Source organism: Mus caroli, unplaced genomic scaffold, assembly GCF_978045245.1.
Source record: "Mus caroli unplaced genomic scaffold, Mus_caroli_1 scaffold_2, whole genome shotgun sequence".
Taxonomy (NCBI): Eukaryota; Metazoa; Chordata; class Mammalia; order Rodentia; family Muridae; genus Mus; species Mus caroli.
In genome coordinates this window covers 850,958-958,566 of record NW_028227257.1, presented here as the reverse complement: position 1 = coordinate 958,566, position 107,609 = coordinate 850,958, and the positions used below count along the sequence as shown (strand labels likewise).

General features: G+C 50.2%; 3 protein-coding genes across 11 annotated transcripts; 2 read left to right on the top strand and 1 right to left on the bottom strand.

The window, feature by feature from the left end:
* Positions 1-11,852: 11,852 nt before the first annotated feature.
* On the top strand, positions 11,853-26,366 carry Arfgap1 (ARF GTPase activating protein 1). 7 transcript variants are annotated; one of them, XM_029473767.2, is made up of 15 exons: positions 11,853-11,968; positions 12,320-12,461; positions 15,800-15,863; positions 16,310-16,419; positions 16,719-16,890; positions 17,434-17,534; positions 18,200-18,286; positions 18,773-18,869; positions 20,997-21,053; positions 22,012-22,044; positions 23,046-23,075; positions 23,806-23,862; positions 24,316-24,375; positions 25,052-25,128; positions 25,700-26,366. In XM_029473767.2, the coding sequence occupies exons 3-15, from the start codon at positions 15,804-15,806 to the stop codon at positions 26,031-26,033; spliced, it is 1,275 nt and encodes a 424-aa protein (XP_029329627.1). In that variant the 5' UTR covers positions 11,853-11,968; positions 12,320-12,461; positions 15,800-15,803; the 3' UTR covers positions 26,034-26,366. The 7 variants fall into 7 exon arrangements, with proteins under 7 accessions (XP_029329627.1, XP_029329626.1, XP_029329628.1 ...); XM_029473766.2 differs by having other exon boundaries at positions 12,240-12,461; XM_029473768.2 differs by lacking the exon at positions 12,320-12,461.
* A 1,027-nt stretch (positions 26,367-27,393) lies between these two features.
* On the top strand, positions 27,394-61,783 carry Col20a1 (collagen type XX alpha 1 chain). Of its 2 annotated transcripts, XM_085831616.1 has the most exons (37): positions 27,394-31,238; positions 33,460-33,570; positions 36,196-36,339; positions 36,589-36,744; positions 36,980-37,105; positions 37,941-38,099; positions 38,618-38,737; positions 39,200-39,364; positions 40,096-40,248; positions 40,466-40,635; positions 41,051-41,180; positions 42,154-42,299; positions 42,387-42,510; positions 42,925-43,061; positions 43,494-43,623; positions 43,840-43,982; positions 44,172-44,304; positions 44,703-44,851; positions 45,024-45,153; positions 46,132-46,170; positions 47,148-47,286; positions 50,527-50,669; positions 50,957-51,066; positions 51,404-51,562; positions 51,633-51,710; positions 52,354-52,440; positions 53,257-53,310; positions 56,949-57,044; positions 57,118-57,171; positions 57,272-57,325; positions 57,752-57,805; positions 58,669-58,740; positions 59,292-59,327; positions 59,408-59,474; positions 59,555-59,722; positions 60,082-60,159; positions 61,148-61,783. In XM_085831616.1, the coding sequence occupies exons 1-36, from the start codon at positions 31,160-31,162 to the stop codon at positions 60,153-60,155; spliced, it is 4,089 nt and encodes a 1,362-aa protein (XP_085687742.1). In that variant the 5' UTR covers positions 27,394-31,159; the 3' UTR covers positions 60,156-60,159; positions 61,148-61,783. The 2 variants fall into 2 exon arrangements, with proteins under 2 accessions (XP_085687742.1, XP_085687740.1); XM_085831614.1 differs by lacking the exons at positions 60,082-60,159; positions 61,148-61,783 and having other exon boundaries at positions 31,118-31,238; positions 59,555-59,946.
* A 4,531-nt stretch (positions 61,784-66,314) lies between these two features.
* On the bottom strand, positions 66,315-84,201 carry Chrna4 (cholinergic receptor nicotinic alpha 4 subunit). 2 transcript variants are annotated; one of them, XM_085831584.1, is made up of 6 exons: positions 83,913-84,201; positions 82,343-82,494; positions 78,778-78,822; positions 78,589-78,698; positions 72,729-74,103; positions 66,315-69,406 (listed from the first exon to the last, which is right to left on the bottom strand). In XM_085831584.1, the coding sequence occupies exons 1-6, from the start codon at positions 83,992-83,994 to the stop codon at positions 69,281-69,283; spliced, it is 1,890 nt and encodes a 629-aa protein (XP_085687710.1). In that variant the 5' UTR covers positions 83,995-84,201; the 3' UTR covers positions 66,315-69,280. The 2 variants fall into 2 exon arrangements, with proteins under 2 accessions (XP_085687710.1, XP_085687712.1); XM_085831586.1 differs by lacking the exons at positions 82,343-82,494; positions 83,913-84,201 and adding an exon at positions 79,350-79,430.
* Between the last annotated feature and the right edge of the window lie 23,408 nt (positions 84,202-107,609).

Sequence of the window (107,609 nt, the reverse complement as noted above, 5' to 3'; positions counted from 1 at the left end):
TGAGGGGGGGGGGGGAGGGTCCGGCTAATGAGAAGGGAGAGATTGACAAGAGGGTGGAGCTCCCAATCACTCCCTGCCCACTCAGAGCAGCCTTGGTGGGAAATGAGGCCCAGGAAGGGGCTTCTAACCAAGGATAGAGACTAAACAGATGTTCCCTGAGTGGGGCAGGGGTAGAACCACATGTGGTGTTTAGAAGTCCTAACCATCAGAGCAAGCTGTGTGAAGATGGCAGAACTTCTTGGGCAGGTATTCATAGAAAGTCACTTTGTAAAAAGACCAGTGATGTATGTTACATGGAAGAGAGAGCCTGACATTTGGGGCTGAATAATTTCCTCAGGTGGGGCTCTCCTGAGCAGACTAGGATGAGCACTAGTGGTCCCTTAACTTCAACAGAGAAATGGCACTCTTCTCTAGCCATGACAGCTATACATGGTCTTCAATATTGATCACTCAGTTCTTTCCAGTGTGGGTTTGATGTCATCTCATATACCCACCATGCATATAGCCAGATGGCACAGGCCACCACACGACACTGTGCACACCTCTGGGCATGTCCTCACCATGGCCACGTACGTGAGCCACAGCCTCCACAGCATGGTTTGCATACAGACACACACATACTTTTTGCAGCCTAGTGTGTGTCTCCAGCTGCCATGGTATCCAAATTGTAGCCAACATCAGAGTGCAGTACTGAGCCTAGCATGAAACTACCTGAGTACTTTTGGTCCAACCCTCCATACCTTCAACTAGGTGGGTGCTCAGGCTGTATTCTTTCCAGTTCTCTTGGTAGACAGCAGACATTTTGTTTCTGGTGCCTACAAGTTCTTGAGTCCAGACTATAGCCTGTCTGAGTTTCTTTAGAGTCTACTCTCTGAGACCAGAGAGGTGTTCCTGTTCATAAGAGAGCAGACATGAGCTGTGGACTCTTCCTGACATACACTGTGAATCAGGGGTGGCTAGGACCCCAGGACTTCCCTTGGCTGATTAGTTTATCTGTGGGAACTTGCCTTTCTGTATCCAGAGCAGGGCCATGTCATATCAAGTTTCTGGGCTACCCCAACTTCCTGACCTGGAGCTAAGCTGGTGTGGGTACATGGAAGAGCAGGTAGAATATAGACACCAGATATTCACACAGCTCATCTACCTCACAGTTGGACTTTATGGCCAACCCAGGCACCTGCTCAGTCTCATTGCCCTCCAGAGCCCTGTCTACTCCCCGTGCCAAGCTCCATCTTTACAGACTAGCATCTATTGCTGCATCCACGTGACTGTCTTTCTTATGAATAGGAAAGAATGTTCCTCAAGGAACAGTGCCACCTATTCTAAAACTGATAATGTATTTGCAGTTGTACTACAGATAGTTATATCATGTTAGATGTAATTATGACCTGGTTAAATATATGATGTGTTTATAATTGTTCATGGAATAGTTGTATCATGTTCAGTGTAATTATACACTGGTTATTGTTTCATTTGGGAGTTAAGCATGTTATAAGGATATGATTGTGTGTCAAGTTAACAAGAGGTGAACTTTTGATGGCTGTTTTTGGTTGTCAACTTGACTACATCTGGAATTAACTAAAATCCAAGCAGCTGGGCACACCTGTTAAATTTTTTTTTTCTTAATTAAATCATTTGAAGTAGCCGGGCGTGGTGGTGCACGCCTTTAATCCCAGCACTCAGGAGGCAGAGGCAGGCAGATTTCTGAGTTCGAGGCCAACCTGGTCTACAAAGTGAGTTCCAGGACAGCCAGGGGCTACACAGAGAAACCCTGTCACAAAAAACCAAAAAAAAAAAAAAAAAAAAAAAAAAACATTTGAAGTAGGAAGACCCATTTTTAACCTGGATCTTTTGAGGTCAGAAGGTCCACGTTTAATGTGGGTCACACCTTCTGCCGGCAGCCTATGAAAAGAACCCAGAAGAAGGTTGTCGTTGTCGTCTCCCCTCCCCCCCACACACACTTGATTGTCCTCATTCTCACTGATTACTGTGCCCACAGATCTGGTTGCAGTCTGGACATTAGTATTGTCATTATTACTAAAGCATTGCCTGTCTTGATGTTGTGTAAAAAGTGTTCTCCATCACTTCTAATTGGTTAATAAAAAATTGGCTGGCCTATAGCTGAGGAGGAGAGTTGAAGCAGGCCTTTAGAGGCCAGTGAGAGGGTCCCAGGTGGAGAAAGGAGGGAGAGAAGAGAGTCATGATGAGTGGGTTGTCATGAGGAGATGGATGGAGCAGGAACAGCTAGGGAGAGACTAAGATGGGAAATGGGGCACATGGCTGGGTAGTAAGAAACGTGGCATGTGACTGGGTAGTAGGTAGCATAGTGGAATGGATGAATGTCTCTCCAGCTATAGTGCTTGAAAATAATAATAGGTCACCATGTCATTATTTGAGTTCAAGGGGAAGGGCACAAAATCCCTGTACTTTTACACAAGTACATTAGAGCTTACATATTTGGGATTCTGGCTTATACTGAAGACCAGCTGAGGCATCCAGCCTCCTGTACTGAACAACTACGGGATTCTTGAACTTTCCATTGGTATGCAGCCATTGTTGGACTAGCCTACCAATTCTCCTGTAAGCCACTCCATTTAATACCTATATACATATACACATATATACACACATACATATATACATACATACACACATCTATATGCACAAATACATATATACACACACATATCTATGCTAACATATATATATGTTAGCATATATATATATATATGCTAACATCTATGCTAACATATATATATATGTTAGCATATATATATATATATATATATATATATATATATATGCTTGTTAGTTCTGATTCTCTAGATGGTACATATATATGTACATATATATATGTACATACATATATACATACATACACACATCTATATGAACAAATACATATATACACACACATCTATGCTAACATATATATATGTTAGCATATATATATATATATATGTATATGCTTGTTAGTTCTGATTCTCTAGATGGTGGTTCTCAACCTGTAGGTCGAGACATTCTGCATATCAGATATTCAGATATTTACATTACAATTCATAACAGTAGCAAAATTATAGTTATAAAGTAGCAACAAAATAATTTTATGGTTGGGGCTCACCATGAAATGGAGAACTGTATTAAAGGGTTGCGCACTAGGAAGACTGAGAACCACCACCCTAGAGTCTAGAGAATCCTGACTAATACAGATGGAATAAAGTGGGCTGGCCTTGCTGGGAGACCAGCTTATCTGCTTTTCTTGATCCTCTGAGCTGGTAGCCTGATTCTCACTTCAGACTTGGAAGCTGTTTGAGGAAGATCACACAGCTGAGAGGGGGAGGAGGAGAAGGAGGGGGAGGAGGAGGAGGAGGAGGAGGAGAAGGAGGAGAAGGAGGAAGAGAAAGTGGCTATTACTAAGCCTGATAGACTGAATCTTGCAGTTCACATTTGCTCTTACAGAATCTCTCACATTGCTGAGTGGTGAGCAACATGCCTGGGCCTCCCTGGGTCCCAGGGCAGAGAGAGAATTTCAAGCACAAGTATTGAGACCATTCAGTGTAGAATGGAGCCCATACCGGCCAATGAGTGAATATGAACACTAGACCAGAGCAAGGTAAGCGAGGTGAGTCCAGTCCATTCTGATAGTTCACTCGGGTGTCAGAGAGCATGATCAGGAAGCATGAAGCCTGGTACCCATTTCCTCCAAACTGAAACACTCTCTCCTGGAGTGAAGAGAGAAGCACATGTGAGTTTTCAGGCCCGGGAAGCTAAGAATGTTCACAGGCTCACAAAGCACTGCCCAAGGTTATATAAGCAACACCAATGGCTGGCTGGAGAAGACTCTCCCATGGGTCTATCTGCAGGCTGTGCAGTGATGCAACACTCAGGAATTCTCATGCTGACGTGGACTTTTCAGTGATGTAGCTGCATTTGAATCACCCTCAGCCAGTAAGCAATCCCTTATTTATGCTTCTGTAAGCAATCCCGATAAACACACTTATTTATTAAGCTATACTTGGATGGAGAAGTTTCTTTGGCCTATAGTCGATGTTTTATCGGGGGTTAATAGATGCTTGCCCATGTACCCTTGGGAAAATTCAATCTCTGTTCTCTAGGAGAGCAGAACTCCCTGTAGCAGAAGAAGGACCCATGCCTGGAGTCTAACAGTATGAGGGCAGAGACTCTTCCCTTGACTACATACATGGGTTTCTGAGACCCTCTCCATAAGAGCCCAAGGCCATGGGTCAGACCAGGATGTCTTGGAACCTCATCTTTAGCATCAGAAACTCATGGATCAAAGAGTCAAGTAAAGCAGAGGCAGGCGGGGCTGATGTTTTTCTCACAAGCTTTCAAGCATTAGTTTCATTAAACAAACTGGAAAAACTCAAAGAGATCAAAAGCCAGCTGCAAGCCCCATTGGCTCCCTCTGCCCTCTCCTGAGGCTAGCAGCTGCTCTCTTTCAGTGTATCCTATGTATATTCCGTGGGCCTCTCCCCCCACTTTTCTTCTCTGTTACTGTCTTTCATGACGGAGTCCATACCATGATTCTTTTTTTTTTTAAGATTTATTTATTTTATGTATGTGAGTGCACTGTAGCTGTACAGATGGTTGTGAGCCTTCATGTGGTTGTTGGGAATTGAATTTTAGGACCTCTGCTCGCTCTGGTCAACTCCACTTGCTGAATCCCTGCTTGCTCCGGCCCAAAGATTTATTATTATACATAAGTTCACTGTAGCTGTCTTCAGACTCACCAGAAGAGGGCGTCAGATCTCATTATGGATGGTTCTAAGGCACCATGTGGTTGCTGGGATTTGAACTCAGGACCTTCGGAAGAGCAGTCAGTGCTCTTACCTGCTGAGCCATCTTGCCAGCCCCATAACATGATTCTTAAACGTCAACAAGAAACCAGTGTTTGAGACAAAAGATGTGAGCTAGAGTGTTGTGCCCAGCTAGTCTGGCAAGGAAAAATGCAACATGGTCGGATTCTTCTCAACAGCTTTATTGCAGGAACGCCTCAATGCTACGGGAACCCCGGGAACCCAGGGAGGACTCCTTATATACACCCCAGCACTGGGGAGGGCTATGTGTCCTCCTGGGATTGGTCAGTCTGCCAGCACCTTAATTTGCATGCACCTGCTCGGGAGGGGTTGGTGCCAGATTCGGGCTAGTGCCTGCGCAGTGGTGTTGGCGGAGACCAGTGAGAGCGGCGCCATCTTTTAGGCGCCGGCTGCCTACACTAGAGTAGTTTATAAAGAACGGAAACTTATTCTTCACAGCTCAGAAAACTGGAAGTTTAAGATCTAGCTTCATCAGATTTGGTGTCTGGTGTGGCCACTAGGCTTCCAAGCTGGCCCTTTGTTGAAACCTTGCCTGAGAGCAGGTAGCAAGATGAGAGACCAGGAACCCTTCTATAGGAATGCATTTCTCAAGTCAAAGCCTTCTAATTCATCCATCTCCCTATGACCACGACTGGAAAGCTCTTGCCCTGAAGTTTCAGGCCTGGCATGAATTCTAGAGGGGACCCCATCATTAAATCATAGCAGGGAAAACCCAGGAAGATGTATAAATGATCTCTTCTGCAAACTCAGCTTCACAGGCCCAGCATGGGCATTTCTCACTGTGGGCCATACTTTAATTTTGCTGGACAGTGTACAGGGCACTCTTCCCAGGTCCTCTGTTTTATCTCTCTGTACAGGGTACCTCACTCTGGAAGTCCCCACCCCAGCAGCAACAATAGTAGTGGTTCCCACAGCTTCTGCCATCCTGCCAGCTCCTTTAATTTCATAAAAACCCTTGTGGGTTACTGGATGTTCTTGCACTTAAAGGTAAGAAATCTGCAGCTTCTTCCTGAGTGGCTGGCCTGGAACCTGTAAATGATAGAGGCAGGACTTGATAACAGGTCTCTGCAACTCCAGAGTTGGACATAGATTGTACTTTTGTGACAAAGAGAACATTCCGAGGCCCTGGAAGGCAGGACTAGGACAGAGAGTAGCCCGGAGGTGTCATGACTAGCTTAGAACATGTCCAAAAGAGTGGTACACAGCCCACACTTTGCCTTGGGGACAGTTACCATTTGTCTGGGTCTATCAGCTTGCAGGCCTTCAACTGGTCAGCACCACTGTGGGGATCAGCCTTGGTCAGATGGCCTTGTGCGGTCCTCTTATAGCCTAATCTCCACCCACGTGTCTTGTTGCCTTTAGGGTAGGTTTGAGTCCATTGCTGACTATCCCAGGCCCCACCCTGGCCCCACTGACTCTTTTCTCAGCTTTCCCATGGGCACCAACTCCTCTACCCACTGACTCTCCAGAGCCCCCAGGGTCTCATCCTGTAGGGCCTCTATTAGCCTTCCTGATCCTCCTGACCTTCAGCAATCTTTCCTCTCCCTTCAGCAGGGATCCGGCATCCTGTTTCTCTCTCAGCTCCTAGACAGGGAAAGGTGCAGTCACCACACCTCAGCCATTCTTCCTCCCAGGCTCTCTGGGACAGGAGGATTCATTCTAATGTCCTTCCCTGGGCTTTCTCTCACACTGAGACTCTTGTACTCATGCAAGCCAGCCCATATATGTGTATGCAGTGTTACTGTTATCTGGATCTACAAACCTCCAGCTGCTAGTGTCTATCACATATCCTCCCATGGCTGGCTCTGAAAGGGGACAGCCTAGTCTAAGAAACCTATAAAGAATAAAAAAGACCAACAAAGTCTCACTAGTCTGTCATCAGCATTTTCCTCAGGAAGGCTGTTAGCTTCACTGGACCTAAGGACACAAAGAGTAAAAACACCCTTACAATGCAGGGAAAGTGTGCCTGGTATCCAAGGAGCACAGAGGCAGCTTGCTCTCTATACTGCAGGTTGTGGACTGTCTGCTCTCCAGTGTGCGGCTTTCACTGGATTTAATACATTCTCTCTGCTGTGTCCACCATTTAATATTGGGTTTCTGTCTCTAGCAACTAGAATCAAGAAAAACTCCCATCTAAGACAGGAACGGGAGGAGCTAAGGCACAGGGAGTCTTTGGGTCCTGGCCATCACAATCTGGAGATGTGAGCCACGAAGCCTGCAATCTGAGGAGATGGCCAGTCCTGGCACATTTTTTTTTAAAGATTTATTTATTTATTTACTTATTATATGTAAGTACACTGTAGCTGTCTTCAGACACCAGAAGAGGGTGTCAGATCTCATTACAGATGGTTGTAAGCCACCATGTGGTTGTTGGGATTTGAACTCAGGAACCTTCAGAAGAGCAGTTGGTGCTCTTAACCACTGAGCCATCTCTCCAGCCCCCCGCACCCCCCCCCCGGCACATTCTTAGCGACCAGATGTGACTCAATATGGCTGCGAGATCCTTGGAGGGTTAGGATGGAAGGACGATCCAAGACTCCCCTCCAAGGACAGTTGCACTTCTGAAGCCTGTGTGGCTTCTTGACCTTATGGTGTCGCCTGCTCTGACATTCCTCTAGTTCCCTCTATCCCAACTCCAGGCCTCCCTGAACACTGCAAGACTGCAGCTGACAGACTGGATTCTACCAGGCCCTTCTCAACATCAAGGCCCCTCCCACCATCCAAGGGCCATAGATCACACTGCAGCAGCCTTCCTTATCTGGGTGGACCTGAGCCAGCTCACATTCTTCTCTCCTGATTCAGGAAGGATCTGAAGGTAGTAGGCAGAAGAAACAAAACAGGAAAGCAAAGTCTCCAATGGGGGGTGTACAATGGCTAATCCCTGCTACCTAGCCTCAGCTTCATTAAAAAAAAAAAAAAAAAAGCAAAGTCTTCACTGGAAGGTGGCACAGCTTTGCTGAGCACACAGTAAAGAGAAAGGGAGACATGACAAGAAGTGGAACTGCACTAGGCACTGAGAACAATCTGGATTTCTAGGCTATGTAGGGAGTTCCTAGGAGAAAGGAGGGGCTGATGCAGTAGGTACGTTGTCAGCTGGATATCAACCTCAACCGACTCAACCCTGCTCACCAGAGGAGTGGGTGCTCGTGCCGTCGGCTAAGGTCTGGTGTGTGTGCTCCTCTGACCAGAGAGGCCTGTTCTCTGGAGAGAGGTGCTAAATGCCATGAGCACCCAGAAGGCCCATAGAGAATGGAATATGGGCACTGGGTTTCCAACTCGTCACAAGGGCTGGCCATGACCCACAAAGGCCTTGTGTTTTCTGTATTGTCTATTTCAGGGTGTTAGCTGTTACGGTACGCTTGCAATTTGGGATAGTAAATAACAGGTCCAGTAGTAAGGGATCACCCACCATTTTGTTTTTGTGAACTCGGAATTCTTCAGCAGGCCTCACACCAGAGGGCTTAGCTCTGCCTTCTGACTGGAAGGCCAGCTCAGCTCAGGCCAAGCAGGCTGCTTACTATGGCCTCTTGTTACCAGGAACTTCTTTATCACGGTTTACTCCAATTACCACACAAGGCAAGAGCTTTCCTTCCAGGTCTGGAATCCAGGTTACTTGCACCCAGCCAGTCCTCCTTGCATCAGCTCTTTGCATCCCATTTCTGGGTGGCCTGCCAGAACTATCTAGCTCTTCCATGGCAATAGTTTCCTTCACAGACTTTCAGGAGACTGGAAGATGGGGCTGTTTCTGATGAACCCCCAAGTAGGCTGGCCTGCCCCCTCGAGGCCAGTCAGGGAAGCACCCTGACTGAACGTTGGTGATTAACATCTGAGGTCATGGAGCCCAGTGCTCTGTGGAGAATGTTCTCAGGGTGAGCTTAAACTCAAGGGCTTTCACATCTGAGCTGGTTGATCCAAGCACTGGTGCTTCCTGGAGCAGTGTGTTGGTCAGGGTTACTACTGCTGTGATCACCAGAGTGACCAAAAATAACTTGGGGAGGAAAGAGTTTATTTGGCTTATGCTTCCACATCAGAACAAGAACTCAAACAGCAGGAACGTGGAGGCAGGAGCTGATGCAGAGGCTATGGAGGATGCTGCTGACTAGCCTACACCCAGTAGCTTGCTCAGCCTGCTTCTTATAGAACCTAGGACCATCTCTTAAGATGAGCTCAGCCCTTCCGCATCAGTCACTGATTAACATGCTACATGCTTGCTTGATTTACAGCCTGATCTTTCTAGAGCAGCAGCTCTCAGTCTGTGGATTGAGATTCCACAATTTAGGGGTTACATATCAGATGTTTACATTATGATTCTTTTTAAAAAAAGATTTATTTATTTATTATTAAATAAATACACTGTACACTGTCGCTATCTTCAAACACACCAGAAGAGGGCACTCAATCTCATTACAGATGGTTGTGAGCCACCATGTGGTTGCTGGGAATTGAATTCAGGACCTCTGGAGGAGCAGTCCATGCTCTTAACTGCTGAGCCATCTCACCAGCCCTACATTACAATTTTTTTTTTTTTTGGCTTTTCGAGACAGGGTTTCTCTGTGTAGTCGTGGCTGTCTTGGAACTCACTCTGTAGCCCAGGCTGGCCTCGAACTCAGAAATCTGCCTGCCTCTGCCTCTGAGTGCTGGGAGTCAAAATTAGTTATGAAGTAGCAAAAAAGTAATTTAATGGTTGGGGGGTCACCACAACATGAGGAACTGTATTAAAGGGTCACAGCATTAGGAAGGTCTCAATTGCTGCTCCAGAGGCATTTTTACAATTGAGGGTCCCTTTTTTTTTTTTTTTTTTTTTTGGTTTTTTCGAGACAGGGTTTCTCTGTATAGCCCTGGCTGTCCTGGAACTCACTTTGTAGACCAGGCTGGCTTTGAACTCAGAAATCTGCTTCCCTCTGCCTCCCAAGTGCTGGGATTAAAGGCATGCGCCACCACTGCCCAGCTGAGATGTCTTAATCAAGGTGAGTATAGGCTGAGAACCACAAACTATACTGGCCAAGATGCTTCCAGACCAGCTATAGGTCAGGTCTGCTTGCTCTTACCTGCCAAGCAGTGTTTCAGCCAGACTGACCTGAAGGCTATGGGTGGGAGAGAAGCCCAGATCTGCACTTCTGTCTGCCACAGAACCCTGAAATGTTAGTCCCATGCCTTAGGTTGTGTCTTCGGTAGCTGTGCAATGTATACATAGATAGCATGGCCTGTTTTACACAATGGTCCTGAACAGGCGTCTGCCCTCAGCAGAAGCCATAACTATTATCTCTATATAGATGAAGTGTGGTGAATCAGAGGCCTATGAGCCTGGTAATGAGATATTAGACTTACAGCACCCACACACCACACACATGTAATACTGACCTACACACCAAGTGCATATACATGCAGGCATGTACATATGTATGAACAAGTACATACATACCTTCACAAGCTCACATGTACAAAATGTACTTCAACACACCTAGCTTGTGTGGGTCTAGCTGTTTCCTCCCTGCTACCTTCCCTGGGAGCCACCGAACCGTCTGGACCATGCTGGGCCACATCAAGGGCCTGAGCTCAAGGCCTTGACTAGTTTTCTGTTATTTATATTGTAGTGTCATCTGGGCATGACATGATCATCACCACTGAGAGGCACAGCCACCATAGCTGCCCTCAGCCAGAAAAATAAAATAAGCAAAGCAGCCCAACAATGGCTAGATGTGTGGTAAAGGTGGTGAGGCCATTAACATATCCTCATAATAAAAGTGGAATCACAGAACCCTTCCCCGAGGTTCCAGCCACCATTTTCTTATGCCCTGGGCTTCACATGGTTGTGTGTATGTGTTTAAGTATATAGGAGGTGGAAAGTTGAGCCATTATATCTGGCTTAGATTTTGTTCTTTTGTTTGTAAAGGTAGGATTTCTCTGTATAGCCCAGGTTGGCATGGCACTCACTCTGTAGACCAGGCTGGCCTGGAAGTCAGAGATCTGTCTGCCTCCCCAGTGCTGCGATTAAGGTATTCGCCACTTTCATTCTTAGTAAGCTTCCTGTCCCCTGCATTTGGCCACTACGTTAGCCTGCAGAGGGCAGATATGAGTTCTGGAACATCCTGGTATGCATAAGAGCCTTTCTCACAAAAACAGAAATGCCATGCTATGAAGCTAGGTGGGGTGTCTATAATTCCAGAACTCAGGAGGCTGAATCGAGTTCCAGGCTAAATTAGGCTATGATGTGAAAGTCTATCTCAAACAACAAAATCAGGCTGTGGATAAGTGACTTAAGGCGACGTTTTTTGTTTCTCTCTTCACACAAAGCTCTAAACCTGTGAAAGAAACTCTAACAGTGGATGGAGAAAGGGATCCACTGTCCCTTGAGGTGACGCAGGTCCCAACTGTATGGATCTGAATTTGACAAAATGCCTCACGGTAAGTTTCGGTGCAGGTACGTTTGATTTGACCTCAATAAAACATTGACTTTTGGCCAATTTGAAAGTCAAACGAGCCGGGCGGCGATGGCTCACGTCTTTTGATCCACTCGGGAGGCCGAGGCAGGCGGATCTTAGAGTTGGAAGCCAGCTCCAGGACAGCCAGGGCTACACAGAGAAACCCAGTCTCTTAAAAAATAAATAAACAAACAAGTAAATAAAAAGCCCAAACAAAACCGTCAAAAGGCCGATGAGGAAGGAATTAGTGACACAGAGAGGCCCAAAATGAACACAAAACTAAAACCCGCCGGCTACTAAATCCATTGATTTGACCAGAACTGCTTGCCCAAGTCTATTTTAAACCACGGGTCGGAGTTCGAGTTGACAGAATCCACGGGAAGTCCCTTGTTCCCTGGCTTGGTCGAAACCGTGGACGCCCTAGAATCCCGCTGGAGAGAGCGCAGCTCGGATCCATCTGCGCTGCCCTGCCGCACTGCCCACGCTGAGGCAACCCTGCAAACCTGGCGCTCAGCCGAAGGCTTAGACAGACCGGAAAAGAAGCCTCGCCTCGGGCTCGCGCACAGAGGCGGAAGTACCGCCTCGGAAGCCTCCCATGAGTCCTTGCAAAGCGCGACGTAGCCGGAAGCTGCTGGCGGCTGGTGGGGGGATCTGAACGCCTAGTCCAGCTTGGCACCTCGGCGGGACCCGACCTCCTGGGGGCAGCAGGTGAGTTTGCGGCCAAGACACCGGGCATCCGCGGACCCTCAGTTCCTTGCCCTTCCGACTCTCAGATTACCCAGTTCCTGGCCCTGTAATCCTCGATTCTGCAGCCCTAGGCCCCTGGTCCCCAATACCATGACTGTCCGACGCCCCCGGTCTTCAGCCCTGACTTACTCCCCGGTGCCTCCCGCGTCCCTCCCATTCCCCAGCTTCCTGGCCCCGGGTTCTCCAGTCCTTCGACCCGTGACGTTCTTGTTCCTCGGACCCCAAACTCCAGGATCCCAGTGTGCGGCCATCCAGACCCCCGCCCCCCCCCCAACCCCCGCCTCCCGGCCTGTGAGCCTTGCCGCCCTTCAGCCTAGCGGTTGCACGGACCTACGTGGCCCCTCAGCCTCTGGTCCCGAGGAGTCTTGGACGCAGACTGGTTCTGCACTGCCCACTTGGCCGGGAAAGGGCCTCTGCCCTTCACTTCGAAAGAAGATTCTGTCCAGAGGTGCCGGTAAGCCAGGTTTTCTAGCTTCAGTTGGTTTGATTTTTTTTTTTTTTTTTTTTCCCTTCTTGGCCTCTGAAGTGAGTCCTCTGCGGAAGGAGGAAAAACAAAACATCTCAACAACAGACCCCCACAGGATCAAGCTTCTAAACTTTTTCTCAATTGTACCTGGCAATAGAAGAATATACTGTATTTGCACTCTTAAGGCACCCACAAGTCAGAAGTAATATACGCTGTTCCATAGCTGTGCAGCATTGAAGCCCTAACTATAGTTCTGGACGAAGTGATGATCTGATATTGTCTGTTCTTCAGAGTGAAGAAGCATAACTTAGACATGGGTTCTTTGTGTTCTCTGAACGGTTTTTGGTCACCCATACTGTTTAGCCTTAGGGCCAAGCTATTTCCCCAGCTGTCCCCTTTGACCTCAGATGTTCATCACGTCCCATTTAAGAAGCAAATGTTCTCTAGTGTGACATGTAGCTTAGTAAAGTTTGAAGTCCTTATTTGCCTCATTATTTACTAGGTATGTCTGCCTGAAGGAAGAGTATTTGTTGTTGTTGGTTGTTTTTAATTTCAGCTACTAAGAATTCTTAAGGGTGGGTGAGATGGATTACCAAGTAGCGGTGCTTGCCACAAAGCCTGACTACCTGAGTTTGATCCTGGAACTCACTTGGTGGAAGGAGATACCCAGCTCCCACCTTCTAGGCTTCTAGGCCACCCAAGAAAGAAATCTTAAAAAAAAAAAAAAAAAAAAAAGGAATCTTGAGGCCTTTTTTAGGCTGGTTAAATTGAAGAGATACTTATTTTTATGTTATTAAGCAACATTTAAGACAACTAATTTCAGCAGAGATGTGGTGTCCCATGCCTTTGATCCCCGCACTTGGGAGGCAGAGGCAGGCAGATTTCTGAGTTCGAGGCTAGCCTGGTCTACAGAGTAAGTTCCAGGACAGCCAGGGCTACACAGAGAAACCCTATCTTGAAAAAGCAAAAAATCCCAAACCAAACCAAAACAAAACCCTAACTTCTCTCCAATACCCAAAGTTTACCACACAGGAAAAGTTTCTTAAATCCAAACCAAGTCAGGCATTGTGGCACCACCTTTAATCCCAGCACTTGGGAGGCAGAGGCAGGCAGATCTCTGTGAGTTTGGGGCCAGCCTAGTCTGCACAGTGAGCTATGTGTAGAGAGCCTGTCCCAGGCCCGTAGCTGAGAATGTCCTTCTGCATGGTTTTACTCAGAGATCCAGAGTTGCCTTAGGAGATGCTGGCTTCTCGCCTGTGTTTGCCTCCATTTGTTGTTGTAAGCCTCTGAGGGCAGCCATGGAGCTTTGGACACTGGGATCCAGTACAGAAACGTGCTGTGGTCTTGGTGACGCTGTTCACGTAGCAGCTAGAAAAGAATGCAGAGAGCTTTGGAACTCAGCTCTAGCTGTGTCTCCCCAAATGCTCTTGAGCTGTCTGGGGGAGTTGTGTGCATGAGTGGATGCCTGGGCTTCTAACTTATGCCTGAATGAGTCATACCAGTAACGGAGTCCTACATGCAAAACTCTGCATTTGTGTGCTCACAGTTGTAGGATGCCATTCTAACATGTGATTAATGCAGTAAAAGGAAGGTAGAATGAACCGGGTGTGGTGCTGCATGCCTTTAATCCCAGCACTCAGGAGGCAGAGGCAGGCAGATTTCTGAGTTCGAGGCCAGCCTGGTCTACAAAGTGAGTTCCAGGACAGCCAGGGCTACCCAGAGAAACCCTGTCTGGAAAAACCAAAAACCAAAAACCAAAAAAAAAAAAAAAAAAAGGGAAGGTGGAATGAACTAGGTGAACTAGTAGGATTTTGTTTTAGACAGCTACAGTAAACAACTATTTTCTAACATTTTCTGTCAGACAGACGGAGGCGTCACGCTAAAACACAGAGAGTTTAAGAATGTAGGAGGGTTGGTGGGTTGAGAGTCGAGTCAAGATCTTTACTGAACACTGTGTTTCTGCAGACTTAAATTTAAAGTTAAATACAGATATACGGCAGTACAGGATATACGGCGGAGGCATTTTGTTTTGACTTTTATGTGAACCTCACATTAATACTCTGCCTACCTCATGAATAGAGAATGGTCACTTTCAGTCTAACAGCGAGTAGCAAGGTGACAACACTGAAAACCTGTAGCTTCTATCACACAGAGTGTTAGTCTGTTGTTTGTGTGTGTGTTGTCCTGTGAATGAGAGGCAACAGCATAAATCCATTGGGATGGGTGACCACACCTGACTGGTAGGCTAGAGGCCCAGGTCCTGCATCCAGTCCCCTCAGTGCTGGTGTGTGCCATACCACTGGGATTAGTTTATGTCCAACCTTGTGGTTGGCACAGTCCGTTCCTTTGGGTTTATTTTCCTAGTCCCGAATTAAATGGCCCACCAGTTAGTTAAAAGTCAAACATTGCTGAAACTGGCAGATACAGAGAAATGAATAGGGTTTAGGGAAACAGTTCTGTAGGTGAGAGCGCTTTCTGTGTTCAAATCTTTAGTACCTACATAAAAGCCAGGCGTAACTGCACATGTGTCTAAAACCTCAACTTTGGAAGATGGAGATAAGAAGATTCTGCGAGCTTGCTCCCAGCCTCAGTATGCCAAGGGAATAGGTTAGAAATCTATAGAAGACAATCTATGTCCTCCTCTGGACTCCACACGTGTGTACACAGGTACACATGAAAAGAAGGAAGGGGGAGACATGTACAGGAAATGAGATTTTCATTTTAGCTGAGCCTCATTGCTGTCCTCACCAATGGCCCTAGGCAGGTGGTCAGCATTTATTATTATGTCCTATGTCTGCATTACTCACGTTTATCTGTCCAGATGTCCTCATAGAGGACCCATTTATAGGCTATCTTAACACCATTGCCAGGAATACTTCCTTGCCCCTTGCTGCAGTCTGAGGGCTTCCTACTTCCTACCCCGACTTGGAGCGCTGGGAGAGAGGAAGTGCAGAGTACCCTCTTCTCATCAGGGCACTGCTCTTTTGTGTGGGGGAAAAAGATTGAGCAGTCAATCTTCATGGGTTTAATAAGGCTACTCCTTGTGAGTTTTACTACAAATGACAGCTTTTTATCAGTTATTCTGCCTGGTGGCACATAATGGCTAAACTTGTACTCTGTGTTGTTCCTCACTACTTGACTGCTAGTTGTGCCCTAAGGTGTCCCTCCTCACTGAGAAGAGCCTCCTTGGTAAATGGCTCCTGCACTGTGCAAGGCTACCGCTGTTAGATCTTAGGAAGAAAGCATTACATAATGTTATTGCACTGCTGGTTCATTTTCTTCCTTGCAGAGTAACTCGTTGTAAGGGCTTGTTTTCCTCCTTGCAGCACCATGGCCAGCCCAAGAACCAGGAAAGTTCTTAAGGAAGTCCGGGCACAGGATGAGAACAATGTGAGTATGACCTCTGGGCTGATGAGCATCTTGGTGTCACATGCAGCGGTGGCTGTGTCCCTCCTTGGAGAGACTGACCACGGCACAGGGGAGCAGCTAGTAGTTCCTGGTGCTCACTAGTGTGGCTTGGGGAGTGGGATTTCTGGCGCATCGCTCAGGTTGTGCTAAGGATGCTTGGTCTGCTTTCTAAATACATTTCTCATCAGAGGTTCTGTATCTTCATGCCAGTTCCTGGGCAGCTACTGCCACCTCCAGAACAGTCTGAACTCCTTTGACCAACCTGAGCAGCCTTATTAAGCTTATGGGTACGAGCCCTTTAGTTAGTCTGTGCACATGTGGTCCACCACTCTTCTGCATCCTTTTGGGGCGTCTCTTATGTCTTCGGGGTCCTAATCCTGCCCTGAGCTGCTTGGTGAGTTGCGTGTGCCACCCTACCCCCTTTGCAGGTTTGCTTTGAGTGTGGTGCGTTCAATCCTCAGTGGGTCAGCGTGACTTATGGCATCTGGATCTGCCTGGAATGCTCTGGGAGACACCGTGGGCTTGGGGTGCACCTCAGGTCAGTGTTGAACCACTCGGCCCTGCACATCCTGCTCTATCCTACTTTCCACGTTGTGGGCCTGCTGCCCAGATGCTGTCTGATAGGATGTTAGGGGGTGTTCTCCACCATAAGGTGGTCCTCGCTCCGCTAACACTGGCCACAAGCATCAGCTGCTGTCCGGCTTGCCTCTGTGAAGCTGCTTCGGCTTTTACCTCCATACAGGAGGCACCCGTATCTAGCTCAGGATGTGATCTTGGGTTGGGAGGCTAGTCGGGTCTCCTTGGGTTTGGTAATCAGATCAGACATCTGGTTTCTAGCTTTGTGCGCTCTGTTACAATGGACAAATGGAAGGACATTGAGCTGGAGAAGATGAAGGCTGGTGGGAATGCTAAGTTCCGAGAGTTCCTGGAGACACAGGACGACTATGAGCCTAGCTGGTCACTGCAGGACAAGTACAGCAGCAGAGCCGCCGCGCTCTTCAGGGATAAGGTAAGGGCCTGCCTGGCTGGCCACACAGATGAACACTGAGCACACACGCTGATAGGGGCCAGATGGGGCTTCAGTGCCTGGCTGGCTCCACATAGAGAGATGAACACAAAGCACACCTTGCTGGTGGCCAGATGGGGCTTCAGCGGCTTTGGGAGGCAGGTTTTTCTTCTCACTTTGAACGTCTATGGAGGCCATGCACTGTCCAAGAACAGGCCAGAACAAGTGGCCCCTACTAACCCTGTGGCAGGCTCTTCCTGCCCAGAGGGAATGCAAATGGTCTACAATCCAAGGAGGAGAGGAACAGTGAGGAGTAAGTGCCTTAAAAGGATGGCTTAGCTGCAGACGCTCTAAGGATTTGGCTGTCTTAACTTAGAGCCCCTCTGGGGGTCAGATAAATGAGTCCTTGTGCATTTGAAGTTGGATCCATAGCTCACCGACACTTACTTTCATTGTCATGGGAGCCCTGGTTCATAGCGTGGTGGTACTGGCTTATGGTGTTTGAGTAGGTGGTCTATCTCCTCATGACCTGTCTCATCTTGTTAGGTGGCTACTTTGGCAGAAGGTAAAGAGTGGTCTCTGGAGTCATCGCCTGCACAGAACTGGACCCCACCTCAGCCCAAGACACTGCAGTTCACTGCCCACCGGTAGCTCCTCTGGCCTGCTGGTCAGACCTCAGCTTCACCCTCACGTTAGTGGTAGCTTAGGAACTCCATAGAAACCTCATTTACTACACTTGTGGGAACAGCTTCAGTTGTGAGCCATTCCCAGAAGTCAGAGAAAAAAGTAGCTTTTTAACATTTCTGAAAGGATGTAAACTTGTAGTAAAAATTTACCCCATAAGAAGTAGCATCTTGCCCTATTCTGCAGAAGGGTTCCTTCCTCTTCTTGCAGGTGTGTCACACAACCCTTTGGACAGTGCCTGTGGGGATGTGGGCCATGCTTTTACCTCATGTGGTCACTCTTCAGTGAGCTGTTGGTCACACTATAGTGTAGGCCCCAAGATGGCACGGGATGACAGCTCGTCTTCCAGGTCCCGTAGAACATAACCAGGTCATAGCACCACTGATGACATAACACCAGTGTATTTCCCAAATCTGAACCCTGACTGCCATTCCTGGCACGACCAGAGTTTATTGTCAGCTGTTAGATTGATACAGAGAACCACTCGACTTTAGCTGTGCCTGAGTTTCTTATGGGTCAGAGCTGGTACCTCTTTGACCCCAAATATGATATGAAAAGTCCTTGTCACAGACTGTGTGGTTTCATTTGGTGTGTTGAAGCCTTACTGACCTTTAACCTTCTACTTCAGACCCTCTGGCCAGCCACAGAATGCATCTGCCTCTGGGGACAAGGCTTTTGAAGATTGGCTGAATGATGACCTGGGTTCCTACCAGGGGTAAGGCTCTCCAGCTGGGGGTAGCAGAAGGCAGTTGGGAGCATCTTTGACAGGCCACCCTGCAGGGTTTACTCCGTTAGGTTGGACTCTTTCCTTAGGTTAAGCTGGGCCCACTCCTTCTGTATGTGTCCACAGTATGTGTAATCTGGGGTCCACTTGTGGCAGGCCCCAAGATGGCCTAGGTTTGAGTGGAGGTTTTGAATGTGGAGAGAAATCCAGTATTAAAGATGATGTATTTTCTTCCTGGAATCACCTGGCCTGTAAGTGATGCTTGATGTTTTCAGTAACCCCACTTACCAGGGGTTATAGGTCTTGCTGTGGAACCTCAGATCATGTGGTAGAAAGTATCTGTATAGCTCCTGTGCCTGTTGTCCAGAATGCAGGGTGTCCTGTGAGAGGGAGGGGCATCTCTCCGAGTGACCAAGCTCTCACTGTTGAGGAGTGGCAAGGTTCATGGCTGTGGTTGTGATGTCTGTTTATCTTCAGTGCTCAGGAGAATCGCTATGTAGGGTTTGGGAACACAGTGCCACCTCAGAAGAGAGAAGATGACTTCCTCAACAATGCCATGTCATCTCTGTACTCGGTAAGAAGGCCTAGGATCTGCAGAGTGCCTGCTGCCCCAGACATAGCTAAGGGGGTTGTCCAATGGCTAGATATTGGCAGTGTGGGTGGTCCTGGGCACATACCTTTTCATCTGATTAAAGGCCTCTTCTTGTTTACCTCCTTTAAAAAAAAAAAAAAAGGCCTTATATTCATATCCCAAAGGTATTCAGCCACTTCAGGTCATAACACGCACATCAAATTTGCCAAGGTAGATTTCCTCAAAGAACTAAAGGTTTTCTATGGAGCCTGTCTTCCTCTTATCTCCAGGGTATATCCTGAGCCCAGCAGAAGGCTGACCCAGCCTCCTGGCCTGTGTTGGGTAGACTGACTCAGAAAGTGAGGCCCTGAGCAGAGGCTGCTCAAGTTTTTTGGCATTCTACTGGGGTGTGGTGTAGTGTTAGGGTTTGGGGGCATCTGTCTGCTTTCAAGGCAACTTGGAACTCCGGGTCTGAAGTTCAGGGTATGGCATCCTAGGCTTGTTTTTCCGAGGAAAGTAATGTTTAAGCTACTTTTGTTCATTGCGGTGTTGTGTTCTGTAGCAATCATAAATGCACACACCCTGGAGGCCTGGCAGGGGCTGCACTAAGTGGGCTGAATGCTGAAAGTGAAAAGAGAGATTGTGGGATGCACCATTAGTCCCAACACTCAGGAGGCAGAGGCAGGGGGTTCTCTTAAGTTCAAGACTAACCTGGTCTACACAGCGAGTTCCAGGATAGCCAGGGCTACACAGAGAGACTCTGTCTCTAAAAACAAAACAACAACAAACCTAATAAAAAAAGAGGAAAGGCTTTTTGTGCTTATGATACCAGATCTTCAAAATACGTATAACTAAGTAGGGTGCGCAAGGAATAGATGAGATGCTGTGAGAGGGGAAGAAGGCAAGCATCTGCGTTGCTGCAGCACATGCGCACTGCAGTCTAGATGGCACAGATGGAAGACTGACATCACCCTTGTCTTTTGTATCCTGAGTGTTTATTCCTTAATGAGTGAATTTTTTTTAACCTTTTTCTTTCCTTTTTTTTTTTTTTTTAAATGACATGTCTAGTTTGTAGCTCTGTGAACTTATGTGTAGACCAGGCTGGTCTTGAATTTGCAGTGATTCTCCTGCTTCATCCTCCTGCTTATTGGGATTCCAAGCATGAATCACTGTGCCTGGTTCAAACTGTTTTAAAAGTGAAATTGAATATTGTAGTGTATACCTGTACCCCTAGGTCTGGAGAAGCTGAAGCAAGTAGGGAAACTGAGTGAGCCTGAAGCCAGCCTGGGTTACCCAGTGAGAACCTATCTGAAAAACCAAAGATTTGCTTACAGGACCATAGCAGCTACAGTCACTCTTCTGCTTTCACACAGGTTGTTTTTAGGGCAGAAAAGCAGGATTTTATCGTAAGGCCTATGGCTGTTGTAGAGTTCTTTGTTTTTTTGACAGCTCATTTTGTAGACCAGACTGTCTTCAAACTCAGAGACCCATCTGCGTCTGCCTCCCAAGTGTGGGGATGAAAGGTGTGCTCCACCATGTTAGGCCCTGTAGAGTTTTATTTAAAGCCCCTCATCATTTGGCATCTGTACTCCCTGTCTTCTGCTGATAACCTTTTTAAAGGAAGATCCCTGAATATAGATGTCTCCTGAAGGGTAGTGGTTCTTCTGCACTATCTCGAGGGCTAGGGGAGAAGGCCAGCTTTGGTTTAAATGGGATGTTTCTATATTGAAGAAGCTTTAATTTACATTGGAAGGTATTGGTGAGGAGACAACTGAACCTAGAGGAAACCTGCAACCTCTGCCCAGCACGGTCTGCTCCCCTGGGAGGCAGGAAGGAGGCAGGACAGACGTGAGCACAAGCTCACCAACTCCCTTTTAGGGCTGCTCAAGAGGCCTGGTAGCCATCCTGTGCTGTGGTTGGTGTTTGAGTTCCTCCTTTTGTGCAGGACTGTGCTGTGTGCTGCAGCTGGCAAGGGGAGTGTGGATACTGTAGCACTTGGTGGCTTTTGGCTGGTCACAAGAGCTGTGGAGGTATTGGAGGTGCCTTCTGTGGAACCTTCCTGTGCTAAAATGTTGAGACTGGCATGCACAGGGTCTAGAAAAGCCTCATCATTTCCTGTTGTTTTCTCAGGGCTGGAGCAGTTTTACCACTGGGGCGAGCAAGTTTGCATCTGCAGCAAAGGAGGGTGTAAGTAACTGTGAGGTGCATGTTGTCCACTCCAGGCCTGTGGCTCTGGGAGACGGGTCCTGGGGTCCTTCAGGCAGACAAGCATGGACCTTGTCCACTACAGGATGGCCTAGGAACCCTAACTATAGCGAAGGTGTGTGTGTGTGTGTGTGTGTGTGTGTGTGTGTGTGTGTGACAAACTGCTTGCAGAGGTTGACTTGATTTCTTGTGGGTGAATAGCTGATGAGTGCCCATGCCTGAATTTCTGCCGTTGGGTCTTCAGTCTTAAAATAGTTTAGCTCCTCTGGCTCACCTTTACCTAAAATGAGAGGAGAACTTGAGGGTCCTAGATGGAATAGAGATAGACCGTGCCGTGTGGGGAGCATGTCTGACTCTGACCTGGCAATCACTGATAGAAGCCAGAAGGTGTCTAGGCTTTGGGCCTGGGGTTGGGCTGTGTGGCAATAGTACAAAGAGGAAAAGGGGTAGAGATAAGTTGGTCCAGTGGTCCACAGGGCTCAGACCAGCAGTGCCCATGGCCGTCCAAACAAGCTGGAAGCCTTCTGTCTATCCTCCCTGCCCATTTGCCATGCAGCAGTTACTGACTGCTGACAAGGTATTTTTCCTCATCTCTAGAAAGGCTGGTGTTAGGGAGATCTGGATCCCTTCCAGCTTGGACCTCTCTAGGTGGGCCTACCTTTTCATATGCTAGGCCTCCATGTTGGACCAGTAGGGCAGGAGTGACTGCTGGACCCAAACATGTCCTACCACCACCAGTTTGTGGGCTTGTTACAATATCTGCTAAGCCAGATCTACCCAAGTCTAAGCAGCAGCAACCTGGCCCTTAGACCTGCTGTCAGGTTGGTGCTTACTTCCTGGGTGCTTGCCAGGGCTTCCACCTGGGCCCCATGTAAATGAAGCCTCTATGGTCAGGGTCACGACATTTGACTTCAAAGTGCTGCTTTTGTTTTCCTTCTAGGCTACAAAATTTGGATCTCAAGCAAGTCAGAAGGTAAAGAGAAGCTCTCTCACTTAGTCTGGCCGGGTGGTGGCGCACACCTTTAATCCCAGCACCTGGGAGGCAGGGGCAGGTGGATCTCTGAGTTGAAGGCTAGCTTGGTCCACAGAACTAGTTTCAGGACAGTCGGGGCTACACAGAGAAATCCTGTCTCAAAAAAACAAAAAGGAAGGAAAAACAAATAAAAACAAAAAGCAAAACCCAGCAACTTTAGTCTTATATCATATGCAGTGTCTGGAAGCACCCTGGGCTAGGCTGGTGCTCGGGGTCTAAAGTTGTAGTCCTGAAGAAGGTCCTCTTCTGTCCTCGCAGTGTGCTCATTTCAGGGCTTCCTCAGCCCTGTCTGCCATAGCCACCGAAAGACATGAAGCCATAGTACCACAGCTGTCTCAAATGGGAAGGATTGCCTAGGCCATGGCTCTCAGCCTCGGTCTGTTCACCTGGACAGGTGTCACCACACCCTCACTTGGCAGCTTGGATTGTATGGCTGGCTCTTACAGTCTCTGGCTTGGCAGTTTATTTTTATTCCAAGCTGAGTATAATAGTTGCCATGCTTAGAGCTCTGGTCGCCATGGTGAGATGGGCAGGAGTTTAGGTCCTTGTGTCCTGCAGCACTCTATTCATGTACATTTCTGCTTCTCAGGGCCTCTTCCAGCCCCGCACTCCTAGTAACCACCTAGGAGAAGTCTTCCTAGCTTTGCCTCAGAGCTTCTAAGTTTGGAGCAGAGAAAAAAATTATGCCAGGGCCCAGAACAGACTGCCGCGGGTCTGCTGCAGGTAAAAAGTAGTTCAGGCTGGTGTGGTAACCACTGCAGTCCCAGGAACCAGGCAGCCGAGGATCCGTTAAGGACTGCATCATGAGACCCTTTTTATTAATAAAAAGAAAAGAAAAAGGCTATGGTGAGGGGTGTGTTCTCTGCCACTTGTGGGCGTTGCTAATGCGACTCCCACACCTGCTCTTTCTCTGTAACTGCCTTCGTGCCTACTGGGTCAAGTTTTGGGGTTACAAGCAGCAGTCAGAGCCGGTAAAACCCTGTTTGTGCTGGTGCATGCTGCCCTATGTCTGTTGAGCATGCGCATTGCTCCTGGCTGTATCTTCCTTTCTGCTTGGGTCACCTGTGTGTGCTGCACTCACACCTTGGCCTGTTGGTCTTGGAAGCTCATCTTCCCCAAGATCAACATCCCACGTCTGGGCCCAATGAGCTCTGGAGAGAAAGACTGCTTGGTTCAGTTTTCATTTCATGGTTTAATTATCCCAAACCAAATAGCAGCTGGAATTATACCCTACTGGAAAAGAGCCTTCCTAGGTTAATGAATTATCTCCCTTCAAGCTTTTATTTGGTCTTGCCTTGAGGTGGAGGTCCAGGCAAGTCACTTCCTGGGTTGGCTCAAAGCTTCGTGGCCCTTTCTGCTGTTTCTCTTCCTTCCCTCCACCCCGCCTCCCATACGCTTCTCTCCCAAATGAGTTTCATTCAGTGCCTCCTTCAGGAGATGGATGAAGAGTTGCCTGCAGCTAGATCTGTGTCCATTCTCCTGACTCGTGGACCAGAGCCAGAGCTGCTTCCAGCAGTATGAGGGAGCTCCCTTCATAGCGTGACTCTTCCATTCTGGTGTCACTTGTGTGACATTGCTTCCCATGTGGGCCCACATCCCACTGCCTCCCTCTCTGTTGGCAAAGCTTGTGCTGTCCTGTGCTTACTGACCAGCAGCTAATGGTTGCTATATGCAGAGCTTACACGACATCTCTTCCCACAGGCTTCGGAGTTGGGCCACAGCCTGAATGAGAATGTTCTCAAGCCTGCACAGGAGAAGGTATGGGTGGCACCAAAAATCAAGGTGCTGGTGTGTCCCACTGAGGCTCTTTACTTATCTGGGAAATGGGTACACTGGGGATCAACAAAATCTTGCCTCTAATTTTCTCTGGTCCAGATGGTCTTGGGCTTCTTTTTCTTAGTCTTCCTAGTCAGTTCCCAAGGACATCCCAAGGGTGTCCTTCTCTTCCTTCTGTTTTACTTCAGCGGCCAGGCCATAGGCAGTGGTGTTGACTATCTGCAGAAGTAGGAGTGAGTAGTCCCCAACCTTCCTCACAGCAGGAGTCTGGGCAGCAGTTGGCTTCTCCAGACGTCCCAGAGTCGTGTGGTTTGATGAGGTTTTATGGAGCTGAAGCCAGATGGGCTCCTGGTAGAACTTTGGGAGCTTAATGTGACAGGTCTTTGTGCAGTCTGGACTTGCAGTCTTCCTAACGATGCCCTTTAAATTGCACAGGTGAAGGAGGGAAGGATTTTTGATGATGTGTCCAGTGGGGTCTCTCAGTTGGCATCCAAGGTAGGGCTACCCTGCTGACTGCAGCACAGCCCAAGCCAGTCTCCATATTCCAGGCACGGAGCCCCACAGGGTCCTGGGCCAGCTGAGGCAGTGGCCACTGCCCTCTGGTTTCTGAGGGCTTAAGGAATATGGAAACAGCTTGGTTGTTGGGGACTTGCCAGCCACTAACCTGTGTTTCTTCTCTGTCTTGCTGCCATTGGCCTGTCCCTTGGTAAGTGCCATTGTCAGCTATTGCTGGTCCTGTGACCTCGGGGCCTGGTGGGATGGGAGTGAGGTCATCAGCTTTCACAACACAACGGCAATAGAGAATATCTCCTGAAGACTTTCATTGCATTGTAGTAAAGACAAGGCCTGTAGTGGCCCACAGCTCTGAAAGTGTCTCAAGTGTTGTGACATCAGGAAGGCCATGCCTTTCATTATCTATGTGGCATTTTCCCAGCTATCACAGAAATGTCTGCGAAGAAGGCAGAGAGAGATGTTCACAGCAAACTAAACAGCCAACAACTAGTGTTCTTCAGCACTGCTGCTGTGTTACTGTACACAAGTGTGTGTGTATCTGTATGTGACACTCCTCCAAGTTTTGTCTTAGCAGAGCAGCATCCATTTTTGTTGATGTTTTAGAGCCAGAGGTGCTGTGTAGAGTGGGGCCCCAACTTTGTTTCATGTCTCCTTCCAGGTCCAGGGAGTTGGCAGTAAGGGATGGCGTGATGTCACCACTTTCTTCTCTGGGAAAGCTGAAGACACTTCAGACAGGTAGTCCACGTCCTCACCCAAGGCCCTGGGTCCCTTGGGCTCCATGAGAGAGAGCTGGTGGCCTGGCCCATCACCCTCTGCCCAGTGTGGTACACACAGTTCTTTACTAGAGGCACAGTGACTGCCCTCTTACCCCCACTACCAGGGCCCCTGGATCATGAGCAGAAGGCTGCATCTTCTTTCCTAGCACCCTAGCAAACACGCTGTAGTTTGAGTGATAGATGGGAGTGAGGGTAGCAAGAGACAATCCCTCCCTTCCAAGAAGCTGCTTGTCCTCAGTACCTTACAAGGCCAAGTCTCGGTCCCTCACCTGCTGGGCTGCTCTGACTCTGCCAGGGTGGCTACGAAGCACCAGGAAAGGCAGCAGCCTCCTCCTGGCCAGGAAGAGGGCATAGAGCTGTTACAGGCATTTGGCCACACCTTGGTCAAATGTAGGCTGGGCATGTGAAGCAGTGAGTGGGTCTTGTTCTAAAGAGCCCTGAGACTTGAGCAGATTGGGCAGCTTGAGGAATACAAACAGCACAAGTGTCTTTCTGTGACAACTATTGAGATTTTGTCCTTTCTGTAATAGACCCTTAGAGGGCCACAGCTACCAGAACAGCAGCGGAGACAACTCTCAGAACAGCAACATAGACCAGAGCTTCTGGGAGACCTTTGGGAGTGCTGAGCCTCCCAAGGCCAAGTCCCCAAGCAGTGACAGCTGGACCTGTGCAGACGCCTCAACAGGAAGGAGGAGCTCGGACAGCTGGGACGTTTGGGGCTCAGGTTCCGCATCCAACAACAAGAACAGCAATAGCGATGGCTGGGAGAGCTGGGAGGGAGCCAGTGGGGAGGGCAGGGCAAAGGCCACCAAGAAGGCAGCCCCATCCACGGCTGATGAGGGCTGGGACAACCAGAACTGGTAGGAGCCTAGCACCCTAGCCCAGCCCTGCTGGGGACCGCTGTGTTTGCACTTCGCCCTTCTTCTTCCTCCTGCATTTGACCTCAGTGTGAAGACAGTGGCTCAGGCAGGACTCGAGTTGGTGCTGCCTGCCTGGTGTGGGTTGGCTTTCTCTTAGACCTCAGGGGACATGTCATCCACCTGCCTCTTGGGTCCTCTGAGCAGCCCTCCTGGACTCTGGGTTCTTGGGACCCAGGCACTGTCTCTGCAGCCCTAGCACAGCCTGGGACTGCAGCCCTGTGCAATGTCAGCCAAGTCAGACATCTGCTTTCGTTGAAATGTCTTTTTAAATTTGAAAGGTCTGCTAGTTCTTTCTTCTTGAAGAAAGTGCCTGGAGCCTTAAAGCTGGAAATGAGATGACAAAAGCAATACTGGAGCTCACACTGCCACCGACACCCTCACCTAAGTCCACAGCCTGTGGCCTGTGCTGTGAAACTCACCTTGTGACCCTCTGCCTTTCCTGCATCAGCCTGTCCAGCCCTCAGTTAAATGGGACAAACTCTCCACAGATGGCCACACAAAGCAGACTGGGCTCTGGTCCTCCTTGGACACCTGATTTGAACTTGGCCAGCCCTCGACAGCTCAGAAATGAGGAAAGGAGAGAAAAGGGGCCAGGAGCATTTCCCACATATTTGCCGCTCCCACCTGGTACAGGGGAGCCTGAGCATGGAGGGGATGCTCAGGGGCCAGCTGCCACTGCCAGGGTCAGGCATCTTAATGGGGACCCTCCATCCGGGCAGAGCACCTGTTAGTATTTGCCATGTATTGTGTCTGTGACAGCCCAGGCCTTCTCCCAGCCTGCTCAGGCTGCTCAGAGCACACTTGGTCATGTCTCCCTCAGCATGCAGCTGTCCTTCCAGATGACCCCACTTATTGCCCTGTGGATTTTGTGGAACACTGCAGTTGAGACCCATGTGTTATCAGTGGTTGGTGTGACAGCCGTCCCCTCCTAGGATTCTGTGACTGCTGTGTGCTGTGGCTGGAGAGACCAGCTGGGGTCTCTGTCTCCTTATACCCACTCCTGTCTGACCCTCAGTTTGACCAGCAGTGCATGACCTGAAGTTCTGTGGTTTGTGTGTCTGTCATGTTTGCTCCTACTTTCTGTCTGGGCCCTAAGTTTCTAGTGCTTGCTTCACACCCCCTCCCCCCATGGGGATTCATGGTTCTCCGCAGAACTGATAGGGCTGAAGTTTGGGGAATCCTCTGGGATTGCTTTGTCCTCAAGTGGACATGACACTACTCAGTAGTCATGTAACAGGACATCTCCGAGCTAGGGAAGATACCCAGGACTTGTGCCTGATAGAGTAACCACTAATAGATGACATCAGAGGTCAGAGACTTGGGGTGAGAAGACATGGGGTTGTTGAGTACACAGAAAGAAGTCAAGGAAGTCTGAACACGGAGGAAGAACCTCACTGAAACTGGAATATCCCCAGAATGAAGGAGTCCTTGATTTGCTGGACATAAGGTGATATAAGAGGAATGACATCTATTGGTTCTGGTCCAGGAAGCTGCCTGCCTCAGATCGTTTGGGAGTGGCAAACAGCCCTAGCTACTGACAGGTTCCTGGTGCTATGTTGAGTACAGGAGCTGCACGTTTTGAGGCTTGTTTTAACATAATCCAGAGACCTCTATACCACATGTCTAATGCCTTAAAGGACAGCGTAAGTAAAGCCCAGGGCAAGGTTCTAGGTATGGCCTTTGGCTGCTGCTTGCAGCCTGTATGTAGAGAACTTGTCAGACTATATTCTATAAACAAGGTCTGGAGGGCCCTTCTCTTGGATATATGTAAACAAACACATGGCAGGGACAGCTTGGGCTTCAGGGAGGCCTGGTTAGACTTAAGTCAGACATTGTCGGCCTAGGTGACCTGGCAAGAGGCTGAGCAGCCTTGGATGTCTGTGGTTAGTCATGTAGCTAGGAAGGTGAGGAAGGAGAAAGGAGTGGTATCTTGGGCTGGCTCTCGGCTTGTGGCTTGAGTGGATAGCCTTTCCTGGGCCATGTTAGTGGCCTGGGTGGTAGGCTTGTCTCCAGAGACTCCACATCCTTGGGGCAAGTTATAGCTTGGCCTCTTGTCTCCTATCCTGGCTTTGGCCCAGGGATGTCCAGTGGGATAGTATGGACCCTCCTGTATGTGGCCTGCAGAGGAGTTTGTCTGTGGGCAGCACTAAAGGACCAAGGAGTTCTGATACTTTATGCTGCCTGGAAATGCCCTGGGAGCCCTTGTACCAGCCCAACAGTCTGCTTCCTCTGTACCTAGCAATGGCAGGATTTTCTAGGGGCAGGCCTATATCACCACTACTTCTTGAGCCTTTCCAGCCTGCATGGGTCAGGCAAGCTCTGTCTCCCAAGTGTCCTGGGTGGAGTTAGTGCTTGTTTGGCTGAAATTGATCTGGGCCTCTGGCCAGCTGTTGGAAGTGTGGGTTTTAGCATCAAGGGATTCTGGGCAGGCAAGGTTATCAGTCTCAAGTCAGGCTTCACTCCAGATTTCCTGCCCCAAATGGCCAGACAAGACACAGAGGTCAGCCCCTTTCCTTTGAAACCATTAAGACAATATCCTGAGTGTCTGCGCCCCCATCATCACATTTGCCCACTGAAATTGTTACTCCCATGTTAGTATTCCTACTGTCAGGGCTGTGGTCAGGAGAAAGGTGAGCAGGCTCCAGGGCACTCTGTTCTGACTTAGTTTGCAGGGGTTATGACATGGATCTCAGAGTGTGGTAATGGGTGTACACATGCCATTGCTAGGTACAGGGAAAGCAGAACCGCGGGGCTGGTACAGGGGCTGCCAGGGCATTTCTAGGTAGTAGGAGGTAGAAAGTACAGGGTAGTCCACCCGAGACTCAGTGCAGAGAGGAGACCTGAGCTGTGTGTGGATACACACAGGTATTTCAAGATTCCTGTGAGCTACGGCCACAGATGCATGTACTCAGAGATTACAACCTTTATCTGACTGTGGGAGGGTCTGTAGGGACTGTGACCCTAGATCTCACATCATGGTTTGGAGCCCATGTGTAGTTGAAGACCAAACTGACGCTCCACTAGACCCATGGGAACCCTAGAGTGGCTGGGTCATGAGCCATGCTTTCAAGTGGGAGTAGGGGGCCTTTTATCCCTGACCTGGTCTACTGGGCCACCTTGCCGAGAGTTACAAGGTGAGACCATGGGGTGTTCAAGATGGATCACGAGAGCTTCATTGAGAGCAGAGCTTTCCCAACCTACACAGGCAGGAGCGGCTCAGGAAGGTGTAAGTGGTGTGGGCATGGGCCTGCTCCTAGTTCTAGTGTGAACAAGAAAGAAGGGAATGGAGGTTGCAGACCCCAGCCCCTAGTGATTGGTAGTCTAAATGGTCCTTCCCCCAAATAGGCTGGTCAGAGGCTCTCAATGCCCAGCACCCAGGACTACACACACTGGCCTTTATTCTCAAGAAGCCTCTGGGACCTCCTCTGTGGGACAGACTTGCAGTCCCCCACTACCCCTGGTGGGATTCCCAGAAGAGTGTGAAATGAGTCCTTTGTGCTGGGACCACCATCTCATTCTTGAAAACAAGCCCCAAGCAGCAGAAGATAAAAGGGAGGGGAAAAGACTTTAGGGCGGGCCTAGTGACATCAGGGAAGGGAACCTTTTCTAAGTTCCAGCCTTGTCACAGCAAGACCAAGAGGCATTGGAAAGTGAGGAACACTATCCTTGGAGCAGGAGGTTAGTGACTCATTTATGGCCCTGGGGCTGGGTGCATGAGGGGGCTACCAGAGAATCCACTGGGGAGAGACTGGGAAAATTGATAAGGCCCCACAAGTTGAGGGACTCAAGTGCAGCCTGGAGACCTGAGCATCTTCTCCAGATCCTATGAGGGTTTTAGATGACACTTGGAACTAAGGACATGCAAAAAGGGCTGGTGGGCAGCAGAAGGGAACTTAATGTCCATCAGCTGTGACCTCCCTGGCCATGAAGTAGGGAGGGGTCTGGCTTCAGAGTGAGTCCAGAAGGCAGGGCCATTTCTGTGGCACTTCGTAGGCAGATGGAACAGTGGTCCATAGCACTGACACCTTAGTTTAAATTTTCTGGATGGATGCATATATACACTCTAGAGCAGTAGTCCTCAATTTTCCTAATGCTGTGGCCCTTTAAAAAGTTCCGCATGTTGTGGTGACCCTCAGTCATGAAATTATTTTTGTTGCTACCTCATAACTATGGTTTTACTACTATTATGAATGATAATGTAAAAAAAATCTGTGTTTTCCAATCATCTTTGGTAATCCCTATGAAAGGGTCATTAGATGTCCCTACCCCCACCCCAACACACACACAAGGTTAACTACTGTTCTAGGGTGTATCAGCCTGTAGCCTTCCTACTGGTCTTGGCTCTGCTCACAGAGCTGGCTTCTCTGCAGAGGTAACCCTTGAGTATACAGGAATGCAGGTGCTTTGTTCAGGGCTGGGGTGGGGATCTGGGTTCCTCAGGCTCACGAATTCCAGGCTGGGTCATGCTTGTGTTCCCTCCTCCAAAGTGCTACCCTGAGGTGGTGGACTCTACCCCATTGGCCTCTCTTTCAAGCATTGTCTCCCAACTTCGGAGAGGACTCAAGGGTTCCCCAATACTTTTCATCCCTATTGTGCCTACTTCTGCTATAATCAGAATTTGACCTCACATGTCCCTTCTGCTTGAGAGCAAGCCACCAAATGTGATGACCTTGATAGTATGAATCTATCCAAGCCAATCTCAGACACCATGTGGGGCTTCTGGGGCCTCAAGGTTTGTTACTCTGGCGATCCCCACTGTGTCTTATCTATTGTGGGTGTAAATACCAGAAGGGGCATGGAAGAATTGGCTCCCTGCAGAGGGTACTTGAGCACACAAGGAGATTTTGTAGCTGAGGGTCTTTTGTTCAGTGAGATGCCTCAGTATGGCTTCAGTCTTCATCAACATCTCCATAATGACAAGTTATAGGCCTTTGGGCTTTGCTTTTGTCTGTAGGGACATCCTGCTGGTCCATGGGAATGGATGCAGAACTAGCTCTCTTGTCAGGGAGGAGGGTAAGAGTTCTTTAAGTGGTGAAGGGCTTTGACCTCTCCTCCCACAGGCTATGCAGTATGAGCCTCCAAGGCTCCTACCTCCGCTTCTGCCTCTGGATGTTCTTGGGTACCACGTTGGCACTGGGGCAGGGACAAGGTAAGGAGGCAATGCCCCCACTGCCTGCAAGAGGAACTCTGCTACAAGCCTCTGACTTGCCATCACAGGCATTTTCCTGTAGTAAATGCCAGCCTGAGAGCTGTTGTAGCAACAGGCAAGCTGGTAGAGCAGAGAAGAAAACCCTTGCTCTTGCCTTGACCTTGTGGTACTTCAGCCTTACTTAGGGAGGCTTTTTTGCCTAAGTTATTTCAAGATTACTGGCATTCTCCAAATTTGATCCTTTATGCCTTGCATAGTTATTCTGTAAAATTTTCAATCTGGTTTCATATACTACACAAATGGCTTAATAGAGATCAATATTCCTGCCTCTTCCCTCCCAAGGAAAAAAAGCCTTCCTATTCTGTCTTAGAAGGGTAGTGTATCTCTCTTCTCTGTACATGTCTTGGGGCAAGAGTTTCCATCTGGTCCCTTCCTATTTGGCTATTCCAGGCAGGCTCCCCCTGGGAAAGTCTCTCGTAGTATTTCTATGACCTCCAAGGGATGTGCACAGGACTTGGGGAGGATCTGTGTTGCAGACTCCTTCCTGTGGAGCTGCTGGCTCAGGTGGGCATGTTTCTGTGTGCCCATAGCCTTCACACTCATGACTACATCTAGCTCCCAGGAACAATATAGTATATTCCTCATGATACCTGACTGGTCTGGATCTGTTTCTCATCCAAGTTAAAAACATATCTTCCCACCACTACTATCCACAGCACTGTTGGTGCTTCCAACTCAGTGTTTGCCTGGAACAAGCATGACAGGCTGCCCATGCATGGCTGGGGTGGGCTGAGACCTCAGAGACCAGCTGACAGGCTGCCCATGCATGGCTGGGGTGGGCTGGGACCTTAGAGACCAGCTGAGAGGTGAGCTGAGGTTAGGGAGGGGAACATGTGCCTGTACTGTCTGAGATGGTTCTAAAAGCTCCTAACACACTGAGGGGGGAAAAAAAACAGAAGGCTCTTTATGGGCAAGAGTGGGGACCCATGCTCACAGCTGGCCTTTCAGAACCCCCACCTCATCCTGACACATTCCTGCCTTTCAATAGGTCACGGTCAGAGCAGCCAAGCCCATCCGGAAAGAGTTCATTCTGAATGGGTCATTGTATCTATCCCAGGCACTCTCAGTCTTTGCCTATCTCTCTGTGCCCCAGCACATGGTGAGGAGACTAGAAGAGGCCTCTGTCCCCATTTTCCAAAAATAGCTGTCTGCAACAGAGTCCGGAAGCTTCTTGGGAGGTCAGCACAGGCCCTATGGTCCCTCCACCCCCCATTGACCACGGGTTCTCCCTCCTTCATGACAGGATTACCCTGTCTTTGTTTCTTTTCCCTTTGCTGTGGCAAAATGTGGATAAAAGCAACTTATGGGGAAAGGGGTTAGTTACTTTAGTTCATGGGTCAGGGTATAATATTCATGGCAGGGAAGCCAAGGTTCACCAGTCACACCAAATCTACCGTCAGAAAGCAAAACGGAGTGAACAACTCACTACCCTAGTTTCTTATAGCCCCTGCTGAGGGAATAGCCCCATTGTCAATTAAAATGTGTCTCTCCACATTGCTGACATCAGTTAACAAAACCAAGATAATCCCCCACAGGCATCCTCAGAGTCTGATATCCCAGGTGATTTTAGATTCTCTAAAGCTGATAGTACTAGCTATCTATCATAATGCCATTCCTATTTTGAGAGCTGAAGCATGCATCCCACACATGCCCACATGTAGGCACAGGTGTACGCAGACATACCATGTGCACATAAGCAGACAGCCATCACCATAGTTCCAGCTGAGGTCCTACATCCATTCTGCCCACAAGGGACACATCAACCTAGCATGACTTTGGCAGCTTCAGTGTGTGTGTGCGTGTGCATGTGTGCGCGTGCGCAGCTACACAGCTGCTTCTATATTCCTCTTGAGTCTAGGAGACCCAAGGCAGCTGCCAAGGCCCTGGGCTTTATCTCTGCACCTCCAGTCATCACAGGACAGACACTGCCCTCCTGGGTGCAGTGGTGGAATTAGACTCCCTCCTAAAGCTACCAGTGTGGCCTTGTCATGGAATATCACAGGTTGTGGGATCTTCATGAGGCCACAGACTCTAAAGAAACCTAGGTGGGGCTATATCCCTCCATGCCTCTTAGGGAAAGCCACCTTCTGGTTGCAGGAGGTAGTCAGTTGGTCACTGGTAAGTCTGCCTTACACCCCAACTTCCAATCCTGTTGTTACAGTAAGTAGCCGTCTGAGGCTGGCAGTACTGCCTGAGGACCAGCTGCAGATGAAGTGGAGGGAAGCAGAGGGAAGTGGCCTTGGCTTCTTGGTGCAGGTGACACCTATGGCAGGTATGGAGAGCTCATGTCTCCCTGCTAGGCTTTCTTTCCTCTTTCCTGTTAGGATGGTTAGAAATGGGACTAGGGTCTCAAGAAAATGAGCACACAATCCGGAGTTTGTTATTTTGGATTTTGGCAAAGCACAAAGTTTTACTTCTGGAGAATGGTGTGTGGCTAAGCTTAAGTAAGCAAGTAAGTAGGCACACCCAATCAGAGATCCCAGTGTGTTTTCATTCCTAATTAAAGAAGTCTGGTAGGAGTTACAGAGACAAAGTTTGGAGCTGAGATGAAAGGATGGACCATCTAGAGACGGCCATATCTGGGGATCCATCCCATAATCAGCTTCCAAACGCTGACACCATTGCATACACTAGCAAGATTTTGCTGAAAGGACCCAGATATAGCTGTCTCTTGTGAGACTATGCCGGGGCCTAGCAAACACAGAAGTGGATGCTCACAGTCAGCTATTGGATGGATCACAGGGGCCCCAATGGAAGAGCTACAGAAAGTACCCAAGGAGCGGGGGGGGGGATCTGCAACCCTATAGGTGGAACAATAATATGAACTAATCAGTACCCCCCGGAGCTCATGTCTCTAGCTGCATATGTATCAGAAGATGGCCTAGTCGGCCATCAGTGGAAAGAGAGGCCCATTGGTTGTGCAAACTTTATATGCCTCAGTACAGGGGAATGCCAGGGCCAAGAAGTGAGAGTGAGTGGGTTGGGGAGTGGGTGGGGGACTTTTGGGATAGCATTAGAAATGTAAATGAAATAAATACCTAATAATAAAAAAAGAATAACTGACCAAAAAAAAAAAAAAAGAAGAAGAGGAAGTCTGGTACTTCATCCTGAATGGTCAGAGCTAGGTCTCACATTCTTACATATTGGCTAATTTAAAGCAACATAGTTGATGAGCCAAGTGCAACTTTTGAGAGCAGGATGTAATGTTGAGCACAAACCTAGATCTTAGAAAAATGCTGACGGTGTAGACAGGGGCTCCCCACCCCCACCCTCATATGCCTTTTTTTAAAAAAGCAAATTCTTTAAAAATGGAATCCCCTTTGTCGACTTAACACGTTGATATAAAAGATAGTGCATCTCATTTCCATCTTTCTCAGGACCAAGGCTTTCTACTTGAATAAAATTGTGGTAATGAGTTCACACTGTCTGTAGGATTCACTGAGCCTGCTCCAGCCAGCTGCTCCCCACACCGTCCTTGGCAGAGCTATTTCTATCATTTCTGGGTTCCTTTCCTCAATCACATGGAGCAGATGTAGTTGGAGAGGCCTCTGAATTCTCCTGTAACCAGCAGGAACACACACAGAAGGTGAAGAGTGCCTGGATCCTGCATGCAGTGAACATGTGAAAAGGGAGAGTGCCCGAATCCCAGTCAGCCCTCCAGTTACAGGGACAGGGCCATGATGACAAGCTGGGCGTGGCAAGGCAGAAGCTGAGGCAAGAGGGTCCCCAACCTGAGCTACATAGATGCGATTTTTTTTTTCTGTTGCTTAGAGGAAGATTAATAGCTTTAACTCTGTAAGTTAAAGAACAAACAGTAGTAGGGTTGAGGCTGTAGTAGCTCCGTGGTAATGCTTGCCCAGCATGTGTGAGAGTCTTAGTATTGAAAAAGGAAAAAAAAAAAAGACCTAAGAAGTTAAGCATCCATACTAAGTTATATAGAACAGAAAAGCAAATTCAGGTAGAAGAAAAAAAGAATAAATTATAAAAATAAAATGAACATAAAGCACAGAGAATCCATAAAGCCAAAAGTTATAAAATACTCATACAATAGAAAGGCTTCTAGAGGGATATTGACCAAAGCATCCTTTTTAGTCAGTGTGACATTCTGTCTTTTTTAAACATGGTCTTTTTTTCTTTTTAATTGATGCATAGCTCAGGCTAGACTTGAACTCAGTAATTCTCCTGCCTCAGCCCACTGTATGCTTAGATTTCAGGCCCATGCCAGCACACGCAGCTTGAGCCCATCTTCTGCTGCTATAACAAATTATTTTAAATGATAGAAGCTTGTTGGTCTGGGGGTCCCTGCCTGGCCACTGCCTACTGTCGGATTGGGTGCAGGTCTGGGGACTGCCCACTGTGTAGAAACAGTGTTCTGTTCCTCCCAGGTAGGAATCGTTTTTATTCCCTGTTGTTTGAGACATGGGCGATGTGCGTATGTCCATGAGTCTAGGTATCTCTCCTCGATCCATTACAAGGTCACTTCTGACTCTACCCCACCCACCACCAGATAGAACAGGGATCCTTTGGAATCGCATGATTTTTGTTTTGTTCTGTTCCGAGACAGAGTTTCATTGTCTATCCCTGGCCATCCTGGAGGTTGCTTTGTTGACAAGACTAGCCTTGAACTCACAGAAATCTGCCCGCCTCTGTCTCTAGAGTGATAGAATGAGAGGACTGAACTGCTAGGCCTGGCTATGTCTGTTTTTTAATGCTGGAATCTGTTCCTATCTTAGACGACAGCATTCCAAAGAAGGAAAGGTGGCTGTTCTCCCACAAGACAGGTTCTTGTACAAGCATGTTCAGTACACACACATTAGTGGATACACATCAACCCACGTGTATGCACTCACATGTATAGTAAATTTGGCAGCCTCAACAACTCTCCACCCCCACCTAGGGGACTTGGAGCAGGAGCTGATACTGACCACCAAGACCCCCAAGGCCACTGTGGGTGGCCTGAACCCTTCCAAGAGCTACACCTTGCAGATCTTCGAGCTCACTGACTCGGGGCCTGTCCTGCTGGCACGAAGGGAGTTTGTGAGTAAGTCCTCCTGCACCCAGACAGGGGTGGATTTGGTTGGAAGGCCTCTGGCTTGTGCCCTGAAGCACTTTGCCTGTGAAGTGCTTGGGTCTTTTTTACCTGTTTCTGACATTGCTGCTCATCTTCCATGAGGCAGACAGCAAGACTGTGGGTTTGCCTTCCAGGAAGTGTACAGACCCCTAAGCTCCAAGCCCCTGCTCCTACTTTGGGCTGGTGTCCTGGACCTGACAGTCCTTCCTCTCTCTGCAGTTGAAGATCTGAAGAGCCAATCTTTGGGCAGAGGCAGCCGGAGGCTGGCTGGAGCCACCCTGGAGCCTACCTCCTTCCCTCTGAGGGGCCCAGACTCTGAGAAAAAATCTGAGCCCAGCATTGGCTTTACCTTAAGCAGGGACCTGCCCATTCTTGGTAGGTCAGAGTGGACTGAGAGTAAACCCTGGGGGAGGGGAGAGCCCTGTGAAGCTTCCTGGGTCTTGTCATATGACCAGAAGTTCTTGTTTATATTTGACCACATGTTCTTTACCCGTTGTGTTCCTGGACTCACTAATCTCATGTACAGGGGCCAGATAGTCTTTGTTCTAGAACCCTAGCTTAGGTCTGGGAGGTGCATGGTAGCAGCTATGACCCCTCCCTCTGCCTCCAGGAGTGGCCAGTAAGGATCAGAAGAAACTCAAGCAGGGCCTTGGAGTACAAGACTCTGCTCAGACAACCACAGACCTGGAGAGGCAGAGCCACACTGCAGCCTCAGTGGGAAAGCAAGGGGAGCTAGGTAAGCTCTGTCCAGTGGGGCCAGATGGAGTTGAGCTATGTCCTCATCGTTCTCCCATCACATCAGGACACTCCTTGCTCCAGCAGCACAGAGCCGTAGAAAGGCTTCTGTCCCCAGACTTGGGTATTACTCCCTCATGTCCAGGCCCTGTGCTCTCTTCTATTCTATTACTATGGATAGGGTCTTCTGGTACACTGTTACCCCTCCACTGAGAGTCTTACAGGCAGGCCTGGACCCCGCCTTTAGTCTAAGGATCAGAAGCCACAAAGGAATCACCTGGCTGTGTTCAGAAATCTCTTGAGGCCTGTCAGGTGTCATCTTTGTCAAATTATCAGGGGCCCCAGGTAGGAACATTTTATCTACAAAGAACTTTAGGGAAATGGAAGGTCCTGAGGCCACCCACAGATGTCTCTGGTTGCTACTATTCCTGTCTGATCTTCCTGTCAATTTGCCCAGGTTTGGACTGTCTGTGGTACTGTCAGTCCCAGCCATACCAGCTGGTCACCTATAGGCAGATGGGCCTGGAAATGTGGGTGCTGAAGCCTGCTCAGCCTAGGGACTAAACTGTCAGGTTCACACATAGTGCTGCCATGGGCACTTCTAAAGAAGGTAGAAGTGACCCCTAGACCTGAGGCTGTAATCAGCCCTCTGTGAAGGGATTTAGAAAAGCTGAAACCCCAAACTAGGATGCAAGAGGGTTTTTCTAAGCCTGGGGAGACACAATGTCCTTGGAAATCCTGATACCCCAAGATCCCTGGCAGTTCTCCAATACTTGAGGTATCCTGAGGATGCCATAGGCCCCACCCAGTACCCCACTCCTTATTACCTGCCTCAGATCACCCCCAGTTCCAATGCACACCCCCAACACCTGCTGATATAATCTTCCTGGTGGACGGGTCCTGGAGCATCGGCCACAACCACTTCCAGCAGGTGAAAGACTTCCTGGCCAGCATCATCACACAATTTGCAATAGGACCAGATAAAGTCCTAGTAGGTAGGTACTGTCTCCTTTGCCCTGCCCTTGCGGGGATGGGTGGGTGGGTGGTGGTGAGATTGGATTTCTTGAGTTCTCACTAGCAGAAGGACAGCAGCTGCCCTCAGAAAAGGATAGTGACTGCTACAGCCTCTCAAGGTCCATCAACTGCCAAGAAAGTTAAGAAACCTGGCTGATAGAAGCCTTCTTGGTCTGGGTCAGGTCCTGTGAGCCTTTCTCTGTGAGTCTGGGCTGTCGTTATGGTCTGCAGGAATGGCTAGCTCCCAGTTAGTCCCTCTGATGATATCTCTATGTGAGCCTTGGGCCCTGAAAATGTGTCATCTCCTGAGAGTGGGACTCCCAGAGGTTGTACCCATAGCAGGTGATTCTGAGGATCAGGTTTTCAAAACTGAGCCTTGACACTGAGGATGCAGTAGCATACAACATGTCGCTAGGGTGCTTGCCCACCCCACAGTGATGCAAAAAAGAAAGACCCCCTCCCCCAAAACCTCAACCCAGCAACCAAAGCCCACCCCTAGGTCTGACACAGTACAGTGGAGACCCCCAGACCGAGTGGGACCTCAACTCCTTCCAAACCAAGGAGCAAGTGCTAGCAGCCGTACACCACCTCCACTACAAGGGAGGAAACACATTCACAGGTATGTCCTGGGCCTTGAGGTTTACCTGTTCTGAAGCCTCTTGCCAAACTTTTCCTGCCCCCTCTGCCCCTGAACATTTGTGTGATGAGTGGGTGCTGAGCCCACTTCACACTTTACAGGGCAAAATCGACCACCCCTCCACACCCCAACCTTGGTAAAAGTGTGGAACTTTGGGCACCTTGTTGAGCAAGAGTCTGCACTGATTATGGGTAGCTTCTTCCTTGGTCCTACTCAGCTGGATGGTCAGCCTTGAGGCAGCTTCTTAGGCATGGTCTTGCTGGGCTATGGGTATTCTTCACAGGAGGAGCTGTCCCCGATCCCAAGTGCCTTTAGCCTGGCGAGGCAGGACTGATGAAACATGAACAGAGAGCCTTCGGATCGAGTGTGTCAGCTGTGGTTGAGAGGGCACCTGAGGAGGAGGTCCTAGTGGCTGCCCATCACTTTATCCCTTATATTCCCAAGGCCTCGCCCTAACCCATGTGCTGGAGCAGAACCTGAAGCCAGCAGCCGGTGTCCGTCCAGAGGCAGCCAAAGTGTTGATTCTGGTGACAGATGGCAAGTCGCAGGATGATGTGCGCACAGCTGCCAGGATCCTTAAGGATCAGGACATTGATGTCTTTGTTGTGGGTGAGCCAGCACAGTGCCTGGGCCCTGGGTTTGGATGCACATGGCCAGGGTAGGCTCCAGATCACAGACACATCTGCACTCTGGCTTTACCATCTCTGGCTAGAAACTTGGGTACATGATAACTGCTGGCCTGCAGCATCCACACCCATAGGGGCCAGAGGGTGAGCCCTGCTCCATAGAGGTGCATGGCTACACCTTGCAGCAACATCTGCAAAATTTGTCCCTGCCTCCCTTGCCGTGACACTCCCCAACTCCCTGCCACCCTCCAACTCATACTGCAAGTAACCTTCAAACTGGTACCCTGCCTGGCAGCTGCCATTGTGCCTGACAGGTCTTCCCCCATCCCCGTTTGCTCCTCAAGCAAGGAGTGTCCCCAGTGCTCTCTGGGATGTCAACCACATTTACTGCACTGTTTAATGGGAAGGAAACTCCAAGTGTAGGGGGTTGTTCTAGGAGCCCCTCTCTTCCAGGAACCCCCCCCCCTTATGGGTGGGTACCTGACACCAGCATCCACATAGTCTGGCCTGCTTCCCAGTTCCCAGAGCTAAGCACACTGGCCTCCCCTGGCCCATTCCTGTGTTCCACTGAGACCCCGTGAAATCTAGGACATACGGCTTCAGTTTTGCCCTCCCCCATGATGGGAACTCTGGTAGGTCCCTCCCTTGTGGTCTTGTCTGTAAATAGAAAGAGAGTCTCAGAGTGGCATGTTGATACACACTTCCTTAAAGCAGGTGTGAAGAATGTCGATGAGGCTGAGCTGAAGCTCCTGGCGTCCCAGCCACTGGACATCACTGTCCACAACGTGCTGGACTTCCCTCAGCTGGCCACCCTAGCTCCTCTGCTCAGCCGACTCATTTGCCAAAAAATTCAGGGCAGAGGCCCAGGTAAGGACACAGCACCACGGTGGCAGAGGGACAGGGAGATTGAAGCTATACTGGGCCAATTTCATGACCCATAAGGGAGTGTAGCCCTGACCAGAGGGATTCCTCCTTGGATATGTTGTGGGCTGGGGTAGGAGGATTTTCCTGTCCTTCCTGTACATGGCCACCAGAGGGAGTATGTGGGTGTGCTTGCTTGGTCCCTGATTGCCTTTCCTCACAGTCAAACCAGCAGCAGGTACTCGGGTCCTGGACCCCCTCCCCACGCCCACCAGACTGACCCTGACCCACGCCACCTCATCCAGTATCCACCTGTCTTGGACTCCAGCCTTATACCCACCCCTCAAGTATCTAATTGTATGGCAGCCTTCTAGGGGTGGTGCCCCCAAGGAGGTAAGAGGGGGTCCCCTGGTTCAGCCTCTGCTGAGACCATCCTTGGGAGTTGGGGCAGCTGGCAGGATTCAACCGGCATGGTTCAGGTGGGTTCTGCTGAGCTGTGGCTGAACACCGGAATGAGGGCCTAGAGATGAGTAAAGTCTGCATGAGAGGAGATCCAGGGTAGCGCAGGGAGTGAGTAGCTACACACAGATACGGCCCATCGGACAGAGTCAGAATGTGGAGTGCTGGGCTGTGACTACAGACAACAGATTGGTTTTGATGACACTGATAGATGAGTGGATTGTTTTACAGTCTCACTTGTCTCCATGGTGCCTGGTGCTGCTCTGCTCCATGTGGGGATCCAATCTCCCAGGGTGGCAGTGTCATGTCTCCCAAGTCTATACCCTGTTGATGAAGTTTTCCTGCTCAGGTGGTGGTGGAGGGGCCTGTCTCATCCATGGAGCTTGGAAACCTGACCTCCAACACAGAATACTTGGTCTCTGTGCTTCCTGTCTATGAGAGTGGGGTTGGCAAGAGCCTGCAAGGCCGGGCAACCACAGGTAAAAGGGTGGCCTTTGAGTAGTCCTGCCTTTTGGGGATAGTACCAGCAGAGCATGACTACAGGCAGCTCTGGGTCAGAAGTGTTCCCACAAGCCACAAGAGGCTTGGGATCTAGACTCTCTGACCCTGTATCACGCCATGGCTCAATACTGCTGCTGCCAGGATGTCTTTCTTAAGGCTCCTATCCTGTCTGGTGACAGCACATGGTCGAGGCCACTGTCTCTCAGCCTTCTGCTGGACCTATAATGATCTCTGGTTAACAGCTCCATTGAGACAGGGCTCATGCGCCCACACTCACCCACTTACAGGAGACAATGGATAGCTGTTAGTATATCCAGGGCTTTGCCAGTTGTGGTAGCACACACCTTTAATCCCAGCATTGGAGGGGTAGGTGAATCTCTGTGAGTTCCAAGACAACTAGAGTTAGATAGAGAAACCATGTCTCAAAAGACAGAAACCTAAACAAACAAACAAACAAACAAACAAACAAACAAGGACAGTATATTAAGGGCTATTTGTACCAAGACTATCATAGATCATACTCATTTCCCAACGAAAACTGCACATTTCATAGACACCTTCACCCAGCCCTTGCAACCTCTGCTCTGCTCTATGCCTCTGGATCTGCCTCTTCCAGTCATTCACAGAGAGAGACACCTTCGTGAAGTACGTGAGGATTTGTGTGTGTGAGCCTGGATACAACATCCCTTATCACCTTTGTAGCAAATTGCCTTAGGCTAGCAGGGTGATCTGGCTCCCCCAGGACTGTGAGCCAAAAACACAGCCCACTGACATTTGAGACACGTGACTTAGAGTTCTGTACTCTGCATGGTGGTTGCCTACCTGGCCATCTGTACAACCCTACCTACTCAAAGTCTTGTCCCTGGAAAAAGGGCTTTGTTGTCCATGTATATGAGTTCTGCATGTGCCACAATTCCCCTGAGATTCTCCTGATGATCATCCCCTCCTCAGCACCCCTGCCTCCACCTGGGCCACTGACCCTAGCTGCAGTGACACCCAGAACTCTCCGCGTCACCTGGCCGCCCTCTGCTGGGGTCACTCAATACTTGGTGCAGTACTTGCTGGCTACCTCCACTGGGGAGGAGCAAAAGAGAGAGGTGAGAGGCAGGGAGAGAGAGATGGGGTGGGGCAGATGGTGAGGCTCAGTGTAGAGAGAGAGTACTGTGTCACCATGTCCCTGCCAGGTACATGTGGGACAGCCTGAGGTACTGCTGGATGGTCTGGAGCCTGGCCAGGACTATGCTGTCTCAGTGCAGAGCCTTCGGGGACCAGAGGCCAGCGAGGCCCAGAGCATCCGTGCCAGGACCTGTGAGTATCTGGTCACACAGCCCAGCATTCTCAACCTTCCTAATGCTGTGACCCTTTAACACAGTTCCTCATATTGAGGTGACGCCCCCCTCCAACCATACAATTATTTTTTGTCATTACCCCATAACTGTGATTTTGCTACTGTTAGGAATTATAATGTAAATATCTGTGGTTTTGGATGGCTTTAGGTGACCCCTATGAAAGGGGGAGTCGTTCAACTCCCAAGGGGTTTGGGACCCACAGGTTGAGAACCTCTGACATAGCCGTTCCCCTATTCTGTTGTTTACTTTGCTCTATGTGGGAGAGCACAGATAACCCTGGATGACCCATATGCCCTCAGGCCCAGTACCGCCCACTCTTCTCTTAGTCCCAAGGGTAGGGTGCCAGCCCCTGAGGCCTCGCTGTGTCTTACAGCTGCCCTGGGGCCTCCAAGACACCTGACTTTCTCAGATGTTCGCTACAACTCAACCTGTGTGTCCTGGGAAGCCCAGAGGCCCATGCGCCTGGTCAAGGTCAGCTACGTCTCTAGCGATGGCAGCCACTCTGGGCAGGTAAGAGCAGGGGCCCAAAAGTTTCAAGGGCTTCCTAGAGGACTCAGAATCCTAGGTAGATGCAGCATCCACACAGACATGGGGAGCCTAGCATCCTTAGGTTCGAAGCAAAGACACACACATGCATATGCACACATACCTGTGTGTGTGCACATATACATACATAGTGATTTCATGCTGAGGCTGTGTTTAGATGCAGAATGTTCATGCTGAGGCTGTGGCTTCACTCAATTTAGAGGCAGAATGTTTTGTGGGATTTAAAGGTGAGACAGGCAGAGGAGTTCCCACTCATGGGCCATGCTGGAGATCCATGGCTGATTGCAGTTTTCCCATTTTGGGCATCTCACAGGCTAGCCCTGGCTATAGGTCCTGAGCTTGGGTCCCCACTCTGAGCTCAGGTTCCTGACGGATTTGCCTGTATCCCTCCCTCAGACTCAGGTTCCTGGGAACATTACTTCAGCTACTCTGGGCCCACTTTCTTCCTCTACCATGTACACCATCAGAGTCACCTGTTTTTACCTTGGGGGTGGTTCCTCCGTGCTGACTGGCCATGTAACCACACGTGAGTCTGCGAAGTCAAGGCTGGGGTGCAGCTGGACTGTGCCCCTATGTCCTACTGAAGGGCCTATGTTGGGTGTCTGTTCTGGCTGTGTTAGGGCAGGTGGGGACAAGTGTCTGGACAAGGGGCCAGGGACATTCCTCCATGTGGCCGACCCTTGTCTAAAAGTAAACGCTAAGGTCAGCACTCTATGCTCCATTTATACACCCCATCTTCCAGAGAAAGCTCCTAGCCCTGGCCAGCTGTCTGTGATGGAGCTCCCGGGAGATGCAGTAAAGCTGTCATGGCTGGCCACTGCCTTGTCTGGTGTACTTGTTTATCAGATCAAGTGGATGCCCTTGGGAGAAGGGAAGGCCCATGAGGTAAGGACGTGGGGCAGGTGACCTTTCAGAGAAAATCCTATGACCCCAGATCCCAAGGCCAAGTGAGGCTTAGACTCTGTGCCCATCCCAGTCCTGTATCTTGAGACGATCTGTCTGCCCATAGCCTGTGAATCTGTCTCTTGGAGGTGAGGCTTCCTATGACCCAGGTGGACCCCTGCCTTTCTCTAGATCTCTGTCCCAGGGACCCTTGGCACAGCCATCTTGCCTGGCCTGATGAAACATGTGGAATATGAGATCACCATCCTTGCCTACTACAGGGATGGCACTCGCAGCGACCCCGTGTCCCTCCGCTACACCCCCTGTAGGTGGCCTATCCTCCATTCATATGGTCTTGGGACAGGAGCAGCACAGAGGGGACCCAGGCCTTCCTTGATCCATATGCCCAGGACCTCGTACTCTCAGACCCACTAACAAGCAGGTTACCTGAGTCCCTGAGACTCTGGGCTAGACCATTGGATCTGAGCCCACAAGGGAAACAAATCTTGGGGTGGCTGAGGTCCAAATTCCCCAGCACGGGTGGCACAGCTCTCCATGCAAGACCTTCTACGGGTGCTGGGGAACTCAGCAGGGGCAATGCGCAGGGTTGGGCAGGTCAGGGCACTAGACATAGTGCAAGACCATTTGGGTATCTGGCCTTCTGGGAGTGGGTACCTCTATTCTGGAAAGTGTTGAATTCCACATTGCCTTGCCACTGGATAGCTGCAGCAAGCAGAAGCCCCCCATCCAGCCTGGCCTTGTCCTCGAAGACCCCCAACAGCCTGCAGGTCAACTGGACACCACCAAGTGGCCATGTCCTCCATTACCGGCTCAACTACACACTGGCCTCAGGCTCTGGACCAGAGAAATCAGTGAGTCTGTATAAAGAGCTAGGAGCCATCCAGGGATTTAGGTGTGGATCTTACCTGTCTACTGAGGGTAGCAGCAGCTTCTTTGTGGAGGGAAAGATGGGAAGAGGGAGTATAGCCTTGAAAGGAGAAGGAAGTCTAAGAGGAGAGGCTTAGGGGCCTCCTCCTTCCACAGATCTCTGTACCAGGCACCAGGAGCCATGTTGTGCTTCGTGATCTGATGTCTGCCACCAAGTACAGGGTCCTGGTCTCAGCTGTCTACGGAGCAGGGGAGAGCATGGCAGTGTCTGCCACATACCGCACAGGTTAGTGGTCACCAATGCTGCAGCTCTTTCTAAATACCAAGCCCAAGCCAGACTCAAGGTCCAGCTAGATGCTAGGCCAAGTCAGGCTTCAGAACTGGTCATACTCCAGAGTAGGCCAGATACTAGATTCAGTGAGACCCCAGATTCAGTGAGGCACCAGAACCAGTGACACCCCGGAGCTAGTGAGACCTCATACCCAGGGAAGCCCCAGTGACAACACAGAATGTAGAGATGCCATGGACAGCAGGGTGCCTAAAGCAAATAGAGCAAGCTGGATCAGAGTGACTGGGAAATGTCTAGAGAGTATGGAGAGTTCTGCCCAGAAAAGACCTGCTCTTGATGCCACAGGACATGGCAGGTAGGTCTCTAGTGGCCTGGTATCCTCCAACCCACAAGGCCAAGCTTAGCTGTGAACAATTACCTAGGAGCCACAGCTGCTGAAGTCAAAGGGCCTTCAGAGGCTGCCACACCTACTACCTCAGCTGTAGTGCCCCCTTTGGGGTCATCCACTTACAATCCAAGTGCCTATACAACCAGTCCCTCACTGCTCAGTGGATGACCACCAGGCCTGCAGCCCTGACTGTGACATCATCTGCCTTCTACTGGCTACAGGGCCAGCCTGTACCCTTCCTTACCTCCAGACCTGCGCTGCTTCCAGTCATCTCCCTGACCCTACCATCTGGTGCCTACAGTTCATTTGGAGCCCATAACGTGTTTAGGCAGAGTCCCCAATGGAACCTTGGTTTTGGCCTGGGGTGTACAGGGTAGGCAGGAGCATCCGCCCACTTAGTGTGATCCCAGGATGGCAGTGAGGAACAGAGACTGCAGGGTGTGACAAAGGGAAGCAAGGGGAGCAGGCGCCTACCTCAGCATAGGTCCACCTGTGCTCACCCGAGGCCTGACATTGCCCATGAAGTGGTCCTTCTGGTAGTTGGGCTAGCTTTGCTGTGACTCACCAGACCCTTCATGTCCTCTCAGCAGCCTGCCCAGCCCTGCACCCGGACAGTTCACTCTCAGGTAGGTCCTGTATATTTGTGCCAGCTGTGTTCTATTGTTTGCTTGCTCTGTTTTCTTGACTCTTCCAAGGTTGGGGCAGGATCAACTACAGGGTCCACAAGGCTGGCAGGGGAGTTTTATTCCTGTCTCACAGTGGGGGAACTAAGAGTTCCAAAGTTAGCATCTGCATGTGCAGGGCAGAGGCTGAGCTGTCTAGGCATGTCCAGGCCCTAGGTGTCTCCCTGTTGCCAGGTGTCTTGGGTGTCTGATACAAAGCCTGGAGTCCTCATAAGTACTATGCAAGAGGGTGAGAACAGATGCTTAGCATGAGGCATGGTTCTGTCCAGCAAGGGAGGGTCTTAAAATACAGGGTAGGTAGGTAGGCTCTGTAGTATGAAGCTATACCTCATCCATTTCCAGTAAGAGAGCCTGCCTGGGGCTGCCACTGCCCTGAAGCAGGGATGGGTAGACATGGCTGCTTCCTTGAAATAGGCCTCAGAAGAGCTGAGCCTCTACACCTGCTGGTGCACAGTTAAGCACCAGTTACAAACTCACTCTCTCTCTCTCTCTCTCTCTCTCTCCCTCTCTCTCTCTCTCTCTCTTGGTTTTTCAAGACAGGGTTTCTCTGTATATCCCTGGCTGTCCTGTAACTCATTCTGTAGACCAGGCTGGCCTCGAACTCAGAAATCCGCCTGCCTCTGCCTCCTGAGTGCTGGGATTAAAGGCATGCGCCACCACGCCCGGCATGATTTCACTCTCTTATTTGTGCCAATTAATTCTGTAAAAGGAGCTGACACTTGAGGGGGGAACTGGAGGAATCCACCATGACACTGATCACCCCAATGGCTCATAAGACAGCCTCAGCCTGTAGCTGGGGTCAGGACCATAGAATCCTCAGGCTACAGGGAGCAAAAGGGGCTGCCTGAGGCTTCTGTGTTGGCCAGAGGGAAATTCAGCAGTGCTGAATTATTCCTGGTCACCATTCCCTGTTCCACCAGGGTTTGACCTGATGGTGGCCTTTGGCCTCGTGGCAAAGGAGTATGCCTCTATTCGAGGAGTGGCCATGGAGCCCTCAGCCTTGGGTGTGGTCCCAACCTTCACTCTCTTCAAGGATGCTCAACTGATGCGTCGGGTCAGGTGCGAGGGAGCCAAGGGAAATGGGGGAGCAAGAGGGGGCTATGTAATTTGGGTGGGAAGAGTTGGTGTGGGCCTGCCACATAACTGCCATGACCCTGTCCCAGAATTGACTAGCTTCTGATACCATGTCAGCAGGCCATAGACTGGCTTCAGCTCAGTGCACTCCAGAAATGCTTATTTGACAGATTAATAAAGTCTTGTGTGTGGAATTAGGCTCCATAGCCAGCATGACTTGAAGTCATGCATGGGACTTTTTCCTATGTGGCCCAGAGATCATTCAGATTCACAAAATTCTGCATAGAAGCCATGGCACTGTTCCCTCTAAGAGGTTCTGTATTTGCTCTGTATCCTGACTGGCAAATCTATCACCATCCTAGGTTTGTAAGAAGTGGGTGCTTCCCAAGAAGCCATGAGAAGGCCCAAAAAGCCCATAGTATCTAGAAGGCACCCATATCTCTGTGTCTCATGTTTTTAGCCTGAACTTTGAACCACACAGTATGGTTGAGTATCAGGCTCACTTCCCAAACCTGGAAGAACTGAGGCCTGGGCATGTAATAAAAATATAAATAAGCCTCACAGATGTAAAAGCCCTGACCTTTACAGCACTACCAGGTGCTCCCACGAGCAAAAAAGGAGTCCCCCAAGTGGACCGAGCATGGCACCATGGGCCCCCACAACAACTTGGGGTCCAGGCCCAAGCAGCACACTGGGGACTCTCATCCCTGTTTATGCCCCTCCATGAGAACAGTTAGAAATTTTGGGCAGGTGCATGCAGAAGCCTCCTGGTCAAGCAAGAGAGAGGTTTGGGGAATGCCCTTCCTGTGTGCTCATCTGAGACCCACACAGGCTTACCATCTTTCCTATAGATATGTAACTTAGTTAATGGTTATATAAGGGTAAGCATAGCTATTCATTCCAACACTTATTATTTTATTACTGTGCAAGCCAAGTTTTCTCTTCCTGTCTTATGAACTGCATGGCTGGTGACTGTCTGCGGTCGTCCTTGATGAACCCACACTCCAGTTCTTTATGCCCTTCCTTCCCTGAACTTCACATGTCAGTGGCTTTTACCATTCAGCATTCACTACTGTTCCTACCCTGAGGTGCACGCCTACCTCTCCGTCCTCAAAACCTAGCTTCATTTCTCACTCAGAATTTAATGGTCATGTTGATTGGCTCCATTTCTTGCCTCTGCTGAGTGGAGTATAGTGACCACAAAGTCTGATTTCATTTCCTTTGTACCCAGGTGTGGACTTGCCACACCATCTGGTAGTTCTTTTGTTTTTGTGTGGATCCTTTATTCCCATAGTGCCTGTACTAATTTACCCTCCTAACACTGTGCAAGGCTCTCCTCTCTCCACCAACACTCAGTAGGTTTTGTCTTTCTGACTACAAGGCAGTATCTCAATATGGTTTTACACTTTCTCAGTGACAGTGATATTGAGAACTTTTCCATCTGTATCACCTCCTTGCACACTTTGCTGTGAGAAGTGTCCTTTGAGGCAGGCATGGCCATTGACACATGTACCTTGTGCTTGACCTTGTCATCCAGCTTTCATGTGTCCGTGGCCCTCATGTCAGGCTTGGCGTACAAGGCTTTCCCTCACCTTAATGACTATCTTTTGGATTCCTTCACCAGCCTCTTCTTTCCTTCTTTATCTTTGCTACAAACGTCCTTCTTTCCCACTTTGCCCCACTTTTGTGCTGTTGTGAGACTTGTGCTTGTTTCCAACTTGGGTAGACCTAAGCGACATCTACCCCTTCCTTATAAGCCCCACAGGAACCAATGAATTAATTAGGCTCAGTTACAGAGCATGGGTGAGAGGCTATTTACAGGAGCCTAAAGCAAGCTCTACCAGAAGACTTTACCCAGCGTGAATGGTGACTATCACATAGCCACATAAATGGTGCTCTCCTTCAGTTAATTTCTCCCAATGTATAGACTCTAGAGACTCTAAGGCAGCATGCAGTTAGGGCCGAAGTACAGGCAAATAACTGTGCAGGAGGGAGTAGCCAGAATCTCAGGCGAGACTCCAGTGATTCCCCACCCCTTCCTCTGAGGGATATCTACAATGAGTAGGTCCAGTTACATGACCTCTTGTTAGAAGGCATAGCTGATCTGATGAAGATGGCAGCTGTTTTGTTTGAAGGACCATGTTTTACAACATGCCCCTTCATTGATGGTGGGGAGGTTCTACCACAGAGCAGGAGGTTCATCCTTCAAGTCCAAGATCTAGTCTGGTGGTTCAACTGGTCAGGGGACTAAACTCATGAGGCAAAACCACTTTACCTGGAGTGTAGGCAGTTGAGTGGTCTTATTTCTGCCTCTCTTATCTCCCTCACTGTCCCTGTCTCTACTCTTAACCACAAAACTGAATCAAAGCTGCCTACATTCCCAGTAGTGATTTGCCTTCATTGATCCTTTCCTCAAATCCTTTCCTGTCTATCTATTTGCCTTTCTGGGCTTCAAAAGAGGGCAGGACAGATGACTAATTTCCTCAGAGTGCCCACTTAACACAAGTGGCCCCCATCATGCCAGCTGCTGTACAAGGAGACTCTGGCTGTTGAGAGCACAGGAATCCTTTCTGTGGTGGAATGGAGAGCTGCCCCAGAAATGATTGTGAGACCATCACAGCCACTGTGCTCAGAGAACTGTGGCACTGTTCTGTGCATGGTAGCATCTCAAATCCTAGAACTCAGGAGGCTGAGAAAGGATTACTATGACTCTAATGCCAGCCTAGGCTATGTGGTGAGTTCCTGTCCCCAGCAAAAGAAAAAAGAAAATAAAGGCTCACGGCTGAGCTGGTATTTTTCCAGCTCTTGGCTTTTATCCTGAGAGCAGATGAAAGGCAAATAGCAAGATGCAGAATGATAAGAATGATTTTATTCTTTACTCAAGGCTCCATGGTTTGCCATTATTCTGCCCTTAGCCTGGATCCGCATGGACATGGACTCCCCCATTGCTGGTCTGATAGATAACTCAGCACATGTACTCAGTGAGAGCAACCCTGTACAGTGGCCTCCATTGTAGTCTTGGCCTGGCTTCAGAGAGCAGAGGGTCTGTTGGCTTAGGGCCCTTGGGGTGTGTGTGTGTGTGTGTGTGTGTGTGTGTGTGTGTGTGTGTGTGTGTGTATGTGTGTGTGTGTGCTCTGTTATACTTCCATGTTCCTTATTGAGAAACTGAACCAAGAATACCTCTGTTGAGTCCTCTGAAATCTGCCCCACCCCCTGTCTCTCCAGTGACATCTACCCATCAACCCTGCCACCAGAACACACCATTGTCTTCCTTGTGCGTCTACTCCCTGAGACACCCCGGGAAGCCTTTGCACTGTGGCAGATGATGGCTGAAGACTTCCAGCCCGTCCTCGGGGTTCTGCTGGATGGTGACTGTGGACCCCATATCACCCTTGACAGTTGGGAGGGATGGGGGCTTCTGCCTACTTTCTTAACTTCATGGAACACAAGTCCAAGGATGCCAACCCCCAGACCAAGCTGTGGGTCTCCCCAGGCAGCTAGGCATGGACGCCCACCATCAATGAGAACAGATACCCTGGGTATCGCCATGGCTTTGCACTGTGGAGGGGCCCCGCTCGGCCTTGGGTAGGGCCTTTGATCTGTCACTGCCTCTCTCTTTCAACCATTCTCATCTGCTCTGTATCCTCCCCGTCAGCTGGCAGAAAGTCTCTGACTTACTTCAACCATGATTCCCGGGCAGCCTTGCAGGAGGTCACCTTTGACCTTCAGGATGCAAAGAAGATCTTCTTTGGAAGCTTCCACAAGGTCCTGGGAACTGTCTGTCTGAGCCCTGACCCTCTGGCCAGTCCCTCCCTGCATGTGGTTGTCTTCTGTGAGAGTCAAACACTGATTTATATAGGGCCTTTGACCCTTGTGCTCCACTGTTCTGATTGTCCCTCCTTAATTTGGGTCAGAGAGCAAACTCTTTTGGGGGGGGCGGGGGGGGGGGAGAGGGGAGGCTCCTTCAGCAGCTTTTTCTGGGAAGCTAAGGCCTCAGTAGGTTCCAGAGTAGAGTCAGAATTTGATCCCAGACCCTATGTGTTGGCCCCTTTAATCTGTCTTGATGTGATCTGGGGTGGGAGACTTACTGTGGTTTCTGCAGGTACATATAGCTGTAGGCCACTCTAAGGTCAGACTCTATGTGGACTGTCGGAAGGTGGCTGAGCGGCCCATTGGGGATGCTGGCAGCCCACCCACAGGTGGTTTCATCACACTAGGGAGGCTAGCCAAGGCCAGAGGGCCACGGAGCAGCTCAGCCACAGTGAGTCTGGGCATTGTCTCATGGGATGGGTGGGCTCTGCCTATAGGGCCTGACCTTCCCTGCCTCACAGTTCCAGATCCAGATGTTGCAAATCGTGTGCAGTGATACCTGGGCAGACAAGGACAGGTGTTGTGAGATTCCTGCACTGGTAGGTGGCAAAAAGGCCCTGGACACTGTCCTGGGTCCTGTGAGAATGCCACTAAGGCACTGTGACACAGAGTCTGGGGTAGGTGGTCTACCTAGATCCACTATACTGAGAGAGATGAAAGCAGACTTTCTGACTGAGGTGTCCAGGGGTCTGAATTCCCCCACAGGTATTTGGGGGAAGGCCAAGAAGCTTCACCTATAGCTACTGTAACTATCATGGACTGGGATAGCCAGTTTACATCAGTGACACCTATGTGTCAGAAGTCCCTGCTCATCCCTAGAGAGAAGCTTTCTCCCCTTCTCTATAGGCCCAGGTGGAAGCTCATTCTAGGCCTGCTGGGGACTTGAGAGCTTTCCTCACTAGTGAGCTCCTGGGAGCCCACACTGGGCTTGGACATGCTAGGAGCCTGGAAGGAGAGTGAGAAAAAGGAGATGCTATCATGCCACGGGGTTCATGTGGGTGTCTAGGAAGGGTGCCTGAGCCTGCTGCACACTCAGGACTTGGCAGCCCTGATTCTGCCCTGCCCTACCTCTGGTGATGACTCTAGAGGTCTCCTGGAGTCGTGTCTGTTGGCCATGCTGAGTCTTAAATCAGATGAGATCCAGTGAATGGTTCATTAAGCAAATGATTACTTTTCTTCCAGAGGGATGGAGAGACGTGCCCGGCCTTCCCTTCAGCCTGTGCCTACTCATCTGAGACCCCTGGGCCACCAGGGCCCCAAGGCCCTCCTGTGAGTCCAACATCTTCTCCTCTGGGGGTGATCATCGACTTTTGCTGCCACTGGTTTAGATGGAGTGGTCTGCCTATGCCCCTCACCTCAGCCTTCAGGAAACTAGGTCCACCAACAACCCTCCACAGGCATGTTACACAGAGGACAGGCGTCCTCAGATTTCCTCTGTGGCTATCAGGCCCACCTTCCCAGTGCAGCCAGCCCCTCTGCATGGTGGCTGAGCTTTGCTCTCTTAGATGTACCCTCCATCTGTGGGCAGATGTCGGCCTTTCTCTGCCAGGAAATCAAGAGTTTCTCCAATATTTCTAATGGAATGAGTCCAGGTCCAGCAGGTCTCCAGGACTGTACTGGTGGTGGCTGGTGGGCTATCATGTGGTAAACTGCAAGCCATAGCCTTGGTACTGGAAAGGAGTTGGCCAGCACTATAAAGCCCTCTACCTTGGGCAGGCCATGGCATCTTTAAATGATGTTCATACCTCTTTTGGTCTCCTCTCTCTGCAAGCCCAGGGCTCCTGGGCCAGTTTTTTGGGCTGCAATACTTGCAGAGTCAGTGGTCACAGGGCATGTGTCAATAGCACTTAGTCTGCTCTTGGTGGTCCACGGGTGTCATTGTATATAGGCCTCAAGTCTGCTTTACTTCCTTGGATGCCCAGCAATGAGAAGGAGGGCAGTAAGGACATCTTCCATTTTAGAGAATCCTTCCCCCCCTCCCCCCAGCAACACAGATGGGAATCCACAGCTGATGATAAGAGGGAGTTTGAGTGTGACTGAGGATTACGGTGGAGCTAGTACTCAGTCCTGTCTGTATTTTCACAGGGCCTCCCTGGAAGGAACGGCCCTCCAGGACAGCAGGGGCACCCAGGGCCCAAGGTAGGTCTTGTGTAGTACAGGAGCCATACACCTGATCTGCCTGCAGTGGAGGGACCCTGCACACTCAGAGCACAGGGAAAGCCTCCCCCCTGTAGAAAAGCAGGGATCTGTCATCACAGGGAAACCAGGGATCATTTTCTGCTCCCCTATCACCTGCTGGACATCTGGCCCCAAACCTGGTATTTAGTGGATATTTGCTCTTTACCCACTCTCATAGGCAGGGTCACCAACATGGCACAGATGGGGAAACTGAGGCTTGGGAGGGCCTGTGTGTGTGTCCAGGTTTCCCAGCTCCTCGATTCATTGTTCACTCCCTTCCATAGACACTTGCTAACTCCTCCAACCACAACACACTGGAGACTGAGTTTCAGAGTGTTTTCAAACATAATTAGCCTCTGAGTTTGTGCTGTCCACAGGGTCTATGGGCATGTTGGAGAAAGGGTCTGAGTCTGCAGAGCTCTGTGGATATGTCAGAGTACAGATGACTTTTGTTTTGTTTTTTGTTTTTTGGGGGTTTTTTTTTGAGATGTAAAATTAATATCTGGGGTGGCACCAACAGCCCAGAAAAAATGAATCATTAAAGTTAATCATGATGAGTAAAGTGAGTTTACAGGTGACTACTCAGAGACAAACACAGACAGTGCTTTGCCCTTCCGTTTGAGTCTGGGGAACAGCAGAGAAAACTACAAGTTCAGTATGCATGGCGCACAGACAAAACCAGGGAATCAGACTCTGGGAACATTACGTATGTGTTTGCTCCACTCAAACCTTTATCAGGGATTGTGTTAGTCTTAGCAAACACTATCTGACATGGAAAGGACAGCATCTTTGCTATAGTCTGACAGATAAAACAGCTGAATGGCAGCCTGCTGCAGGATGATTTTCTTCTCGGGGAGAGTTGTAGAACTGGTCTCATTCCGTAGCACAGGGGTGTGTGGGGATGAGGGTCTTAGTTCAAGGAGTGTGAAGCTGAAGGCAGTGTACCATCCCCACAGTGGCCTAAAAGGTGCCGTTCTTGCCTGCTTCTAGATTGGTACACCACAGCGCCACATGTACAGAGTACAAGATGTGCAAGTGGTGGCGGCTTCGGGGATATGTTCCTCCCCTGCCTCGACCTTCACCTCCCTTTAGCCCTCCAGAGGGCCTGTAAAACTGCACCCCCATGTCGTGTCCTGCCCTAAGCCTGGCACAGTGCCTCTTGGGAAGGACTGTGCATCTTTGGGCAGAGCTGGCTGAGGTCTTTGTACTGTGGACATTTGTAAGGTAGTCAGCCTTCTGTGAGTGGAGTGAGTGCTTGGCCCCCTCTAAAGACATTGCAGTGCTCGCTCCTCCCTGTCTGGGCACATTCTGCAGGAGTTCCAGTGTCCTCGGGGATGGACTCCTGTGTCCTTAGATGCACAGTGCCAGCTGTGCCCCCTTGAAGCTGAACATGTGCACCTGCTCTCCCAGGGTGAGGCAGCTGTACTCCAAACCACTCCTGGATAACTGGCTGATATTAGGCAGTCTGGTGGGGAACATGGACATAACTATGTTTTTTTTTCTTTTTGTTTTTTTTGTTTGTTTGTTTGTTTTTCCTTTGGTTGGTTGGTTTGGGAAAGGGTCTCACTCTGTCGCCTAGACTAGCCTGGAAGTCTTTCATAAGCTTCCAGATTTTCTTGTTGGAAATATGTCCTCCAGCTCCCCACTGTAGGGAGTTTTAGTTTGGGGTCAGCTATGCTGTTGAAGTGACTTGTGACTTCCTTGCTGTTAGTTGTGTGTCTTCTGACCTTGTTTGCGGCTGGTTTCTATATAGATTTTAAAGGTAAGTTTTGTCTAGTCTACATCATTGCTCTGTTTCTTCTGGGTTTTGAATTTTGTAGGCTATTTTAAATGACCTCCCAAAGTGGGAAAGCCAGCAGCAGGTGAAGTTGCCTGCCACCAGGTCTGACCACGTGAATGCTTCTCAGGACCCACACGATAAAAGGACAGAGCTGACACTCTCAAGTCATCCTCTGACCTCCACACGTGTCCACAAACACTAAACAAATATGTTAAATACAATCGAAGTGTAAAAGGCTTCCCCCAATCTGAGAGTATGAAGTGAACATCCTCTGGCTTCTTTGGGACTTCTAGGCCTTTCAGGCCTGCACACGCTGGTTCATCCCCAGCTCGATGGTGTGAGGTGAAAAAAGCCATCTTCTACTCCTTGAAAACCCAGCCTCTAGTCCGTCTCTTGAGGATTCAGCCCTGCTAGTTAGTACCACCTTCATCTAGCCGTACCTCTCCCTGCTGGCTTGTCTACCGGGCTATGAGCCCAGCCTGGCCAAACCGTGCCTGTCCACTGGCAGTGGCCCTCCATACCTACAACTTTAACATGGGCAGATTCAACTCACAACAGGTTGTATGTATGCACGTGCAGGTCAGAGGACCACTCTATTCTCTCCGTTCACCTTCATGCGAGTTCCGGGGACTGAACCCAAGTCACCAGGCTAGTATGGTAAATGCCTTTACCCACCGAGCAGTCTTGCCAGCCCTGTCTGGGCCTCCTCGCTTATTCACTTTGAGCTGTAGAAGTCACTCATCCATTTAGACTGGGAAATGCAGTTGTTGTTTTTATTGGGGTCAAGTTCAGGTTATAGCTGCACTCAGAAAGAAGTGGCACTGAGGGTCGTCCTTGTGTAGAGCTTTCTCATTTCTCTTACTTGTGATCAGTTTACTTCCATGTGTTTCAGAGTCACAGGAGATCGTGTGCACTCCAGCACAGTGTTTATAACTCTGTTTTCTTTTTCTTGCCTAGTGATGGTAGCAAATAGAACTCTGTCAAATGGTGTCATGTAATACAGATGGCTTTATCTTCCCTTTGGCTTCATAGTAATGCATTAGATGTGGAGCTGATTCAGACCCTTAACCAGATAGCAAAATTCCTTTAATCTTAATTTATTTGACATTTGAAAAACAAATAAAAACAGACATTAAAGATATATCAATATCACATGTTCAGTGATTATGGACACGATCAGGCAATTTTCTTCCTGAAGCTACTTGCTATTAATTTTGCTGGTTCCCCACATGCGAAGTCCTCTCCAGTCACTAGGGAGCTAGCATGGTGACACTCCTTATTACTGTTCAGTATGTGCCAGTGTTCTGCATGCTAGTATTTTATTTATAGTTGTGCATTAATAAGACTGAGCAGTTTGCTGTGTCGTGTTTGGAGCACTGATTTGCTTAATTAAAAAAAAAAAGTTTGGAAGTTTTTCCCCCAATCTCAGTTTAAACATCTGATGTCACCCATGCCTTAGAGCTTGTGAGAACCGAGGTTGGTGTTTGGGGTTTGAGAGCTTAAGGAGATACCGGTACCCTTGTATCAGCCCAGCGAACTACTCTTGGTGATTTCTGTGCACACTTCTTCTCCAAGCCTTCCCCCTTTGGAACCAGAGCAGAAGAGAAGAACCAGGATTGGGTGGAGGAATTAGCTTCAAATCCTGGATCCATTTTGACTTGTCTATGGCTCTGAATATGTGACTAGGGGCTGATTATTCCCTACAGATAAGGTCCTGTCAGGATCCCCTCAGGGTAGGCGTCAGGTAGAGTGCAGAGGACATGGGGTGACTAGGAAGGGACAGAGGGTGTGCCTTCTCAACCCCTCCTTGTATCTCCAGGGGGAGCCGGGTCCACCTGGACAAACAGGACCCGAAGGCCCTGGAGGTCAGCAGGGGTCACCAGGGACCCAGGGCCGCGCAGTCCAGGGACCCATGGTAGGTGCTGCTCTGCACGTGTCTTCTTCCCTTCTGTCTTTGTTCCCACCTCTCAGTCCATCTTCCCCTCCAGGGGCCACCAGGAGCCAAAGGAGAGAAGGGGGATCAGGGACTTTCAGGCTTGCAGGTAATGTGACAGGGCCAAGGCAGGGTGATGGCATAGGCAGGACCCTCCTTCGCCTATGACATTGGCTCTGCCCTGGCGGACTATCTCTGTTCCCTCACAGGGCCTCTCTGGCCAGCAAGGCATCCCTGGGAAAACTGGCCTACAGGGACCAAAGGTACTGGCTCCAGGCCCAGTGGGTGGTGAGTGGGAGAGAGTGGGCCCAGGTAGAGTCTTAGAGACAGAGACTAGAGGGAACAAGGAAGTGGGGAGGCTTCCTTCTCCACCCAAGGCTTCATCTGCCTTACTTCCTAAGGTCTGGCTAGGAAGAAAGCTATCTCAGCCCATGCTGAGGGTAAATGCTGTCACCCCGAGGTGGGGTGAAGGGAGGCAGCTACTCTAATCAGAGTTGGGGCAAGCTGTATATCTCACCTTACCAGGGTAGGTAACCTTCTTGGGGTAGTACTAGCCTGGATCCAAAGGGCATCAAGTTGGCAGAAGAGAATGCCGAGAAGAATCTGTCAGGGGATGTTGGGATGATCACTGTAGAAAGCATGGGCTGATAAAAATTCCCATCTCAATTTTCCCCTTCTTTGTTCACCAGGGCATGAGAGGACTGGAGGGACCTGCTGGCCTGCCAGGACCACCTGGCCCCAGGGTAGGCTCTGACCAGAATCCCCAAGGCTCCCTGGAACTGGGCAGATAGTTTGGGAGAAAGGCACTGAACATCCCTTGCCAGACCACTGTAGAGGAGGGAACTGTTCCCACTGCAGCCTTCCACAGGGTTCTGCTGGGCATCCAAATGTCTGTACACTGAAGCATCCCTAATTTACACCAGAAAAGACCCTTTGCCCCTGGAACAGGTTCCTATGGAAAGGAGTCCTTGTGTGGGCCCGATCATACCTGCACCCTAACTCTACAGTGCAGGGGTGCCAGGGCTCCCAACTGGGCCTCTTAGGTGTCTAGACTGGCTGTCAGAGTCCCCAGCAGCTGGGACATCAAAGGCAGCCTGTGACCAGCAGGAAGGCTGGGGGTTCCTCACCCTGAGAAGACGTTCTTTCCTCAATCCCAGAAGGTCTTCACTGTGAGCTCTATACCCAGTGAACCTTTGAGAGGGTGCCCTAGGCCAGCAGCTGAGAACCACCAGGATATGCTGCAAGGACTACCCTCTGGGTCTGGGTGAATCCTATTGTTTCTGCCAGAGTACCCAGAGCCTAGCAGGGAGCATTTCAGTGCTGGGTGAGGGGCGGATAGTCTACCCTGGATGCAGAGTGAGACTGAGTACTGAGCATAGGTAGGGTTTTGTCCTGGATGCTGGTGGAGAGTCTGGGTGCTGGATGAAGATTAAAGGTTGTCTTATAAACACTGGTTTGGGTACAGAACTCAGAGCATGCTAGGGAGGAGGGCAAGGCCTGCAAGTAGCTAGAATTAACCTCGCTGGGCACTGGGACTGTGGATATCAAGCCAGGACAGGGGAATGGACTCCTTGGGGCTCAAACTCTGATATCTGCATTTTTGCAGGGGTTCCAGGGCTTGGCAGGGGCCAGGGGCACCAATGGGGAGCGAGGAGCCCCGGGAGCTGTGGGTCCCACAGTAAGTACCCCCTCACAGACAACTCCAGCCAGGCAGCCAAGCAACAGGGACCTCCCTGATTGAAGATCTGCCTGCTCAGAGCTTCCTGTGGCTTCCATGGAAGGAGGCAGCAGCTGACTTATGAGGATTCAGCTCCTTAGGTCACCTTTAATCTTCAGTCAAGAGAAATAGGGTCTCAGCAGCTTAGAGCCCCTGAAGTGGGCTCTATAGTGTGGGCATAGCTGAAGGAGAAGCAGGATGATGTGGCGTTCTTGGCTCAGCCCTGCCTCTGGGCCAAGGGAGGGTCTGTTCTCTAGACAGTGTTTCACCTGTTTGGGAGCTCTACCCATCCTCCCCAGCACAAAATGCACGGCTGGGGATAGATTCTTTGCAGATCGTTCCCAGATCCACTTGGAGCTGTCTCTGTGGATGTCCAGCCTCGCTTGCTCATTCTGGGCTGGAACTGAGGGCAGACATATACATCTGGAACCTGCCACCACATACACCCATGTTGCCACGCCTGCAGCTCCCTGCTTCTATGCTGACAGCCTTTTCCCTTTATCCTGCTACAGGGTCTACCAGGGTCCAAAGGTGAACGAGGAGAGAAGGTGGGTGAGGCCCACAATCTGGAGATTGGGGCTCCCTTGTGACACCTGTCATGGGTTCCCAAATCATGTCCTCTTTCTAGGGAGAGCCACAGTCCCTTGCCACCATCTTCCAGTTGGTGAGCCAGGCCTGCGAGTCAGCCATACGGAGTGAGTGAAACCCACCCTGCCCGGCCTCATCCTTACGGATGAGAAATCAGCTGGGCCCCATCTGATGTCTCCTTCCCCAGCACATGTGCTGAAGCTGAATTCCTTCCTCCATGAGAATGCCCGTCCCCCAATGCCCTTCATGGCAGAGACAGCTAAGCTAGGCAGACCCAGATCTATAGATCCTGGATTACACAACGAGGCTCTACTTCCTGGAGACTGGGGACATATCCTCCGCCCTGAGGACCAAGGTATCAGGCTTCCTGCTCTAGGAAGGGACTCTAGAAGTAGACAGTGGCTGGTTCCCTGCACACACACGTGTGTGTGTGTGTGTGTGTGTGTGTGTGTGTATGTGTGCGTGCACGTGTTCCTCCCGAACACCTCATTTAGAAGTTGTAAAGTCTCTGCTCTGGCTGATGAACCCACACTAAGGTACTTGCTTGGGGCTCAAATACTGGATGTGCTGGCGTCATGAGTGCTTAGCCTTAGGCCAAGGGTTGAGCCTCATGCTCATCCCAAGAGGACCCAGCCTTCCTCTGACAGACAGGTCAGAGAACAAGAAGCTGAAGCTGCTATGTCCCCAGTCCTGGAATGTCCCCTTTCCTCTCAGGTGAGCCTGTGACTATCAGCCACACAAGCAACCCTAGACTGCAGGAGGTGCAGACCCCAGAATCCCTGGAGTGAGCAGGTGAATTTCTGCCATTGTGCCAGCCATGGGACAAGAAGGAGGGATAGCTGGAGGGAGGGGAGCTCTGCTGAACAATGATAGAGTGGAAGATGGTGCTGCCTCCATCTGAGAAGAGGCCCTACCCTTGAGAGTGGGGTGGAGCTGATACTTGTGAGGCTGGTTGTCCTGCAGACTCTGCTTGGGCCGGCAAGTGTTAGGAGCCACAGGGAGGAGGAGAGATTTGAGCTGCAGGAGTGTGGGTGCTCACGGGTCTTGGAGAAGCCCTATAATGGGAGGGGTGCTTACAGTGGCTGGATCTCAGGTATGTATTCCAGTGAACACCTGACGTGCTGAGAGCATCTGAGGTCGCAGACAGAGCACTCTGGAGGCTCTGAGTGTGTGTGATAGACTTGGAAGTAGGCGGACAGGGTGCAGCACCAGATGACCTCTTCCCATTCTCAGAATGTGCTGAGCAAGTCCCCATGTGCAAACATGCCTGAGGAGGTGTTTCTAGGTGCAAGTGTGGGGTAGGGTACAATGAACACAGGTGGAGTGTGAGTACAGATAGACCCAGGTGAGCTCTGTGAACACAAGACCAGGTGAGCACAGGTGAGCATGGGTGGCACAGATGTGGACAGGTGGGTTCTGGTGGCACAGATGGCACAGGTGGGTGCAAAAACATTGTCCTCAAGTAGATGATGGTGCTGGAGGCATGTGGGAGCAGACTTAGCAGGCACAGGGGCTCACGAGTATGTGTGACAGAGAGAGTGTCAGGAGTAGGGAGCTACCTATGGACAAGCTAGAGCCCTGTGTGAGTACAGCCTTGTCCCTGCTTGTGAGACCAGAGAACAATTCAAGGGTCTGCTTTGTTTCATGTCACAACAAAAGCTGGGGTGTGGAGACCTCAGCTTTTTTTACTTTGGGGAAGCCTGAGCTCACTGTGCCAGGAGGCTGGGCCACAGGTCTCCTAGACTACAGTCCAGCTGTGTCTGCCCTTCTCTCTCACCAGGACCTTCCCTCTGCCACTTCAAATTGCCCTGGCCTTCCCCAGCACCATCATCCATAATTTTGTCTCAGCACTAAGAACAACTGTGTGCTGGAGGGGCAGAGAAGGAAACCCAGAGGAAGACCCTGAGGTGGCAGGAGCTGGAAAGGGAGGAGGGCGGCGCTCCTCCTTCAAGCCCCTTCTTTGTAGCACTTCTAGGTTCAGATAAACTTCTGCTTGCTTGTCAGCCTATATGAGGTGTCTGATCACTGCTGGGAGCTGTCTCCACCACTCACGCCACCTTCTCACTCAAAACTCTCTAGCATTCTTGGGCCTCAAAGCCCAGGTTCCTTCCTCTGGACTTCACCAGGACTCAGCCTGGATGCTGTGCTGACTTCTCATCCTTCACCCAAGGCAGCAGATGACCACCTGGCCATTCATTTACCCCACTAAGGCGCAAACCTGGGCACAACTTTCATTTCTAAGGAATCCTTGTCTTTCTAAGGGTGAACTCCGGACCTTCTGCCGACTGTAGGGCACAGCAGGGCGTCTGCTATGGCTACCCCTGGGCCTCTGCACCTGCTGTCATGTCTGCCAGGCTCTTGCCAGCGTTCTGTTCCTGTCTGTCTCGCAGAACAGGGCCCTCACTTCAAACCTGTCTCTTCTTGTCCCTTTTGCGTCTGTCCTGGCCCACCCCATCCCCAGTCCAAGGAGTCCAGATCACCTCCACTCCCCTCAGCCTCTGTGTTTGGCTCCCAGCATGGGGATGTCACTTTAAGACCTGCCATCTCTAGTCCCTTGTCTTCAGTGTCTCAGAGGAAGGTTGTCCCCTGACAGCACCTCAACCCTGGGTCCATCACCACCCTCAGAGAGATCATGTGAGTCTTCCTGCCTTACCTTCCTTGTCTGTGTCAGACAAGGGTCTAGAATGGCATGAATTCATGACATTTGCATTCCCAATCCTGGCCCAACTAAGAGTCAGGAGTTTCTGTTTCCTCTTTCAACAAATATTAAGTAATTGGCCCACTGCTCCCATCTGTGTAGCTAAGCATGTAAAGTCCAGAAAAAAAGAGGAAACCCACATCACTGGGAGAAGGGTAAGAGTTTTGACAAGGCACAAGAGATGTCTGACACTGACTAAAGGAACAGTCTACCACAACTCAATGTGTGTAGATACATGTGTGTGCATATGTGGACACACAGGTACATGTGTGTATTAATGCCAGTATACAACATGTCTGTCTCTGTACACATGTGTCTTTATGAGCATTATTGTGGACACATGTCTTTATGTCATGCTGTATACATACAAGTATCCCTTTGCATGTAATTGCATGCATGCATGTCTGTATGTACACATGTCACTGAATATATGCATGTGCTTGCACAGTTGTACAGCATTGATCCTCAGGAAGCTGTTATAAGACAATGAATAGTTTCCTTCTGGACCTGTGTACACACACATATGCATTCTAAAACACACATGCACATATACAGAGATGACATTCACAGCCCAATCGTGAACAGCATTTTTATGCAGGCTTAGGGCATGCGAAGAAAAGGAAACTTCCAAGGCAAACACACTCAGACAAACGAACAGCCTGTAGCAGATGAAGAGGAATTTGTGTTTTCTTTGGTCTATTAATTTTTAAAGCTTACAATGCGCCACAGAGGCAGGGAAGAATATTAATAACACAAAGCCCAAAATAACAGGAATAAATGAAGGGAAGCCAGCTTGAAGGATGGTGTATGGAAAAGAAACTGGGAAACAAAGTCAGCAGGAGATGTGAGCCTGAGAACACTGTCGAAGCCATCAGCAAGCTGCAGGATCAGAGGAGAGCGTGTCCAGGAGCCTGATTCGGGAGAGATGTGTGGAACTTGTTGACAGCAGCCTTGTGATGAGGCCTAGAGGAGGGAGGCAGTCATAAGTGGAGCACTGGGATACTGAGGTAACAAGGCTTTGAAGACTGGAACATCAGAGAAAGATCTCAGATCTCAGACTGATGACAGAGCCATGAGAGTCACATGTGGTATCATGTGACTTAGCATCACATGTGGTAAAGACAGTAGGAACACTCATTCTTTTGTTTGTTTGTTTGTTTGTTTTTGTTTTTCGAAACAGGGTTTCTCTCTATAGCCCTGGCTGTCCTGGAACTCACTCTGTAGACTAGGCCGGCCTCAAACTCAGAAATCTGCCTGCCTCTGCCTCCCAAGTGCTGGGATTAAAGGCGTGCACCACCATGCTCAGCTGGAACACTCATCTTAACCTAAAGTCCAAACTACCCAGACAAAAAGCTGAGGGAGCACTCGGGGCAGAGGAGAAACACTCACATCTCATATCTAGGATGAGGGCAAAGGATATTCTAAGGACCACAACACCTCCAGGCACTTATGGAGACCTCTACAAAGGACTGGGGATGGTGTGAGCAGACTGACAACAACCTCCCTCTGCCTCAGGGAGGTAGTCACCCAGCAGTAGTCTAAAACAAGGCCATTCTAGAATATTCTAATGAACTAGTGCCAAAGGCAGCAGGGTGTCATGTTCTCGGGAGGTGGAGGCACAGTGGTGTTTCCAATCAATACGGAAAGCTTTGTTTTACAAGTGTTTGCCATAAGCAAGGAGCAGCTTCTAGAATGAGAACCAAAAGAGCGAATGTCCAGAGCGGCTGATTAGATCGGGTTTCCCCTGTGCAGGGTTTAGAACATATTAAACAATAAATCTCCCAGTATGGCAGAAATTACTGTAAATATGTTTCACTGATGGAAAGACATACTCTCTAAATCCCTCTGAAACAGACACAGTGTTCTAGTTGATTCTTTGCTAGTCAGGAAAATACTCTGCTAACCCAGTCATGAATTCCGTCCCACTTGCTTTCAGGCCTTGCATGTGGTCTGTCATGGCCACTGTCCCATATACATTTGAAAAGGATAAGCATGCTTCCTGCTGTTTGAGAGAAGATTCAAGAAATGCTAGCCAGGCCAGCAGACAACAATGGTGTTCAAGTCTTCTCTGGCCTTGTGTATTTTCCCAATAGAAACGTAGATGATATTTTTAAAATTACAATAATGGTGTGTAATGTGTGTGTGTGTGTGTGTGTGTGTGTGTGTGTGGTGATGGTGGTGTGGGGTGTGGGTGTGTATGTATATGGTGTGTGCTGGTAATGGTGAGTGTGTGTGTGTGTGTTTGTGAGTGTGTGGTAATGGTGTGTGTGTGATGTGGGTGTGTGGTGATGGTGGTGTGGGGTGTGGGTGTGTATGTATATGGTGTGTGCTGGTAATGGTGTGTGTTTGTGAGTGTGTGGTGATGGTGTGTGTGTGTGTGATGTATATGTGATGATGGTGTGTGTAGTGTGTGTGGTGATGGTGTGTGTGGTGTGTGTGTATGTATGTATGTGTGTGGTGATGATGTGTTTGTGTGTGGTGATGGTGTGTGTGTGTGTGATGCAGTGTGTGTGTGTATGTGTATGATGCAGTGTGTGTGTTATGTGGTGGTGATGGTGTGTGTGTGTATGTGTGTGGTGGTGATGGTGTGTATATGTGTGTGTGATGGTGTGTGTATGAGTGCTGTGTGTGTATGTGTGTGTGGTGTGTGTGTGTGATGGTGGTGGTGGTGTGGAGGGGTGTGATGGTGGTGTGGGGTGTGGGTGTGTATGTATATGGTGTGTGGTGGTAATGGTGTATGTGTGTGGTGATGTGTGTGTATGTATGTGGTGTGTGTGTGTGGTAGTGATGGTGATGTGTGTGTGTGTGTGTGTGTGTATGTATTTGTGTGTGGTATGTGTGGTTTGTGGGGGCAGGAAGTTGAGATCTATTGCTTCCCTTCTGATTTTTTTGAGGTTTGGTTAGTCACTGAAATTGGAGCTCACCAGTTTGGCTAGACTTACTAATCAACAAGCCCTGGGGACCTGCTTGTCTGAGAGAATTGCGAAAAATGTTTATGGAGTTATAGATAGTCACCACCATTCTCTGCTCTTATATGGGTGCTGGAGATGTGAACATGGGTCTTTATGGATACATGGCAAACAGTTTACCCACTGTGCTGACTCCCAGCCCTTTGTATGTTTTTTCTGCTAGTGGTGATTTGTTCAAGACAAAATCTCACATCACTCAATCTGGCCTCAAACTCAAAATGTAGTTGAGGGTGGTCTTGAACCCTTCATTCTCATGCCTCTCCCCCTCACCCCCGGTGTTAGGATGAAAAGCTGGTATGCACACCATAACCCCTCCACAGCGGCATTTCTCATACAACAACAACCTGGGACCACCCAAACATCTATTGCAAAGAAAATGGGTGAATAAATGGTGTGGTAGCCACACAGTAAGCACACAAGAACTGGCATCTCATCACCATATGGTAAACTATCCATCAGTGTAAACAGATGAATCCCAAACAGGCTGAGGGAAGCCAGGCGCAGCAGTACAGTCTTCAGTATGGAACCCATATAAGCTAGATGCAGAAGTGGATACACAGTGGAGACTGACAGCTTCTGGGTACTGGTGACATAAGCAGTTACAGTAAGAAAGGATATGTAGGCATGCTGACGGTCTGTGCATTCTATCTGCACATCACCCGTGAGGCCAGCAAATAGCAAGAAATGTCAGGCAGGATTAAAGTAATGGAAACTCCTACCTGCAAACAACAAGTGTAAACGGCATATCCAAATGGAAAGTGCTTTGAATCATCTAAATCCCAGTGCAAACGCCAGAGCCTGATAATTCTACCCTTCCCCTTGGTATTGTGTCCTGAGCAGTGTGCTTCCAGCTGCGGGTCAGCAGCAAATCAATTTGGGAAGTTGCAACTGGCATTTTTCTACAGACTGAAATGGAAGAGACTAGAATAAAGCAGCAGGAGCCAGGAATGTTCTCAGGTAGCTTTTTTTAAAAACCTGTGTGCACACCATGGACACATACCAGGGATCTGCAGGTTTTCCCCCAAAAGGGCTGGACACTTCCAAGACCAGCTAGTGGCTTTGTACCAATGCATCTTAATTTCTATGGGTGGCAGGAGACCCAGAGTATTAAGCAGTGGATTCTCAAATGTCTTTAGTGGAAAAGCACCAGAGCCCAAGAGCTATGGCAACAGTAAGGTTACTTCCAACCTGTAGGGTGAGTTATCTGTGTGGGATGCACCCCAGGGCTCTGTACCTCGATCTTAAGTTTACCAGGGAGACAAGGGACTCCCTGGGAGGTTGATGGCATTATAGCATGGGTGTCAGTTGCAATTACTGAGATGTTGTGCCAGGATTGGGGGGTACCAGGTCCATCAGAGAAGGTACGTGAGGGAATGAGGCAGCCCCACCTTCATGGGGGTTTCTGTGAGGGGTTCAGGGCACATAGAGGAAATATCCTGTGATATTCTGGACACTTCGAGCTCTGGGCTACAAAACAGCCTCTAGTTGTCTTGTGGCTGGCTCTGGTGTAAGTTTTATAAGGAATATTGTAGATGGCCCATCAGCCATGAAGGTGGGTAGACTCCGAGCAAACTGAGCACTAGTAATTGGCCAGCTGTGGAAACAGCAGTTTTGAGTCTGATAGGCCCCCAACATGTCAAGACATTGTAGCATACAGAAAGCAAAAAAATATTAACACAAAGAGAAATGGCAACACATGCCCACAGAGATGAACACAGGTACTCAGCGGCACCTTTACTGACACCTGGAAATGAAGACAGGGTCACACGCTGATGGGGGAGACACCACGACTCGGTTTATTCAGACAGAAACAACTAAGAACCAACAAGCACACAACAGCAATGAGTCTATCGCACACAACACTGCAGATGAGCCTTGGCCACACAAGCGAAAGAAGCCAGACATTGCAGAGTCCAATATAGGATCCCAGACATATGATGGCTAGCTGAACTGGTCTCCAAGACTCCCGTTTGAGTTGATGCTGTCTAATGGGACGGGGTAGAATGGGGGGACTGGGAGCCTTGGGGAGATAATGTCTACCTATCAGAGGGGCTGGGGCCAACAGTCTCTGTTCTTTAAAGCTCACTGGTTCGAAAGCCTTAAATCAAGCATTCTGCCCTAATTGAACTTTATCTTGAACATATATCAACACTGGAAGCAGGCAGACAAAAGGCCGGCTGAGTGGGAATGGGGAGCACACAGTGTTTTGTTTTCCTTTTCTAGCTTGTGGGTGTGTGTGTGGGGGGGAACGGGGGGGGGATGGGGGGAGTGGATATCCTGTCAGGAGCATCCCAGCAGTTCAGTTTTCCTAACCCTGAAGAGAACAGCACAGCAGTCCTGTTGTGTGTCCACGTGTGTCCATGTCACTATGGCCTTGCCCTGATCCCCACTGTTGTCTGCATTTCTTGTGGTTGGAGCCACGTATGCACTATGATGGTAGAACACACATCTGTCAGGTGTTACCTGTTGTCTTCATCACTGGGGCTTGTGTTCCCCTTGGTCCCCAGATTCTGGTATGAATTTCCCCACTAGGGTCATCTTGCAGCAGCTCGACAGTTCCAATATGGGGGGGGGGGTTGAGATCTAGTCAGTCAGTGGAGGGCAGATTGAAACAAGGCAGATGGGATCCTCGATGCCCTTAGGACTCTAGGGAAGACCTGGAACAATATCCAGAGTTCAGAGACCAGGCCTCTGCATCCCCTTCCTGTTCATAGGAATGGCCTGGGGCTCCCAGCGAGGAGGAGTTCCTTTCCCACCAGCACCCTGGATGCCCAGCAGCTCTGTGTTTAAAAGTGGATTTGCCTGTAGGTAGTCAGGTAAAGGCAATGCTGGCCCTCTGGCATACCTTCTTCCTGACATCCTCATTCAGCTGGGATGGGCAAGTCATACCACGGAGGTGGCAGCCGTACCTACTGGAGGCTTGGTGTGTTCATTAAGTTCTTCTTTCATTCTGCAGTCCCCAGGACTATCCAATCAGGGGCCTCAGCTTCAGGGCCTAGAACAGCTTGGGCCCAGTTCTGCGAAACCCACCTGGCTGGTGGAGACAGCGGGGGGCGGGGGGAGTCAACTGGGACCACGACACAGGGTGATTTCTCGCATGTCTCCCATGTTCTGGGTTTCACTCAGTGGAATCTCATAGAGATGTGCACAGCATGTTCGTTCTCCCATCCCACCACTGTGGGTTCTTCAGGTTGCCTGGTGCCATCTTGGGAAGGGGAAGAGGAGCCTCTGGGGTCTTCCCTAAGTGCAAGGCAAACCGGGTGAGGCACCCCTAAGACTTGGTCGATAGCCCTCAAACAATGAGTCATGGAGCCTGTTTTGCTTGGAAGTCTCTTGGCAGCTCACCCTATTCTACAACATTGAAGGGGCTTCCCACCACTCCTACTGGTCTAAAGAGACGTGCTCAGGGGAACTGTGGCCACACCACAGGACCATGATGAGAAATCTTACTTTCAGTCTTCTAATTCCAGAGAGGCAGAAACATACAGGGATATCAAGGAAGATCCGTGAGGGGATGAACGGCCCAGGCCCTGGACAGGATTTGGGTCCATCACAACCCTGAGACTCTCAATGCCCTTTCCCTCCTGGGGTTTATGGACCCTAGGAAATGCTCATGATAGATGCCTGTGACCCTGAGATGGAAGCAGGAGTCCTGTGGTGCCTCACTCTTCCTGTGAGACCCTGCACTCATTCACCTGTGAGTGGGACCCATCCACATATCTCACTGCTCTATTTCTTACCAATTCGCTTCAACCTAAACAAAATAAAAACCTGCCTGGGCTCACACCCGACACCTTGAGTCAGAGAGCAGCCCAGCCTGGAGGGTTGAGGGAACCACATTATGGGGAGGGAGAGGGTGTGGCCAGCAGAGCACCATGGGAATTTCTTGGGTCGTAGGAATCCCACAGCATGAGGGGCTCTGGTTCCTGAAGGGGGATGAATTTTTTTGCCCTCAAAGGACAACTGAGATCAACACTGGATCATTCTCTGTGACACAGATGGGTGTGTGCTGTCTGTAAGCCAGGGAGTGACTGTCACTTGCTCTGGAGAAACTTTAACGGGGGACTCAGCCTGTAATTATATCAGTCCTCAACTAGCTCCAACCAGGCCTGTGGCCTGACTAGAACCAGGGTCAACCAGGGCAGCATCTCTCTCTCCTAGGTGTCTCATGGCCAGTTTGGAAGATGTGGGTGACTGACGAGTCGCATGGCCCTACAGAGACCTGGGAGCTAGGTGCCGCTATTCCCTAGATCATACCAGCCAACCATGGAGGCAGGAAGAGTCCCACAGTGCCCAGAAGGCAGACAATGATGAACATCCAGAGGAAGATTCGGTCAATGACCATGGCCACGTATTTCCAGTCCTCCTTCACCTGCAAACACAGACATGGGTCATTCTAGCTCTCAGATACCATGGGCAACCAGAGAATCTTCTGGAATCTGGCACTATGAGCCACAGTTTCTGTATTTCCCATCAGATACACATCTGTACACTGATGTGGTGAGACAGAGCATGGCCAGAGAATCTGCAGGGTCAGAGAGGCTGCTGCTGGGTAGAACAGAGGGAGGTAACATATGAGGTGGACTGGGCATCTATAGAACCCATATCTAAGGCTGCATGTGTAGGGTGTTTGAATTCAGACACATTTGAGTGCTTTCTGGTAGTCCACACTGCCACAGAAGGCTCGGGGATCATGCTGTACACTAGCTGGTCTTACCTGCTTGGCAGGCTGCCTAAGCTCAAAGTGTAGCTCATTGGGCCTACTTTGGCCAGACAAAGGGCCCATGACTTCAGGATGAAGTATGTCTTATGTTTTCTAAAGCTGGTAGCAGCACAGAGGCTGAGTCTACCTTCTCACAGTGCAGATGTCAGAAGTGGATTCCAGGGGCTGGAGAGATGGCTCAGTGGTTAAGAGCACTGGCTGCTCTTCAAGAGATTCTGGGTTCAATTCCAACTCCCACATAGTGGACACAAACATCTATAACTCCTTTTTCAAGGGATTTGACACACTCTCTGGCTTCTGCTGGCAGCAGGCATGCATGTGGCACACAGACATACATGTAATCAAAACATCCATACATATAGCATAAAATCAAATTAAGAAAAAGTGGATCTCAGAAAGATGTCAGCCATGTGTCCTAGCCCAGAGGGTAAGAGCCAGGACATGCTGGGTAATGGATTGATCACTAAGGCCATCCCTAAAGCAAGGGCAAAGTGCACAACTACCCTCTGTTCTGCTTCTGACTATGCACACCTACTTCTTACATGGGCAGCATAGCCAGCCTGAGCAGGCACTGGTGGGGAGGCAGTGGTGCCAGGAGATGTTCCAAGGAGGGAGGAGGGTCAGAGACAGAGGGTGAATGGTGGCAAGAAGCACACAAAAGAATGATATATATGTCCACTGTTTGTGGACATATATATACCCAGTCAATCCTCATTGGACCGTGCTATATAGCACATGGTGACGATGACATCCAAATGACTAATGGTTCCTTCTACAGACTCTTCTGGATCCCACAGTGTAGACTCTAGCTTCTTCCAGGGCCTGATGCAAAGTAGCTACTTCCTCAAGCAGTTCTCAGAAGCAAAGACTCGGGAGGGAGACTAATGCCAGGTCTGACTAGGCCTGAGAATTAGCAATGTGTTGAAGGCAGTTTCTGCATGCAGATCTGCCCTTGTACTTCAGGCAGGGTGGCTGTCACACACTGTTGCTTTTTCCTCATCACTGTCCTGTGAGCACATCATTTGTCTAGAAGAGCCTGTAATTACCCCAAGCTTGATCAGAGCTGCACCGGGGACAGGGCATGAGGGGTTTCCTAAGCCAGTCTGTGCATATATGTGAGCGGCAGGGAGTAAGATGTGGTAAATAGAACTCAACCCAGCAGAGAAACACTTGGTCTGGGCTCTCCCAATTGCAAGGGCTTCTACCCTGAGTTTTCAAAGGAATCATAGGTGTCCTGTTGGTTTGAGCCAAAGTAAGTAGCCATGCTCACTTAGAAAACTTCAGGATGAATAGATCTCTGCTAGATAAAAAGCCCCTCAAGGGCTCCTCAGAGCAAAAGGCTGCTTGGTGTTCCTCTTCCTTTCCCTGCACCTGGGACCAAGACTTCGAAGATGAAACACCACAGCCATGGACCAAAGCCCTGCTGTCCTGTCTCTATTAAGTCAGAGATTCCCAGGGCCAGAACCAGGTCAGGCAGCTGCAGCAGGCCAGCAGATATGGAAGAGGTCACAAGCCCCAGCCATGGGACTATGCTGCAGACGCACTGGTTTCAGAAGGATTTCAATTAAACTTGTCATATCCATCCTCCCTCAGTGGCCTCACTCCGGTGCCTGGAGCTCTCCCTCCACCCCAGAGCTGCAGCAAGACAGCCCCAGAACCAAAATTTCTCTGCAGACATGTCTCTGGAGTCCCCAGAATGGCTTCGCAAGTTCCAGGGACTCAATGGGATGACTCAGGGAGCCAAGACCCACTCCTGGGAATGTGGGAGCATCAGCCTCCTTTCTTTGCAGGGTTTAGCAGCTCTAGGAGACAAGCCAGTAATGTCTGGGAGTGGTCAACAGGCAAACCTCAGGTTGGGTAGGAAGATGAGCAGAAACCAGCAAAGCCAAGGGGTCAGGAGGGACAATGACAAATGCCAGGCCCGGACAAGGTCAATGTAAAGATGCCACAGACATTTCAGTTGGCACAGCAGAGAGAAAGGTAGGCCAGGGTAGGACTTCTCCTAATGCCTTCTTCATCTGACCTCTCTCTGAGACTCCTATTCTACACCCCAAACTGTGCCCTGTCACAGGCAGACCCAGATTCGGCAAGCAGCTTGTCTAGCATCAGGAGTCCTGCACTCAGAGTTATCTGATCCCAGACCCCAGTCCTGGAGACTCTTACTGTGACAAATGTGAAAGAGAAGATGGTCAGACAGAGCTACAACTGCTGCCCAGCCTAGCTATTCACCAGAGCTGCGATCTGGGAAAAGTGCAGGAGAAACAGAGGAACATGGACATTCTTTTTCAGGCCTCTATAGAGTCAAAGCTTGAAGCATGAAGAACAAATGCAGGTAGCGTTTGCTAAGCACCTGTGTTCTGTCACTAGGTTCCTGAGAGCCTTGCAGTGGGGCAGCATTATGTCCGCACCCTACATCCCTTCAAAAGGAATGATGATGGGGGGGGGGGGGGTGCGCGCAGCACAGCTTCTGGCAGCTCCACTCTTTCCTATAACCTCTCAACCTTTCTTGGGTTCAAAGGACCGCACTTCACCAGGTGGAAGCCCAGGGGAAAGCTGTTCTTGGGGTTACAGGCCAGCAGCAGCAGAAGCAGCAGCCCCACTACATTTTGAGGAAGGCCAACATGGGACCTTGCCTGTCACCCAGGCATGGGTAGCCAGCCATTAAACAGCCTGAACACTTCAAAGGAAGACCTTGCAGGTGTTAGAATCATAGTGCTAGAAACAGTTTCTCTACCTGCTGGTTGGGAAACCCGGATGAAGGGGCAGCATCTCAGTTTACTGTCCACCAGCTATACTGTGCCATGTTAACCCCAGCGTGGCCTAGGGACTGTAAAGCATGCCAGGCAGAGACTACACTATGTACCTTCAATATGTGCAGCTTCTCTGGGGCCTTGGTTTCTGGATCATGTGTGGGAAACACAAGACATCTGGTCCTATCTGGGTCAGGGGTGATTCCCATGCACAGACTTACCGAGAAGTCTGTGTCTTCTGCCTTGAGATGGTCTGCAATGTACTGGACACCTTCTACTGCCCGTGTCAGGGCTGGTGACAGGGGCAGGTGTTGGGGAGGTGCTTTGGTGCCTCCAGCCTTGAGCACAGTGATGGGGGACACAGGAGATGGTTCCTTGCATGTGCATTTGCATGGAGAGGCCTGGTCTGACACTGGAAGCTGGGATGGACGGGTCTTCAGGGAGGCTGGGGAGCCGGTGGGCTTGCTGTCAGCCAGGGAGGCAGCTCCATCTTGGGAAACACAGTACTGGATACTCCGAGACCGGCAGCGGATGCTGCCCTCGGCTGCTTCCTGGGAGCTGGGCACGTGCTGGACGCTCAGGGACCTGGCTTTGATGAGTACTGGGGCCCCACTGCTATTGGGTGGGTGACAGGAGCCAGGTGATGGACATGGACTGGCCTTCTCAACCTCTGATGTCTTCAAGTCAGGGACCTTGTGGGAGGGTGACTTGCATGTAGGCTGGGTCTCGACTGCTGTGTTCATGCGGTTGCAGAAAGTCGGGGCAGGTGACAGGCCTTGGTTGCAGATGTCACCCAAGATGCCGGGCTCACTCTCAGGCTCTGGCCAGAAACGAGGGGCATTGGCCATCTTGTGCATGGATTCGATAAGTCTCCGGCAGTTGTCTTTGACCACAGATGGGCGCTTCATGAAGAGGAGGCGGGGCACAATGTCCAGGAAGACTCTGCGCACCCAGGCGGGCATGGTGTGTGTGCGTGGTGAGCGGTGGTGTACATTGAGCACGAAGACTGTGATGACGATGGAGAGGGTGACGAAGATCATGGTGAAGAGCAGGTACTCGCCGATGAGCGGGATGACCAGCGAGGTGGACGGGATGATCTCGGTGATGAGCAGCAGGAAGACAGTGAGAGAAAGCAGCACTGAGATGCACAGTGTGACCTTCTCGCCGCACTCCGAGGGCAGATAGAAGACCAGCACGGTGAGGCAGGAGATGAGCAGGCACGGGATGATAAGGTTGATGGTGTAGAACAGTGGCAGCCGGCGGATGATGAAGGCGTAGGTGATGTCAGGATAGACCTCGGCACAGCATTCATACTTCCTGGTGTTGTAGGTGCCCACGGCATCCACAATGACCCACTCCCCACTTTCCCAGAAGTCCAGTTGGTCCACACGGCTGTGCATGCTCACCAAGTCAATCTTGGCCTTGTCGTAGGTCCAGGATCCAAACTTCATGGTACAGTTCTGCTGGTCGAAGGGGAAGAAGGTGACGTCGATGCTGCAGGAGCTCTTATAGATGGCCGGGGGTGTCCACTGCACACGCCCATCATAGAACAGGTGGGCTTTGGTCAGGTGGGTGACTGCAAAGTCCCCGTCCGCGCTGGCAGGAAGCGAGAGAAAGAGCAATGAGGTCTGCCCCTCCATACACCACACCCATGAACATTACTGCGGAGAAAGCCTCCCAGCCTGACTGACAGTTCCACCAGTCATACACAGTGCAGGACTGTGTGTGGTGGTCCATGTGGACTGGACCGTCACTCACCTGTGCTCTTCAGTTTCTCACCCTTGAGTCAAGGTGACATGTGGTTCGGAGAAGAAGAGGATGAATGGAGCCCACAGTGAGCAGAGTTAGTGTTACAGCTCTTACTCATTGCTATTGTGAGAGCACAGAGTTGGACCAAACCACTGGCTTCTCCTGTGCACCCACTGCCTCCATGAATTTGCATTTGTACTTCCATTCAGAGGGGCCTGGGTCACCTCTGCTTATTGAGGCACCATGGGAATTTCCCTTTGACTTCCCTTGGTTCCCACCTGAGCGTCTCATGTACTGAGGGGAGGGGCTGTGCCTATCTTCTTCAGTTTAGGAGCTGACAATTGGCCCCTGCAGTGTGCTATGGATATCCCGGAGGTCCCTGCAGGACCATAGCAAACCCACTGAGTATGGAGAGCATGTGCCCACAGTGGTGGGACAAGAGGGTCCAGAGGCCTGATCCAGGAGAATAGGTACCTGCTGGGCCCAGGAGCTGAGGGGGTGAGACAAGCAAGATTTCTTCCCCATCACCCATGAAAAGGATCTCACATAAAGCAGCTGCTCATTGCGTCCTGGTTAATGGATCATCTTGCTGGAAGCCAGTTGGCCTCTCTGCCCCTCTTATCCATACAGAAGACCCCAGGTATGGAAATAGCAATGTTTAGGTACCCACAGTGCCTCTCAGGACAAATACCCCTGGACTGAGCCCACACTCAGGGTGGATCAACCCTGACCTTCTGCCACTGGAGCCTGAGAAGGGGGTCTTTCCACTGGCACCAAGAATTTGGAGGCTACCCCACTACAGGTCATAGCACAGGCTGGATGTGGACTCCAGCTGTCTAATCCAGCTGTCAGTGTCGATTGTTGACTTCTTGCCCCCCTCTCTGACTTGGGGAATGTGTGTCAGGTTGAGCAGTGGCAATGGGGCTGCTGTCCTTCAGGCCCCTCCTCTCAAGCAGAGTTCCAGCCTTGACCCCTGAGCTTCATGAATGGTGATGCTACGCCTCATTTTACACATTATGACTTGGCGACACTGGGAAGCAGCTCTCATGAAGCCTTCCTCACCCTGCTTGCCTCCACAACCCTCCCCAGAACTGATCTTCAGAGCGCCACCTCTACTCTATTTGCCCTGTGAGACCTGGGCCACAATGCCACTCTTTAGGTCTTGGCTTCCTCACGGGCCCGGGCCGGTCACTCTGGTCCTAGATTAGCATTCACAGACCGTGAGAGAGTAATGCACTAACTCGCTTGGGCAAACACTGCCAGCTTCAGCTCAGAAACGCTGACGGGAAACCTCGATTTATAGCTAACGAGTTCTCTGAAGCCTGATTAAATCCCTCAGCAATGGCACTAGCACACATCCCTTTGGTCTTGACACTCATAAGACAGTGTAGCTCGGAGCCATGGGCTCTAGAACCTTCTGTTTACCCAGCTGCCCAGACCCTCTGTTTACCCAGCTGCCCAGACCCCCTCTGTCCATTACTTCTCTCACCTCCACTCACAGGCCCAGCTCGTTGGCTAGTGTCCTTCTAGGTTCTTAGGCAGAAGGATCCTGAATTTCCTGAATTTCATCAGCTAACTGGCCCTGCTTTCCTGACCAGCTTCTCAGGTCTAGACCAGGGCCCACGGTAGCCTCCTGGGAATCTTAGTGGCCCTTCCTATGCTAGCCAAAATCCTACAACACCATTCCCAAGTCCAGAAGACTTGAGCCTCTCATGGTCTCAGCAGGTGCCAACCCTGGACCCTCCTGCACGTTAACACATCCTGAGTCAATGCCACAAATTTTCTCCTGTGTAGCTGTGCTGCATACGGAAGAAGCTGGAAACACTGCTCTCTATGTGCACCCCAACAGGGCTCCTGGCTGCGTGTTGCACAGAGCACAGCCTGGCTTCCGCAGAAGCAGAGGTTCCCTCCGGGTACACGGGGGTGGATCTTGCGGCACATTTCGGGCCGTGTGGAATCAGGCTTGGTTTCATTTCCTTCTCTCAGTCCCATCTCTCCAAAAATCAAAGCCCAAACACTCCAGGCACAAATTTAAATTCTCCTACTGTCAGTGAGTGGATCCTCTGCGTTGCAAATATTCTGGAGGGCAGGCAGGAGATGCTGCAACCAGTTGGCAGACAGGGGGCCCTCAGGGCTCACTTGAATCCATAGCTCCCATCTGCAGCCTGGGTTGCTGAGTCTAGATTTCCCACCCCTGAGACACACTGGGGACTCAGCAGTCATAGCTCAGGATACCGTGGTTGTATCTGCCTTCACCAGTACTAGTCACAATTGGGGCTAGTACAACTGCTTTCCCTACCCTGCCTAGCCTGGCTGGGTCCCCCTTATGAGTTTTCTAGAGCTCCTAAACCTGAGTGTACGCTTCCCTCTGAGAATGCTTCTGGGCTTGTGTTTGCAGACAGATCCCAAGTGCACACTCTCTGAGGACGGAGTTCTCTGAGGGTAGCAGTGCAGCCCATCTTCTTCAGATTCCGGCCCTGCTTCCACATGACACTGCCGCAAAGCCCCAGTTATGGAGAAGGTGACAGTAGAGTCTACAGGGCTCAGCACTCTGTGTACTACTTCTGGCTGCTTTTTCTTCTCCTAGGTACTCAGAATGCTCAAAGGATATTGCAGTCCCAGGAACCACTAGAAGCCCAGCCATGTACCAGGATAGCAAATTCCTTGAATAGGCTGTCAGCATTTCTCTGCCAAGGTTGCTGATGCAGGGCAAGGATATGGATCCTCAGTTTCCAGTTCTGCACCTTAGAGTCCCCAGGAAACCAGAAGAAGCACATGCATTTGGGTCCTAGAGCCTTCCAGTGTGAGTTAGTGGATTCAATGAGCCAGCTAGTAGCTCGGGGAGGATGGATCCCAGATCCTATCTTCCCCTAAGAGGCCTCATCACATGAGGCTGCATTCCAGAGGCAAGTGTGAGACCCTCTGTTTGCCCTGTACCAGGTGGAGAGCTTCTGGGCTTCCAGGAGAGGGAGCCCCAAGTCAACACAACAGTGAGGACTCCTGTGTCTAGCACTGGGACCAGCCATCTGGCTAGCAACTGCTGATGACTGCTGGAAATGGCCTTCCTCCCTGCTGACACTAGAGTCCTATCAACCCTCACCAGCTCCAAGTCCTGTTCAGATAGACCTCAAATGCTCATCTCCAGCCCCACAAAAAAGGGGGGCTGCCCCTTTCACAGTATCTTAGCACGTATGAGAGATAAAAAGGTGACCTTAGACGGGCGAGGTCTTCTGAGTGCCTGTTCTCAGCTTAGTGCTGGGCTGATACTCCTCTGCCTAACAAATACCACTCAGGAAATACATGTCCTTCCTCGCCATGGGTTCAATAGGCTGCCCAGAGTAGATTCAGTCCTTGATCCCAGGGTTCGAGGGTGGAACAAGCACTAACTAGAAACTTTCCAGGGCTCAAGGTTCAGCTGGATTGCTGCTGCAGAAGACAGAGAGCCACTGTGAGGGAAGAGCAGGAATTGGAGACTTTGCCATTCCCTGGCATATGCTCACTCTTAAGTCCATCCATAACACATTCTGGAAAACCACCCTCAGCTCATTCTACACACCGAGGATGTGCCTAGTACTCCGTTCAATTAAAGAGGAAGAGAATCTCAGTCATTCTTAATCAAATGGGAGCATTTGTAGGTCAGACAGGCACCCCAGGGCCTGGAGGGGGCTGTTGGCAGATGGCTGGGACTGGAGGGTAGAAGATCTTCTGTTTGCTTTGTAAGCACTGTGGAAGCTGCTGCCCACCCAGACCCTGAGGGAATAGAACATCACCTACTCAGCTCCGAAAACCAGCTGCTCCTAGCCCAGGTCCCCCGGAAAGACAAGTGTGAAGATGCCTACCTCCTGTCTTGTCACCACTAACTGGGTTTGTCTCCACATGGACTTCAGCTTCCAGGGGCCGAGACAGGGTGTGAGCTGATCTTGAGAACCTGGTTTATCTACTGGCTCAGTAGATGCCCAGTGTTGGATGCAACATGAAGGCGGGCCCAAGAAGAGAGAGGCTAAGCTTTGTGGAGCAGCCACTTCTCTTGCTCTTTATCTACTCCCAGAATCCCCTGCCTCATTGGGTAACCAAACTGTGACTTGTGCATGGCAGGGGTTAAGGATACCTGCCTGAGATGGGACCTGTAGCCACTGCCAGAGGAGGATGTCCAATCCATTCTCTGCCCTTAGGAGACCAGCAGAGCTGGAAGTCCTCCAGACCTGAGAGCAGGTATCCCCAGGTCCCCTTCACCCAGACCATTGGGCTTCCTCTCCAGTTGCTCTTCTTTATTCCTAGAGCTTCCTTGCTGGGTGGGGCCTGACCTCACCTGCTGGGGCCCACAGGGCTTACTTGTTGTAGAGGACGATGTCAGGCCTCCAGATGAGTTCAGATGGAATGCGGATGGAGGTGACATTCTCGTAGTCACCAGGGTCCCAGCGCAGTTTGTAGTCATGCCACTCCTGGGTGGGAGTGGAGAGCCATGTGTGAGGGGGATACAGGGCAGAGGGCAGAGGTGGGGATGCTCCCCCCACCACTTACCTGCTTCACCCACACGTTGGTCGTCATCATCTGGTTCTTCTCATCCTAGGGTACAAGTAAGAAAGAAGCTTGAGGCTCCCCTCAGTAACAAATATGTTCCAACCTACATGTACTTATCCATAGCTAGCTGGATAAGCCACACTAAACTTCAGGAAGGAAGTAGTGCCTCAGCCCTGTAGGTAACGCCGCCGCTGGGAGGGCAGCCTAAGGGGAGCTAGGGATAGGAGACGAGGACCCTGGAACCCTTCCAGAAAGACATGCGGGATAAGCTCAGCTCCAAATGGGCTCCAAGCTCTGTAGCCTGAGTCTTCTTTCCAGAAAACTGACAGTCTTTTCCACCCACATTGCTCCCTTCCTCTCCCTCTGCAGATGAAACCCATGTGCTGCTATCAAAGCCACTGGCTGGGAGGTCTTGACAAAACTACCCACCTCCCAGAGCCAAGGTGGATATCCTGGGACGATTCTGATAGTTTCACCTCAAGGTCACCATGTAACAACCAGTCAGGCTGAGGAGATCTAGGCCATAGTTTCTTCTGTGAGGTTTCTTACATCCTCTGCCCCAATCTACCTACCCTCCCTATGCCTTTAGTCCCCCTCTGTGCTATAGGAATGGGCCCCTCTGTTGCATTCTTTGTGGGGAACAGAAGGTTAGAGTCCCATGTTCTGAGTAGTCAGCCCCTAAAATAGACAGGACCCTTGTGGAGAACAAGCCCTGGTGCAAGCACAGGGGTCTGTGGAGACAGAAAGGCAGACACAGCCATATCTTTGTTAGTTATTCAGACTTTAGACTTTAACTACACAATAAAACCGTCTAAAACCTCTTACTCTGTTAATCACTTCTAGCTACTCAGTACCCAGGAGGGGCCTGCAAACTCAAGCCTACAGTTTAGGGGACAGCATTGAGTCATCCCAGAGAGCACAAAGGTCTGATGTGTGCACCTCATACTGGGCAGCTTTACCAATCTAGACCAACATTTTCTCTCATCAGCCTAAGTATGACAAATAGGCTTCTCAGAGGACCTAACCAAGGAGATCCCAAGACATCCAGCAAGTGCCCTGCCAAGAATAACTCCTGCCCCACAAAATCCTAATAGGCTGGCATGTGTGGGCAGGCTGAACCCCCTGAATGCCCAGCCTCAGGCCTGGGTCATCTCCAGTACAGTCACCTAGGAAGGTCACCCAGTTGCCTGACCAAGTCCCCTCCCTGGGAGAGAAGACAGAATGCACAACAGTCAATAGGCTGCTGCTTTCTGTGCTGCCTGCATGAGTCGGCTCATCTCTGCAAGAGCTAGTCTGCAGCAACCTCTTCCCTGCATGACCTTGACCCATACCCAAGGAAGCTGAGAATGGAAGACTGTCTGATTCATCCCATAAGGCCTCCGGGGTCATCAGAACAGATCTGGCTGTGGCATGCTTGGGTCTTCTTTTCCTAGCATATCCCTTCCAGCTGCATGTGGCCGTCACACTTCGGGGGCCTTTGATGCTGCAGACGTGTCGTAGAGCCATGGAACACATTTCGCAAGGGCTCAGCATTGGGTTAGGAAATCACCCGGGATTCAGTAGCCTTCTCCGAGGCTGACGCTGGGGTGTGAATTCAAGCAAAGCGTTTACTGGATGCAGACCTCAGAGAGGGCATCTGTAGCAGATATGGTAGCTCACAAAGGGACACAGGCAGGCTGGGCACTGATAGGACACCTGGATCCCAACCCTTAGTGGAAGAAAGCAAAGCAGGCCAGACACAAGGTAGATCTTTCTACACAGATGTAGCCACAAACCTCCAATATGTACAGTGCCAACCTAGAACCAGCACTTCCAAGGTGCCTGGCAGTGTGTGGGGTGAAACTTTGGGACACCCTCAAACCAGACCCAGGAGCTATCTATATGCATGTGTGTGTATACGTGTTCATGTGTGGCCTTAGCTAGATCAGGGGCAGTGATTAGGCCTGGGAACCAGGTCCCTCACAGAAATCTTGATGCTGAGGGTGCTTTGGGCCTCAGTGTCTCCCGAGGCAGAGAGCATGAGACTGAGCTTGACTGCCTTCGGCAGATCTGGTGGTGTTCTCCCCAGAACCTTGAGCTGCCGCCAACAGTCTCCTCTGCCAGACACTACTTTGTAACTGTGTTTGCAAACCTCAGCAAGGTTGAGGGACCTGTACATCCTGCACTGTCCTTGATGTCCCCCAGCCAGAGCCACTGTAGGAACCACTTGCGGGGGAGCAAACACTGGACCCTTCTGAGAATGAAATCTTGGTATCTGGCTCTGAGTAGAGCCAACTAGCAAGGTCTCTGTGTTCAATCACATCGGCCTTGAAGCCCTGGGCTGCTGCTGACTCTGTCAAAGATAGCATAGCTGCTTTCAGCTCTTGTCAGGAAAGCACATGTAATGGCCGAGAATCACCCAACATGTTCAGTGCCAGCCCTGAGCCAACACTTCCCCTTGTAGCAGGGTGTGGGGCAGGCTTTTAGGGCAATGAAGGCTCTGCAGGGACAGGTCTCTCTCCTCCAATCTAGGCTCTATCCCTGAACTCAGCAAAACCCAGTATGGAGACCCCAAGTTTACTAAATCAGATCGGCTTTGACTACCCTCACTGGTAAGGTCATGTCTTCTCAGCATGACTCTACCAGCCAGGAGAGAACCCATGCTGAGGTCCAACAGGAACAGGGCAGAACCCTGGGTGGTACTGAAATACAGGTGTGAACTAACCCATGGCTGGATTCCTCTAAGGCTGGTCTCACCCGACATGAAGCAGCTGAGCCTGGCCAGGAAAGGCTGGGTCCTAACAAAGCAACTCAGCCCCACATGAGACCAGCTTCCAGCCGGGCGTGGTGGCGCAAGCCTTTAATCCCAGCACTCGGGAGGCAGAGGCAGGCGGATTTCTGAGTTCGAGGCCAGCCTGGTCTACAAAGTGAGTTCCAGGACAGCCAGGGCTATACAGAGAAACCCTGTCTCGAAAAACCAAAAAAAAAAAAAAAAAGAGACCAGCTTCCTACAGTATACTTCCCTGAGCCAGGACCAGGTCTCCTGTGCTTCCTCCAGGATTCCTTGGAGGAAGTTCACTGCCTAGCTCACACATGTCCTCCCAGAAGTCTTCCTAGACCTTCACTAGGGAAATGAACACATGCAGATAAGCAGGACCTGTCTGCAATTCACCCAAGCCCCGCTTTCCACACTGGTTGTACTTGGCGGCTCTGGAATCTGATCTGAGATCAGCATGCCTGCCCCCCAGTGTACCACAGTGGCCACTCAAAGGATTCCACAACCAAAGTTTCTACAGCCTAGCTGTTGAGGAGGGAACTGGCCCTCCTATACCCACAGAAGCCTTTTCCTGGTCTTTACTCCAAAAGGTGTTCTGGTTACTTTAGGAAACATGGCCACTAGCTTTCCTGTGAACAGGTCCAGAGCTACAGTGCTCACCTCCCTTCCCCGGTGCTGAGCACCTGCTGAGGCTCAGGATGACATTTTGCTGGCAACCTGGTTGATCCCAGCCACATGGAGTCTCAGTGTGATAACTCCTGCAGGGTGACCCCATTGTCCTATGTAACACCAGGCCATCCCCATACCTACCACATCAATGAGCTGAGCAATCGACAAGCCAAAGCGGACAAGGACTACATCTGAGATATTGGCTACTGGCCGAGACCACTTGTTGTAGCCAGAGAAGAGTCTCTTCAGGAGCCGCTCCTCCGCATGGGCCCGGGTCTCTATGTGGCTGCTAGCTGTGGGGGAGGCAGAAGGTTTAAGGACAGGTGACCACAGAAGCTGCCGCTCTAGCCTCACACCAGTCCCTATGCCATCACAGCCCTTCCTTCTGATTTCTCTTCCACCTCACCTTCCACCTCAGGCCCCTGGGCATGATGCCTTGTTCCTCCCCTCCCCTCAAGGAAGCCTTTCCAGGGCCCCAAGAATGAATGGATCAGGCCCTCCTACACTCCACCAGGAAAACAAGACAACTGACATAGTGAACACTGAATTAATCGGGTAGAGCTCCCCTGCAGACAATCACTTTGGATGGAAGTGCCCTATCTCCAGTGACCGGCAGAGACAAAGGATGTAAAGGGACAGCAGGGGTTGGGGGGTGGGGCTGGGTGGCAGAAGGTGTATGGGGCAGCTAGGATGGGAGGGGGGTGAATGAAAGAGGACTGGGCACCACTTCTCATGGCTGCAGGAGCTTGAGCCTCTGTCCACAGGAGTGGTCCTGCTGCCTGGGCTTCTAGTGTACACCCTGACAATGAACGCAGAGCCTCGGGGCCGCCAGGACCTTGTGTTCATAGACGGATATAAGATTCCATGGATAAGCGCCACACTGCTTCATGAAGAGGGTGGCCCCTCATTCCACCAGCCAGCAGCCCATCTGTGTCCTCTCCATCGGCCCCCCACGTGGCTAGGGGGCCTCCCTACCTCCATTTGCTGGGTTGCTGCATCAAAGGAGGGGGTTGGGAAGAAAGAGGGGAGCCTCTGCTGTCTACTGGCTCTTGCTCACCTGAGAGACACGGGAACTCCTTAGAAGGGGACTCCTAGAGTATCCCCCCCCCCAGCCTCCCCCCTCAACCTCATTCTTCCTGGTGTCTTGAACCGACCAGTAAGGCATAGCCCCTCTGCTCAGTGGGAAGGCCAGGATTAAATAACTGCAGGAAGCCCCATCACGGGTTAGAGTGAAAGGTGTCCGCTTAGAGGAAGAGAGGTGGAGGAAGCCTGGGGGAGCAGAAAGGGTAGGGTGGGAGCTCCAGGGGTAGGGGCAGATCCCTGAAAACAGGGACATACATGGGGGGCGGTCTGAAAGCGAGATTTGGCTGGATGGAACCTCCCTCCTAGGTGGACTCCACCTCTATCCTAGTTGGAGGTTCTGGTTCCAGCTCCGAAATGCAGTCAGACCACCCTCCCCCACCCCTATCCCCCCACCCCCCGCCTTTACTCAAACCCCCTCTCCCAGCACTTGGAGGCTGATTCCTTCCTCTCTGGCTCAGCTAGCACCGCAGGACATCGGAGCTGTAGTGGGTGGAGGAGACTCTGTGGCTATCCCGTTGCGCGCACCCGCGGCTTGACACCGCAGCTCCGGGCCTCCTCTCCCCTAGCCCCGGAGTCCTAGGTGCCCGGACCCGGGAGAAAAAGGCCCGTTTCGCGTTTCGAAACTTACCAGGCAAGAGGCCGGTCCCTAAGAGCAGCAGGAGCGGCAGGAGCAGCAGCGGCGGCGGCGCCCCGGGGCCCCCGATCTCCATGGCTCACAGAACGGGCTCTAGACGAGGGCGGCTCCCGGCAGTGCCGCGCCCCCGCTCGCAGACCCGCGCGCACCCAACTTCATGCCCCGTGTCGCGGCAGCTCGTCCCCAAACCGGGCTCCGCAGCTCGTCCCGCGGGGTGCGGCGGCGGGGCGGGAGCTCGAGGTTGTGGGCTCCGCGGCGCGGCCCCGCCCGGACCTGCTGCCTCCAGCCGCCGGCGAGAGGGGAGGAGGGGGAGGGACTGAAGGGAGGAGGGAGAGAGCGGGAGGAGGGGGCGGACCGGGCCCCGAGGGTATGTGGAGGCCGTGCTCGGCCCCTTGTGGGGGTAAAGTTTCCTTGTCCTCCTGAGGCTCCCGACATGCCGGGAGGGGCTGGGGACTCCGTGGTCATTCCAGTCATCTCGGCGCCTTTTGGAAATGAGCCCCCAACCCTAGTCTCCAGCCTTAACCCTGCCGGCAGCGTGAAGGCTGCGGGTGCGCATTCAGGGACTGTGCGCGCGAGGAGGGCGCCCTGTTCGGCACTAGCTAACTCCATCACTTCACCCCTCCTTGGCGTGACTGTTTGCAGTTTAGAAATAACAAGTCTCCTTCCTTAGCCCAACCCTGAGAGGAAAGAACCCATTCCCCATCAGCCTTCCGCCCTCCTCCTGCACGGCAAGTCCAAGGATCATCCTGCGACGCCCAGGCCCCGCGCCACCTTTTTAGTGAGAAGAACCTGGTGTCCAGACCTTCGCAGGGCCAGCTCGGGACCAAGGTCCATCTTTGTCCTTTCTAAGCGTGCAGATTCTCTGCCCCTGCCTTCTCGGTAAACGGTGTCAGCATGAAAGCAGTTCCCTACCTCAGCTCTGTGAGCAGCGAGCTACTGGCCAGAGAGGAGAGGTGCTTGGGGACAAGCTGCAGGGTACTAGGGATGGTCCTGAGGGATGCCACTAAGGAGAAGGTGCTCGAGTGCTTTGGTTCCTAGGGTGGCGCGGGGTGGGGGTGAGGTTGGGGGAGAGGTGCGAGAGGGAGGGGGCATCTAAGCAGCAGGTGATGGAAGGAGAGACAACGGGTTTCCAAGAAGAAAGAAACCCTGTCCAACACCAAAAGCCAGATTCCAACTGTGCCTTGTCCCAGAGACTCTGCCGTTGGCTCCAAGCCCCCAGATGGAGACAATCCTGAAGTTGAAGGCAAGAAAGTGCTGTCCCTGTCCCTATAGCACATACCTCTCTTTTCCCAGACATGGTGGCTCTGAGGTTGACTGTCCCTCTGACCTTCCGTACTGACCCCCCAATCCCAACAGTACAGGGCTCCCATGCCTACCCTCCTCTTTCCAATCTCCCTACCTTGCCCCACCCACCTCCTCAGTCTGCCCCTCCAACAGTAGTGTACCTAGCTCTCTTGCCCTTGGGCCTACAGTGAATACATATGTCACACACCTGCTCTGGAACCTTCAGACTCCTCCAGGTTGCAGGAGCCATCTGCCTATGCTCTGTAAGCAAAGCCTACAGTATGACTTCCCAAATACTCTCCTCCAGGGCAGATCACCTCTGCAGTGGCCATTGTTCTCCTCCTGTGCCCTCCTAGATGCTGGCCCAAACATTGAAGGTGTGTTAATATGCCAGACTCCCACAGTACCCTCAAAGGCTAATTCTTACCTTACCTATGCCTTCCCAAGTGGGTGCAAGAAGATTTAAGCAACTTGTTCACGATCACACATTCAGTAGTGGGATCCTAAAACAGGCTATCAAGCTTCAGAGTAGGCACCCTGACCTCATGTGAAGAGTGTAGCAGTTCCCTTTCTGCCTGGAGACTTTCCAGGAGCCAAGGGAAAGCTTGGCTTCCTCAGTAGACCTCTGCTCTTTCCACGCTCACCACTAGGGCTAGTCCCCTGATTAGCTTGTCCTCATCCACCTCTGTCCCCCAAAGAGTCAGACCATGGCTCCATGCTTCATGTATGTGTTAGTCCATTCCTGCACTAGTCAGGTATTCCTAAGCACACTTGTAGGCTTGGATGAACAAATCAGCCTGTGGCTGAGCACTGCCTGTGGGGCAGAAAGCAAGCCTGTATAGCATGGTGGACCCCGAGGGATCTGGGGAGAGCAGTGAGGCCAACAGGTCCCACATGGGAAAACTGCAGCTGGACCTGGGTCTACAGCCATCTTGATGTGATACCTCTGCTTCATATTAGCACAGAGCAAGGGATTGCCTTATGTGACAGTGTACACAGTTAGCTCTGTCTTCTATTAATACCAGAAGCCAAGGATAGATGCAGGGTGGTGTGTGCCTATAATTCCAGTACTCAGAGGCCAAGATAGAAGGACTGCCACAAGTTCAAAGTAAGGCTGGGTTACATAGTGAGTTTGAGGTCAGCCTGGACTACACAGTGTTAGATCCTCTTAAATATATAGAAGTAGCCAACCATGATCCGGGTCCCTTGGCGTTTCTTCCAGCTTCCCTGGAACTCTGATTAGGTGCTGTCATTCAGATATGGCTGTGGAGAAAGGTACGCAGACTAACGCTTCTCACCGCCTGAATGATATTTATTTCTTAGTTCGGGGATGAGGGTCCTGACTCCTGCCCCACGCAAATCAAAACCTCCTTCTGGGTAAATCCACTTTGCTTTCTCCATCCTGAGTCTTTCCCACAGTTTCAGAGGGAGTCAGAGGGTGGGAAGGGGTGGTGAGCTGGGTGAGCGCGAGGAGGCTTCCAGAAGGTATATAGGAGCAGTATAGATGCTGGGGAGTCCGCTTGTACCTGGGGATGTTAGTGTACACCTGCTATCTGAGTCTGTTGGTGCAACTACAGATCTGTGATTTCCTTCAGCCCTTTCCAGACAATTCAGATGTAGGAATCCTCAGACCAAATCTGAATCAGACCCTGGCTTCTGACTGAATCAGGAGGAACTCAGAGTTTCTTGTGGGCAGCTCAGCTCTGTTGCCTATTTGTCTTTACAGCTTCTAGAGACAGGCTTTGTGCCCAGCCTTCCAGGTTGAGCAGTCTGGGACAGCGGCTCACACCAGCGGGCAGTCTCTCTCGGTCAGTCTCTCGTTGAGCAAAAGGCCAGGTGGGGGTCAGCTCCACCCTCAGGGCATTGCTGACACAGCCCTGTGCACCACGTGCACTAGCTCACACACATCTGCCTGGCTGGTTGACTTTCCCTGCGGATTTACTAATGCAGCAGATTAATCAGTCTCACTCATTAATTTGTAGGCCCCCTCCTGCCCCACCTGCTGGCTAGAAACCACTGCTGGGGACCCTGGGAATCCTGGCGCCAAGTGAAGCTCTTACTGAGGGCACTAGGCAAGAAAAGCCCTGTTTACAAGTCTATAGACTACCCCCGGAAGAAGGTTAGGGTGACCCTGAGGCCAGAGTCTCGTGTCCTGAGGGTGGGGGTAGAACAAACACTGAACATGCCTCCCTCTCTGGCTCTGTCACTTCTCTTCCAGGATCCTGCTGCCCAACTGGACAGGTAGTTCAAAAGATACAGGCCTATGAAGGGACTTCCCTCCCTCTCTCTGCCCTCTCTACCCTACACCCTGTCCCAAGGACATTTCCATGGTAACCATCTGCTGGTATAAACAGGGATTCATATAAAGGCTGTGTCCGCTACACCAGGCCTCCATCCCACAAGGATGTGAATCCAGTGGGGAGGCTCTGGGCCTCACACACAGAAAGGGATGTTAGTGTGACTGGGTGTGTGTGTTGAATGCAGATGGAGGAAAAGATGTATAGCAGAAGGAAATAAGACAGGAGGCAGGGACAGACAGAGGGAGGGAGAGCAGAAGAATAAAGGAAGGGAGGAAAGGAATATTTGCCTTTAGGGCCCTGCCCTGTCACTCTCAACCCCACCCCTGGACCAGGCTCAACCAGGGCGAGGGTTCATGACTAGGGCTCATGGGCAGGTGGCTACAGTGAGCACAGGGAGAGGGGACCCAAGGCCAGGTCTTGCCAAGCAGAAGCAGAGATCTGAGGCCTCAAAGCACTCATTCACCATCAGGATTACTACTGCATGGGTACACAGCGCCTGGCTGTACTTCCTGCCCTTCTCTGTTCAGAACTCATCCTGACCCTTGGCTGTTCCTAGCTCAGGACACTACCAGCCACCTCAAGTTCTAGTCATGCTATGAAACAGAATGGGCAAGCTACAGGCTGCGCCTGGTGCCACGGTGGCAGCTCCAGGCCTGGGGGGGATCTTTGGCACCCTGAAGTCTGCTTCTGTATTAAGGGGAACGTTTGTGCCATCCAGGGTCAGCAGCTGCCAGCATGCTAGCCAGGACTATCTCTGGCTGCGGCTAGCATACGAAAGCCCACTTTCCTTATTTTAGTAGCCTGAGGACTTCCTTCCTCACTTGACTTCCTGTGGGTGCTCCTCTTTGCCATCAATTTGCAAAGCTGGGGCAGTCAGTGCTCTGCCTTTCTCCCCACACAGGCACCTCAGCACCCAGCACCTCATTCTCTATGAACACTCTGAGGAGGGTTCCAGCTCCTGGGAGCACTGTGGTGATGAATGAGAGCGATCTCCCTGCTGGCTCCAAGTTTTGCTGCTGGCCCTGAGACAGCATCATGGCTGGTAGCCAGAGCTGATTTAAAACTGCTCAGCCCCTCCCATCCAGTGACCTCAGGCAAGCCATTCACTTTCCTCAGCCTGGTTTCCTCAGCTGTTGAATGAGGCAGCACTGGTCCCATGTTATTGGTGCTAAGGATCAGGTGCCTGGATTACTCTTTAACTTCCTGGTAGTTTGGAACTCTCAGGGGAAAAATCTCAGTGCCAACAGTTATAATCCACAATTCGGGTGCCTTCAGAGTCTAGGCTTGGGGCAGATTAGATACGACACAACCCAAAGGGTAGCCCTGTTTCCTGGGCTGGGAGGACACTCAGGCCCTGGCAGCCAGACCCTAAATCTCTCAATACCTGCTGATCCCCAGCCCAGTGACACGGCTTGGGCTCTGCAGCTGATGCTGAGGCAGGTGGTGGGTCTCGGGCTCTTTGTGAAGAATTTTGTCCTGACAGGCTGACAAAGAAAAGCCCTTTGTCCCCACCAGCTGGCTGCCTGCAAATGATTCCAGCCAGAGTCCCTCAGAAACTGCCTCTGAGAAGGATCGATGCAGCTCCCACCCTGAGGGACATGACCAGGAGGACAGGAGGGACAAGAGACTGTGGTGGAGGGTGGGGGAGGGGCAGCCTCCTGAATCACTCTGCACTTGGCAGCTGCAGGGCCAGCCAGGGATTAAGTGACCCTCTGGGGAGAATGCAAGGTCCTTCTGGAAAATTCTCCTTCACCTCCAACTCACCTTGTTTCTTACTCCTCCAAGCCTGGCCAGGTGAGTTCCTGTGGTCCCTCATGGAGCTGATATCCTGAGACCCCTGAGGTCACTATGAAAATCAGGTCTGAAGTTGGCCCAACATTCCCCTCACTACCCATGTGGGCCAACTCTGGTGACTTCCATAGTAGTCTGGCTTCCATTTGGATTTCAACACATGGCCTTGTATGTCTGCATCTCCGTACCATGGGACTTCCCTCGTGTGATGGCTTGTAAGGACAGTATGCACAGTTTGATGCTGCAGGTCTTTGAACTTTGTGAGTGTCTGGCTATCTCTGAGCCCCTCCTAGCACAGATATGGGTAGAAGTCACCACCAGTAGCTGAGGACAGGACTCTCAAGCATATACTACCCAGACTATATACTGCCCCTGGCCTATGAAGTTCTCTGGCCAGCATCTTCCCTCAGAGGAAAGCCCTCCTAGGAATGGAGTCAGGATTGGACTCTAAGAAACTGCCAGTGTTTTGTGTAGTGATAGACTCGGAATCTGATGATGGGACAGACTCTGCTTCTCCAGGGCAGTGCTCAGCCCTGCCCAGCCATGCTTTCACCCCTGGGCACAGACATATCAGGACCCCAATTTCAGGGGTATGTGAGAGTTACAGGACCCCAAGGCAGGAGGCCTTAGGCCCCGATAGTGTCCCTGACCCTGACAGTGTCCCTCCAGTCACAGATCTTGAACAGATTCTCCTACTCTTTCAGATCAGCCTCTGATAGTAAATTGGGGCTGTTCCCCATAGCTGAAGCTTTGAGAACAGATAGGCCAAAGGGGAGATGCTGAGGGGGTAGAAAGCTCTCTTTTAGAGGACAGGGGTCACAGCAAAGTCTGTAGGTGCCTTCTGCACTCTCACCCTCCTGAGGTCATTGTGACTTGTCTCAGGTTCTTTGGGGACCAACACAGCACCTAGAAACCATATACCAGGCTGGCCTGGACTATTCAGTCAAGTTTCTTGGAGACACACATCCCACAAACAACACTGTGAGTGTCCATGAGGGGCTATAGAGATTAGACAGGGACCCCAGTGGCCACCTGGATTCTTCAGGGGTTATAAGTATTGGGTCTCTTTGTGACAAGAGCCCATTGTGACCCCAGAGTGGGCAGAAGAGTAAAGCCTAGGTAGCCCCTGGCTCCTCTACCAAAGCCATGGGACTGTTGAAGCCTAGAGGCTGACAGAGACACATAAAGCACAAATAAATTCCCTATGTGTATATGTGGAGTGTGTATGTACATGTGAAGTATGTGTACATGGTGTGTATGTGCATAGAGTATGTTTTTACATAGGATGTGTGTGCATGGGCATGGAGTTTATGTGTACATGAATCTATGTGGGGTGGGGTATGTATGCATGGGTTGTGTGTTTATACAGGATGTATGTGTGTGTTGTTTATGTATGTTCATAGGGTATATGCTCAGAGTTTGCATGTGCCATGGATATATGGGTACATGAGGTATGTGTGTATGAGGTGTGCATGAATGGGTGTGTTTGGATGGAGTAGGCATGTACAGGGTGTGAATGCACAACATATGCATGTATAGATGTGTATACATGCTATGTATGCTTGCAGGTATGTGAGTACACAGAATTGTGTAGAGTGTGTACATTGTATGTTTGTATGTGTGTGCATGGGGTATATGAATGCATGATGTATGGATGTTCATAGGGTGTATGTTTATGGAGTTTACATGTACATGTGTGCGCATGTGGGGTATATTTGCATGGGATATGTGTATATAGGGTATATGTATGTGTGTGTGTTTGGAATGTATATGCATGGGATGCATATGCATGGGGTAAGCATGTACAAAGTATGTGATGTGTGGATGTATGTGTGCATGCATGTATATACATGGTATGTATGTATACAACATATGTGTATACACATGGTATGTGTTCATGTTTACATGGGACATGTATATGCACAGGATAATTGTGCATGGTGTGTGTATATGGTGCATGTTTGCACAGTGTGTATACGTGTGCATAGGGTATGTACATGTACATAGTGAATGCTATAGTTCTCCAGCTGTGTTTCCTAACCCTTGTGACTAGGTTACCTTGCTTGCCTGCCCTGTGACTGAGCCTATGGCGTAGCTCCTGCCCTGCTCTCTTTTACCTTCATTTCCTTGAAGAGATCCTATGGGGGAGGGATAACCTATATGCTTAGCCTCTCCCTGGATCTGAGTAGGGCACTCACTCACACTACTACTATCTATCCTGAGGCCTTGAAGACACAGATCTCTAGGCCAGGAGATCATTACAAGGAAGACATTTCTCTTGTTAGGCAACTAACAAAGGGGAGCATGGGGTTTGGACTAATTTTCCCAGCCCTTTGCCCTTGGGTGTCCTTGGGCATCTCAGTCTTGGGCACCAGCAACCAAGACTCTTGAAGCTGCTGTGGGCGCCTACAGCCTGCAGCTGAGGCATCTCCTGCCCCATCCGGAGACTGATAGTGGAGCTCAGCCATACAAGAGGCTCCCAACCACCAGTCTCCTGGTTGGCTCTTCCTTACTCAGTGCCTCTCTCCAGCACCAGTGCAGGACTATGTGTCTTCCACCTCTCCCTGTTCTCTGCCATCCTTACCTACTTACATAACTCCCTCCTTGCTGTCCCCAAGTCCTGTTCAGGCTACAGCACAGTGGAGACTATCAGTAATTGTATGAGTGACCCCTGTATCCCTGTGGCATTTAAGGATGCCCTAAGGTGCCTGGAGCCTTTTTCTATTAAGCTATAGTGTTCCACTGCTGAGAGGGTATTCTAAGACACAGTGGAGGCAATTGACTCATCGTAATTAGGATGTCCTGGGGACAGACACACCTCTCATGGATTTAGATACCCATTCTCCTACAGGGCAGGAGGGACAAAGCTGGACAAGGCCCTGTGATCATCTGGTGACAGCATCCAGGACTGTTATTATGGTGAGGAGACTATCTGTAGGATTCTTATCCAGGTGGTCTGGATAAGAGAGTGGGCCCACCCTAGCAGTAACTCCAGGGATTCAGGTTGACAGGAAGTTGATGGATAGGAAGCACCAAGGAACAAGAAGAGGGCTCTAAGTCACCAAGATGCCTCCAAACTAGGTCCCAGGTCCACAATGGATCTTACTGACTAGAACCCAGCTGGATGCCTGTTGGTAAGCATTGTCTTGAGCCTTCCAGGTGAAGCTGGCTGGAGGCAGGGGGATACTGAGATATTGTTCTGCTAGCAGGTGTCGGGCAAGACTCCACCTGCCCTGAGTTTATGAATGATCTCAACAGAGCTGTACAAAAGGGGTCATTTGCACCTGAGAACACTTTTTTCCCTTCAACTTCTGGCATGTTCTAACATTTGTCTTACCAGATGGATTGTCACAAATATCTGGAGTGGCAATATTGTTGATACTTCTATGATATCAAAGCCAAGGTCAGTGGAGAAGGAAGAAAGACCCAGCTCTGACATCAGGGGCCTCCTCCTCGTCCTATATCACAGCCTCTGGACATTTGGGACACTAACATCCTGGCAGCATCTTGAATCTCATTATGTTACCCCTCTCCATTCCTTCCACACCCATAGAAGCCTCGTCCTCCTGACAGTGTCTGCCCAAGGGAATTCTGCACATGCCTTATTGTCAAAGACACATCTGCAAATAGCTTCTCACATCTCCAATCCAGAAATGCTTGTGTGGTTTTAAGCATGATCCCAGAGCCAACTCAGTGCCTGCTGGAGCCAGTGCTTACCTAGGCAAGGCTATGAGGCTCATCAATATTCATGGCTAAGGGCACATTCACAGACTTTCTATTTACCTCCAATTAAGCCCATGGAGCTTTCCCAGCAGCTCCAGTCACTAACTTTGAGCTCCTCTCTTCCAAGCGATTCTCTTCCAGCAGATAGGGTGAGCAGCTCTGACTTCCCTTTCTGTTGCTGGGCTGTTCTGGTACCAGTTTCTGCTCACTGTCTCTGTGAAGCCCATAGCACATTCCTGCCCTGTCCCCAGAGAGCCCTGGACCTTATCCCAGTCCTGGTGAAGATAATTACCCTGATGTCCATTTGCCGAATTTAAATACGCTTTCTCGGCACTGGAAACATAAATTTGGCTGTGGTATGTTGATGGATTGCCATGTGTTCCCTCCCTCTGGCAGGGCCCCAGCTGGGACAGTCAACTCCACTGCTGAAGGCCAGGAGGTTCCTTTTCATTGTGCCATTAACACCAGGCCAGCTATGGGTATCTAACCTCAGTGTACGGGAAGAACCTGCCCATTGGAGATCACTGCCTAAAGGGCATCTAGATGTCCCTATGGGCCAGTGCTGTCAAGAAACACAACTCTCTCCGTGCTTTTGTATGACGTTAAGCTCTGGCTGCCTGCCAGCTTTGCAGTCCTGAAACTAGGCTCCATCTTGAGTAGGAGAGACAAGCAGAAGGTTGGGGGAAGTTAGGGCTATGGAGAAAGTGGGAGACTGTCCCCAATCAGAGAAGTCCCTAGGGCAGGTGTTGAGATCTCAGATAATCATGAATGCCAGCCATTCCATGGCTCTATGCTCTTGTTTTTTGGTGAGGACCTTCTTTTTCCAAAGAAAATCTGTGGTTCAAGACCCAGACCATCCAGTGCAGGTCCACAGTCCGCCCTCTATCCATTCAGCCTAACAACTATCTGGGCATCTGCCAGCTCCAACAGAAATAAGAATACAATAACCCCATCCCAGAGCTCAGAACAGGATGACTTCTAGAGCTGAGTGAGGAGACAGGAGACTCCATGATATAACTGTCCTTGGTCAAAAGGACACCAGCGCTCCAGCCTGTCATCCTGCCCCACCTCTCAAGGATGTGGTTAGTTCTTGAACATCCAAGCTTCCCACATTCCCGGGAGCCCTTAGCACACAGCTGGCTGCTTCACAGGGGTGGGGGGCACTGCCGTATCATCTTTGCTTACCCTGACTCATGCCAATGACCATGCCTCTGAAAATAAAGAAGGATGGGGTGGGGGTGGGGTGAACAGACGCTTTGGCTATTGAGAGGCTGTTAGGCATTGGGGACAATCCCACTCCCTCTAGCCTGATGGAGGAGCCAGCTGTGGCTGAGAAGGCTTAGAAGAGGAACATGGAATTGACTTTTTTTATATTGAAAATCCTGCCCTAAGAAATCAATCTGGCATTCCAGAAGGAGGCCCTGGAGCTGGGTATGAGCTGCCATCCCCAGGTGCCTGACCCCAATCTTCTAAGTGAAGTGGCTCTGACAGGCTTTGCAGTCTGAGTACCAGCTTCAGACTGGGTTTCAGCCTTGGTCTGCAGCTGGAGACCAGGTCTATGCCAAGCAGTTGGGGTTCTGAAACAGTAGCCTCATCTCCATGCCTCCCGGTACAGCCCAAGGAGCAGAAACCATACCCTGGGCTCCCCACTGTTCTCTGCGGTCCTCACTGTGTGCTAGAAGAGTCCAGGGCAAATCTGGGTTCTTGTGTTATCCCTCTTGTGTAGGAGAGTCACCTTGAGACCCAGTTAAGTATGTCTAAAGGGTCAATTTTGATCTGTGGTACCTCCAGTCCCTTGCTACTGCCAAAATGCATAGCCACAGCTGGCTCCCCACACACAATGGCTTCTTTCTGTTCTCTTTGGAAATCCCTCAGGAGGCAATAGTCTCAACTTGACATATGGGCAGCTGATGGGCAGCAGCCAGGACCCAGCTCCAACAATCACTAGGTTTTGGTGCTTGAGCAGGTCTTTCTTCTTCTTCTTCTTCTTCTTCTTCTTCTTCTTCTTCTTCTTCTTCTTCTTCTTCTTCTTCTTCCGCTTCTTCTTCCTCTTCCTCTTCTTCCTCCTCCTCTTCCTCTTCTTCTTCTTCTCCTCCCTCTTCCTCTTCTTTTTCCTCCTCCTCCTGTTCCTCCTCCTCCTTCTCCTCCCCTTCCTCTTCCTCTTCTCCTCCTCCTCCTCCTTCTTCTATGTCTCCTCATCTGAAAGTAGGACAATCAACTCCTAGTACTCAGCTGTGGAACCAAAAGCCCAAGCCATAAGCCTTGGCAAAGCACATTTGCTTATTAGAACTGTCCTCAGAGCCAGCCCTAGAGCAGAGCCTTCTAGGAAGCCAGGGCTGATAACAGAGATGTTTTCACACAGGGTTTGGCCTGATGGGTAGGCTGAAGGACACTGGAGGACTGGGTGGAAGAAACAAGTGGTTTATTCCAAGGCCTGGAGTCAGAGCTCACAGAATGTTCCCTCCCTGCCTTGGGCCCAGTCCTTTTGGCTCTAGGAGAACATCATTACCAGGTTGTTAGGTAATCATTGTATGCTGACCACATCAGAGAGGAACTGACGTCTCAAGGGAGTTTAAGGCTGAAGTGTTTCTTTTCCAAAGCCGGGCACTGTTCAGTCCCTGCCAGGAGCCCCTTACACTATAGCTCATTAATCCTCAGAAGCCCCCATTGCCCCATGATGCCGAGTCTGTATCATGCGGGAGAATGTGTGGTCCGAAGGGAGATGAGTCTGTGAACCCAGGCAGGTGCTCAGCTGCGCTAGCTGTGACAGCTGCTTGCTCATCTCCTTTCTCCAGCACCTGTTCTCATCCTAACTGAACTTCTGTTCTAACTAAACCACCTCCATGAAGCTCTTGGAGAGGTAGAGACTCCTTACGATGCTAATTAAGGTTCCTGCCCCTTATCTCCCACTTAATTAGCAGCAACACCTACTCAGCCCCCAGCGGGCTCTCTCTGTCTCCTACAGAGTTTCCTGGAGGCTCCTTCATCTCCCACAGCTCCGGATGTAGGGGTGCAAGGCTCTGCTTGCCAGCGAGGTTGTAACTCTGTGGCAAAGAGGCTTCTCTCAGAAAGATTTTAATAGGATTTCTATGCCTGAGGCTATGCTTTCCGGGGAGAAGGTAGGCAAGTGGGAGGAATCACAGGGCTTATAGGGACCCTTCTCCAACCTCTCAAGGTATCCAGGGTCTCACAGAGGTAACCTTTTGGCAAGGCAGGGAACCATGTCAGGCCACAGCTGCCAGAGCCTCTAAGATAGAGCACATCTGGTACTCTCTATGGATCGCGTGCCCTAGTCCCTGCCTTTGGGGCTTGTTCTCCACCAGCTAGCTGGCTCCAGGACAGGCAGAGAAGTCACTGTGGGATGTGGCCCCAGGTGGAGGTGGTAACTTTGTTCTCTTCACAGGATTTGTTTTCAAAAGAAAGCTTGCATGGTAGTTCTATTTATAAAATAGAAAAGTCAAGGCCGCCCTGACACCAGCTGGGAAGTTTGAAACAGACCAAACAGCCCCACACCCTCACCTTCCACCAGCCCCACCCCCCCACCCCTGCCCTGTACCCTATCTCTGCATTAGCTCTGCACCCCCAACTCTGCACCCTACCTTACACCTGCCAAGCCCCACACTCCCACCCTGTATTAACCCACTTGCACGGACTCCCATGTTTACCCAAAAGCCAGGGTTCCAGGAAGCAAGTCAGATTCCATCAGATCTGGGCTTTGTGGCTCAGGAATTTGGATAATTTCCCCAGTAATTGATGGTAATTCAAGTATTGTGAGCTATGCACTTCCAGACACTTGATTTTCCTCTTGTAGCCATTCATTTAAATTCACTTCAATTTCATGGGTTAGAAATATATGCATTTTACTTGGAAAATATACCAAACAACTGGATATAGGGAACCATCCATGAGTCTCAGTACTGTCAGCATTCTGCTCTGAAGGGATGCTCTGAAAATAGTCAGCTCACTGCATGCTTCTCCAGCACCAAGGTGTACATGCTTGCTCTGTGTGTGTGTGTGTGTGTGTGTGTGTGTGTGTGTGTGTGTGATAGAGACAGAGGAATAGACAGACAGAGACAGAGAGAATCTTGGAGAAACAGAAAGAGAGATGAACTACAAAAGGGAAAAGGTATAAAGGTTTGGGGACCTGGGGACTTCTCTAGGATTCACTGTTTACATGGAGATGCTTTTGGCTTTGTTGGGAGCTCCCAAGCCCTGGTGGATTTTCAAAGCCTGGAACCTCTTGCCAGGATAGGCAGGTGTGGGATAAAGATAACTGGCTCCTGGCCCTGGCTGCAGCTCCCACAATACCCAAGAAGGAAGCAGCCAGAAAGAGACCTGAGTGCCATAAGCCCTCATCTGATGGTGCAGATGACAAGGCTCTAGGAAAATACTGCTGACAGTGATACTGATGGTGCTGCTGATGGTGATAGTGGTTATGATGGTGATGATAAAGATAGAGATAGCCGGGCGTGGTGGTGCACACCTTTAATCCCAGCCCTCGGGAGGCAGAGGCAGGCGGATTTCTGAGTTGGAGGTCAGCCTGGTCTACAAAGTGAGTTCCAGGACAGCCAGGGCTATACAGAGAAACCCTGTCTCAAAAAAACAAAACAAAACAAAACAAACAAACAAACAAAGATGGAGGTGATGCTGGTGGTGGTGTAGCTGCTGATGAGGCTGGTGATGATGGTGATGGCTGTGACAGTGGCAGTGGTAGTCAGGATGTCTGGGTTCTAATCTGATTTTTCTGTGACCTCTCTGGAGCTGCCTCAGTTGCTCCGGTCATATCAGAATTCTACAAACTGGAAAATCGTCTCAGCCCCAGAGCCCCTTCAACATTGTGACATCACATGAGCTCACGGGCCCCAGCAGTTCACGGACCCCTACATGAGCGTGTTCCAGAAGGAGTCAGCACTTGGTCTTTCATCTCCCACCTTCTGATTTGCACGGATAAGATCACTAATGGGTGCTGCTGATTGGTCGATTGGCCCTATGCCTCATTACCTGATTAATTAATTATTAATGCTAATAACAACTACAACTACTTGCTTGTTCCTTTCCAGGACCCTATGCTAAGGTCAGACTTCTGAGCTTCAGATAGTTTGAATCCAAGGAAAACGAGACTGAAGAGTCTCACTATCAGACCTTGGATCCCTCCTATAAAAAGAGCCAGCCAGGACCTTGAACTGTTAGCCTAGCTCAGTCTCTTTCTAGCCAGAGTCTGAGGAATGTTATAAGTGACACTTTCAATACTATATGTTTCCAACTGCTCATTGGTAGCATGAAGAAACACAGTAGGATTTATAACCCGCAAGCTTACTTCTTGCTAATTCTAAGACCTTTTTTATAGGTTGCCTGGGATGTTCTGCATGAGAAAAGGAAAAATTTTATCTCTTCCTTTATCATCTGCATGATTTTTGTTTCTTCCTTTTACCTTATCACAACTGTATGGGACTTAAGATGTTGGAAAAAAGAAATGAGGTTACTGTCCCTGTCTGTTCCTAACTAGACCCAGGAAATGTTCAGTCCATCATTAAGTTATACATGAGTTCTTTGTCATTTGTAGCTGCTTTTTATTAGGTCAAAACACTCCCTTTCATTCCTAGCTTGCTGACAGTTTTCACCATGCCTGGCTGTTGAATTTTGCCAAATACCTTTTTGCTTTATGTACATAGGCCTATGCTTTCTCCATTTGTTAATCTGATGAATCATACTGACTGATTTTCATATTATTTACTTACTGTTTTATTTATGAGTTGGGTGTGTGTGTGTGTGTGTGTGTGTGTGTGTGTGTGCAGGTGCTCATGGAAGCCAGAGAGAAGTGTCAGATCCTATTGAGCTGAAGTTACAGGCAGTTATAAGCTGCCTAAAATGGATGCTGAAAATCACTCTGATCCTCTGGAAGAGCAGCAAATTCTCCTGGCCACTGAGCCATCTCTGCAGCCCCGATTTTCAGATCATGAGCCAGCTCCATGTCATGTCTCCCCAGCCAGCCACGATATATTGTCCTTTCTGTATACAGCCACAGTCTGTAGGCTAATAACCTTCTTAGGACGTTTGCATCTGTGCTGTCATGTTTCTGTTGGCTGGAAGGTTCAACACACAGAACCTGCCTCCAGCAAAGACCCCTAGCCTACAACATGACAGAGAAGAAGGAGAAGCAGCCACATACAGAAGAGGCTGTGCATGTGAAGGAGTCTGTTTTAGCATGGTCTCATCACTTCCACTTGAATCATCATCTCTCACAGGTGGGGCAAGCTTCAGCATAATGGGGGTATAAGAGCAAGCCATTCAAATGATGGAGCCCCACACTTGCCATCGCACAGAAAAACCTGGTTCAAGGCCATGTGGCTCCAGCCTGGTGTCCTGAGGCTAAGATGAGGGTCACAGGAGGGAAGCAGATGAGGGGGCTCAGCTTCACTCACTGTGTTCAGTGTTTGTTTCCCTCCCAGCTCTGTGGCTGCTTCTTCCATGTCTCTGGCTGGTTTTTCCTCTTCCTATGGCTTTTGCTTACCATGGCAGGCAGAAGCCATGCCCATCATCTGACAGAACCAGGGGTTTGCAGCTCTTCTTTTGTTCGTGTGTCTTGCTAGCTACTGTTTTTTTAAATGTTAGTTCCAGCTTTGCTCTGGCCTGTTTGTGCCCCACACTCTCTCCTCCATGTATAGAGATTTAATCTTCAGTCGGTAGTGTTGCAGGTGGGAACTTTGGGAGGTTTCAAGTTCCAGAGACTCAAACCTCCTGAAGTGCTATCAGGAGCCTTAACCGCCCCCCATTTAGTGAAGACATGCAGAAGGTATTACTGATGTCAGTTACCCATCTCTTGCCTTGATCTTGGGCTCCACAGTATCTGATTTATATACAATAAATGTGTTGTTTACAAATGACCTGATCCAAGATATTTCACCATAACATCCTGAATGAACTGAGACCCTGTGTTTCCAAGAACGAAAATATGGGACATCCAAATTCCAAATCTGAGTCTAACTTACCGGCTCTGTGATGTATCTCAGCTTAACGATGGCATTTCGATGTGTGGGAGGACTAAGTAAATAAATGCTTGACACATCACCTAACATTTAAAAGTATAGAGCAAATGCTAGTTGCTACACTTGTAACTTGTGCTTATGCTCCTGTACTAGATAGAAAGTATAAAGTCATGGGCCTAGCAAGGGGTACCCAGGGAGTCTCATGCACCAGGCTGACCCATTCTGTCACTTTGGAGGAAAAAGTGCCAAGGCAGAGAGATTTCTAGTTGCTGGGATGGACTCAGAGCCGAACGATAGAATTCAGCTTATCTGCGCAGGGGATCTGCTAAGGATGTCTGCCTGCATGGCAAAGCACCAGAGCCTCATTGGCTGCTGAGTCATTAGGGCCCTAGAAAGATGCTTCAGGTCTACCTGGCTACACCAGGGAGGAACACTCAGGCATGAAGACAGAAAGCAGCTGGTGTGATGGGTAAGCAGAGTCTGCTAAAACCCCAAGTAAGTCAATCTGCCTGTTGCTGGCATTGGGCTGGATCACAGATCCTCCAGGGTTGGAGCTAGCAACAGAGCAAGCCCAAGCCACACGTTTGCCATGACGAGGAAATGACGGGTAGATTGTTCAAAACTTCTGTAGAGAGAGGGGGACCTGGAATGCTGGAGGATGGTGAGCAGAAGGGTGGGGTGACCTTCCAACTCCAGCTTTCAGGCCTCAGCTGAGCTGTGCTGCACCCACCCATGCCCATACCCAGCAAAGTCCAACAGGCCCCTTACATGGTCTGGGAGCCTCTTCCTAGCAACAGGAACTTCAGCCAAAACTTTAGCTTTCTGTCAGAGACTCGATTGTGTTCTTTGATGGGGCCAAAGAGGAGAAGTTGAAAGGCTATTGGGAATGCCCCTCATTCTTGTCTGTGTGTATGGACCCTCCCAGTGACTTAGGGGATGGCTTCAGAAATCAGACCTCTGGGACACTGTCCCACTGGAGACAGGTCTGATCTGGTTGGTGGAGCTGTGTCCTGCAGACATGCATGGGAGAATCACATGTAAGCCTTGGCAAGAGAGACATAGGTTGAACAGGTGTGAGGGGGGCTCTGTGCAATGTGGTCTTTACTAGATGAGATACACAGCCAGCAGAAATGTCCACTTTACACAAATGATAACACATGCCCTTTGAAACAAGCCCAGCTGCCAACAAGACTAGGCCTTTATACATACCCAGGCAGAGATGTGGTCTTTCTGGGGAGCAGTGGGAACAATTGGGGCTTTGGCATCTATCCCTGAAGCCCACCAGTTCATTTGTGCCCAAGAATCCTGGTAGCAGAGGCAAAATGGGAGCCCTTCAGGCTTCAGTGATAAGGAAATGCCTGGTGCAAACCTTCAGGGTTAGAAAAAAGCTGGGTATCTCCACAGAAGAGGTATGAACCAGAATTGCTTGAGATCAAGGTCACTAGACTCCAGTGCCCAGGCAAGCCCACCCCATGGCACTGTTTCCTCTCTGTACAGGACACAGCACTATTCCAGTCCTCCCAATGAGACCTCATCACCCTCTCTCTCGTTCTACAGGGAACCCATCATGGTCCCATTGTGTCTCTGCTTGGATTTACTCTGCCATAACCCCCAGGTCTGACCATGCAGAAGACAGGAGTAGGGAGAGCTTGTCCCAGAGAAAAGAGAAGCAAGAGGCTACACCCTGCAATATGCACCCCTCTTCTAGCCTTTCCCTCACACCCACCTGTTTCCTGAAGTCTATCTGCAACAGCGCAGCTGCTGAAGAGAAAGGAGGGTTGAGTGGGGCCAAGGTAGAGAAGGAGGAGGGGAAATAACATGGCTTTTCCTCTGGGAGCCTGCTAGAAGACCCGAGACTATTCCTGATGTTCTGGGTCCCTATATCTGGCCACCGAGGGACACCACTCCCCACTGAACTGTTTCTATGTGGGTTAAACTGTGCAGGACTTTGCCTGGGGAAATACAATATGGTTCAGAGGAAAAGAATATGCATCCCTTCAGGACCTGGGATCAGAGAGCTTTGAGAGGTGGAGACCCATAGTCCCTCCATACAAGGTGATACTGATGGAACCATCCTGTTTCTTCCCAGAGCCTGGATAGCTCAGCCAGACCCAGGTTTCAGAGCAGGAGCATCCACAGGCCATATATAAGTAGCAGCAGTTCTGTCTGTCACCTAAGCCAGCTGAAAGGACTGGAAGTTTTTCATCCCCCAGTGTGATAGTGTTTTTTTGCTAAGCACACTGGTAGCTTTGTGTGGATACGTATGGCAGCCTCTGTCTGAGGTTTTCAAGCATCCAGGAGCTTCCTACTTGTCCAGGACATGTCCTCTACCCCACCTCCACCTTGCCCCGCTCTGCTTGGAAGACTCATTTATCTTTCAACACCTCTTCTCCAGACCCTCCGGGACCCATCCCCCACAATAAGTAGCCCATGTGTTTCCATAGTAACCTGCACGTGTTCCCAGACACATTTCTTCAGACAGTGAGCTCTTTGAAGGTAACACCATGACTTGAATTCTTCATGACAGTTCGGGGCGGGGGGGGGGGGGGGGGGAGGAGGCACTGTGACCTTGAACCAACAACGTGGATAAGCCTGGCCTCTGTCATGTACAATCATCTTTGTCATTCTCTTAAGCACACCCTAAAGCAAGATTAACACCATTTAACATGTAAATGGTCAGACAAATTTTATATAAAGAGAGGGGGAGAGGGGGAGAGAGAGGGAGAGAAAGAGAGAGAGAGAGAGAGAGAGAGAGAGAAGAAATGAGGGAGGACACATGTGACAGTCAAGTCCGGTGTCTCAGTGAGAGCCCAACTACTGGTAGGTAGCTTTAGCAGGGAATTCTCTGACGTGGAGCTCTCTTAGCAGAACAGCTCAGACAATCCCCTTTGGGACACCGAGCAGCCCAGGTTGGGCTGGAACACTCGATCTTCTGCCTCACCCTCATGGATACAGAAGTTATGTGGGTATTTGATTCCCTCCACCCAAGCCTGTCCATGGAGCTAGAGGGCCAGGAACTCTCACTGCCTCCCCACTGGCCTGAGCCTGGGGAGGCTGGGGACAGGTAGGTGGAGAGTCTACCTACTCTAGGCAGCAGTACCAACTTTCCCAGTGCTGCTAACCTCTCTGCACAGCTGGTTTACCCTCTGGTGGGTGTTCCCATCTTTATAGCAAGGCAACCAGGCTTTCTAGTATCTACTTTGTCGATATCTAGGGCATCCTGAGTTAGCACCGGGTGAGTGAATGTTGACAAAGGGTCAGCTGTCAGACTCGGGCTATTACAGACCCAGCTGGGACCTAGCCCTGTGGCTTAAATCATGTCACACATCCCGCAAGCAGCAACAGGAAGAGGCTCCTTTGTGGGCATCTGGCTGTCCCTTCCTCCAGGGCAAGTGAATAACATGTATCATTTCACATACACCAGACTCCACACTTCAATTTCTGGTAGTAAAACCATTATTTCTGATGCAAATTTCTCAGCGCAAATAAATCACTGGAGCTTACCCTCTAGGGAATAAAACGTGGGCCATCTGTGTTTCTGTGTCCTCGAGACTGCCCAAGGACTCTACTCATTTCTCACTTTTGTATCCACCTACCACTCCCGATCCAGCCCTGTCAGATGACACTTAGCAAAGAGTCACAGAGACCGCTGATGTGTCACAGGCTCTGCCACACCTTCACCGTGAGCACTCATAGTGTGCGAGGTAAGAGGGCTAAGACAAAGAGTTTCTCAAACACCTGCTATCCCCTGGACAGGGATGCCCATTAGGCACAGACATAAACCACAGCTATTCAGCTTTTAAACATCTCACTCCCACCGTGCACTGGGCCCTTGTCCCTACCTACCATCTGGGCTTGGGGCCAGACCCTACTGACTGGTTTTGTGTCTTGACGGGAGCTAGAGCTATCCACAGAGAAAGGAGCCTCTCTTGAGGAAATGCCTCCGTGAGATCCAGCTGTAAGGCATTTTCTCAATTAGTGATCAATTAGGGTGGGAGGGCCCATTGTGGGTGGTGCCATCCCTGGGCTGGTAGTCTTGGATTCTATAAGAAAGCAAGCTGAGCAAGCCAGGGGAAGCAAGCCAGTAAGTAACATCCTTCCATGGCCTCTCTGTATCAGCTCCTGCTTCCTGACCTGCTTGAATTTCAGTCTTGACTTCCTTTGGTGATGAATAGCAATGTGGAAGTATAAGATGAGTAAACCCTTTCCTCATTTTCCAAGCAAATTTCCAATTTGCTTCTTGGTCAGATGTTTTGTGTAGGATAGAAACCCTGGCTAAGACACTCAGGCATACTCTGCACCCTCACAATGGTCTGTTCACAGCTGATGCTCACAGAGACCGGATCTACTATAGTTTTCTGAAGCAGGAGAAAGCACCTGCTTGGTCAAGCTACAGTCAAAAGGCCAGCCAGCAACCATGCCTCAGTTAGTTGTAAGGCCCTTTGTACATTTCCCACAACTTGTCCCCAGGTCTCTGATCCCACATGGCAATAGGCCCTGGGGTGATATGGATTGGAGTGATGATGAGAGGGCCTTGAGTAGAGGGAGTCAAAAGATGACCAGAGTGGCTACCTCATGGGACGGATCCCCAGGCATTCAGGGCCCAAGATGTTGCCCCCAGGGCACCCTGCTAGACCTATAGACTCCTGTAGATAACACTTGCCTGTCCTCGGGGCAGCTCTCTTCATTCCCCAAATGGGCAGCCCTGCTATACCTCACCCAAAGTGAACTGAACTTGCAAGGGGACTGGTGACTGAGAGCTGGTGGCCAGCTCAAGGTAAAGCTCTAACCCCAAGTCCAAGTACTTTTCCTTACCCTCTCCTGACAAACCTGTTAGCCAGAGAAGATGAAGCTTAGAAGCCTTCTAGGCCCGAGACCCAGGTGATATCTTATACCAATCTCACATCCCCACTCCTGTCACAACTCCTATGTTATATTGACATTCCAGTCATACTAAGGCCTGGGGCAAAAGGACCCTTAACTGAGTTCAGTGGTGCTTGCTTCCTCTGACCTGGAGGGTACATATGGGATGCACAGCCTTTCCTGAGGGGGTAACTGTGGCAGAGACTGTTTGGGTAAACAATTTCTTCAAGGGATACACTGTTAAATCTGGTCAATGTCAGCTTGAGAAGGCAACAGACTCATGTTGTGAGATGGATGCTAACACTGGCCTGTCCTCTACAAAGGTGCCCTGGCAGAGACCATGACTGAATCAGGCACAAGACTAACCATGCTTCAAGTTCACCAGAACCAAACAAGTAGGTGTGACTGCAGTGCCACCTGCTGGATGTCTTTGGAAGACCTGTAAACGGGTGGTGATGATGCTGGAACCGTACTGTTGTCTTGGTTATCAATTCTAACCTCACCGTTCAATCTTGGCCACTGTTCTCTTCTCTCATCTTCACCCTAGATGTAATAACACCTGGCCAGTCCCTTTGAAGGGAAGATAATACGCAGCGAGAGTCAGAAGAGACGTCCCTAGGAAGATTCCTATCTGTGTCCTCTTGCTCAGGGGATGTGCTGGTCAGGCTGCCAGTGGACTTGACCATCCCTCGGTTTCTAGTCTCCTCTGAAGGCAAACGAGCTCTTATATCCAATGCCAGTAGGACCCCAGGTTGCATCCTGCTGTCACTAGGCCTGAACCCTCCCATAGATAGGTCTCTTCCATCCTTGATTTAGTATCTTCCTTCCCTTAGGGAAGAACCCAGTTGCCTCCTGGTGTAAGTCTTATAACCAAAGACTCCTCTTCCACCTGACTCTTCCCCACACCAAATCTACTCAGAGCCCACTGGTTACAGGAAGAACCCATGGTAGACTCTGCTAGGCTCTTCCTACCTTGACTGCACTCAGGTTCCATGTCACTGTCTTGTCAGCCATGGGCCCATCTGACCTGCTGAAATTGTCCTCTCAGCTGAATTGTTAAGGCAGAAAATATTTTACCAGATTTCTTCCTGCTGACTAAAGAATATAACATTTAATTTCGCATCCTAAATTGCCACACGGCACCTTTAGGCTCAGCCCCAGAGAGTTTGGTTGAGGTGTTGATCACAAACCCAGGAGATTGTGTGACACTCTCTCTTGGCCACTTGGGCTCAATATCTGTCCTGCATGGGCAGGTTATCATGAACAGTTCTGCTCCACTTCTTCTTACTGTTTTGTTTCCTAACTCTCAATACATTTACTGCTTTGTTGCTTGTTTAATTTCAGAACCAGTGCGTGAGGCTGTGGCTTTCTCAAGAGTTACACACATAATTAGAATGAGGAGGGCCCTGTACATGTCTCCACCGACTATCAAGACAGTAGCATTACTAAAGTTTCCTGTGGCCGCATACATCAACCTTTACCTTCTACTGCTGGGACCATAGAACTGGGTGTTTGGGATTCTCAGAGACTGAGAGTGAGAGCACCTTCTGTGCTGCCCCACATAAGATTCCATTATCTCTTAGTGGACTGGTCAGGGCCCACCATCCCTGCAGTGCACAGCTGTGAAGGCCAGCTCCCTAGGGCAGCCAGGGTTGCCTGGGCCTCAGGGTATACGAGCCTCCAAAGCTCTAGGAGACTCTGGCAAGTATAGAAAGGTAGATACCTGACTCTGGAGAAACAGGTCAACTTCTACCTGAGGGACTTGCCCTCAGGAAGGGTAGAGAAACCCAGGTGGTTTTTACCAATACCATGCTGGATTAACTATTGGCAAAGATAAGAGCACTGAAGAGCCTGGCATCTGTCACACCAACCCCCAGCTCCCCAGAGAGCTAAACCTGTGCGAGAAAGTGTAGAGAAATGTGCAGCACATCATGACAGAAGGAATTCACCACGAGTGAAGCATGGCTGAGGTCACTCTTCACCTGAACAGCCCCAGTGCAGGAAGCTTCGAGGCACAGAGACCAAGTAGAAGAGAATAGTTCACCCAAGACACAGTACGTGTACAAGATCCCCGATTCCTCCCACATTGCTTTCTGGTGCCCCCAATATGTTGAGCCAAACTGGGAGCCTGCAGAAACTGATATGGCTGGTGAATGGAGGTGAGATGACCAGAGCCTCCCCCACAGAGATCTGCTCTGCAGTATTTGAGGAAAGGACCAAGCAGGGATGAGGCTGTACACGGGCTCGTACAAGAACTGAAAGAAAGCCTTCTAACAGACACCAGGCAGAACACTAACAGCAGAAGACAGCTGGAACCAGAATAAACGTTAAACGTTAATCTGTTCCTGATGAATGAAATTTAAAGCCAAGATTCAAACCTCTAAATATCCCAAGTAACACAGCATCGTCCGATAGCAAGTGTCAAAATCACAGCGATGCAAAAATATTCCTACCAAAGGAATTACTGTGGATCAAATTCACAATGTATAACATTAAACCGGATTTCTAGGCATTGAGAGAAACAAAGTAAACGAACCAAAAAACAAACAATTGGAGCTGACCAAAGCTTGCCTTTCTATTGGATTTGGCAGACTTATTTATAAGTTATTGTAGCTATATTTAACTTTTTGAATAAGTTAAATAGAGATGGAGAGAATAGAGAAAAGATCCAGATGTTTCTATAGAATGAAGTAAGAGGCTTGGCAAAAGAGAAGGCTAGTAAGCATGGACAGCAAAGATGCGAT

Excerpts from the sequence above, each read along its gene's own strand:
- Arfgap1 (XM_029473768.2), top strand. The coding sequence starts at position 15,804 with ATGGCCAGCCCAAGAACCAGGAAAGTTCTTAAGGAAGTCCGGGCACAG. Across the intron at positions 16,420-16,718 it reads GGGCTTGGGGTGCACCTCAG|CTTTGTGCGCTCTGTTACAA; the intron begins GTCAGTGTTGAA and ends TCTGGTTTCTAG. Across the intron at positions 18,287-18,772 it reads GACCTGGGTTCCTACCAGGG|TGCTCAGGAGAATCGCTATG; the intron begins GTAAGGCTCTCC and ends GTTTATCTTCAG.
- Chrna4 (XM_085831584.1), bottom strand. The coding sequence starts at position 83,994 with ATGGAGATCGGGGGCCCCGGGGCGCCGCCGCCGCTGCTGCTCCTGCCG. Across the intron at positions 78,699-78,777 it reads CCAACGTGTGGGTGAAGCAG|GAGTGGCATGACTACAAACT; the intron begins GTAAGTGGTGGG and ends ACTCCCACCCAG. Across the intron at positions 69,407-72,728 it reads CAGAAGACACAGACTTCTCG|GTGAAGGAGGACTGGAAATA; the intron begins GTAAGTCTGTGC and ends CTGTGTTTGCAG.
- Col20a1 (XM_085831614.1), top strand. The coding sequence starts at position 31,160 with ATGAGCCTCCAAGGCTCCTACCTCCGCTTCTGCCTCTGGATGTTCTTG. Across the intron at positions 39,365-40,095 it reads CATTGATGTCTTTGTTGTGG|GTGTGAAGAATGTCGATGAG; the intron begins GTGAGCCAGCAC and ends TCCTTAAAGCAG. Across the intron at positions 42,300-42,386 it reads GGGAGGAGCAAAAGAGAGAG|GTACATGTGGGACAGCCTGA; the intron begins GTGAGAGGCAGG and ends TGTCCCTGCCAG.